General features: G+C 37.6%; 2 protein-coding genes and 1 long non-coding RNA gene across 3 annotated transcripts; 1 reads left to right on the top strand and 2 right to left on the bottom strand.

Moving 5' to 3' along the window:
* Positions 1-32156: 32156 nt before the first annotated feature.
* LOC6043231 (transmembrane protein 65) lies at positions 32157-64213 on the top strand. Its single transcript, XM_038256532.1, has 5 exons — positions 32157-32190; positions 32555-32596; positions 60109-60176; positions 62989-63192; positions 63260-64213. Exons 1-5 carry the CDS (start codon positions 32172-32174, stop codon positions 63428-63430), a joined length of 504 nt encoding a protein of 167 aa, XP_038112460.1. The 5' UTR covers positions 32157-32171; the 3' UTR covers positions 63431-64213.
* Positions 49005-49710, bottom strand: LOC119767604. The gene is made up of 2 exons (XR_005277611.1): positions 49284-49710; positions 49005-49229 (listed from the first exon to the last, which is right to left on the bottom strand). It is a non-coding gene; the product is annotated as an uncharacterized LOC119767604 (long non-coding RNA).
* Positions 64214-79235: 15022 nt separating the features above from the next.
* Positions 79236-85502, bottom strand: LOC6043228 (protein CNPPD1). Its single transcript, XM_001857684.2, has 4 exons — positions 85259-85502; positions 84781-85077; positions 80619-80741; positions 79236-80556 (listed from the first exon to the last, which is right to left on the bottom strand). The coding sequence occupies exons 1-4, from the start codon at positions 85301-85303 to the stop codon at positions 79687-79689; spliced, it is 1335 nt and encodes a 444-aa protein (XP_001857727.2). The 5' UTR covers positions 85304-85502; the 3' UTR covers positions 79236-79686.
* Between the last annotated feature and the right edge of the window lie 17371 nt (positions 85503-102873).

The raw sequence follows: 102873 nt of genomic DNA, 5'->3' as shown, positions 1-102873 counted from the left end.
AAAAAGTTGTACACCTTTTGAAAAATTAACACAAATAAAATTATTTATTGATCAAATCCCGTCAACGAACTCCGAATAGGCATCCTTGACTGATTAAAAAAATAATTTGGATTGAATATAAAGTTTACTAACTACTTAGTATAAAAGTTTATATAACTCTGGAAATTCTATATAAAACTAATCTAAACTTAATTTTGCAAACTTTTAATTTAACCATAGAATGGCCAAATATACATTTTGGAGTGGGTATAACACCGTTTCGGGGGGTCTTTGTATCGATAGAACAGATTTTTCCTTAAAACTTCGTACCAACCCGGAATTACGTCGTCGGAAAATCCGCCGGCATCCGAACCGGTTCATATTTCATAAGTCAACCTATGTGGCATCGAAAAGGGCATTACATTTCCGATCTTTTGATACCCATACATCTAGGCTTTCTATAAAACCCACGTTTTTAAATACGAGAAAGTTGTAGAGCACATTCCATAGCATCCTAATATGAGTTCGGTTTTGATATAGCGTAAATCGTGGATTTTTTAAATATCAAAATAAAAAAAAGATTTTTTCCATGCAAATGTATATGGAAAATAGAATCGCTTTGCGCAACGTGAGGGCTGAACCAATCGTTCTCAAACTATGGGGAGTTGTTTAGGACCCCAAAAGGAACTGAAAAATCGATTTTGTTATTACACCCTAATGGGACATTAATGCTAAGACAAGCAATGTATATTATATGAGCCATTTTAATTCATAAAATTTGACTAAAATATCTAAAAAAAAAGATTTGATTTACTGAAAGAAACTTGAAAATGTTAACCTTCCCTTGGTATTAACGTGAAAATTTCCATCATTTCATGATTTTTCGTTCAAAGATATAAATTTTGCGTCGCTTTCAATATTTTGAAAAAAAAATCCTTTAACAAGTTGTTTAGAATAGTGCCCTACACATGCTGATTCCTTTTGTAACGTTTATCCCATTCCTTATAAAGTTATGGAAATCGTCTTTAATCAATGATTGCCAACTAGGACGTCAATGATTGTATAACAAAATTTTATAAATTTTTAAACGCTTTTGATTTAGATCGTAAATTCTGTCAGTGGCTTCAAGAACTCAACACCCGGCACATGCTGATTCCTTTTGGTGTTGAAATTCGTTAAATTGAATTTAATACAGAATATTTTCACTATGATCAATTTTCTTCGAAAATGATCAACGGCTTCACCTTAAAGAAAAACTAACTTGAACCACTTTTTAGAAACAGTGGGTTACATGATGGGAAACACCAGTGTTGCGTTCCTCACGCGCTCACGCGCTTTGCTCATTCGTGAGGAGGAGCGCTGCGCGAGCTAGCTCACGTTTGCCCGCGCTCACGTTTGCTCCGATTTTTTCAGCTCGCGTTTGCTCCACGCTCGCGCTCGCGCTCATATTTCGCTCACGGAGCGCTCATTTTGGACGTGTCGCTAATCATTTAACGTTTTTGAGAAAGTTTTTTTTCAATTCTAGATGGATTTTTTTGCGTAAGGTGCAGTAGGGCTGTGGAAATATGACTTTGTGAACAAATTTTATGATATATGAATTGGAATAGCTTATTTTCATCAATCATGTTTTTAAATAAAAGGTTAGATTCGCAAGGGTCAAATAGTTTTTTAGACATACAGTCGAATGTAAAAATATTTTACAATTTAAAGGCCTTATTGTAGCAGAGAGGAGCGGAGGGGTATAGACGCCTAAATAAAAGGGCCTGTAAACCTTAGAGTAGGAGTAGGAATCTCATAATCGAGAACGCCAAGGCAATGCTGTAGAGCGAATAATTTGTTTTTTTTTGAAACCTTGATTCAAGAGAATTTATGATTTGGGAAGTTCGAATCAAGGTTAAATGCTTGGTTGATTAAAATATTACATTAAACTGTTTTTATGTACCTAATCAGTGTTTTGACTACATTTCCAGAGTGCGGGTCAGAATGAGCTACCATTAACAAAAAGTTATTCCGTTTATTAAATCTTTCAGTGATTCAGTGATTAGAAACGGCTAATCATTTCTATAAGGTTAGTCTTTATTTGGCAAACATTTTAGAAAAAAGGGTTACATTTTTGAAACAGTTCTATTTTTAAATATATGCCTCAAAATTCCTAAGGGTTGAAATAACCACGAAAAGGTTGGCTTTTCTTCCAACAAGTGGATTTTATTCAACAATTTCGCAATCGAACCTCTGAAAACATTCAATTACAAGTTATATATGATTTTTTGAACATGGATGATTGTAACTGCTTAAAAAATTATTTAAAAATAAATTAAATATACATAAATTGTAAATATTTTTGTACATAACAACAATGGTCCAATATGGATTTGATTTGTGAACAAACAGTCCATCTAATCACGTCAATGAATGTTTACATTATGAATTTAGTTTTTGTTCCTTGTTCGAAAAATATCTAGCTTTTAAATAGAACGTAAATTTCGGTTCGCTGATCAAATCCATTTCATTGCCTACTTTTGTTTGTTCGACCACTTTCTTGTTTGTTTTTGCTGCCTCTGCTGAGATAGTTCTAGAAACTTCGTTTCAAACAGGCAAATCCTTCAACAGGAAAAAACAACTACCTACTTTGGCTCACCAGCTCACGTGAGCGCAAAACGCTCCGGTGAGCGTGAGCGAGCACGAGCTACCTGATAAAAACTCACGCTCCAGCTGGAGCGAGCAAGCCTTCCGTGAGCGCTCGCTCATTCGCAACCCTGGGAAACACACATGTTTCATGAGGGATTGGACACAAGTTTTATCTATTTTTTGTAGATCCGGAATAAAAAAAAGTACACAAATATCACTAAACTGGTCATAACTCGAGAATGGGTTGCCAGTCCTTCAATGGAAAGGTATTTCGGTTACCTAACCAACGATGGGTTGGATGATAGATCCGGCCATAGTTTACATACATTTAAGTGAGGTCCGGCTTCAAAAATGTACATAAACATCACTTGAGTTTTGGACTCGTTGGAAAGGCCTTTTGATTACCTAACCATCGATGGGTCGGATGATAGAAGCGGACATAGTTTACATACCGTAAACCGGGGTGACTTTGGTAGGATTTCAATGTGTTTTTGGAATGTTTTCCAACAGGTAAGGTTTTTCTCAAGATTATTATTTTCAAATCATGTACTGGGGTAGGCCACACAAAGTCCATGTGCTATTTTGGAAAAAAAGTTTTTTCAATAGTGTTTAGAAAAATTGTTACGTTAAAAATTCTTAGTGTAAATTCCGGGGTGACTTTGATATTTCTAGTTTTTCTTGTTAAAATCATATTTAAGATGTTCAAATTTTATTTGTTTGTTAAATGTACCATCACTTAAGTAGCTGATATAGTTTTAAAGAAAAAAAAACAATGTTTGTATTTAGTTAACTAAGTTTATAAGCTTTTTAACAAAATACATATAAATTTTAAGTAAAATTATTAAAAAGTCGGAATTTTACCTGAAACTAGTTAAAACTAGTTTTGTTTTTAACATTATCGTTTTATATTCCATTTTATACTGAATTCGAGGCACGAATCACAAGTTTACACATTTACATGAACTTTGTTCAACTGAAATTGCCTATAAATTTGGAGATTTTTTTTTAAATTGTGTTTCAAAAACACATATTATTTATTATTTACAAAATTATTAGACCTTCTTCTAGTGGAAAATTGTCCAAAGAATCCGAAAATGCATTCCGTTTTGAAAATGCATCATGTTTATTGAGAAAATCATTACACTTTGAGAAGTTTAAATTAATGACTTCATCAACATTTTCTTAACTATAGTTAACTAACTTTTTGAAATTTTAAAAATATTATGAACCTCAACTTCAAAAACTTCTCTACCACGGCCAGTATGTTTCTACACCATTTCAAACGTATTTTAATTGTACTCTTCATTTTGCGGAAAAATCGCAAACCTATCAAAGTCGCCCCGTTTTACGGTACATTTAAGTTAGATCCGGATATTTGTGGAAACGCATTTTTATACATAACTACTTATAAAAACTTAAAAAAAACTTGATCTATGGGACTCTAAACCGAGTTGAATGTGAGTTTATTGGTCACATACATACATACACACACATACATACAGGCATTTGTTCAGTTTTCGATTCTGAGTCGACAGGTATACATGAATTTGGGTCTAAGACGTTTCTGAAATAAGTTCACTTTCACCTCAGGTGAGGAAGGCAAAAGGTTTTTTTCTTTGGTCAACCTTGACTGTGTCCAGACTCAGACTATGTCTCTACGGGGCCATCCACAAACCACGGTGACACTTTTTTGAAATCCCACCCCCTCCTCCCCTCGTGGACAATTTCCATAAAAAAAAACTTTTTTGTATGGAACGTGGACAATTTATGGATGGTCCCTATGCAACATTCTACAATATTAATGACAATAGTAGCAACAAATCGACGTCGTCGTGCTATCATGTCGTACGTTGCTTGTTAACGTTCCGAGAAAAACGCGTTTTAATGTTTGACCTTGAATAAACAAAAACGCAGTGTAAACAATAACAAACACGTTTTGTTTGGTTGACCATTCTGTGCATTGCCCCGAAGTTGCCGGAGTCCCGAGTTATAATTGAAAAAGTTTACGCTAATCGAGCTTGTATTTGTGTCAAACGCGTTCTGACCTGAAATCCCTTTGGCCAATTGTCGCACTTACATCAATTTTTCGGCTGTGTCAAGATAGCACGACAAGATTGGACAAAAATGCAATATCTCAGGATTGAAATCGAATTTTGAGGATCTGTGAAGGTATTGTGAGCTTCACAAAATGGCGTTCTTAACTCAATTTGGTCCAAAATACACGTACGACAAGTTATCACGACGGCGACGAAAAATGAAAAGCAACCAAAAAATTGAAAAAATACTGTAAAAACAAGTTAAAACTAGAAAGGCAAAAATAAAGATTGGAGGTGGCAGAATAATCCAAGTACTTTACAAGACACATGCAAAATGTTGCTTAGTTAGTAAGAAAACTTCTGCAAAGATGATACATAAATAAATAATAAAGTAGGCAAGATAAATGAAAAATAAAATACTTAAAAATGAAACATGAAAAACATACAACACGAGAAGTAAAATTTTCCGTAGATTAACAGTTACTCAAAAAGACCTCCTGAACGAGGGATTTTTTTTCCATCGATGCCTCTTTGCTCCCTTGTAATAAGCCTGCTGGGATTTCTATTTAGTCAGCATATGAGAGGCATCGATATATTTAGGGGATGTGCTACAAAAGATCGAAAGACGTTAGTTCGAATGGGCAAAAGTTCGAAAGGACAAAAGGTCGAATGAACAAAAGGTTGAATGGGAAATGGTTGAAAGAGGACATAAAATCATTATGAGCAATTCCAGCTCAAATCAGGAATTTTTCTGGTACTTTTGTACCCGACCCTCTCCGATTTCAATGAAAGTTTTTAGACATGTTATCCTAGGCCTATATAAGCCATTTTTGTGTATATGGAGCCAATAGTACTCGAAAATAACATTTGAGAAGGGCGTAAGGTATTTAAATATTTTTGTATTATGCAATTTAAAAATTACTGTGTCTCGAAGCCATTGCGTCGTATCAAAAAGTGGTCCAAGACAAACTTGTAGGAAATTGATGGGCTTTCTGAAAAAATACACTGAAACAAAATACACGCCACTTCTATGAGATTTTGATTTTAAGTCTAAAACTTAAATTTAAAGGTGTTGTCACGATTTTTTCGTTCAAAATTTTGAGGAAATAGCCTAAGATGTTACCAAAAGACTGACGAAAAATGCAGGATGGTATGTCTCTCCTAAAAAAATACAAAAATCATTTACTAAAACTGTTTTTTTGAAAAGTGGTCTAAACGTCAAAATTTAAAAAAAACCCATAGTGGGAATCGGTTCCCCAAACAATTTTACATAAAAGTCTCCATATTGACCATTGTCCTATGTCCAATCCTTGGGAAGATACAGCGGTTTTAAAAATAAAAATGATGAAAAAATGGGTTTTTGGTGGTTTTTGGCAATTTCTATAAGATAGACTTGGTTTTTCAGTCTCGTAAATATTTTTACCGGAAAGCTCGTCCAATTTCCCATAAGTTTGCCTTTGACAGCTTTTTGATTTGACTCGTTTTGATATTTACGTAAGCTAATTTATTATCCAGGTTTCTACCACACTGAAAAAAATATTCTCTTTTCAGTTATTAACAATGTAATTAAGCTTATAACGGTAAGCCCTTACATCCAATTGAAATGCTGTCAAATGCAAACTTATGGGAAATTGGACGAGCTTTCCGGTAAAAATATTTACGAGACTGAAAAACCAAGTCTGTCATATAGAAATTGCCAAAAACGACAAAAAAACCCATTTTTTCATCATTTTTATTTTTAAAACCGCTGTATCTTCCCAAGGATTGTACATAGGACAATGGTCAATATGGAGACTTTTATGTAAAATTGTTTGGGAAACCGATTCCCACTATGGGTTTTTTAAAATTTTGACGTTTAGACCACTTTTCAAAAAAACAGTTTTAGTAAATGATTTTTGTATTTTTTTAGGAGAGACATACCATCCTGCATTTTTCGTCAGTCTTTTGGTAACATCTTAGGCTATTTCCTCAAAAATTTTGAACGAAAAAAAATCGTGACAACACCTTTAAATTTAAGTTTTAGACTTAAAATCAAAAATCTCATAGAAGCGTGTATTTTGTTTCAGTGTATTTTTTTCAGAAAGCCCATCCAATTTCCTACAAGTTTGTCTTGGACCACTTTTTGATACGACGCAATGGATTCGAGACACAGTAATTTTTAAATTGCATAATACAAAAATACTTAAATACCTTACGCCCTTCTCAAATGTTATTTTCGAGTACTATTGGCTCCATATACACAAAAATGGCTTACATAGGCCTAGGATAACATGTCTAAAAACTTTCATTGAAATCGGAGAGGGTCGGGTACAAAAGTACCAGAAAAATTCCTGATTTGAGCTGGAATTGCTCTTATGTGAAATTATTTATTCTTTTAAACATCAATAATGTTGTAATATTTATGTATTATTTACCTCCTTTAACCCTTTCAGGCCTGGATTAAAAAAATGGTTTGTGATGGGAATATGATTTTGAATTCATACGAAAATTATAGACTACCTAACAGGCCTGAAAGAGTTAAAATAAGCTGTACTTTGGATAGATGTTAATGTGATATTGTCTGCCTTCAGTAATCATGTTTTGATTTTTTTTATATTAAAGTCTTTGAAACCAAATGAGCACTTATTGCCACACATTTAAGGAGAAATTCAAATTTCAAAACGGTGAAATCTGAGTTGATTTTTTTATTTCAAATATCCATGGATAATATTCAAAACGATACCAGTTCTAGATTTGATACGAATCCATTTTCAATTAGATCTTGTTACGAGAATAACTAAAATGAAGTTGATTTTAGTGGATAAAACAGCCCCAAAAGTTTTGTACGAATCGGACACCATGAGTTGTTATTTTTTATATTGTAAGATTCGAAAACTCTGTTTCTATTGGATAATCTAATCAAAAAAACCTCATCATTTCCGGGCTCTTGAACCGATTCCGATGAAAAGGTTCAACATTCAATTGAACGGTATAGTGATTGTCAGCTCAGAGAGAAAAAAGTAAAGATTCACCTTCCGGTGCTGTTGCTGCACAGTCATCGTGGAAGAGCTGAATCCTGTTACTATATATTTGCCAGGTGCTTTCGCTGCTTCTTTCAAGTAACGCATTGTTGTGTTATGTATTTCGAAATATCCTTGCTTCAGGGGTGCAGTGTGATCCGTGCCTTCAGAGTAAATAGTTTTAAAGCAGAAACTTTTTGAACTCACAACAAGCTTTTTTGCCTGCAACATGAAATCGCTTTTACCTATCGTGTTACGTACTTCTAGGAAGGCCCCTTATGTATGTTTCATCTTTCATTGTGCTGGAAAACCTTTAAACAAGGCAAAGACACGCCGGTTCCGAGAACTCGCCATCCTATGAGTATTTTTTCCCCCATTCATTTGTCATTTTCATGTCGAGTTGTGTTACCTCGCGGGTACCACCAGAAAAAAAGAAGGTGCGCAAATTCTCAAGACCCCCCCGAAAAAAAGTGTCCCTTCGCTGTTTTGCGCTTTCACGCGCGACTTGAATTAGCTTTTTTATTTGGCGTGATTTGTATTACCTCGGGAATTTCGTGGAGGAAAAAAAGCCGACAGGTCCTTTCAAGTTGCTACGGCGTAGCTTTTCAGAGGCTGCATGGTTGGTGTTGTTGAGCCATCTGTTTCCGAGGGACATGGCTGCCTGCCTTGTATGTTCGCCGGGGACGTGATTGATAAAACGTAATGAATATTTTATTACCTCCTGGGTCGTTTCCGGCTGATGCTGCTACCTTTTTTGTGGGATCCGCTTGTAAGTGGCACCTGTTCTGATTTTAGCATACCTTTTCGTACAACCGTACGCGCATAAAACAGTACATCATCTCAACGGACTGTTAACACAGTCGGGGAGGTATATCTTGTAGATAAAATTCATCTTCTAAAAATTTAAGCACATTTTGGGTCCGCAGAGGGAGTTCTAATTTCCCCCCTAATAGATTGCTCGTTCCGGTGCCAAAACACACCTCCATTCGCTGTTGACCTTCTAGTAACGGTATTTGACACGTGGCGTTGTGTGTCTGTTTTAATTTTCCGTTTTCCTCCTGCATAGCCGGAAGTCCTGTGAGGTGGTACAAAACAACCCACCTCCCACCCCTAAACAAAGACTGCAAATGGACCGATGAGGGAACAACATCTCAGCATGGAGCCAAGCGGAACGTTTTCACTGGAAGGTTCTGGTGTGGCATATATGGCTTTCATGGCTTTATCAAAGAAAGAGAATGTTGGGGTTCTATTGGGTGTCTTTAAAAACGAATGACTGCTCCAGAATGGTACCTAAGGTGAATTTATTTCAGTTTTACTCTAAAAAGTTTCAACAACTTTAAACCAAAACAAAAGTCTTTTCTAGTTGAAATTATTGGAATTTCAATCATGTTTTATCAAACTTCGCATTTCTTTCAAAAATATTGAAAAACTATTAGATCTTTGTTAAATTGTGTTTGTTATTAAGAAATTATTAGAAATTACGAGTTGTGGATCTTGTATTTACTCATAGTCACAACCCATGACGTTGCATTAAAATGTGAATATTCGGGGTTTATATGGAAGGTCTCAATTTTGCATCAATTGTCTCATAAATATACAGTAGCCTGTCCCATTTTGAGGTCATGTCGAGGAATTCCAGGTGCTCACTTCTTAAATGATAGATTATGATGTTAGGAACAATGTTTTCTTAGACAAGAAAAAAAAATAAAATACTTTCTCGCACCCCCTAGTCGATTTACTGAAAAAAGTCACCTTTTTGAACAAATTTTCTAAAATCGCTTGGAATCAATACAAAAACTGTTAAGATCAGGTGTGTATTATCTTCAAACGATAGGTTTTTGTCCATAGATTAAGATACACTATCAATATTGGACCAAAACTTAAGTTTTTGGATTCTTCCAGGCGAATTTATGTAAAAAAATCGCATTTTTTCGAAACTTTTTTCAGAAATGCTCATTTAATTTAGGATAGCCTATTTTTCCCAGTAAAACCAATACATGCAGCTTGTAGGAAATTTCATGGGGAACATTTTTCCATCTGAGAAAATGCAATTTCGACTCTCCAGAGCCGAGATATTTGAGTTTTAGTGAGAAAAAAAGTGCTAATTTTCAAAATTGCTCAGAATTCAGAAGCAATGCCTACTAATTACATGTGTCGCAAACAGCCCGGGAGCATGTTGACAGCTCCCATACAAACTGAGCGTACCCCGTTTTGTGGGCCCAGTGGGCCTAAGATGGCGGCCTTCGATATTAACTAGCCAAACATTTGAAAATGGTGAATAATTTAAATAAATATAGTTTTTGCCTTGTTTTGGTTTAAAACGACAAAATAAGCATTCTGGAATCATTTTCTTTAAAAACTTGTTTAGAGATACGCCACGTTCAAATATTAGTCTAGAACAGTTGAATAAGAGTGCCGCAAAAGCCGTCACGAAAAAAAGTTTTCTTTGCAAATTTTGAGTTTCGTATTTGATGGGTGGACTCCGACGAGGCCCACTTGCCATCTGTCGGTGAATACGCGCAACTCACGAAAACTGTCATCTTAGGGTCCGGTTGGTCGCAAGGTCAGTGTATGCTTTCTTATAGTAATTTTGGCCGCTGAATCCGAATCTGAAATCAAATTGCGTGTAAACAGTGATGTTTTGGAGCTACACCCTTTTGCAATGTTATTAGCGTGTTTAAATCGCTGCAATTTAAATAGCTTGCAAGTTCAGTCATACTTTTTCCTCGGTTTTCGTACCACTTTGATTGTTATTTTACTCACAGAAATCTTTATGTTTAATGTTTGTTTACGTTCTGATTATGTTTGAACAATGTGTTTAGCAATTCGGAAATCGCATTTTTTTATTTGGCGGGGCTTAAGTTAATATTGTTTTCTAAAAATAGAATATCAGAGAAAATTTTGGAAAAGTGGCTGCATTTGGATGAATTTGTTTGGAAAATTTGCATTAAAATAAGTTCTGGAAGACATTTCCGAACTTTTTTCATAAAAAATATGTGTTACATCCATCAAAAAATGCTTCAGAATTTTTAGTTTTCTCTATTCATTAATCAATCCTTAATTCTAGTAAGGGACCATTCATAAACCACGTGGACACTTTGGAAGGGGCGGGGGTTCAGCGATTGTCCACGCTCCATATCAATAAGATTTGTTTCGTATGGTAATTGGGGGAGGGTCTGAGATTTAAAAAATGTGTGCACGTGGTTTATGGATCCCTTAGCCCCCGCCAAATAACAATATGCGATTTTCGAATTGCTTAAGATAATCAAAACGTAAAAACATTAAAAAGCTCTGTGAGTAAAATAACAATCAAAGTGGCACGAAAACCGAGGAAAAAGTATGACTGAACTTGCAAGCTATTTAAATTGCAGCGATTTAAACACGCTAATAACATTGCAAAAGGGTGTAGCTCCAAAACACCACTGTTTACACGAAATTTGATTTCAGATTCGGATTCAGCGGCCAAAATTACTATAAGAAAGCATACCCTGACCTTTGCGACACATGCTTGCAACATCGTGTAATTAGTAGGCATTGCTTCTGAATTCTGAGCAATTTTGAAAATTAGCACTTTTTTTCTCACTAAAACTCAAATATCTCGGCTCTGGAGAGTCAAAATTGCATTTTCTCAGAGGGAAAAATGTTCGCCATGAAATTTCCTACAAGCTGCATGTATTGGTTTTACTGGGAAAAATAGGCTACCCTAAATTAAATGAGCATTTTTGAAAAAACTTTCGAAAAAATGCGATTTTTCCGACATAAATCCGCCTGGGAGAGTCCAAAAACTTAAGTTTTGGTCCAATATTGATAGTGTATCTTAATCTATGGACAAAAACCTATCGTTTGAAGATAATACACACCTGATCGAAACAGTTTTTGTATTGATTCCAAGTGATTTTAGAAAATTTGTTCAAAAAAGTGACTTTTTTCAGTAAATCGACTAGGGGGTGCGAGAAAGTATTTTATTATTTTTTCTTATCTAAGAAAACATTGTTCCTTACATCATAATCTATCATTTAAGAAGTGAGTACCTGGAATTCCTCGACATGACCTCAAAATGGGACAGGCTAATATACAGTAGTGTGTCTCAAAAAAGGCGATGTTGAGGAAACCTTCGGGCTCACCCGGATTGTTTTCATACAAAGAAAAATTCCAAAAAATCGTTTAGAAATCGATTTACTGAAAAAAATGTCCGTTTTCATGTGGGTAATTCTCCACCAACTCACACAGCAGTTGTCCCGACCCCTCTTAGATTTGCGTGAAACTGTGTTCTAAGGGGTAACTTTTGTCCCTGATCACGAATCCGATGTCCATTTTTTGATATCTCGTTACGGAGGGGTGGTACGACCCCTTTCATTTTTGAACATGCGAAAAAAGAGATGTTTTTCAATAACTTGCAGCCTGAAACGGTGATGAGATAGAAATTTGGTGTCAAAGAAACTTTTATGTAAAATTAGACGCCTGATTTGATAGCGTACTCCCAATTCCGAAAAAAACGTATTTTTCATCGAAAAAAAACACTAAAAAAGTTTTAAAAATTCTCCCATTTTCCGTTACCCGACTTTTAAAAAAATGTTACATGTCATTTTATGGGAAATTTAATGTACTTTTTAAATCTACATTGACTCATTTTTTCATTAGGAACAAAAATTTTCATTTTAAGAGTGTAACAATGTTCATATATAGATATATAGATATATATATATAAGATATATATATATATATAGATATAAGGGGTTTGCTTATAAACCAGTTATCGAGATTTTGCGAAAAAAAGTTTTGAAAAAGTTACTTTTTCGGTTTCTGTTTGTTTCGTCGTCCGTGTCTGTAGCGGGTGACAATGAACGGCCATGATCAACGACGACCAACATTTTCAAAACTTTTTTTCGAAAAATCGCAATTTGTAAATTTTTGTAATTGTTTGCTCTACAACTTTGTTGAACATTGTTACACTCTAAAAAATAACCCTGCAAAGTTAGAAAAAAAACGAAATTTGAAAATGACTTTTTTTGTTCTAAATGAAAAAATGACCCTTCTGGGTCAATGTAGATTCGAAAATTGCATTAAATTTCCCATAAAATGACATGTTCCAATTTTTTTACAGTCAAGTAACGGAAAATGGGAGAATTTTTAAAACTTTTTTAGTGTTTTTTCGATGAAAATTACGGTTTTTCGGATTTCTGAGTACGCCATGTCCCTTTGACACCAAATTTATATCTCATCAGGACAGCTTTTCCCGATTTCGTGTGAGTTGGTAGAGAATTACCCATATAAAATATCATATTTTGTTCTAAAACCATGAGAAATATGTTCAATTTACCCCGTATTTCACTTTAAATCATAGTTAGTAGTACTACCAATAATATTCTGTATTCATATTGACCCAGGAAATCGAAGTTTTTGTCACTTGAGTGCCAAGATATAGCCATTTTAGTAAAATATTTTTTTAATGTGCTTTAAATTGCTTTAATGTGCGTCCAAGGCAGCTCAAATCGGTTTAAATGGCGCTGAGTTATGATTTTTTTAAATATAGTTATTGCGAAAATCGACTAAAATTGCCATTTTTTTGGAACCTTCCATACCAGTGTTTGAACTGACGACCTTTGGAATGCGAGTCCAACGGCCGCCAGCGATTCCACCGGAGTAGGCTTGGTTTGGTGTGTTGTTTGTACTTATGGCATGGGGACGACTCCTACACCTGGAATGACTTAACGGCCTAACAACAACCAAGGCCGGGACCGACATTTTAATTCCTCATCCGATGGAAGGTTGGAGCAGATGGGAATCGAACCCAGAATCATCCGCTTACAAAGCGGAGAACGTAACCATTCGGCCACGCACTGCCACTTTGGCGATTATAGTTATCCCAAATAGCTAAAATAAATAAATAAAATAAATTATTCGCTCTACAGCATTGCCTCGGCGTTCTCGATCGCGAGATTCCTACTCGAAATTAAGTGTCCGAAGGCTTGATTGTTGAGACAATTGCAAACCGCTTTTTACACCTAAGCTTCCATCCACCCCGGGATTCGAACTGACGACCTTTGGATTGTGAGTCCAACTGCCTACCAGCGATTCCACCGAGGCAGGACCCAGGGAGACGACTCCTACATCTGGACCTAACCTTTTTAGGTTAGTCCGGGGCCAACATTTACTTCCCCATCCGACGGAAGGCGTGATCAGACAAATCTCGTCTCCAAATTAGCCACCGGAACCTTCTGGGATCGAACCCAGGCCGACTGGGTGAGAAGCAACCACGCTTACTCCTACACCACGGTTCCGGCTCCCAAATAGGGTGGTCCAAAAAAATGAGTTTTTCGTCATTTGGGTCCTAAAATGAAGCTTAGATTACTAATATTAATTTTTACAGCGATAAGCTTATTTTTCTGATTACATTGACCCTTTTTACGACTACAAAGAGTTTAAAATGGCTTTTTAAATCAATTTTGAAAAATTAACCTCGCGCTCCTTCTTGGCAGAAAAGTTCCTACTTGACAGCCCGTTCCAAGGGGACCATTGTTGATCCATCGAAAAAATGTTGTCTTGTCATTTTTTTTTGCATTAAAATAAAAAAAACTAACTTAATCCACCTATGTGGCTGTTGCCTTCCTCACTTTTTACCAACATTTGGTGATATGATGGGTTTGGACACAAATTCTTTCTATCTTCTATATATATATACAAAATTTCGACGGTTTTGTTCGAACACGAATCAATTCAACACGGAACGTCCGATCGAGGTGTTGCGTTGGATTCGTATGGTAAGTTCGTGAGTGCCAAAAAGTTACAACCGATTCCGGAAAATTTGCAGATTGTATGGGAAAGGTTAAAATTAAGTTTTGATCACAGGAGGCTGAATAAGCAAAAAAAAGTCAAAAACGTCAACAAACGAAAAAAGGCAGAACGAAATTTGTCAGGTAAGGCTTGTTTCTCAATAAAAAAATACACAAATGTCACTTAAGCGGTCATAACTTGAGACTGAGCGTTGTCAGATCTTCAATGTTTTGGACTCATTGGAAAGGTCTTTCAATTACCTATCCAACGATGGGCCGAATGATGGATCCGGACATAGTTTACATACATTTAAGTGAGATCCTGCTTCAAAAAAGTACATAAATATCACTTAAGTGGTAATAACTTTAGACCGGGTTGCCAAATCTTCAATGTTTTGGACTCATTGGAAAAGTCTTTCAATTACCTATTCAACGATGGGCCGAATGATGGATCAGGACATAGTTTACATACATTTAAGTGAGATCCTGCTTCAAAAAAGTACATAAATATCACTTAAGTGGTCATAACTTGAGACAGGGTTGCCAGATCTTCAATGTTTTGGACTCATTGGAAAGGTATTTTGATTACCTATCCAACGATGCGTTGGATGATGGATCCGGACATAGTTTACATGCATTTAAATGAGATCCGGCATCAAAAAAGTACATAAATATCACTAAAGTGGTAATAACTTGAGACAGGGTTGCCAAATCTTCAATGTTTTGGACTCATTGGAAAGGTCTTTCAATTATCTATCCAACGATGGGCCGAATGATGGATCCGGACATAGTTTACATACATTTAAGTGAGATCCGGCTTCAAAAAAGTACATAAATATCACTTAAGTGGTAATAACTTGAGACAGCGTTGCCAGATCTTCAATGTTTTGGACTCATTGGAAAGGTCTTTCAATTACCTATCCAACGATGGGCTGGATGATGGATCCGGACATAGTTTACATACATTTAAGTGAGATCCGGCATCAAAAAAGTACATAAATATCACTTAAGTGGTAATAACTTGAGACAGGGTTGCCAGATCTTCAATTTTTTGGACTCATTGGAAAGGTCTTTCGATTACCTATCCAACGGTGGGTTGGATAATGGATCCGGACATAGTTTACATGCATTTAAGTGAGATCCGGCATCAAAAAAGTACATAAATATCACTTAAGTGATCATAACTTGAGACAGGGTTGCCAGAACTTCAATGTTTTGGACTCGTTGAAAAGGTATTTTGATAACCTAACCAACGATGGGTCGAGTGAGGGGTCTGGATATAGTTTACATGCATTTATGTGAGATCCGATTCGCAACTCTGACACTTTTTTATACGTAACTTTTGAACTACTTATCGGATCTTCAAACAATTCAATAGTGCATTATGGGGCACCAAACCGGATCGAATGCAACTTATTTGACTCAAATCGGATCAGCCAGTGCCGAGAAAACTTGGCAAGAATTTTGAGCACCAAGGGGAATACGCACACACATACACACACACACACAGACATTTGTTCAATTTTCGATTCTGAGTCGATAGGTATACATGAATATAGGTCTACGAGCTGTTTTTCAAAAGTTCATTTTTCGAGCAGGATTATAGCCTTACCTCAGTGAGGAAGGCAAAAAGATCAGAAATGGTTTTTGATCGTGTTTTTTACCGTTGTACATAAAATTTGACATATGGCTTTAGTACCCAATTATCGCAAAATCCACATTTAAAAAAAAAATATCTCCGGAACGGCTGAACCAATTTTGGAGCGCCACATTTCAAAAGAAAGGTTATTAGTTGGGCTTTTGAGGAACAATATGTTAAGGTCCAAAAAAAACTAGCAGAATATTTGAAAAAGTCCTATGAAAATGTCATTTGCCGATATCAAGGTTTCGGGACCAACGTGCCCATAACAGAAAATATTTTTCCCTGGTTCCATGTGATATTTTACATATCATATCCAAAAATTGCGAATATCCATTAACACGTTTCGGAGATATGATTTTTTTAGCACAAACACTGGGTTTTTCGACGCGCCGCGCGCAGTAACGAGAAAATGACGAAAACGGGAATAAATCTTCTTTTTTCATACAAACTGCGATAAATTGAACTTTTTTTTCAATTTAATGAAAACTACCTCTTGATGTATTTTGATTTAATTTAGTTTTTCATATTTTGCATAAAAAAACTTCCTATCAACTATCTCAACCTACGACTGTCAATGTTACTCCGTTTCACGGTATTTACTGATTTCCTAAATAACTGTTTTTCTTTCTCATAAAAGGGTTAATTAACCTTATTTTAAATTAGGTTTTGCTTCTTTCAAACCATTCACCATAATCCCAATAAACAATTCATTTTTTTCAGATTGGAAAACTAAAAATTATGAGGGAACCTTATTGTTAAAGTTACATATAAACCTGACAGGGAGTGAAAATCATATAAATATTCAAGTTAATAAGTGTACGCCACGTCTTACGCAGTTCATGAATATCAATGAGCCCAAACGCAACAGGTGATACAAGTCCTCGTCCATAGAACACAAATGCTAGCCATAAATTATGCTGCTGCTAATCAATCACGCTGTTTGTGGCTAAATGTTCCGCTTGTTATGGAAGGCGAAGTTTTCCTTCTGTCTATAACAAACCAGCATCCCCTAAACCCATTCCATGGCACACCATGTCGTATTTTGAGAAGTTCTGAGCTTTCCCACTTCGACTCCCAGAAGCTCATCAACGCAGCAGCCCTGGTGTTACACACAATGAAAAGTTGAAAATAATTCATGCAAATTGAAAATATAATATGATTTGATTGAATTTGTTGCAATTTCATTAGATGAATTTACATGGAATATTTTGAAGCTTACAAAATTGCACTGATTTTTCTTCAGTGCCGTATAACCTAATGCCACCCTTCACTGACGAAGAATCTAAGCACGAGAGTGGGAAGGATATTAGCTGCTGCCTCCTACTCTCAAACCTCCGCATAAGCTTCTTCTTCTTCCTTTTGCCGTGGCATCGTAGCGGAAGTAACAAATCCTTGTGCGACTCCGGTTTGTACCCGTTGTACAACAAATACGTCCGGGCCTCGCCTGCAAATGATGACGGTGATGATGTTGATGTTGATGGCAGAGAGACCGTGTGTCCCAAGCGAGCTCTCTGGTTTCTGGTGTAAATATTGATTTTACAATCGGGAATTAGAAATTCCTGCCCGTTTTACCTGCTGCCCCCGTTTCGGAATGGGGACCCAAGCTCGGAGTTTGTGTTTGCCTCCGTTGATGGGTGCAATCGATTTTAAATTATCTGAAATGGGGAGCTGTTCAGGATTGGGGTTGAATTAAGTTGTTTGAAATTTTGATTGCTGTTGAGCGCCGTCCTCATTATCTTGAACTAATGATCATTTTATCGAAAATTAGTTATTCAGTCATTCATGAGTTAAAAACTTATTGCTAGAATAAGGGGTTTAAAAAATATATATATTTTTACGATGAGCTCCATTTTCTGGTTTAGGCAGTTTGCAAGCAAAATTTGCTGAACTTTCCGAAAAAAAAAGTTTTAAGAGCACGCCATTGATTTTAGGGCTTAAAAGTTCTAAAAACAGTGTTTCAATTGCGAAAGGTTGAAGAAATGCTCAATTATCACTCTTTGGTGCAAATCTCGATTATCTCAATTCATCTTCTATAACTGATTTTAACTTCAAAGATCAAGATGTGAATAAAAGATCTCACTATTTCGCCCCAAAAGAAACCGGAAACCACGTCAAAGATAAATTGCTCTCGCGCACAGCCCAAGCTTGACCCATTTTTCACACCCCGTTGACGAATTTGGCCTCGTTACTTATCCGCGGTAATCCTTGGGCCAAAGTTGCCATTATTACTACTGCTATTGCCGGGGAAGTTTGCTTAACTTTTGTGCCCTTCTCGGTGTGCAAACGATTTTTCATTTCCCTTCTGGGAGAATACCCGGGGGTAGCCGTTCATTTCCATCGAACGGTAGATAGATCGGAACGGGAGACTTTTGAAAGTACAAGGAAGGAGCGAAAAAAAATACAAAATGATGAACGTTGCATCGTTTCGGGGGGGGGGGGGGGGTCAACTTTCCTGTTGGCTTTTAATTAAACTTTTATCTGAAATTTATCGTTCCTTTTTTTCCCTTTAGGAATCGGCATGTGTCTCAACAAGTTGGTTGGGTTGAAAAAATGACCACAAAGGGTTTCCGAAATAAATATTTCTCCTTCTATGTTATTCTTAGGTGGATATTTTTTTCCTGCATTGAGCTGGAAATTCCTCACCAAAATTCCATGCGACTTTTTTTCTCGATTCTTTCTGTTTTTTTAACCATGGCATGTTAGGGTGTTCAGGGTGGTAAAACTTCTTATCTAGAGTACATCCTCAAAGCAATTTCTATAGCCATCCAGATACCCAATTTGTGCCAGGCTATTTCGATACCAGTCAGGTCCTCCCACCACTAACCGTAACTAACGTCTAATAAATGATGTAGATTGATATTTATCAACCGACTTTATGGGTCCCCGAGGTCAGGCACGATGATTTGGCAAACGATACGGCTCCCGCCTCTCCGGACTCGCAGGAATTCAATGAACAAGACCAGTCCCATGAATTTGTAAACCCGTTTCATCTACCAGCAGCGGCAGCGGACTAACGATCCGTACGTGCCAAGGTTGGTTTGTTTGAGGTCCGGGGGTATGAAATAAAAATGTGTACAAGGAATCCTTGCCCGAGGGTGGCCTAGTCCTGTCGTCACTTTTCAAGTTTCACTTTTCGTTCAACCAACGTTGAAAAAAAGGCGCTGGAGCGTTCTGAGTATGAAAGTTTGCTGTAAAAGTCCCCAGTTTTCGCCGAAGCGGGGAGATTTCGGATTTATTACTTCACTCAACGGTTTCATGGTTTATGAACATAAAAAATCACGTTTTCAGTTCTGGTGGTGGTTCAGTGCAAGCAAGGTTATAGTTAAGGTGACTGTAACAAGATTTTCCATTCAACGATGTTAGATTTGTTTCGGTAAGGCTTTTTAAATTAAACTTTTTTCTTGCACAAGTAGTGAATATTAGTACATATGATTGTGTAACGTTCCTCAAATAAATCATCTCTTAGAATGTACTGTTTCTGAGTTCCTGAGGCCGTTACAAATATTTTTCAAAGTTTATATCGCCTCGCCCCCCCCCCTCCTTCAGAATCGGTTCAAAAAAACAGGGAGCAAAAAAATATGTTTTCAAAAAACTTCAAATATTTAAAGGAAATAGAAGTCTAACCAACTGAAACCAATTAGAAATGCATTTTGCGGCTTGGCCTGACTTTATACATGGCATGGCTGTGTCCAGACTTCTATGATGGCCTATCAGGTCGGGAAAAGTCGAGAATTTGTCAAAATTCGTTAAAACGGGAGAAGTCGAGAATTTGTAATATTTTTTCAATGGTCGGGAAAACACGAGAATCCTAAGCATAACTGTCACAATTATTTTCAACCCTTTGAAAAATTTCGTTATAACTTGCTGATGCAATAAAATTTCAAACTTGGTTAGTCAGATCTTTTTTTAAAATTTCAGAATTTTAAAATTCATTTATTCATTCACTTAAATTATCTAAAACACTTTTCAGAAATTCATAATTCCCTTCACTATTTTTATCTATTTGATAATGTTAAGGCTTTTTTAATCCTAATCAGTTGACGCTCGGACACTGAAGCGACCGCAAGTGCTTTAGACTGTGCTCCGGCATCAGCGTTGCTTTGTCACACGTTTGTGACCTAACCTCTTTTTTCTAAACGGAATTTACTACGGAAACAAAAATGGACAAAACCAGGAAGAACACGTTGAAAATAGTTTTCGAGACCGCGGCCAAGATACCACAGCACATGGACGTATTGCGATTTGTTGGAGGAACGTTGAAGATATCAGCAGCCAGCGTACATTCGATCTACAAGGACGAAAACGAACAACAGTTTTACATCAAGTTCATTGATGACGTCGCGTTTAACCTGTTCACCGCCACCATCGAAGAGCAGTACACCTTTGAGTACATCGACCTCAGCACCTCCGTCGTTCGCCTGGATGTGGCCAGTAGCCTGTTCCGGTACGTACGAATCTTCAACCTGCCGCCCGAAATAGAGGATAAAGACATTGCCACGGTTTTGGGACAGTTCGGCGTGATCAGGCAACATGTTCGAGAGAAATACCCGGCGGCGTACGGATTCTCCGTGTACAGCGGCGTAAGAGGTGTGCATATGGAGATTTCCAAGGAAATACCAGCGAATCTGTTCATCGGCCACTACAAGGCGCGGCTCTATTATGAGGGCCTTAAAAATAAATGTTTTTACTGCAAAGGGGAAGGTCACCTGAAGGCCACCTGCCCCAAGCTAGCCAGTAACAAAGCGCAGCAAAATGGCGGACAGTACAGCCATGTGCTCGCTAATGCGATCATCGGGTCGGGAACAAAGCAGAACGTTCCATCGCTAAACATGACGTTACTGCCAGTGCCGCCGTACAGAGGTGCTGGATGCAAGGACGGTGGACCCGAGCGACCGCCGATTGAGGCCGATCAACAGACCGGCACGAGCGCAGCTGACACGAGCGCGGCTGGCACGAGCGCAGCCGATGCGTGCGTAGCTAACACGAGTTTCGCGGCTACAGGCGCTGCCGAGACGAACACGCTGCAGGATCGCAGCGTTTCCAACATTACGATCCTGAGCGACAACACGATGGATCAAGGGGATGGAGAGGAACGGAGTCGTATCCGGACATCTCGTCTGACGAAGCGAGCTCGCCCTTCACTTTGGTTGACCGATCGAAGCAGAAAAAAACGCAGCTTACCATCCCGAACGAAGACACGAGCAAGCTGGACAGCCCGATCGATGCGATCGGTGATCGGTCACGAGGATCGACCCGAACGCCTGATACGGAGAGAGGATCCAGATCTCGCAGCCAGCGAAGGCGGGGCCGGCCACGTAAGTAGACGACGATAACTCGGTACGATAATATCACTAAGACATTCAACGTCAGGGTGTGGAAGGGATGTTCAAAAAATGTTTCTATCCGTCGGTTTCGCGAAATTTTAACCATTCTTTTGCAATTTGTTCTAATTCATTCATATTTCTCTAATGGCTCTCACACGTAATATCGCTACAATCAATCTTAATGCTATTTGCTCTACGGTGAAAAAACTTTTATTGCGAGACTTTGTTTGGAACAACGATTTGGATATTATATTCATGCAAGAAGTTGCATTTGAAAATTTCGCATTTATCAATTCTCACAAAGCTCTGATCAACATAAGTCCTGATGGAAAAGGTACGGGAGTGCTTTTACGCAACAATATTGAATATTCTGATCTTATAATGAACACCAACGGAAGGATAACATCGCTATGTATCGACAATTTGAATTTTATCAACATTTATGCACATTCTGGGAGTAGTTTTAAGAAAGAGCGAGACCAATTATTTACAGTTGACACACTGATTCACTTCAAGGAAGGTAGAGAGAATGTTATGCTCGGCGATTTTAATTGTATTATTCACACAGAAGATTCAAACAGTGCTGTGAAAAATATATCTACGGGATTGAAAAACTTGATTTCATCAATGAATTTTATTGATGTTGAAAAGAAAATTAAGGGAAACGATACATTTTTCACCTTTTACCGTAACGGATCAAAGTCACGTTTGGATAGAATTTATGCTTCCAAATATTTTTGTGATTCTGTAACAAAAATTGAAACTAAACCAACAGCTTTCTCTGACCACCATTGTGTTTTTGCAAAATATAAAGTTTTAGATTTATTAAATGTTTCTTACTTGGGAAGGGGATACTGGAAATTAAATTCATCTCTGTTGAACGATGATGAAATAAACTCAAAATTTGGCAGTGTATATAGAGATTTGCAAAAGAAACTCTCATAGTGATATTAATTTTTGGTGGAATTCAGTATTTAAATCGAGTGTTAAGAAATTTTACAAAAATGAAAGTTATTTGTTCAATCAGCAGTTTAATAGAGAGAAGAATTTTTACTATGTTTGTTTAAATGAATTATTTGATTTACAGAAAACTGGTGCAGAAGTCACATCGGATCTGGAAATAGTCAAATCAAAATTGATGGAGATTGAGAATAGACGAATTAATTTATGCAATTACAAACTTAAAGCAAATTCACTGTTATCGGACGAAAAATTAGGCTTGTTCCAAATCTCTACGAAAATTACTCGTAGCATGACTTCTAACGTTATGAAATTAAGAATAAATGGGAAATTACATCCGACACAACGAAATTAAAAAAATATTATTTGATCACTATCAATGCAATTTTCAAAAGCAGCCAAATTCTGATATAGAGTACGAAAACGTGTTAAAATTCATTAAAACTAGTCTAGACAACAATGATCATCAAGCTCTTCTTAAACCTATTGAAGAGGAGAGTTACTATTGATTATAAAAACAGCATCAAAACGAACTAGCCCCGGACCCGATGGACTTTGTTATAATTTTTATCTAAACCACTTTGAACTTTTGAAAATTGACCTTTTAAATTTATTTAATTCGTATCTAATCCATGGTGCTTACCCACCGGCCAGTTTTTCTGCAGGTATTATTACACTCATCCCGAAGAAAGGAGATAATTATGATTTATCCAACAAACGACCAATTAGCATGTTAAATACAGATTGTAAATTATTTACAAAAATTTTATGGAATAGAATACAGCCACTGTTAGATAAACTTATCGGGCCTGGCCAAGCAGCTTGTGTCACCGATCGTTCGTGCGTTGACAATCTCCGCACATTTCGAAATATTCTCATTAAAGCAAACGCATCAAAAAAATTCAAAGGAATTCTCATGAGCCTAGATCTAGAAAAAGCTTTTGATCGGGTTGATCACGACTTTCTGTGGGCCGTCTTGGCGAAATTTAACTTCCCAGCTAGTTTTATAAATTGTTTAAAAAAGTTATATAAAAATGCAACTTCACAAATTTTGTTTAATGGGTTTCTCACTTCCGCAATTCGTATCTTAAGTTCAGTAAGGCAAGGATGTCCATTAAGCATGGCATTATTTGCCCTTTACATTGAACCACTCATCAGAATGTTATATGAAAATATTTTTGGTTGTCTCATTGCTAACAATTTTGTGAAGGTTGTTGCATATGCAGATGATCTGAATATTTTAGTAAGAAACAATCACGAGTTTGATACTGTCTTGCAGTTGGTGAGTTATTTTAGCATATACTCTAAAATAAAACTCAATTTTGCAAAATCTCAGTATCTTCGATTTAACGGTTGCTTATCTGGTCCACATCAAATTAAAGAAGTGGAGTCTTTAAATGTTTTAGGAGTTTTAATTTGCCAAAATTTCAATAAATTAGTTGAAATTAACTATGATAGCTATTTGAACAAATTAAAATACACATTAGGTTTACATCAGAAACGTATTTTAAATCTTTTCCAGAAAGCGTGGTTGTTGAACACTTACGTTCTGTCCAAAATTTGGTATATTTGTCAAATATTTCCTCCAAATAATAAACATTTAGCAGCGATAAAATCAATCTGCGGACAGTTTATTTGGCAAGGATTTATCTTCAAGGTTCCTAGAAATGAATTATATTTACCGGTTATTAAAGGTGGTCTCGCTCTGACAGATGTAGAATCAAAAGCAAAGTCTCTTTTTATTAAAAACATTCTTTATAGTAACGCTGATGGAAACGCACCTTTGGACAACTTCATGTTAGGACAAATCAATAATAGTACTTTAACTAGAAATATGAGCAATTCTCTACGAAATCGGTCTTTTTTCTTCAATTTTAATTTTTGTATTTTTTAATCCGACTGAAACTTTTTTGGTGGCTTCGGTATGCCCAAAGAAGCCATTTTGCATCATTAGTTTGTCCATATAATTTTCCATACAAATTTGGCTGTCCATACAAAATGATATGTGAAAATTAAAAATCTGTATCTTTTGAAGGAATTTTTGATCGATTTGGTGTCTTCGGCAAAGTTGTAGGTATGGATACGGACTACACTGGAAAAATGATACACGGTAAAAAAATTTGGTGATTTTATTTAACTTTATCACTAAAACTTGATTTGCAAAAAACACTATTTTAATTTTTTGATATGTTTTAGAGGACATAAAATGCCAACTTTTCAGAAATTTTCAGGTTGTGCAAAAATCTTTGAGCGAGTTATGATTTTTTTCAATACTGATTTTTCAAAAATCGAAATATTGGTCGCAAAATTTTTCAACTTCATTTTCGATGTAAAATCAAATTTGCAATCGAGTACTTTTAAAATTTTGATAAAGTGCACCGTTTTCAAGTTAAATCCATTTTTAGGTGACTTTTTGTGTCGCAGTTTTCATTTTTAAATTAGTGCAATGTTTGCAACTTTTGGAAAATATATTTTCGAAAAGATGGAAAATTCTACAAATGTTTCTTATTAACTTTGTTGATCGGACCATTAGTTGCTGAGATATCGACATTGAAAAATGGTGGGCTGTTTGGGTGAGACTTAAAAACATCAATTTTCCTGTTTTTAAACCTTGCATTGCAATATCTCAGCAACTAAAGATCGTATCAACAAAGTCCGAAGAAGAAAATATAGAGAATTTTCAGCTTTTCAAAAATATTTTTTCCAAAAGTGTGCAAACATGTGCACTAATTTAAAAATGAAAAACTGCGACTATTTTCAAAAAAGTCACCTAAATATGGATTTATCTTGAAAACGGTGCACTTTATCAAAATTTTACTAAAGTACTTTTCGATTGCAAATTTGATTTTTCATCGGAAAATGAAGTTGAAAATTTTTGCGACCAATTTTCGATTTTGAAAATCAGTATTGATTAAAAAATTCATAACTCGTTCAAAGATTTTGCACAACCTGAAAATTTCTGAAAAGTTGGCATTTTATGTCCTCTAAAACATCAAAAATAAAAAATTAAAAATAGTGTTTTTTTGCAAATCAAGTTTTAGTGATAAAAGTTAAATAAAAATCACCAAATTTTTTTTACCGTGTATCATTTTTTTCCAGTGTAGTCCATATCAATACCTACAACTTTGCCGAAGACACCAAATCGATCAAAAAAATCCTTCAAAAGATACAGATTTTTGAATTTTCACATATCATTTTTGTATGGACAGCTGCCAAATTTGTATGGAAAATTATATGGACAAACTAATGATGCAAAATGGCTTCTTTGGGCATACCGAAGCCACCAAAAAAGTTTCAGTCGGATTAAAAAATACAAAAAAAATCGAATGACCGAAATCCTAGAGAACTGCTCATATGCGAGAATGGATCGTAAAAGCTGATGAACTCAAACTTGAAAGCCATTTAAACAGCAGCAAAAAAATTTATGATTTCTTCATTCACAGTTTAAACATCAAATGTAAAACAATGGAGGACATGCCTAATTTAATGTGGTCAAATTTGTTAAACAATTTAGATTCAAATTTTTTAAATTCAAAGTGTAAAACCGTACTGTTTTGCATCTTTAAGGACATAGTTTTAAACAAAAAAGAAATTGCATTTATACGGAATAAGAGGGACGGACTCGGAGTTTTGTGAGAATTGCGGTTTAGTAGAATCAGTTAGTCACTTAATAAAATATTGTCAAACATCCGAAGAAATTTGGAGATGGTTAAAAAAATATTCTGAACAAAAGACTCAAAATTTTAGTAAAGGATCCTGATGAGCTTCTATCATTGAGTATCGGTGATAGGGACTTTAAATACAAAGCAGCACTTTGGCTGACTGTGCAAACGATAGTTTATAATTTAGAAAAACGAGGTTTTGGGGATTTGAATGAATTTAAACAAGGCATAAGAATCGTTCGTTTCAATAATAAAGCTATTTTTGAGCGCCATTTTAAGCATTTTTTGAACATCTTCTAGAAACATCCAAAGTTAAATTATCTCTACCGAGCTTATTTGTCGTCTTATTTGCAAGTGGTGAAATGTAAATTCAAGAAAAATGTTGTAAAATAAAGTGGAAAATATATATATATATATAAAAAAAAAAAAGTATGCTCCTGACATAACTTAAAGATATGGTAAAATATGAAAACTTTTGAAATGCAAAAAAAAATTTGCCAGAGAAATTACGAAAAAAAATCATGCTTGCAATTTGCACAAGTGTGTCTTTAAAAAAAAAAAAAAAAAAAAAAATACGTATTGAATGATTATAATGGCATGCATTTGACACAGATTTTCATGATTATTTGTGAATCAAATGTTTTTAAAAAAATATGTTTTACTAACGTTTAAGCTATTGCAATTTTTTTGACTGATTTTTTATTCCTGTAAACTTTTTTGTTTTTGTTTGTATGAAAATCAGGCTTGTTTTCATGTAGGTATTTAAAAATTTAAATATCAAACAAAATCCAAACTTTTGTCGTTCTTATTGGAACACATGTACAAACTGCTAAAGTTTTGAAAATATGAAAAAAAATGATTTACAAAAATGATAACATAAACTTGTTTAGGTTGTTAAGAAGAAGTTAACAGAATGTGTGTCTTCAAAAACAAGCATTGAGTCCAATCAAAATGGATATTTCATTAAAAAAAATACTGACAGCTCGATAAATCAACATTAAATATCAAAATTATGATGTTAGTTTTTTTGTAAGAATAATAACTGTAATCATGTTAAAATCATCGCTGATGAAAAAACACTTAATAATAACATTTAAAAGGTGAGCAATTCTCTACCAAAATCAAAAATAGATTTAATTTGTATATTTTTATTTGGCACAAACTTTGTGAGGGCCTTTCCTATGACCAAAGAAGCAATTTTGTGTCATTGGTTCACTTATACAAGTCTTCATACAATTTTGGCTGCTGTCCATACAAAAATCGTACGTACATATTCAAACAGCTGTAACTTTTGAGTGAATTTTCTGAGCAATTTGGTGTCTTCGGCAAAGTTGTTGGTACTGTTGAGGACTATTGAGAAAAAAACAGGTACACGGAAAAAAATTGCAGATTTTTTAATCAACTTTTTTTTCACAAAAATTCAATTTCCCAAAATACGTATTTTTGGATTTTCGTCATTTTTTGATATGTTTGAGGAGACAAAACCCGCAACTTTTGAGCCATAGAGAAACATAGTCAAAAAATTTGCCGCCGAGTTATAAATTTTTGAAAAAATAGTGATTTTTGGGAAAAAAAATCGAAATTTCAAGCAAAACAAATTTGCCGTAATTTTGAATGTAAAATTGAATTTCCAATCGAAAAGTACTTTACAGATTTTTTGATAAAGGGCTCTGTTTTTAAGATATTGCCACCGAAATTTTGATTTTAGCGAAATATTTGTAGTTTTCCGATTTTCATAAATAGTGATAAAAATATTTTGAAAGTGTGTAAAAATAAAGACTAGCATTTTAAATGGGTGTAATATGCAATGTTTGGCCCTTTTCAAATGTTAGTCTTGATAAAAATAATTTCAAAATATTTTTTTCGAAAAGATCGAAAAATTCCACGATTTTTTCATGTTTTAACATTGAATATCGGACCATTAGTTGCTGAGATATTGTTTTGGTAAGATTTAGAAAACTTCAATTTTCCTGTTTCTATTTCTTTAAGTCGCTGTATCTCAGGAACCAGAGGTCCAATCTTCAATGTCTCTTGGACAATTTTATAGCAAATTTTCTGAATTTATCAAAACAAATATTTTTAGAGAAACTGCAAATATTTCGCTAAAATTAAACTTTCGGTGGCTATATCTTGAAAACAGAGCCCTTTATCAAAAAACCTGAAAAGTACTTTTCGATTGGAAATTTAATTTTACATGAAAAAAATACGTCCAATTTGTTTTTGCATGAAATTTTGATTTTTTTTCCAAAAATCACTATATTTTTCAAAAAATTATAATTCGGCGGCAGATTTTTTGACCATGTTTCTCTATGGCTCAAAAGTTGCGGATCTTTGTCCTCTAAAATATATCAAATAATGTCGAAAATAAAAAAAAAACTTTTTTGGGAAATTGAGTTTTTGCGAAAAAAAAAGTTGATTAAAAAATATGCAAATTTTTGTTTCCGTGTACCAATTTTTTTTCTAAAATTCACTCAAAAGTTATAGCTGTTTGAATATGTACGTACCATTTTTGTATGGACAGCAGCCAAAATTGTATGGAGACTTGTATGGGTGAACCAATGACCCACATTAGCTTCTTTGGTGATATGGAAGGCCCCTACATAGTTTGAGCCAAATAAAAAAAAATAAAAATGGTTGAATCGGCCGATTTCGTAGAGAGTTGCTCAGGTAGTTACAGTATGTAAAAAAAGTATTTACACCCCTTGGGCACTATGCACATTTTGTGATGAAACATGTAAAGAAAATAAAGTTTGATAGGAACCTAGTACTACGTTTTGTTCAGAAACTCATGCCAAACATTTTGCTACAAAAAGCTCATGAAAAGATGATTTCTATAAAAAGTTATAAAACAAATACTATTACGAAAATAAAAAAAAGGTGCATAAAAAAGTTTGTACACCTTTCGAAAAATTAACATAAATAATGTTATTTGTTGACAAATCACCATAAATCCAGTCTCCCAACTCCAAATAGGCATCCTTGACTGATTAAAAAAATAATTTGGATTGAATATAAAGTTTACTAACTACTTAGTATAAAAGTTTATATAACTCTGGAAATTCTATATAAAACTTATCTAAACTTAATTTTGCAAACTTTTAATTCAAATAAATGTCAATATATTACCATATAATTGCTAAATAAACATTTTGGAGTGGTTATACGTCGTCGGAAAATCCGCCGGCATCTGAACCGGTCCACAATTCACAAGTCAACCTATGTGGCATCAAAAAAGGCATAAAATTTACGATCTTTTGATACCCATACATCCAGGTTTTCTATAAAACCCACGTTTTTAAATACCTAAGCAAAAACGTTGTTATGGTTTCGTTTGAGCAACCTGCCAAAAATGTATGGAATTTCGTAATTTTTGTTCTCGTGGATCAAACTTACTTTTTGCCCAGGTATTCAAAAACGTAGGTTTTAAAGAAAACCTAGATGTATGGGTATCAAAAGATCGGAAATTTTATGCCCTTTCCGATTCCACATAGGTTGACTTGTGAATCGTGGACCGGTTCGGATGCCGGCGGATTTTCCTACGACGTAATTCCGGGTTGGTACGAAATTCCAACGAAAAATCTATTCTATCGATACAAATACCCACAAAACGGTGTTATACCCACTCCAAAATGTTTATTTAGCAATTCTTTGGTAATATATTGACATTTATTTGAATTAAAAGTTTGCAAAATTAAGTTTAGATAAGTTTTATATAGAATTTCCAGAGTTATATAAACTTTTATACTAAGTAGTTAGTAAACTTTATATTAAATCCAAATTATTTTTTTAATCAGTCAAGGATTCCTATTTGGAGTTGGGAGACTGGATTTATGGTGATTTGTCAACAAATAACAATATTTATGTTAATTTTTCGAAAAGTGTACAAACTTTTTTTGCACCTTTTTTATTTTCGTAATAGTATTTGTTATATAAGTTTTTATAGGAATAATCTTTTCATGAGCTTTTTGTAGCAAAATGTTTGGCATGAGTTTCTGAACAAAACGTAGTACTAGGTTTCTGTCAACCTTTAAATTTTTGTACATGTTTCATCACAAAATGTGCATAGTGCCCAAGGGGTGTTAATACTTTTTTTACATACTGTATTTTTTCCATTTTCTTTTCATTTTGAGTTAAAACCGAGTATTTTATGTTTGTCAGTTTTTAAATCAATTTTGACATTGAAAATTTTAAGGTCTTTAAAGACTGATTGTTAATGTTTGTTTAAATCGAATGAGTGCTTTTAGTGTTTGTTTAAATGTATAGTTAAGTTTCTGTTTTTTTTTTACTAAAGTTGTCAATGGCTTGATATTTTTGAATTTGTTTCGAAATTTGCTAGATGATTGATATTTACTTCTTGATAAACAGTTTTGGACTTGACATATGTTTTTGGGTAAGAAATACCTAATATTTATGAAAGTGGAATTTGAGTGGCCAACCTGGAATCGGATCCATCAATTGCAAATATTTTCCAGAGCTTAGTTTTTTTACTTTCCAAAAAAAACTATGAAATACGTAAATCAAACAAATTTCAAATGTAATTAATTTCAATATTAGTAAGGAAAAAAAACTTCAAAATGTTCCGTCCAGATTGCTGAGCTTCGTTTTGTAAATTTGTGGAAAAGTGTGCAAACTGATTATTAAATTCTTGAATCCAGAATTTTGCTGGTCCCATTTTTCGGTGCCCTTGCGTGTTGATGATAAGGGTTTTTTTTTCAGAAAATTTCATTAGGACTCATGAATAAATTATTGGCCTCAAAGGCTAGCGACCTTAGCTTATGTGCCACGTGCCAACTCCAGACTTGCTAACTTGACTTTTACCTTGCCGATGTTATGTACGTCCGTTGTATAAGCACATATTTTTTAGCATAAATCACACCTCAACCCTTCCAAGCTTCAGAGCCATTTTCCGTTTTGCGTGTACGAAACGATGCTTTTCGACAAGTTCGCACCCCATCTCAACTCTTGCGTGCGCCCCTAGAAAGCTCCTGAGGTGAATACGTTTCAATTTATTCGCCAGGTGCGGGGGTTGAAAACCCTACAAAACATGGCCAATTTTCCGATTCTAGGGAAGAGACGAGTACGGCTTGGTTAGCACAAGGAATGAAAGCGAAAGTAATTTAAATCCTTATCGGAACACAGTCGTCGATGGCAACGAGCGGCTGAAATGAGCTGGAAACCATCGCTGTCGGCTTGGCATTAATCATTCCGGGAACTGACACCTATAATGGCGCTAGATCATGTTTATTAGGTGTGGCTGATGGTGGGTGTTTTGATGTAAGCCGTTGCGGAGCTGAAGGCAGGCTGATGACTTTGTGAATACATTTCGGCAGCAATTTGGGAGAGAATCGCGATAAGAGTCGACGCGACGTCAAAATGAGACTCTCATCTTCTTATCGCGATTGCACCGATTTTATGATTATTTTGCCTGTGGATTTTAAATTCTTTAGCACAGACAATTTTAAAAAAAGTTCTGTTCACAATATTAGAAAAATGTCTCCAAATAATTTTAAAGAGAATTGTTTTCTAATGCAAATGGTATCTTTGGACTTAAAGATCACTTGAAAGAGTCAGCAAAATAAAAATTACCTAAACTCCACGAAATACAGAACAAAAATATAAATTTACCATAACTGATGGAGGCGCATGGTTGATCAATTAACCCTTACTCAACAACCACCACATTCGCCGCGACCTATCAATCTTATCGGGCTAAGAATCAAACTCACTCGTAGGTTCAGTTAACATTGTTACACACCGTTCATAATAAGCCACAACACAATCTAGCGTAGCAGTGGGAAATGTGTCACCTCAACAAATTAAATTTGTCGCCAACTTTTCCTCAACCGCGTCGCACCATTCGGAAGTAAAAAGGATTATTTCCCACAACTTCCATTTCCAACATTGCCAGGAGAACAATTTCTCCCTCCTGCTGGGAATTGGGTTCTTTTGCTTATTTTGTTGGTTTTTCCAATTTCTGGTTGGCTTTCTCGCTCGGCGTGTTTTATTATAAATTAAATTTTCACTTTCTTTCCAATCTTCCGGCGGTTGTTCCCCACTCGACAAAGCTTCCCGGGGGAGCTTAACTGGGCTCAAAGGCGGGAGGAAAACAGTGACTGGAAATATCCTAATTAAACATGGCAAAACCGCAGCCGCAGCCAGTCAAGGGGAATGTTTGCCAAGTGTTTAGGTGCGGCTACAAATTAGTGGTTTGTTTAGGCCCCAACATGTTGAGCATGATGATATAAATGGCATCTGCTGCTGCCATCTGTGCACAATTTGCCACACACTAACCAACTCTATTCTTTCCACTTTTACACTTTTTCACAGAGACAGGTAATGGTTTGTTGCATGTTGCTTGCTTTCAACTGTAGAACTTCTGGTGTAGAATGAATGCCTTTTTTCCTGCAAACTTTGTGTATGTTTTTCTCTCAACTGACAAAACTAACGATATTATGTGGACAATTACGAGTGTTGAGCTGCCAGTAAAACTATACTAATTATGCTTAATATGTTTCTTTTTGTCTTTTTCCTTCACCCTCCTGATGCCGCAGCCGAAGCAGAACCTACACCGCCGACGGGGGACTTGATGAAATGTAAGTAGAATATTGGTTTAATTTTATATAAGGCATTTATGATAAACAATTATTTGCAAGCAATTTCCAATAAAACTTACATTTATTCTGAGTTTGTTTTATTATGATTTGGAAATTAAGTTGTTGATTACATTGCTAGATAATATCTTGTTATTTTATTGGAAATAAGGCAACAAAGTAATTATGTACAGTAGGGTGACAAGAAAAATTGAAAATTTTGGAATATCTCAAGAGATACCCCCTGGTTTGATTCTTTAGGCAATAATAAGTAACAGTGCTAATTTTGAGCCAAATCGGTTAAGGTTTAGGGGTCGCTTTTTATCGTTGAAGTTTATATGGGGAAACCGTTAAAATGTATGGGGAAAATCATCGCATCAGGATTTTGGCAGCAGGTGGCGTAGGTTTCGCACAAAATTGTCCAAGTGTGAGGTTCTTGTAGGAAATTAAATTTTCTAAAACATTGTCGATGGGTGCAAGAAGATCCGAGTTGACCCTGGTGAGTTATAAGCAATGCGATGAAAAGAAATCGGATTATATACTTGAAAGAATATCAGTGGTATATTGAAAGTATATAAGAAAAAACTTTTTACTATAAAAATAATAAAAAATCAGGATCAACTTGGATCGTTTTGCACCCTTCGACAAAGTTATATGAAATTAAATTTTCTTTAAGAATCTCACACTTGGACAATATTGGGCGAGAACCGCGCCACCTACTGCCAAAATCCTGAAGTGATATTTTTCCCCATACATGTTAACGGTTTCCCCATATAAACTTCAACGATAAAAAGCGACCCCTTAACCTAAACCGATTTGGCTCAAAATTTTCAAAGATACTTATTTTTCCTAAGAAATCGAATCAGAGGGTATTCCTGATGTCGATTTTTGCCTTCCTCACCTGACTGAGGCAAGGCTATAAAATCACTCGAAAAATGAACTTCTTAAATACACCTCCTAGGTATACCTTCACGTATACCGATCGACTCAGAATCAAATTCTGAACAAATGTCTGTGAGGATGTGTGTAGACATGATTTTTTCCACACTATTATCTCAGAACTGGCTGAACCGATTTTGGATCCGCCTTATTCTGTTCGTTTTGGGATCCCCTAAGACCCTATTAAATTTTATTCTGTTTAGTGAAGTACTTTTTTAAGTTATTCCATGAAAAAGTTTTCTTGTAGCTACTAAAAAGGGTGATTTTTGCTTAACCTCAAAGGCCGGGCTTTTTTGCTTACGCGCGAGAGTCGTGTAGCATGCATATCGCCCGCATATTACCATATTGTTTAAACAGTGTCTGCGTCTCTTTTGGAAAAAGTCTGTATTAATTATGTTGCTTAATACATCATTTTGTCTCGACAAAGATTTACACGAACTTTTTACTGAAATATACAACTCATAAGGCATTGTTTACTAAGACTAGGGGGACAGCATGCAATTCCATCGTGCACCTAATGTTGGCATATCAGCACTTTTAATTTCAATTACAGCCCCCCCTTTTCTCCTTCATTTTGGAGAGTTGGTAAAAAAGAATTGAAAATTGATGTTCCGGTAAAATCAATAATTATTAAAAAAAATAAAAAAAAATTAAAAAAAACTCTTAAATTAATTTGTAAATACAACCTAAAATCAAACTTTAATGTGAGGAAGGCATCAACCACCTTAAGGTGGATTAAGTCACGTTTTTTTACTTTTTTTTTCAAAAAATCATAACTTGGCGGTATAATTTGTCGTCATACTTTTCGATGGCTCAAAAGTTGCGGTTTTTTTGTCTTTTAAAAATCAAAACATAAGGATTTTGGGCAGAAGAATTTTTTTATCTATTTTTCTGAACAGTCCCCATCCATACCTACAACTTTGCCGAAGACACCAAATCGATCAGAAACTCTTTCAAAAGTTACCGATTTTCGAACACTTTTTTAATGACAGCTGCCAAAATTGAATGAAGTCTTGTATGGGGGAAACCAATAACACAAAATCTGGAGCAACACGAGAAAAGGGCGGATAAGCATTTTGACAATTTGAACTATTTTGCTGATTCTCAAGCTTAAGGTGGTAGATGGTATCCTTCACTTTCGGGGCGAAGACTGTCGGTTCTGAATTCAGTGACCAGAAATAGTAAATTGAAATGAAAAAATGATCACTATATGTTAAATGCTTCCACAAACAACACAAAGAAAACATTTTTTTGATTGAAACATTCTGAATCAAGATTTGAATGTTTTTCTAAAACAAACATGGCCGCCAAATGGCCGATCGGGAATTATGCCTTTTAGAGCCTTAAGGAAACTTTTTCACAAAAAAGCGAAGTTTAAAACAATATCTGGTCTTCCAAGCTACCTCTCAACACATCGGAGTTTGTTAAATAGTGACTTTTTATCTTGGAATCTTGGAAACAGCTGCAACTGTCAAAATTCTTATGCGCCCTTTTCAAATGTTGCTCCAGAAATGGCTTCATTGCACAGTGGTCCAGATCGCAAAATTAGGTGGAAAATGGATTTTCCGTAAAATGATGAAGTTTTGGAGCTTTGGTGTCTTCAGAAGAGTTGTTGTATATGGAAAGGGGCAACTTTTGGTTTGGTTGGAAATTAGGGTGGTTCACAATTAGGGTGATTTTGAAAATCTAACTTTTCAGGAATATTTTTGGGTTTTTTTTGTCTTCTAGAAAGTTGTTGGGCTTGCCAATCCAAGCATCTTTGTCCAGGACACCAAAATTTTATCTCGTAATCTACGCCTTCTACGACCAAATTTATAGAGCAAACCTTCAAAAATCAGTTTTTTGAAGGTGGCAATTCAGGGTTAAGTTTTAGAGAAAAGTGGTATTCGGGGCACTTTTAGAGCTCTAAAAAACAAACATTTTTATATCTTGACAAGTCAAGAAGTCAAAAACTTAAATATCTCCAAATTTTAAGCGCCAGGTTGCATTTGAAAGAGGAGATCCATCACTACAAACGCTGAAAAATCTCAGGGGTGTTTTCCTTTAAACTCGAGATATCGCCATTTGAAAAAGTCTAATTTTCTTGGGAAAACCTTTTGGGATCACCCTAACGAATTTCGAAAATTGTCCAATATATGTTTTTCCATGTAATTTTGACCCCTGAATCTGAATATGTCCTCAGAATTGATCCAAAGTGTCGAAAAATCGATTTTAGGTCATATTTTGGGTTTTTTTCATGTAAAAAAAAACCCAATTTTTCGACAATTTGGGTCAATTCTGAGGACAGATTCAGATTGTAATGTAAAAAAATAAAATAGCTTGTTTTCAATATTTCGATAATGTCTTTGAATCTATATATTTTTTGAGTAATCGAAACTTCAAATAGTCGAGATTTAGGATAATCGAACACGGACTATATTTTAAAACAAGTTTTGAGTTTTTCAAATTTTCAGCTCACTTTTTAAAATTTACGGGTTAGGGGTCTCGCAAAAGAATGACAACTTTTTTTTACCGCTTTCCTTACGAGATCCGTACTCAGCTTTATAGATAATATGCCTCTGGAAGCTGTACAAAACGACTCAATTTCATTCAAAAAGTGCATGTGACAGCACTGCATGATTAAGACGAATTGTTCACAATCAGTGATTGTCACTCGTTATATGGACTTCGACACCTTTTGTGAACCAAATTTGATGGGAGTTTGATGACATGCCAAAGGTTGAAAAAGGTAATGTCGAACAAACATCTCCTCGAAAAAAAACGGCTCCGTTACTCACATCCATCCTCAACATCCTTGAAGCTTTCCTCCTCCCATAAAGTACACGCGATAACCTCGCTTAAAGATGAATCTAAGAACGTAAAGGATATCCTATCCTACTCCCCCTCTTAACGCCAGTGCTGGTGATGATGGCGATGATGAAAAGGATGTTAGCTGCCACCACAGTGTGTTTGTGTTTGTGCAGGGTAGGTGGAGTATGTGTGTGCTCTCAGCAGCACATCACCCACTTGGCAAGTCTTTGAAAATGGAACAAGAAGTGTACCTACTCTCTTCGTCCAGGAGTAGAGGAGCAGAGTTGAAGTATTTGCTCTGCTGTGTTTTCAGTTGGTGGAGATTCTACGCAAAATTGGCCATGTGTATTCTAGTATTTATTTATGATGTTAGCTTTGGCTTTCCAGTGGAATGCTTGAACGAAATTTACTTGAGGACAACTATGTGAGAAACTACTAAGTTGTAACTATTTTGTAAACTATTTTAAAACCTGCTTCAACTGAAACCTTCAAGTCTACCATCATGGAAAACAATTGCAACAATTCTTGTGACAATGTTTGTCAAATTCCAGAACCCATCTCCCCGTCGGTCGGTCGCCCAGAAAACATCACCAAAAGCTATTACATCGCGCGGGTGCACAAGCGAAATGTCACAAACTGGTCCTCCGGAATAGTGTCCACGACCTGCATCCGTTTGAATATTTTTACCACCCACCGAAACAGAAAAGTGAACATCGTGCAACTTGGATGTTGACTGTAAATGGACGCTTTTCATGCAATTGGAAGCACGGAGGGAAATGTGGAAAAATACGACGAATGGAGCATTTTATATGCAGCATAAAAGCGGTCATCAGCTTGTTCAGATGGTTCTGGCAGGGCAGGAGAGCGGACAGGTAGCTCCGTCAAACTTACCGCCTGGACTCGGGATGGAAGTGATGTGGAAGTACATTTTTTTCATGTCATTTTGCTCTATGGAAAACTGCTCTTTTCATCGCGTACTCCTGGCTGCAAGTTCAGGTGATATGGTCCGGTGCTCATGGACGAGGGTGGCAATCAAATTTTATTTTATTGGATGAAATATTAATCTGGGAAATGTAAGTGAACTATTGATTGGATGGTCATGCGAGAGGGCCATCGAAATTAGTATTCCGAGGCGAAAACAGAGCGCTGAAAGGGTGATAGTTCTTAACTGAAATTTATGCACTACGTTTAATTCCGTATATCTCAGAGCAGAATTATTTGGTTTTTTTTTTGTTATTTTAAATTATTCAATGAACCAAAACAAATAAACTTTTGATGGCTAACAAATAACATTCTACTAAAGAAAGGTAGAAAGAAAAATAAAAATACTGACAATCTGTATAAACCAAAGGCAATAGAGGGCATAAACAATAAACATCTAATCAACCTTATCTTCCAAACATTTTTATTGGAAAGAACAGAACAAAATCACAAAAGTTTATTTTTTAACATTACAAGTCGTTGAGATAAATAACGTCAGTTTAAAAAAAACTAACCTAATCCACCTATGTGGCTGATGCCTTCCTCACTTTTTACCGAAAATGGGTAATATGAGTGGTTTGGTCACACATTTCAGCTTTTTTAGATCCAGGAAAAAAACACAGATATAACTTATGTGGTAATAACTCGAGACAGGGTTGCTAGATCTTCAATGTTTTGGACACTTTGGAAATGCCTTTCAATTGCCTAACCAACGATGGGTCGGATAATGGACCGGACATAGTTTACATACATTTAAGTGAGATCCGGCTTCAAAAAAGTACATAAATCTCACTTAAGTGGTCATAACTCGAGACAGGGTTGCCAGATCTTCAATGTTTTGGACTCATTGGAAAGACCTTTCAATTAACTAACCAACGATTGATCGGATGATGGATCCGGACATAGTTTACGTACATTTAAGTGAGATCCGGCTTCAAAATTGTACATAAATATCACTTAAGTAGTCATAACTCGAGACAGGGTTGCCAGATCCTCAATGTTTTGGGCACTTTGGAAATGCCTTTCAATTGCCTAACCAACGATGGGTCGGATAATGGATCCGGACATAGTTTACATACATTTAAGTGAGATCCGGCTTCAAAAAAGTACATAAATCTCACTTAAGTGGTCATAACTCGAGACAGGGTTGCCAGATCTTCAATGTTTTGGACTCATTGGAAAGACCTTTCAATTAACTAACCAACGATTGATCGGATGATAGATCCGGACATAGTTTACGTACATTTAAGTGAGATCCAGCTTCAAAAAAGTACATAAATATCACTTAAGTGGTCATAACTCGAGACAGGGTGGCCAGATCTTCAATGTTTTGGACTTTTTGGAAAGGATTTTTTTGGAAATTGTACATAAATATCACTTAAGTAGTCATAACTCGAGACAGGGTTGCCAGATCTTCAATGTTTTGGGCACTTTGGAAATGCTTTTCAATTGCCTAACCAACGATGGGTCGGATAATGGATCCGGACATAGTTTACGTACATTTAAGTGAGATCCAGCTTCAAAAAAGTACATAAATATCACTTAAGTGGTCATAACTCGAGACAGGGTGGCCAGATCTTCAATGTTTTGGACTTTTTGGAAAGGATTTTTTTGGAAATTGTACATAAATATCACTTAAGTAGTCATAACTCGAGACAGGGTTGCCAGATCTTCCATGTTTTGGGCACTTTGGAAATGCCTTTCAATTTCCTAACCAACGATGGGTCGGATAATGGATCCGGGCATAGTTTACATACATTTAAGTGAGATCCGGCTTCAAAAAAGTACATAAATCTCACTTAAGTGTTCATAACTCGAGACAGGGTTGCCAGATCTTCAATGTTTCGGACTCATTGGAAAGACCTTTCAATTAACTAACCAACGATTGATCGGATGATAGATCCGGACATAGTTTACGTACATTTAAGTGAGATCCAGCTTCAAAAAAGTACATAAATATCACTTAAGTGGTCATAACTCGAGACAGGGTGGCCAGATCTTCAATGTTTTGGACTTTTTGGAAAGGATTTTTTTGGAAATTGTACATAAATATCACTTAAGTAGTCATAACTCGAGACAGGGTTGCCAGATCTTCAATGTTTTGGGCACTTTGGAAATGCCTTTCAATTGCCTAACCAACGATGGGTCGGATAATGGATCCGGACATAGTTTACGTACATTTAAGTGAGATCCAGCTTCAAAAAAGTACATAAATATCACTTAAGTGGTCATAACTCGAGACAGGGTGGCCAGATCTTCAATGTTTTGGACTTTTTGGAAAGGATTTTTTTGGAAATTGTACATAAATATCACTTAAGTAGTCATAACTCGAGACAGGGTTGCCAGATCTTCAATGTTTTGGGCACTTTGGAAATGCCTTTCAATTTCCTAACCAACGATGGGTCGGATAATGGATCCGGGCATAGTTTACATACATTTAAGTGAGATCCAGCTTCAAAAAAGTACATAAATATCACTTAAGTGGTCATAACTCGAGACAGGGTGGCCAGATCTTCAATGTTTTGGACTTTTTGGAAAGGCCTTTCAATTGCCTAACCAACGATGGGTCTGATGATGAATCTGGACATAGTTTACGTACATTTAAGTGAGATCCGGCTTCAAAAAAGTACATAAATATCACTTAAGTGATCATAACTCGAGACAGGGTTGCCAGATCTTCAATGTTTTGGACCTTTTGGAAAGGCCTTTCAATTGCCTAACCAACGATGGGTCGGATGATGAATCTGGACATAGTTTACGTACATTTAAGTGAGATCCGGCTTCAAAAAAGTACATAAATCTCACTTAAGTGGTCATAACTCGAGACAGGGTTGCCAGATCTTCAATGTTTTGGACTCATTGGAAAGACCTTTCAATTAACTAACCAACGATTGATCGGATGATAGATCCGGACATAGTTTACGTACATTTAAGTGAGATCCAGCTTCAAAAAAGTACATAAATATCACTTAAGTGGTCATAACTCGAGACAGGGTGGCCAGATCTTCAATGTTTTGGACTCATTGGAAAGGCCTTTCAATTGCCTACCCAACGATTGGTCGGATGATGGATCCGGACATCGTTTACATGCTTTTATTTGAGATCCGGATATTTGTGAAAACACATTTTTATACATAACTTTTAACAATTCAATAGCGATGTATGGGACCTTAAACCAAGTCGAATGCAACTGGTTTGATCAAAATCGGTTCAGCCAGTTCTGAGAGAACTCAGTGAGAATTTTGGTCACATACATACATACACACACACATACACACACACAGACATTTATTCAGTTTTCGATTCTGAGTCGATAGTATTTTGTCCTTGTGAGTATTTGCTCCATGATCCATTATATTGCAGTAGTCCGTCCATATACATTTTCATAAAAAATGTTATGAAAATATATTTTGAAATCGATATGTTGAGAAAGAATTTGTCAAACGAGACAGAGAATGTTAACTTCGACAAAAAATTTGGCGTTAATGAGAAGAATACTGTAGACAAATTTAACTAAAAAATCGCATTGGGCGTAATATTGAATGTTTGGCCCGTTTAAAATGTTAGTCTTGATTTTAAATTTTTGAAAATATTTTTTTCGAAAAGATTGGAAAATTTCACGAATGTTTCAGGTTTTAACATTGTTAATCGGACCTATAGTTGCTGAGATATCGACATTAGAAAATGTTGGGTTGTTTGGGTGAGACTTAGAAAACATCAATTTTCCTGTTTTTTAGCCTTTGCATAGCAATATCTCAGCAACTGTGGGTCGCATCAACAAAGTTCAATAAAGCAAAATATAGAGAATTTTCTCAGCTTTTCAAAAATATTTTTTTCAATGGTGGGCAAACATGGGCATTAATTATAAAAAATGAAAAACTGCGACAATTTTTAAAAAAGTTACCTAAAAATGGCTATAACTTGAAAACGGTGCACTTTATCAAAAATTCACTAAAGTACTTTTTGATTGCAAATTCGATTTTACATCGAAAAATGAAGTTGAAAATTTTTTGCGACCGATATTTCGATTTTTTGAAAAAATCAGTATTGATTCAAAAAATCGTAACTCGGTCAAAGATTTTTTGCCCATTCTGGAAATTTCTGAAAAGTTGGCATTTTATGTCCTCTAAAACATATCAAAAAATAAAAAAAATTAAAAATAGTGTTTTTTTGCAAATCAAGTTTTAGTGACAAAAAGTTAAATAAAAAATCACCAAAATTTTTTTTACCGTGCAGCATTTTTTCAGTGTAGTCCATATCCATACCTACAACTTTGTCGAAGACACCAACTCGATCAAAAATTCCTTCAAAAGATACAGATTTTTGAATTTTCACATATCATTTTGTATGGACAGCTGCCAAATTTGTATGGAAAATTATATGGACAAACTAATGATGCAAATTGGCTTCTTTGGGCATACCGAAGGCACCAAAAAAGTTTCAGCTGGATTAAAAAATACAAAAAAAAAAATCGAATGACCGAAAACTCAGAGAATTGCTCATATGTGCCAATAATTTACTTCAAAAGTAAATGGGCATTATCGAGTAGATGCCCAGCTGTCGATAAGCATTTTTTCTCTTCGATTTTTTGTTGCCAAAAACTTCACCGTTTTGATAATGCTTCCCATAAATTCACGTGCTAAACTTCTTGCTCCAGTTACACGTGTAACTTTTTTTGCGTTAAAGCAAGCTGAATACCTACGCGCTCAAATCTGCATAACTTTTTGTAACTAAATTTCCTCCCCAAGCCGGTTGAAGGAACCCGTATCTACTATCTACTCAATTATGTGTTCGTGAATTGGACGCGTAATGAAGTTGAGAGTGGATTGCTTATTGGAAATATATGGAAAAGCTGGGCAATGTTTCCAAAGGTGATTGGAGCAATTTTCACTTGATACATGGTTGACTTTGGTATAGTAAATGTGCATCTATTAAACATGTAAAATAACGATTTGCATAAGCAGCATAAAAGTGTTTCAATTTGCACCCAGTGAGGAAAGCAAATTGCTCTTTCAGCAGTGCTGGTGAATCGTTTTTTTCAGTTCATACCTTCGCCGTTAGAGGCGCACTGCCATAATAGCATTGGAAAACAATAATTTGCAACGCCAACGGTGGAGAATGTTCATCCTGTGAAAAACCCCCGGAAAAGTGCAGAAACAGAAGAGGAAATGAAGGGAAAATCGTACAAATCCATCCCTTTTACGGGTGCCACCGTTCACCTTGTGTGAATGTGTGCGTGGATGTGCTCATGTAGCTGTGGCTGAGTATACGAATTAGCAACCCAGATGCACCAGACAGGTCCTTCACGGGTCCTGGCTCCAGCCAGCAGTTGTTAGTCTCGGTCGTCCGCTGTTATGACTTCTCAGCATGCATGCCTTGTGAAATGAGGGGAAGTTGAGGCAAAATCGGGGTTAAATAAATCGATGAACATTTAAAACTTATTTGCAAACGGAAACACTAGCTGATTTACTTTATTTTTTACTGTCATGTTTATTAAAAATCCAAGTTCTAAAGATGTGGACAAAAGAAAAAGTTCAATCATGTTTTTGATATTGATATTATCCAACCACCATAATGAACCTGATAATTTCTTCCCAAAAATCATTTTTAAATAATTTATCATAAGTCAACATCACAACAATGAGATGCTTTGATTTCTCTGCGTTGAACTACTCAAAATCTCTTAATTTTATTTTTTACACATTTCGTCACCGTCGTGCTAACTTATCGTACGTGCATTTTGGGCAAAATTGAGTTAAGAACGCTATTTTGTGCAGCTCACAATGCCTCACCGTTTGACCATCATAGATCCCCAAAATTCGAATTCAATCCTGAGATATTCAACGAAATCCGAAAAAACTCCGTGCATTTTTGTCACTTTACATATGAAAGTAGCTTCAATCTTGTCGTGCTATCTTGTCACTCTAGAATTGAAGGTTCATGTTGAAAAAATAGCTTTTAAGTGACCATAGAAAGTCGCATGCATTGCAACGATACAAAAACATGACATTTTGCTAGATAAGTATTGATTTTCGTTGTGTGTCTCATTGTTTATCATCTGTCTCAATGTTCCTGCCTGTCTCAATGTAACATAATCAGATAGTTGACTAACTCTGGCTGTAGAGGTCAGATCGATATCAATATTAGAGCACAAAAATCATTAAAAGTTAAAAACCAAAAGTGTCTCATTGATTACTACTCTTCCCTGAAAGTGATATTTAATTATATGTGACAAAATTGACCGTTACTCGAACTCTTAATCCAAATCTCATTAGTTCAACGCCATAGTTTGAAAGGGTTCATAATGTTTATTCCAGAGTATAAAATAAACAAGCTTTATAATAAATTCAAGACTAAAGTAACTAAAAAAAACTGTTTAAAAAAGATTTTCGGTTTCATCACATTTGGTTTATTTTGGAAGCCGTTCATTATCAGTACATTATTTGAGAAACTAAGTTTAATTGTAGTAGATGTTTATAAGAGGAATGATATGATGTTGATATTTTGTAATTTGGCAAAAAAATCCCACTAAAATTGACAAAACTTTTCTGAAAATGGATAAAAATTATACATCCGTCGGAATAATTGAATTTTATTTTGTTTTTTTTTTTTTTTTTTTTCAACAATGCAGCGTCGTTAGTTTTTGCATTCAGTCATGACAGTTTTTTTTTCTAAAAATAATTTAAATAAATAACACTATTTTACACTTCCCAATGACTCTGTGGCTCTAATTATGCATCGATTAATTGTGTGCGATGTCGAAGAAATGTGTGCTTTGTCAAAAATATGTTTTGAGAGTTTAAAAATTTGTAATCGTGATGAAAATTAACATCGCTGTCCAGAGTTGAATTGATATTCTGCATGTTTTTTTATGGTTTATGGGATTAAAATGGGTTTTTAACTTCAGGTCGAGATTAAATCAGTTTTCACAGATAAAATATTTCGGGAACCTCAAGATGGAATTTCCGAGGTGCATGCAAGTTTCATAATAATGCCCTTCTTACCCATCGTGATAATTATTTTTCAAGATACAAAATTTAATACGCTTTAAGTTAGTTTAAAAAAATGACTCTGACACTAACTCCGGCTTTGCATGATTTACCAACTTCAACTTCAGTGAAAACGTTTTTGTACGGAAATAACTATCTTCGTAACTTCCAAACTTTTACTAATTTTGCTCATAAATGGCCATACTATTTTGGGACTTGTATTGAAAGCTAGTGATACAAAAGATCTTCATTGAACAAAAAATACCATAGGGTAGAGTAGTCATCGATGAGACACGGGGAACAATGATAAAATGGCTCTTACAAGTCATAGTTTTAACCAATCAGGCTCATATTTGGGGGAAAGGTGTATCTACTGGATACACGTCTGCCATAATAGTGGCTTTGCTTATGGACGCTCCCTTGAAAAGTTAGTCATAAATGTTTGATTCTGGTGTGTAAAAGTAAATTATGGACAAAAATTACTTTTTCGCTCGTAGGCTTCCATTAACACCAAAACTAATATTTCTTCAAATTTCTTTCAACGTTCCATAGGGATTGAGTTGGACTACAATGTCTTTTCATTAGGTTTGGCCAAAATTTAGAATATACCCAGAATCCAGGACTGTCTCATTGTTCCCCACTCATTTCAGCTCATTGGTAACAATGAGACACTTTGATTTTTCTTCATTAAACTTTTCAAAATCTATGGAAATCTTTCAAAACATGAATTAAAAGTGATTTTTGGCATATTTATAGAGTTTTAACTTCATTTAACCAAAAATACAAAGTTTTCCGGGACCGTGGTGTAGGGGTAAGCGTGATTGCCTCTCACCCAGTCGGCTTGGGTTCGATCCCAGACGGTCCCGGTGGCATTTTACGAGACGAGATTTGTCTGATCACGCCTTCCGTCGGAAGGGAAGTAAATGTTGGTCCCGGACTAACCTACAAAGGTTAGGTCGTTAGCTCAGTCCAGGTGTAGGTGTCGTCTCCCTGGGTCCTGTCTCGGTGGAGTCGCTGGTAGGCAGTTGGACTAACAATCCAAAGGTCGTCAGTTGGAATCCCGGGGTAGATGGAAGCTAAGGTGTAAAAAGAGGTTTGCAATTGCCTCAACAATCATGCCTTCGGACACCTAGTTTCGAGTAGGAATCTCGCAATCGAGAACGCCAAGGCAATGCTGTAGAGCGAATAAATTGATTGATTGACAAAGTTATTTGGTATAAATATACGGATTTTACAAAATTTAAATACTTTTTAGTATAACTTTTGTTAATTAAAGTTTCATGTTGGCAAAATTGCTCTAAAATGTTCAAGGCAAGTCACCTGTAATGGAACAATACAAAAACATAATGTTTTACTAGAAAAGTATTGATTTTCGTAGAGTGTCTCATTGTTCCCCAGCTGTCTCATTGTTCCTGCCAAGTGCGTCTACAATGAGACAGTTGAATAACTCTGGCTTTAGATGTCAGATTGATCTCATATTTTGGTCAATGTAAGAACACATTAAAAGAAAGAAAATGCAACAAAAAGCTCATTAAAACATGCAGATGAAAAAATGAGAAAAATCTTTGAAAGTTGAAAACCAAAAGTGTCTCATTGATGACTACCCTACCCTATGATAAGTTAAAACACACCGCAAAAAATGTATATGTAAAACCGCATGCAAAAGCATGCACATCACCTTTGTGAGCAAAAGCATGTAATATTGTATAGAGAAACGTGTACACAAAAAGCATGCCCGGATGAAAAAAAAAGATTATGCACACCCCCAAAAATTACATCAATCCGGTGAGAGTCATATCCAGATTACTAAGTCCGCGCCCCAACCATCCCGGCTATCTTGCCGCTGTGAAGTTGTCTGGATCAACACCGATGTAGCTGCAAGTTCCCCATACATCGTATACAATTAATACAGCATACGATAATATTTTAATACGACGTACGGGAAACCTACTGGTACATCGGCGTTGAACATAATAATTACAAAACGGTGGGATAGCCGAGATGGTTGGGGCGCGGATTTGGTAATCTGAGAATGAATTTCACTAGATTGATGTTATTTTTGAGGGTGTGAATAATCTTTTTTTTTCATCCGTACATGCTTTTTGTGTACACGATTTACAATATTACATACCTTTGCTCACAAAGGTGATGTGCATGATTTTGCATGCGATTATAACATCGCATCGCTGTGCAAATAATAGTCGATTTTTGAATTATTCAACAATATGAAACAATATTTAACAAAAAAAAACTTGTCTTTTCTTTGTGCTGTTTTTCATTCATCTTCTTGTATCTTGTTTAACGTGAAGACTTCCATCATTGTCATGATTTTTCGTTCAAAGATATACATTTTGCGTCGCTTTCAATATTTTGACTTAATTCCTTCAACAAGTTGTTTAGAATAGTGCCTTACAAATGCTGATTCCTTTTGGTAACGATTATCCCATTCCTTGTAAAGTTAATCAATGATTGCCAACTAGGACGTCAATGACTGTACCACAAAATTATATAAATTTTGAAGCACATTTGATTTAGATCAAAAATTCATTCAGTGGCTTCATGAAGGCAACAACCGGCACATGCTGATTCCTTTTGGTGCTGAAATTCGTTAAATTGAATTTAATACAGAATATTTTATAGTGATGATCAAGTTTCTTCGAAAATGATCAACGGCTTCACCTTAAATGATTTGTAAGGCCTAATTTATATCCATCAACTTTGGTTTTTGCTTAATTTGTGTATTTAATATTTCTCCCAGGCTTTTCGGAATATTTTCTTATTTTCATTTTTTTTTCAGAATATTGCGTAAAATCAAATTATTTTGAGAATAAGTTGCTTTTCACCTTCATTTTCTAGTACCAATGAATGTAAAGGGAATCATATTAGAGCCAAATGTTGAAAATACCTCAGAAAACTATATTCGGATTATTGTATCGACATTTTGAAACATCTTCCCATCCATAAGCCCAGTGCTGTTCTGTAGCATCAAACACAAATATTTCAAAAAAGAAGCAAACTCAACTTTAAATCGAAGAATGTTGTAAAGATGAACTCTATTATAAAAATATTGTAGCATTTAAAAATTTGTATTGGTACAAAGCAGTACTTAGGCTTTACAAAAAAAATGATTGTTTGTTTGCAAACTCATTCAAAATATTTTGGACGTTCAGAGGCCTCTTCATAATCCTATATAAAACAATCATGAACAAAGCTCATTTCACCACAAACTGCCCCACCACACAGGAGAGCACAGCAACGTCTGAAACAGAAAGAATATGGTAAATATGCACTCGGTGCTCCTCTTGTGTCCCCCGCAGGGAGTCATACGCTTTGGCTACTTCCTCACAAAACCGAGACAGGGTTGAAGCCCTCTGCCCTCGTACAGCAATATCCCTGAAAAAGCCAAAAACAAATCTACTTTGAGGTTCAATGTAAACCACTGCTCTCATAACCAACCGCAATTAGTGTTGCCAGAGGAATTTCCATGTTTGAATATTTTAGCACAATTTTGTTGCTAAAGTGGCCTCAGTTGCTGCTGCTGCCCGTCAGTAGAGGGTCATCACCGAAGGGTACTCCTCTCGAGAGTGTTAGTGGTTCGGGGGGGTCCTTCGCAAGGTGGTTTCATTTTACCTTCCCTTTCGGCAGGGCACTGATAAACTGCCAAAGTGGGGAAAGTGTTTATGCAAGCTTAGAGCTCAATCGCATTATATTCACATAATGGTACCGGTTGGAGCTTCCGTCATCATCGTCATTCCGAAGCTGATCAACACAGAAGCAACTAAAAGCTTAAAGCTTTGGAAGAATATTTTCGCTTTTTGTGCACATTGAATAAACACCTGACGTTTGATAGTTCAACTGTGTCAAAAAACAATAAATCCTCAAAATAAAAGCACCAGAGAGGAAAAATGACACCGGCAAGCTTCATCAAAGCGAAAACCCTGGCATTGATGCGGATAACGGGTGAAGTGCTCTCGACGTCCGAATTGTTCCGGATGCCGGACCTGCCCCGGTGAGAGCGTATCTGAGGATATTAATTGCGACAGAGTACTCGTGTGGCTTTGTCCGATGTGCAGCACGGGTGCTAGAGGTGACGTTTTCATTTTCATCGAGCTTTTTATTTTCCGGACGTGTTTGGCAGATGGGAATTTGCTTTCCCGCCTCCCCAAATGGGCTGGTTTATCAATTTGTTTTTACTGCAAAGTGGCTGTCAGTGGATTGCTGTTAAAAAGGATGGCTTGTATAACTTGAACAAAAGGCATGGCAAACACTTTTATTGAAAAATCATGAATTTCCAAAAAGTTTCGAAGCGGTTTATGAATTATGTTATACACGCAAAATTCAGATAACACAGATCTGTGTAAAATTTGACACAGAATGCCCAAAACCTGGAATACACAGAATCTGTGTAAAAGCCTTGTACACAGATCTGTGTTCAGCCGTTGTCTGTCAAATCTGTGTAATTTTATAAAAGCAATCTGTGTAAAATTTTACACAGATCTGAGTAAAATTTTTCACAGATCTGGGTAAAATATAACACAGAAATGGTTAAAAATATATATTTTAAGCCAGCGATCTGTGTAAAATTTTACACAGATCTGTGTAAAATTTTACACAGATCTGTGTAAAATTTTACACAGATCTGGGTAAAATTCCACCCCGATTTTTCCCCTGCAAACCTGTTTTCTTTCATAAAACGGATGGAAAAACGGAAATAAACAAAAACAATGAACCTTTTTTATTCAATCTTGAGGCAGCAAATCCTTCCTTGGCCGCGGGAACCGGAGCAGCGAATCCTTTCTTGGTCGCGGAAACCGGGGCAGCGAATCACCGGAAGATCCCGAATCAGGTTGTTGTTTCGGCTGGCGCTTCATTGTCGGAGGACTTTTTGTCCGAATCTGGCCGAGACGTTCGAAGAAGTTGGGTAGTGCACGAGCGATCTAAAAAAACAAGAATTAGATTTAATCTAACAAAGTTTATCAAAAGAAACCTACCGCAAACGCTGGCCTTCCTTGGTCGCGGGAACCGAGGCAGCGAATCCTTCCTTGGCCGCGGGAACCGGAGCAGCGAATCCTTTCTTGGTCGCGGGGACCGGGGCAGCGAATCGGCGGAAGATCACGAATCAGGTTACTGTTTCTGCTGGCGCTTCCTTGCTGGAGGGCTTTCTGGTCCGAACCTGTAGCGACGATGGCTAGGAAATCTCAAAATCTCAAAGCTTGGTGTTCTTGCCGGAGGAGTTGGAAGTTTGGTTCACTCTTTTACTGTACTCGCGAAGATATGCTAAACGAACAAAGAAAGTTAGGTTATGGAATTAGTTTATACTTAATCTGGTGAAATTTGTTGTAAAACTAAATTTTCTACTAAGAAATCTACAGTCATGATAAAACCATGTTTGAAATTAAGATTTATAGAAAAACTCAGTTAAAAATCGCAAAAATCTATGAAAAGACGACCGAAAATTTTTCAACCTTCTCAGCTCAGCAGAAGTGCGGGAAATGAACGACAGTGACGCCAACTCTATTTTACACAGATTTAGAAGAGACGCTGTTCAAAAATCTGTGTAATATTTTACACAGAACTGTGTCAGGAAACTACACAGATTTTGAAAGCTAGAACTGATCGTCAAGCTGTGTAATTTTTTTACACAGATCTGTGTTATCCAGATTTTGCGTGTATTTGAAAAAGGATTTTCGAAAGGTTCAGAAAATTTCCTATAATGTCGATAATACAACTCTACATTTTTGAAGTTGATGTCAGTAAACGCTTCATTTTCATCAAGGTGTGATATATTTGGGTTCCCTGAACACGATCCAATCAATAAAATTCAAATTTAGTGAACTTTTTGCCAATAAATAAAATTGTACATTTTCTATATAAATTAGTTTACTGACATAAACTTCAATAATGTCGAGATGTGCAAAAAAGTTGGAAAATTTGATTTTTCAAATTTCAAATGGCATAGTTTAAAATTTGGGCAATTCTCTACAAAACCGGCCGACTTAGACCATTTGTGTGTGTGTGTGTTTTTTTTTTTGTTTTTTTTTTATTTGATGATGATCTCTTCACGCTTCCTGAGTTTATCACACTAGCTGGAGAGATGATCACGCGCTTTCGTGCCTGCCGAAACAAGGCAGAACAATTCCAAGCTCTCAGTGAGCTGATGATGAAGTACATCTACAACGGATAAGCTGCCTTGTGCAGCGAAGTTTTTCATACATACTGTGATTTAGTTTAAAGCTTTTCTATTTTTATCTTTTTCCTTAGCAAATCTAGAAGTTTTTTTTTTATATTTCCTTCTCTTGCTAAATCCATTGTAAGAATATCGAATTACATCAAAATGAATTATAGTTCAATTCATAGTTGAAAGGAACTCCAAAACTCTATTAGGTTATAAGAAATACGGAATTGTAAGTTGATTATTTACTTATAAAATAAATTGAATTGAATTGATTTTTTTGATTTGGCTCTAACTTAAAGATCAAACAAAAGAAGCCATTTTGTGTCATTGGTTCACTCATACAGTTCTCCATACAATTTTGGCAGCTGTCCATACAAAAACGGTCCGTAATAAAAAAAATTCGATTTTTAAATATTTTTTTGGCGAGAACTGAATTTCCAAAATTGGTATTTTTTTTATTTTCGAGATTTTTAATATGTTTTGCAGGACACAAACTTGCAACTTTTGTGCCATAGATAAGTATGTTCGAAAATTTAGCCACCAAGTAATGAATTTTTTAATAAAATGTGATTTTTAGAAATTAAAGACATTTTTCACATACAATTTTTTGACCTGATTTTTAATGTAAAATTGAATTTGCGAAAAGTTTTTTGAAGATTTGTTGATAGAGTGCCCCGTTTTAGAGCTTTAGCCACCGAAAGTTTGATTTCAGCAAAATATTTGCAGTTTTTCAATTTTCAAAAATAGTGACCATCAGTGACAACTTCTGATAATAATAATAATATTGAATGTTTAGCCCTTTTGAAATGTTTGTCTTGATTCAAATATTTTCAATATATTTTTTTCAAAGAGATCGGGAAATTTACGATGTTTAATTTTTTAACTTTCAGAAATGGTCACTCATGATATTTTGCTGAAATCAATCTTGAAAGCTAGGCTCTTTATCAAGAAATCTGCAAAGTACTTTTCGATTGCAAATTCAATTTCACATAACAAAATGAGTTCAAATAGTGGTATTTGTACAATTGCAATTTTTATAAAAAATACGTTTTTTAAATATCATTACACGGTGGCAAAATTCTTGGCCATACCTACTTCTCAATGCATCAAAAGTTGCGGGGTCTTGTCACCTAAAATATACCAAAAATCTCGAAAATAAAAATTACCGATCTTGGGAAATTGAGTTTTTGTGAAAAAAAGTTAATTAAAAAAATCCGTGTACCTTTTTTATCAGAATAGTCTTTATTAGTTCCTATGACTTTGCCGAAGACACCAAATTGATCAAAAAAATCCTTCAAAAGTAACAGACCTTCGAATATTTACGTACCATTTTTGTATGGACAGCTGCCAGAATTGTATGAAGACTTGTATGGGTGAACCAATGACACAAAATGGCTTCTTTGGTCATAGGGAAGGTCCCCACAAAGTTTGAGCAAATTAAAAAAAAAATCATTTCAGGTTTTGGTAGAGAATTGCTCATTTAAAACTGGACTTTGAAATTAATGTTACTCTATTAAACTTTTCATGTTGAACAGTAAAAGTTTCATTTAGAATTTGAAACAAAGTTTTGGATGAGTAATCTAATTTGTTATTTTAATGTAACATGATTGTTGATGATTTTTTTTATAGATCTTGCTTCCCCTAGATTGGTGAAAAATGTAACATCCATGTTTTACCAGATACATTCACTCAAACAAAAATAATTCTTCAATATAAATCGGCATAGAAAAAAAAACTCAATTGGTGCTTTACTGTGCCAACCAATTAGCTCACTTATTAAAAACTTCTTCCAAACTTTCCCTCAAGAAAAATAATCAAACTCCCAAATCCACTAAAAGAACCCTTTCTCATTAAAAAACAACTTTACTCCGGAACACGAAAGTTAACGATCCGCAGTCAACTCCAAAATGTTGGTCCGCGCGGCGCGGTGGCTATACGAAAATCACTCGAAGGCATTTTCCGTGCGCCTTTTTCTGCTCGGAAAAACTCAATCCTCGTGTACAGAGGCGGGCACGTGCAATCCACCTTTCCTCTCGATGTTCACATTTACCGGCGAAAAAAACCTTGTTACTCAAAAGTTAATCCAAGTGCTTGCCTTCATCGCAATTGAGAGCGCAGTCTGCCTGATGAAACCAGATTAAATTATCCGGTGGACCGTTTACTTCAGCGTTGAACATAATGGAACATTTCAGCGGGTTCTACCCATGTTCGGACACCTGTCCGCCAATGGAAGGTTCTCCCTTTAAAAACGGTTGAGTTTCCGCTGAATGCCCCAAATGGCATCCCCATGTGTGGGTGGGGTGGTGGCACTGTAACAAATGTTTCAATTTCAGATCTGTTTCAGAGCAAAAACATGAAATTTAAAAGTGCTGCCCTTTTTAAATGTGTCAAATTTTCAGTTTGTACACGTGAAAACTGTGTAAAAGTTTGCAACGTTTTATGCCTTCCGAATTAGTCGCATCAATGATTTATTGCTACTTCACACGCACACACACAGCATCCCTGTAACCATGAGCATCATTCTACCAACCCCCGGGATATAAGTGGGATACAGCGGTGGGTCTTTGATGAAAGGTCACTCACTTTTTTTATTACTGCCATCTATAGGAAAGTTATTCCACGCAGATTCGCAGGAATGTGGGAGCTGTGCGTGGCCGAATGGTTACGCTGTCCGCTTTGTAAGCAGATGATTCTGGGTTCGATTCCCATCTGCTGCAACCTTCCATCGGATGAGGAAGTAAAATGTCGGTCCCGGCCTTGGTTGTTAGGCCGTTAAGTCATTCCAGGTGTAGAAGTCGTCTCCATGCCATAAGTACAAACAACACACCAAACCAAGCCTACTCCGGTGGAATCGCTGGCGGCGGTTGGACTCGCAATCCGAAGGTCGTCAGTTCAAACACTGGGGTGGAAGGTTCCTTGGAGTAGAAAGAGGTTTGGGTGCTCTCCCTATTCAAGCCTTCGGACTCCTTGGTTCGAGCAGACACTTGCAATAGAGACCACAAAAGACCCGGGGGTCGTTAATGTCGTTTTTTTGATTTTTTTTTTGATTTTATTTTTTTCAAATTAACTTAAATTTTTTGATCTTTTTTTTTCTTAATAGGGGAAATATACCCTTTCCAATCAAACACCTATCTCCGTCATATGGAGAGTTTGATGCTCGCTTAAAGCTCCACAAATACTATTTATCTATAAACTTACCAGCAACAGCATCGCCTCGAGTAAGCACGCAAATGTATGCCACTTACTGGCCGAAAAGATCAAATTTAATACACTTTTGATCATAATTTCTATTTTGCAAAACCATTTCTCATCATTTTGTTGGCACACACATCCACACTAGGCCGTCCCAAAAAAAAATGAAAAGTTGTCAAATCTTCGGTGCTCACCCCTAGAATGATAGATTAGGATGTCAGGAACAATGTTTTCATACAACAACAAAATCCCAAAAATGGTTTACAACTCGCGCGCGGAGCTTGAATGAAAAAAGTGCATTTTTCGAGTATTTTTCAGAAATGCGAGTAACAATCATACTAAAGTCATTCAAATTTGGTCGCCTTGGGCTTCAAGTTATAGTTTAATGTCCCCTGAACAAATTCCTGTACAGACATAGTCCATAAAAGCTTGTGTTTGGGCACGGCAGGGCGTTTTAGGGAGAAAAAATTGTATTTTTTAGCCAAAAAATGTCAAAAATCACTCCCCAAAACGAGCCAAAAAATTTTGCAGCCAAAACTAATGCATTCTAATGCTAATGCTTATAGGAAATTTTACGGAGATCATTTTGCTTTTTTTAACATTCAATTTATGTCCACACAAAGCCAAGATATTTGCATTTTAGTGAACAAAAAGTGACGAATTTTCAAAATTCTTGGTATATAAGCGTTTTTAGCATAAAACATTGGCTACTTTGATTACAAACGGGAAGGCATATATTTTAGAAATTTTTTTTTTGCTCGCTCAAAAACGATATTTGTTAATAATATTTCATGAAAACATGAGATTTTTTCACAATGTGACGTAAACGACATATTTATAGGTACAGCTCTGTGCTCTTCTCAATATGAACAAATAAAGCTCTAATGGGTAACTTTTTTTTGAAAAAAAAAAAATAGTTTTTTATAAATGAATTTGTTTCATTCAAATGTACATACATAAAAAAATCACGTTCACAGCTTGGAGATATGAATTTTAATAAAATTAATTTTGATTTATGATTATTTGTCGACCATTGTGAGAAAATCTCATGTTTTTTCATATTGTTTCCAAAATATATGCCTTCCCGTTTGTAATCAAAGTAGCCAATGTTTTATGCTAAAAACGCTTATATACCAAGAATTTTGAAAATTCGTCACTTTTTGTTCACTAAAATGCAAATATCTCGGCTTTGCGTGGACATGAATTGAATGTTAAAAAAAGCAAAATGATCTCCGTAAAATTTCCTATAAGCATTAGCATTATAATGCATTAGTTTTGGCTGCAAAATTTTTTGGCTCGTTTTGGGGAGTGATTTTTGAAATTTTTCGGCTAAAAATACAATTTTTCTCCCTAAAACGCCCTGCCGTGCCCAAACACAAGCTTTTATGGACTATGTCTGTACAGGAATTTGTTCAGGGGACATTAAACTATAACTTGAAGCTCAAGGCGACCAAATTTGAATGACTTTAGTATGATTGTTACTCGCATTTCTGAAAAATACTCGAAAAATGCACTTTTTTCATTCAAGCTCCGCGCGCGAGTTGTAAACCATTTTTGGGAATTTTTTGTTGTATGAAAACATTGTTCCTGACATCCTAATCTATCATTCTAGGGGTGAGCACCGAAGATTTGACAACTTTTCATTTTTTGGGAAGGCCTAATCCACACGCAAGATAAAAGCTTAACTGCTTAACGAAAGTCGCCATCAATATCTTTTCACTTGCGCTAACGATTTCAAAGCGCTTAAGATATAAAATTGCTTCCAACTACCGGCAACATGTTCCTTGAACATTAGTTAGTCACTCACTTGAAAAATAATCCCGAAACGTGTAAATAATTAGCAAGCGCCATCAAAAAAACAAACACGTCAGGTCTTTTGACGTTTGAGCATTGACGACCCATTCCAATCGAAGGCTGAAAAAAACCGAGCGAGAAGCGAAGGCAAATAAAGAACAAAGGGTGGCCACCAACACCACCAGCAGCACCTGTTGGCGTGAGCCAGTGATGCCAGCAAACTTTCTCTATAAATGTTTCTTTTCGTGAGTGTTCGCGGGATTTTATATATTTTAAATGAATTTGTTCTGGCTTAACATGCATTTAAGTACTTTTGTTCACCCAACTGGCAGTCGCATGATTGTGATGCATGGCGGCATGAAAGTATATCAGAATCTGCATGAAATCTGTCCTCATGCATTTTTTGCGATATAGGGGTATGACATTTTTGCCCGTTACCGACAATTATCGACATTACCGACGGCTGATTGATTGTATTGGAGAAAAAAAATCTAAACAGAACGAGGATTGAACCATCAACTTCTTGGTTATTAGTCCGACACGCTACCACCGCGCCATGGACGCTTAATGAATTGTGAGGGACAGAGTACCAACATAATCTTCTCTCTGGAGTGTTGCTCGGGGACGCTCCAGCATTATATGTGTTGGTGAGAACTACAGATCGCTGACATGTTTACACGCGGGCAAAAATGAGCTATGAGCTTGCTGCAAAAACTGTTAGAAAATGTAACATTTTCTGCAGCAAATCCACTGTTGCAGATTTTGATATATATTTTTTCTTTGGGTGTTCTATTGAGTTAAACAACCATTTTTAAACGCTGAAAATCGATAATATTATTTACAATTTCGTTTTGAAAATACTTACTTTTCCTGTCACTTAAAATAACAGGGCTGAAAAGTTCATTATAGCACTCATTTGAAGTCTTAAAATATCAACTTTTCAGCACTTGTGTCGTCGGGTAAACTACAATTATTTGTTGACGCAATTACACCGACAACAAAATTTATGCGTAGGGGCAGGGTTCCCAAAAACACGTACACTTTGAATTTTTCAAAAAGATTTAGACAGGGTTGAATGGTTTTTCTCTAAAGTTTGTATGGAGAATTAGTGCTGTTCGCTACTCCCACATATTGCATGCAATTTTTAATTCAAGCAACAGCGACTAACCGCCCTAATTCTCCATACAAACTTTGAAAAAAAAAAAAACCATTCGGCTCAGACTAAATTATTTTGAAAAATTCAAAGTGCACGTGATTTTGGGGACCCCAAACTTTATGCTTCCACTCGAGTTAAGCCTGCGCAGTCATTGTTGTCAATTTTTGTAGGTCACTGTTGTTTATAATATTTTTTTACAAACATTGTTTGACTGACGATCAGCAAAGGATGAAAATAAATCAATTAACTCTCCTTTTCAATCAACAGTTTATTGAAATCTGTATGATTTTCAATTTCAAAAAATTGTCGCTATCGCTATTTTAATTTACTTTTTTGAACTTTGTCTAACATTTGAATATGGTCAAATTCGTATACTTTCTGCATTACTATTATTATTTTTTATCTGGAATGAAATAAGGATGAGAAATTTCAACTCTTATTTGCTCACTTTATTTCAACGGTTTTTTTTTATTAAAAAATCGTTGACAGAAAAGAAGAGCTAAATAAGTGACACTTAAACTACCCATGTTTGCATAAATGACCCATATGTTTAAACAAGAAACTGAAAAAACGCAAGAATTGTTTTTCCTACACCCAAAACTGGCAGCGCTAGTCCGAGAGAATGATGGTCTCGAGTCGAGAGAATAGTGGTACCATTCACGGACGCAGAGAACACAGCTCGAGATGGGCGATAGAACTATTCTCTCGAGGTTCATTTGGAAAAAAAGTTCATCCGTCAAACAAAAAACCAAAAGTGTCGACAACGGGAATCGAACCAGAAACCTTTGACAAATCAATCCAATGACTTAGCTGCCTCGGCCACCACAGCTTGGTGACCAAGGAGAAGTCAGAAGTCGATGTATGACACTTGTTGGAGATTTATTGATTCAACTAACGAATGAACTCATTTGTTATGATGGTGTGAGTTGGTACCATTATTCTATCGATTTTTGCACTGAGCCCTCAATAAATTTTGAGAGAACGATTATCTCGACTCTGAATTTTGGGTGTACACATAAGGCCTACACATTTCCTCCGGGTTTCTAGAACAAAGTACTGGATATTTTAGGTTTTTTCTGAAAAAGCACACAATGTTAAACAAAACTACATTATCAACTCAAAAGTGATAATAAAATGAGACATTTATGCGAACAAAGGCAGAATGATTTATCAACAGAGTAGTTCTCTAGATTTTTGCAAATTGAGCCGCGATTTTTTTTTATTTGGTTGAAACTTTGTCCATTTTTCATACAAACCAAATTGAGACCCATACAACATACAGTTTTGGTGGCTGGTTATACAAAATGGGTACGTAAATGTATTAAATTCTGCATCTTGAAAATTATGATCGATTCGGTGTCTTCGGCAAAGTTGTCGGTTATTACTAGCCCTTTTTGGGGGGAAAATGGGTACACGAAAAAAAATATGCTCGTTCTTTTGTATATGTTTTAGGGGACTAAAAAATAAATCTTTTGCGTTATGGCGCAAAATCTGACTCCAGAGTAAGAATTTTTTAACAAAATAGTTTTCTTAAAGTAATGAAAAAGATGTGAAAAATATTCTAAAATATTGTTTAAAGGCTAAACTAAATTTGCAATCGAAAAGTATTTTACCATTTTTTTTATAAACTTCACCGTATTGGAGTTATAGTAACTTTCAGGTAATAGTTTTCGAAAATTTTAACATTTTCCGTTTTTTTTCCTAAATACTTTCTGAAACAAAGCCACTCCTGAAAAAAAAAACATATTTTTAACTGAGAAAATTTCTTAAAAAATGTCTTTTTAGAACTTTGAAAATTGAAATTGAATCCTGTAATTTTTAACTGATGATGTCTCGAAAACTTCGATTTCCAATGTTACAAAACAATGCTATGGTTACAAAACAATGCAAAACAATTAATGGAGAAAATATATTATTTACTATCTATTGATAGACCTTTTCTAATGATATGCTTGATTTTTACAACTTTGTCAAAGACAACAAATCGATCAGAGAATTGCCAGCCCGCAAAATTGTATGGAGAATTGTATGGAAAAACGAATTATGCTGAATGATGCAATATCGCTTTTTTGACATAGGGAATTTAGGTCAAAGTTCATCCAAATGAAAAAAAAAACAAAAGTCGATTTAAGGAATAATTTAAAAATCAGCAATAAAAGTTTGGATCAACAAAGCTACACAAATAACAAGCACCTACTATTACATTAAAAATCACATACCTGAAAAAACTTCTGATAACTTGGGAACCATTTGACCGTCCTGGAGTCATTTGGATGACACACAGGGATGATTTGTCTGTGTACACTTACTGAGGTTGCGACTCAGTACTTGTACCCAGCCAAATTAGAAGGGTTAAAAGACTTGATCACACACGTACGCTTTCTCATATGGCCCTTTCGCTGACTTAGTTTCCGTCCTTTTCCATCTTCTTCTAAGACACTAGTCATCTATCCACCTATCAGTTTCATTACTTTCTTCTAATTTGTGAGTTTAATTTCACCGAAAACTACCAATAAAAGCCCGTAATATCAAAATTTAAAAGACCTTCAATGTTGATGAACTCCGAGTCCTAAAAGTGTACTCAGTTGCCGTGGAATCACCCATATATGTATCAACGCATCCACCAGAATATATCCCAGGATCTGAGCTCTTTTTTTCACCACCCGGACGTCCATCAAGCTAACTTTATTAGACAACATCGGCCGGTCCCGGCAATGCCTCAGTCGGGGTATTATTTACGAAAAAAAGGGTAAGGTCTATTATACGGCTTGTTGAGAGTTGAACCGTTAACTTTCGGCCGTTTACCAATTTGTTTCCTCGACTATCTAAAGATGATTTATCTTGTTTTATTGAGTTGAACTTTTTCATTTGAAGAGTTTTTTTTTGTATGAGCAATCTTTTGCTGAATGATATCAGAAAGAGCGTTTCTGTATAATTAAGGATTTCTAGATGAAATATTTGCACAGCGCGCTGTAGCGTTTCATTTTACAGACGAAATTAAATTTGGCTTCTCGCAGCGAAAGAGGTTTAATGTGTGATTTGATTATTTTTCCCATGTTGAGTCTTTCGTACGGATTTCCTAGTGGTCAATTAAATTGCATTTCTAGAGTGTCTCATAATTCATAAGTTATAAGCAAAGTAAATCGTTCACGAAAAAAGGTTCACTTACAGGCGGTCCACGCTAAACTAGCTTAACTGAATAAAAAATTATCCTTTTTTGTAACGCATCATCACCGCCGCCACAACTTTGATAATTAAATGCCAGATTCAATTTCCATTTTTAATTGAAGCCGAGAAGAGCCGCACCACGGAGGGTCCTTCCGTGTGCTGTTGAGTTATGATTTATTTTATTTAAAAACCTGCCGAGACTGCTGCATGAAACAAGGCTCTCCACCCCCCTGGGGAAACGTACACAACACGTAGATAAATTATATTTACCGCACATTTTCCACCCCTTTCTCATTTACTATTTGCCTTTCTTTTCTTTTTTTCTTCACAGTGGGACTCGTAAATGCACTTCCATTCATCGGATTCGGCTTCCTGGATAACTTCACCATGATTATTGCGGTAAGTGGGGAAGGATTAGAGGCGGGAATATCCTCAAACTATGAAATCGTATTTAATGGGATTCACACACAAAGCGAACAATAATTAAATTATCAAGAGAATTGCAACTGATTGGGATACACGCATTTCGGAGCTGTATAAATTTGGGATTTTTATTAAGGGACCATCCATAAACCACGTGGACGTGGGTGGTTTATGGATGGTCCCTAAGGTGTCGATTGGTTAGACAATTTTTAAAGTTACGAAGGCTGGCGGTAAATTGTTTGATTTTTTTAATTGACTTTATAAGATTTATAATACTTTCCACGGGGTCTTTTTTTTAGGGGGGTAGTATTTTTTTAAGAAATATAGCAAGAAAACTGTCATATACATATAAAAGTGTGGAACATCCCCGTTCATTTGCGGGGCGAACGAAAATCTTTGCTCGGAAAAAAATTTAAGTTATCCTCATTTGAAATTTTTGAACTTTTTTCCTATGGGGCGAAATTTTGTCTATTTCAATTTCGTATTGTTATAAGTCTAGATGGACATGATTTATGGTTTAGATCATATCATTTCTTATGGGAAATGATGCAAGGAACATTTTTCCTGAACCACGCAAAATGATTGAAAACAGGGAAAAAAAGTTATAAAGGTTTTATTGGAAATTTGGGAGATTTTCTGATAAAATTGCACATCCTTTTCCCAAAAACCGCAATGTTTTTAATATTCAGATCATTATTTTGATGAATTCTTTTTTGAGAAATGTTTCAACCCGATTTTCAACACCATGACAGCCCTCTATAGCCGGCCGCTTCAATCTCAACTAGAGACAAATAAGGGTAATTTGGTAGACGGGAATTGTCGATGCACAACTTTTTTGAGAAGATAAGAGAAAATCTCCACTAGGTTGGACCAAATCCGGGCTTCCTAAAGATTATATAAGCAAAATGTAATGAAAGGAGGTGGTACAATAGGCCAAATACTACCAAAAAAAATCTCATGAACACGGAAAAAAATACAAGTTTTCGAAAAAAAATTGGGGAGTACAGGGTTAACAGGATTCTGTATAAATTCTGTGTATAAATTAATGCAAGTAGCATGACGAGCGCGTTTATTTACACAGTTAAAAAATGTGTAAATTCGTAAGCTATAATTTTGGATGATTGAATATTACCTCTTTTATGATGTAATTTTACCTCAAAAAGTGACATTACACCAGAAAAGTGGTAAAATTACACCTTTTTTTCTGACATAAAAGATGTACCCCTTCCCAGATGTAATATTACCAAATCGTCAGCTGTGTGCTATCTTGTGACATAGACCATTTTGGTCGAAAATGAGTTAATGATGATGTTTTGCTATACTGAACAAACACTACATGATGCTTTAACCCGATTTTGGAAACTCGCTTCCGTTTCCCGGATATCGCAATACACACTTGTGACATAGGCCAATTTATCATCAAAATGATTGTGCAAACTTGTGACACGTCATACATGTTGTTGGAAAATGTGGATTTTTTTCTTGTTTTTCACAAATTTACACACATTTTTTCTAAAGGCAATGCAACCTTTTGTTTATAAAAATATACTGATTAAGTCGATTAAACCATTGATTTGAGCTTATTTTAATTTGTATGGGAATTCTGTGCACACTTGTGACACGTAGTACAATTTTACTTTCGAAACACACTTGTGACACGTGCTTTTCAGATTTTTGTTTACATTATTAACTGTATCTTTTAACTGGTGCAACCAAATTAGTTGAAACTTGGAGCGTTTGTTAAACGATAGTATACGAACCGATTTCTTCAAAAAGTTTGGTTCTATCATTCATAGTTTTGAAATTATTTACCAACAAACTTCAAAAATCGATTTTCTCGAAAAGTACTAAATGACACAAGATAGCACACAACTGACGAAATTAAAAAGTTATAGTATAATATAGTAATTTTCAAGGAGTTTCGAAACAGTAGTTTATGCAATAAGATGCAAAAAGGAGATTTTTCATATTTTGAAATGTTTGTCGTCATTTTTAAACTCTATTTTTTCAGAAAAATGAGAAAATTTACAAGATTTTTTTTTATTTCCGAGACATTGTCGATAAAACAATTAGGACTAATTAGACAGAACTTAGCAATATGCTTGGCAAAATCTTAGTTGGCTTTTTTTAAAAAAAAAACTCTATTTCAGCGATCAAAGCTAGAATCAACAACGTAACCGTAATCTGGGGCGAATTGGGACAGCTGTTTTAGCCTTGGTACCTCTTAATTGTTGGATGTTTTTGATTGTTTTCGGATAGAACAGGCACATATCAACAAAAATAGTGCTTCGATTTCTAAATTTGATGTTTTTAATTGCTCTAAAACGTGCTATACATATTCAGACTGTAGTCCCGTTTCGCCCCAGATGACGGTAAATAATAATTTGGAGTATTTTCTCAATTATTTGAATGTATTGTTTTCAGAGATGGATGAGGATAATAACTGTTTTTTAGAATTTGTGAAATGCCATTTTTTTTGTTGAAAAAATAACCTGGACCATTTTTGGTACGATCTACCATCACAAATTTCCAAACTGGTAGAGTGTTGAAAATGCAAACCTCTTGATACTGTTTAAAACAAACTTTAACTTCTAGCACAAATACTTTAGGATCTACAGCAATCTCTAAACCTTCACCGATTTGGTGTGAGAAATTAACTTTGAAATGTAATAAGGGAGTTCAAATTCCAAATCAAAACTAATGCGTTTACTCGGCTTCTCATCGACAAAAGCATACCGAAAAGCACCCCAAACCTCTAATCGGAACCCACTGCTCTGCGTTTCCACAGGGCGACTACATCGAGCACACGCTCGGCCTGTTTATGTGCATCTCGACGATGGCGGCGGCCGCCCTGGGCAACACTATCAGCGACGTCATCGGCATCGGGTCCGCCTTCTACGTGGAGAAGCTGGCCGAGATGAGCGGCGTACGGCCCCCGAAGCTGACCCCGATCCAGCTCGAGATGAAGGCGAGCCGACGAGCGGCCAACCTGGTGAGTTTCAAGAGGACTGTGACCGTGTTGATTGTGCCCCTCCTAATTACGTGTCTTCTGTCGACAGGGTCGCGTGTGGGGCATCACAATCGGATGCCTGCTGGGGATGTGCCCGTTGCTGTTCATGAAGGACGAGGACAAGGGGGACAAGAAGAAGGGCGATAAAAAGGACAATGGCGAGGATGCCAACAGCCAGACCACGCCAGAGCTGGTGGTCCTGGAAGGCAGCAGCAAGTAAAGACGATGATACCTTCGCCACGGGTTCAGTCAGTTATAAGATATTGTTCGCGCGTACTTTATACGGCTCAGGCGGCTCGAAGTGCCGCGCACTCTGTTTGTGTTATTCAACGATTACTTTATACAAAGCTGTTATGACTTTCTATTTATTCTGTACAGTAATCGAAACTGTGTAAATAATACGTTTGTGGTCTCACCGCGCTCAACATTATAACAGAACCTAACTCACATTTTCACCCCTTAACCAACTCTAGAGAATAACTTTGTTAAACGATGCGTTTCTTGTTAATATAGACTTTTTCAACACACACACACACTAGTCTTTCAAAAAGTTAGGAGAATGAACGCTAACTTAACTTTTAAGGTACCTAACTCTCGTCGCCCAGAAGCAAACTTTGGTGCAGAACAACCGTGCGTCTCCACACCTCCAATTACAGACAGACAAATTTGGCTAGAGCCAAACAGTTTGTGCCGCCTCAAGTATAGAGCTAAACTTATGTTGCATTTAGCACAGCAATCGTGGCTCATTTTGCTTCATTATGTGTAGACACTAGGAACAGGAACAAAATTGTACTTATTATATTCTCATTCTGGAGTAATTACTTATTAGAACACAATTGGGTCCACTAGAATTGGCAAACGGTAAACACTACTAATATATAAAAACGAATTAGAGTTAGAGGTACAAAGAGCAAGAATTGAGTGATTTTAGGTCAAATAAATCTTTCAAAACGAAATACGATCCCGGATATGTAAGTGCTGAAATAAAACGAAAATTTTAAATTTCATCCTCATCTTGACGATTTGGGAAAAAAGTAGAAAATTGCTCACATAGAATTAGATATTTTTCTTAATTTAAATTTTTGAGAAGACCATAAAATCGAAAAACGATGTTTTTAGTGTATTCTTCATTTTTTTTGTTTTGTTCAAAGCACTTCTTTTTTTTGCAAAACAAAAACTTGTGAAGGTTGTAAAATCTCTCCATTTGAAAAATATCTCCAAATATTTGTAATTATTTGACTTTTTGATAAATTGGTGCCATTTTGGAGCCGCAAATTATCAAAAAAAAAACATTGTTTGTACCTATATCAAATTTGTCGGTAATAATTATAAAATAAATTAAAACTACTCACGTGGAGTTTTAAAATCTGCATTTTTTCAAAACTTTCTGAAAATATTCTGTCCCAAAGAAATGCAGCAAAGATCTGTTTATGGTGGAAAATAACCCAGGGTGGCCACCAGATTTCGATTTTCAATTTCCCGGGTTTCTCTCGAGACCAGAAGGAATTTTCCAGAATGTTTTTAAATCAAATTACAATGTTTTTTAGGCTAACGTTAGTATCAACAAACTTTTTGAACGCATACATTTGGTTCAAGGTTTGAATTCCTTTCAAACATCTTGAGTACAAAGTAAGTAAGTTGTAAACGAAGCCGTTTTAATCTATTTCCAATTCAAACCTCGAATTTCCCTAATGTTAGGGATTTTTATCATCAAACAAGTGCTGAAAATTTAAACTTTTCAGCACTCATTTGAGTGCTGAAAAGTAGAACTTTTCAGCATTTATTTTGAAAAGTGTTGCTATTCGATTCTTTTATTTTTGGTACAGAAAAGTAGGCTATTTCGTCGTTCAAGAATGACAGAAAAAGTAAGTAGTTTCACGACGGAATTGCAAAATTTTTTTTTTAAATTTTTTTTTTTAAACAAAATTAAACTCGCTGAAATCAGGATTTGAACCACTGTGATAAAATAAAACTTCTAATTGATAGCACTGCGCCTCTACCATCAGGACTACTTTTTCGCTATTGAGTGAGCAAGAATATTACCGATGTAGAGTTTGACATCTCGGAATTTGTTTTCTAAAATAGCCCTCATGAGCGCTCAAAGCCCTCTTTGTGAGTAAATGAGGAAGGCCCTCACACTCACCGAGAGTGATGAGTAATTTACTCGCAGGTAACTTAGTTTTTCCTCATGGTTGAGTAATCCGTGAGTGAGTTTCCGAACTCTGCTGAAAAGTTCTACTTTTCAGCACTCAAATGGGTGCTGAAAAGTTTAAATTTTCAGCACTTGTTTCGAAAAGTAACACTTTTCAACATTTTTTTGATTCAAACGATTTATTGACAAAATACATGAAAATTTGACATAAAATTTCACTCAGTGTGTGTTTTTTTGGAATTTGTTGTATGGAACTCGTTGCAAAACTTGATTTTTTCAGCACTCTTCGTATTTATCCAACTCGGTGAACCTCGTTGGATAAATGTACGACTCGTGCTGAAAAAATCCTCTTTTTGCAACTTGTTGCATAAACTACTATTTAGAAAGCAAGAAATGTCATTTACAATTTATTGATTTTGTAGAAAAGATTTGCAAAAATACATTGTTATCAACATTTATGTAAATGCTCGTAAATTTTCTTTGAAAAAAGGTTTTGTAAATTCAAGAAGAACGATTCTTTCAAGAATTACCAATTTATGTGAATTTTTTTTTGCTTAGGCTTAGGCTTTTGTCTAATTTTAACTAAACTTAAAATACCTTCCCGGTTTGTCAGTCAAATTGCTGAGTTTTTTCCGGTGGATAAAAATCTCGGGTTTTCCGGTTTTCCCGGTTTTAGCTCGCCTCGTTTCAAAAGAAAGATGTTTAGTCGGGCCTCAAATAAAAATACTAGGACTTTGTTTGTTAAAGGTGACAGCACACTCCAATCGTCTTCACCACGACAACCTGACTTTGACATTCTGCTTTCGTTCGTTTCACACACTAACGACTGAGTGCTACTCAAAGACAGTCATTGACCTCCCCCTAGAAATACATTCGCTTAAAGGACGGTCGTTTGACATTCCACCGAGATTCCTATCATCTCTCCCATGATCGCATTCAAATGATTTCTGTCACCACACAGCAAACACAAGGAAGAGAGAGACGAGAAACGAGAGAGTGGTGCTCATTTTTCGTTCGTTTCGTCTTTGTTTACCTTTCACCGACCGTCTCCAAGCAATGACGATCGTGGCGCTGTGTGTCAGCGGTCAAATTTCGTTTTTGGAAATGATCGCTGACAGACAGTTCTTTCGAGTATCGAGCAGTCCCATTCAGTGACAGATCCCTTTTCAATCATTGGTCTCGGGCGTCTCGGGACCAAAGAGCTTGCTCAAAATATGTTTCTATGATTTTACAGAATGTTATACAAATAATACCATAAAAATTGTCAACATTCGTTAACAGGAATGTGATACATGATTTTTTGGAAAAAAACGAATTTCGGTCTATTCATCGAACTTAAAGTACCATGCTTCTCCATTGAAATCAGTTTTCATTACATTTTGCTGGAGACGCTTAGTGCCTTAATAAATGTATCGAATCCGTTAGGCTTCATCCATAAAGTACGTCACGCTAAAATCGGCCAAAATCTGCATTGACCCAGAATGGTCATTTTTTTTTATTTAGAACAAAATTATTCATTTTAAAATTTCGTGTTTTTTTTCTAACTTTTCAAGGTATTTTTTAGAGTGTAACAATGTTCTACAAAGTTGTTGATCAGACAATTTTTGAGATTTCGAGTATCTATTTGACAAGAAATCACTCAGTTGTTAATTAAACCAGCATTCGATAGACATAAAACGAATTTCAAGTCTCGTCCATAACACCGTAGATAAAACACTATTTAGTAGATGTAAGCGCTCGCAAATCGACCCCAAATTCCAGCACAAATGCGAACAACAAAAAAGACACAAAAAATCATAAACCCACGACTGTGAATACGCAGAAAAAAATACAACGGTTATGAACAACAATTTGCAACAGGTCCGATAAGCTACTTTTAGCGAATCTGCAAATGCTTCCCCGCACCCCCAAACTCTTCCAGTGCCTCTCACACTTCCTTATTTCGGCATGCTCGAATAAACTTTAATAAAAACTAACGATCCTCGTGGATTCCAGAGCTCGAACGAAACAAAACAAAAAAGACACGAAACGAAGCGTTTCCGAACCACGAAGCTAAAACCCACCACCCAACAACACACGAAACCTTGCACAATAAATTCTAAAAAAAAATAATGGAAAACCTATCTCTCGCATCCCGTTCTTATAATGCCCTGCCTTAACAAGTTTAAACGAAACAACACTGAAATGCTTTCCACCTGTTTGAGCAAGGAGAGGAAGAGATAACGAAATACGAATGAGTTGGAAAACCAGCAAAAGTAAAACAATTAGTAAAACGCTCCTTCCAAGAGAAAATAGAACCCTTTTCAAGCACTATCTAGCATGAATCGTCTCTGAATGTGTTTTCTTACCACACTTCTGTGCGTGAAACGAATGTCGAAGAAAACAAATCGGTCGCTTTTAGTCAGCACCAGAGATATTCCTAGCAGCAATTGATATTGATTCTATAAAGTAGCAAATTAAATAGTAGTAAATACTCCCTCGACAACATCAAATTTTGAGAGATAAAAAAAGTTTAAAGTTAGTGAGGCTCTTCCATGACGAAAACTACAAACATACAAAAATAGCAGCAATAGGAAACAACATTTAAAAGCAAGCATCAATTTTCATCTAAACAAAAATGAATGTTACCAAATCAAAAGAAAAACAGCAAATATGCAATGTATCGTGTGTTCATTTTAAAAAGATGCAGCAGCAACAACAAAGATACACATCAGTTACAACTAGAGATATTCAAACGTATTAACACTACTAATAGGCGGCAGGAAGTATCGAAAATGTCGATGAATGAAACGCAACTGTAAGATGAAATTATTTGTAAACCAGAGGAAATAAAACAATGCAATAGAGAGGCGTCGTAATCTAAAAACAAATGTGTGTGTTTTCTTTTATCTTTTTCTGAATTCCAGAAATCCTTGAATCCTGCAAACAATTTAATTTATGGTTATTCCTTAATATTAAATACAAGGCTGCATTGTCATTCGAACCTACTATTTTTGGGACTTGCAGGGTTGTCACGGACGGCGAGGATCGCGCGGATGGCGCGTATGGCGCGGATCTGGCGCGGATTTTCTGGCTAATTTTGCTCAGGCGCGGATTTCGCGCGGATAGCAATTTTGATAAACAATATAATTGAGTACGATAGAATTTCTTTCAAATTACAAAGGAAAATATTATTAGGAATTAAATAAATTCAATCTTTTTCGTTGAGTGCGAAAACATCAATTTCTAAGAAGTTGTTTGTTAATGAAGAAAATTTTCTTCTAAAAATTATTGATTGTTTTTTTTTTTCTTAATGCGAAACTTTGAAATAATCTTCAAGGAGCGTTTTTTTAATGTATTGAGATTTGTTATATAGGGGAAAGTGGGGCAAGGGTAACAAGCTAAGGAAATGCTCGTTATAACCCATTAAAAACGTGAAAAATTTGTCGGATTTTTTTATAATCATCTTATTCACTTGGCAACTATCTCTTGTGTGCTCTAGACGTGTTTTTCTGCTGTGCTTTTCTTCGCTAAACAATTCGCGTGTTGTGGCAGACTCTGCAAAATGAGTGCTGCCCGCAAAAACACTCTTGTCGTCGACTTCAGCGTCCTCCCGGAACGCCCCAAACTGGACGTCGTGCAGCGGTTTGTCGAGAAAGGTCTAGGAATTGCTGCCTCGGACCTGAAAAGCATCCAGCTGCACAACATCCGCCATTGCGTGCTCATCGAGATGGCGGACCCAGCCGCCGCCACCAAGATAGCAGCAGACAACCACTGCAAGTACGCCTTCAAAGCAAACCCGACCATCAAAATTCCGGTCTACGTCGATGACAACACCATCGACGTTCGGATCCACGATCTGCCGCTAGACTTACCAAACGCCCAAATAGCTGAAGCCATGCGTGAGTACGGTGAAGTACTCACAATCAGGGACGAGGTTTGGCGGAACTTTTTCGCCGGCGTGCCGAATGGTGTGCGTGTGCTGAAGATGAAGCTGTCCAAGCCCGTGCCTTCCTATATAAACGTGTGCGAACTCAGCACATTAGCTACGCACACACATCAAGTTGTCACGTGTCGCCGCTGTGGCGAAAAACGCCACGTGTCGAAGAGCTGCTCAGCAGCAGCGAAGCAACAACAAAAACCAAAAATCCAGTCCTCCTGCGTCGATTGTTTTGCCTCCAGCACAACCAACGGTAGTTGAATCCCAAGTCGTTGCTCTCACTGAGAACAATGGCAATGACGGATTTACTACTGTTGGGAAGAAAGGCAAAGCTAAAAGGCAATTATCGGGAGAAGAAGTCAATCAATCAGCGGAAAAAAGAAGCTGCGTGGATGACGACGCTATTGTCGCTCTGGCACTAAATCGAACTGAGCGATTTCCACTCTCACCGCGCTTTTTCTCTCCGCCTTTTTCTGTCTAGCCTAAATCGGTATTACTCGATCAGTGTGTAGGCCAAGTTTGTTGTGATTCCTCCATCTTGTTTTGATTGGCGAAAACTTATGTCGATGGATTTTAGCTGATTTAATTAAAAACGAAAGGAAATATGTACTTTTTTTTACTTGCATAAATGGCCAACATCATCATCCAAAACCTACGACAACAACACGCAAGCACTGATACTATTTAGTTAGACAAAAAAATGCGGAGAGAAAAAGTGCGGCGAGAGTGGAAATCGCTCGTTTCGGTTTGGTGCCAGAGCGACAAAATGTTTTTCAGTGACGTTTAACCTCGCGTTCAACACAACATCTCGTTGCACTCAAAATTAGAGTTGATCAGTTTGCGGAGCGTAGTGTCAGATAAGTCGCCGCGAAAATTCGATTTATTTCCGAAACCACAATATGATTTAACTTTTGGTTATTTTTGTTGAGAGCTTTAAAAAAATCTTGTTCAGGGGGGGCAAGTGTACCATATAGATTTTTAGTATGGAAAAAATACGAATTGCTGCAACAACATATTTTATTGGGAAAGAAATACTTAAAAGTACTTAAAAACTGATAAATAATTGTTAACAAAAAATTTCCAAACAAAATATAGTGATATCATGAAAATTTACTATTTATCATATCAGTAATAATTTTTTTTTGTAAAAACGATAAATTTTTTAGTAAAATATTATTTTTTAATCTAATGAAAGAAACGTTTCAAATACATTGAAATCTGATGTATCTAAGTGATAACTGTTCAATTGTTAGCAAATTAGCATGTTGTTTCATTTCAAACTGATTTTAAAATTTTTGATTTTCCGTGCGTTCTACTCAACTAGTGGGCAAGACGAACAACCCGTTGGGGCAAGAGGAACAACCTCTTGCCCCAACGGGTTGTTCGTCTTGCCCCACTAGTTGAGTAGAACGCACGGAAAATCAAAAATTTTAAAATCAGTTTTTTTACAGTCAAAAATTGAATTTTTTAAAAACCTGTTCTATCAAAGACTTAGTCAAGACCTGGAATAAGATGATTATTTTTTTGTGTTTATTTTACTGGCCTCTGTAAACATAGTTTGGCCAAGCGTTACTTATATCAAAAAAAAAACAATAAGAAAAAAAAACATTTCAATTATTCGACTGGCGTAGTCCTCCGTCAAACGGCTGGCTTACCCAGTCTTCTTTTCGGCGTTGTTTGTGGTAGAATTTGTTGATCTCGTTGTCCATGGTCATTGCTTTGTCCTTTTTCTAAATTCGGTGTCGGTGCGGTATTATTGTGGTTTCGGAAATAAATCGAATTTTCGCGGCGACTTATCTGACACTACGCTCCGCAAACTGATCAACTCTAATTTTGAGTGCAACGAGATGTTGTGTTGAACGCGAGGTTAAACGTCACTGAAAAACATTTTGTCGCTCTGGCACCAAACCGAAACGAGCGATTTCCACTCTCGCCGCACTTTTTCTCTCCGCATTTTTTTGTCTAACTAAATAGTATCAGTGCTTGCGTGTTGTTGTCGTAGGTTTTGGATGATGATGTTGGCCATTTATGCAAGTAAAAAAAGTACATATTTCCTTTCGTTTTTAATTAAATCAGCTAAAATCCATCGACATAAGTTTTCGCCAATCAAAACAAGATGGAGGAATCACAACAAACTTGGCCTACACACTGATCGAGTAATACCGATTTAGGCTAGACAGAAAAAGGCGGAGAGAAAAAGCGCGGTGAGAGTGGAAATCGCTCAGTTCGATTTAGTGCCAGAGCGACAATACTTTATAATAGGTGCAAGTCATTGGTAGGGACTAGAGGTGGGCAAAAAAAGAGCGAGCCGCTCAAAGAGCCGGTTCACTGAAAAGAGCAAACGAACCGTGGCTCACAAAAAAAGAACCACGGTTCTTTTTTTATCTATGGTCTTTTGAAAGAACCGTTTCAAGATGGCATGATTTTTGATATAAATATAATTTATTGAATTTTCAAAAAAAAATAGTATTAAATTTGTTTTTGAGAATTGAAAATGCAATTTCAAAAATGTCAATGCTTATAAAAATTAATCCCAAAAGTAAATGATTTGATCAGTTCTCTAGGATTTCGGTCATTCGTTTTTTTTTTGTATTTTTTAATCCGAGTGAAACTTTTTTGGTGCCTTCGGTATGCCCAAAGAAGCCATTTTGCATCATTAGTTTGTCCATATAATTTTCCATACAAATTTGGCAGCTGTCCATACAAAAATGATGTATGAAAATTCAAAAATCTGTATCTTTTGAAGGATTTTTTTGATCGATTTGGTATCTTGGGCAAAGTTGTAGGCATGGATACGGACTACACTGGAAAAAAATGATACACGCTAAAAAAAATTGGTGATTTTTTTATTTAACTTTTTATCACTAAAACTTGATTTGCAAACAAACACTATTTTTAATTTTTTTTTATTTTTTGATATGTTTCAGAGGACATAAAATGCCATCTTTTCAGTAATTTCCAGGTTGTGCAAAAAATTATTGACCGAGTTATGAATTTTTTAATCAATACTGATTTTTTTTAAAAATCGAAATTTTGGTCGCAAAAATTTTTCAACTTTATTTTTCGATGTAAAATTGAATTTGCAATCAAAAAGTACTTTAGTGAAATTTTGATAAAGTGCACCGTTTTCAAGTAAAAGCCATTTTTATGTAACTTTTTTCAAAATAGTCGCAGTTTTTCATTTTTTTTAAATTTAGTGCACATGTTTGCCCACTTTTGAAAAAAATATTTTTGAAAAGCTGTGAAAATTCTCTATGCCAAAATCCCATGCACTTGAAAAGGAAGAAGAACTCTGTAGAGTCGTGCCCTTTGTAAACACCCCTACACATACCATCTTAGTGCCAAACTCTACATCGAGTACTTTGGCAGGGAGGGAGTGTGAAGGTGACGGGGAGAGAGTCGGTGGAAGGCATTGGGAGCAGCAGAGGACGAGGAATCTACGACGAGTCCGAACGATTACGGGCCGGAAGTGCAGGACACGGATCGTCGGTAAGCGGGTGGTTGGGAGGATTTACCGGCGACTTAGATGCAGCGCTTGAGAGCGGCCACGACGCTACATCTGGCGACGAGGATGAACGGTAAGAAGTTATCAGTTCGAGGTTGGAGGAAGTTTTCAGTGCGGGGCGTAACGCTAGTGTTGTGTTTTTTATGCTTCCTTGTAGTAGTGTTATGTTGAAAGGTGGTTTTGCTTTTCATGTTTGTTTATTTTTTCTGTCCTACTGCAGTACTAGATTGAAGGAAACATTGTTGCTAGTTTTTGATTTGACGTAGAATTACGTTTAATTTATTTAAGATGTTTCACATTAGTAGTCAGTTTTGGTTCAATTTGGAATTCAAAGCAGTTTAATGGTGTTAAACAATTCTATTTTATGGCAAATTTTTGGTTATTGCGTATTTACCGGGAGTTGATTGTATATACAAAATACATTTTAAATAGCAGTTGCTGTTGATAAAAAAAAAAACTCTGAGGAGTTAAAAGTTTTTTTTTTGTAAAAGTTGAGTTCAGACAAAAAAAAAATCTCTGAGTTTTTTTTTTGCGTTTTGTTCGGATTTAAGTTACAATGAAACATTGACTTTTGGTATTGATACATTTATTTGAAAATTATCGATTTTTAAGTTTCGTTTCAGTTTTTCTTTCATCGACTGCAAGATTTCAACTTTATGGGGCACCAGTTTTAACAAATGTTTTATACACCCGGAAGAGTCTACTTAAATTCTTGACGAAACTTGATAGTTCAAGATCTGAGAAGTAACCTGAAACATACTCTGAGGAGTTAACAATGTAAAAATTCTGAGAAGTGAGCTCTGAGGAGTAAGCTTAGTTCAAACTCTGAGGAGCGAACAAATAATCAACTCTGAGGAGTTTACCGAGTACAATTTCAAGCTCTGAGGAGTGAGCTAACTGTGAGGACAGCTAAGTTCAAACTCTGAGGAGTGAGTAAAGACGCAACTCTGAGGAGTTTGCCGAGAACAATTTCAAGCTCTCTGAGGGGTTATCTGAGTTCAAACTCTGAGGAGTGGATTGAGATTCAACTCTGAGGAGTTTACCAAGTACAAGACTCTGAGGAGTTGATAAATTTTCTAAGTAATTTTCCAAGTTCAAGGCTCTGAGGAGTAGATGCCTTTTCTGAGGAATTTGGCAAGTACAAGACTCTGAGGATTGATGAATGTGCTAAGTAATTTTCCAATCCAAGACTCTGAGGAGTTTATGTTCAAGACTCTGAGGAGTAATGCATTTTCTGACTAATTTTTCAAACTCAAGACTCTGAGGAGTTATTGCATCTTCTGAATAGTTGAACTGATGAACTCTGAGGAGTTGTTCTGAGAAACCCTGAGGAGTTTTGCTGAAGAAATCTGAGGAGTTGTATTGGAGATTCGTGAAGTTGTATGGAGAAAATATTGTTGTTTTGAGAAAATCTGACGAGTTTTGCAGAAGAATCTTGTTAAAAAAAAATCATTTTGATTATATTATAGAATAACATTGCTGTCTAAATTAGAACGGATGTTAGAATTTACAGTTCTAAAGAGTTTACTAAGCATTGACTTTACAGCTTTTACTCTGAGGAGTATATGTTGATGCAGTCGATTTAAGGAATTATTTGAAAAGGGTAAAGCCCTTGAATTCGAAAATTCAAAAGTTCCGATACGTTGGATTAGTTCAAAGATTTCAGGAATTGAAAAAATGTTCTAATTGATTGAATAATTATTAATAGTAAATGAGTAAAATTCAAACTAACCTTAAGGATTTTTTTTTCCTGCTTTTATACATTTTTTTTATGCGTTTAAAAAACCCTGCTTGAAAACAGGTCTAATGCAACTGCAAGAAATTTAAAAAAAATCGAGATAAATTGTAACTTGACTCGGAGGAGTTTGTAAACCTATGAATGGAAGTTGGTTTAAAGGAATCGAGTTTTGTTGGTTTGCTGGTTAAGCAATTTTGAAATCAAGAAAATTTGTTACTGCTTTGGAAAATTCGAAAAAAAAGAAATAAAAAATCCTGAAAAGTGCTGCTTTCTAAGTTTTAAAATTACTTACATTTGCTACATTTCTGGGAGTTTAGGAGATTTCAATCCCGTGGATAAACATGTTGAAGCTTGGAGGAGTTAATTTAGATTTGACTCAGAGGAGTCGGTAAATAAAGCTCTGAGGAAAGAATGAAAGCCAACTCTGAGGAGTTAATTGATTCAATTTTCTGAGAAATGGACTTTGATGCTACAGTGCAAGCTCTGAGAAGTGAATCATGAGTAGACATATGGAGCTGATTTTACTTTCATAGTACTATTTTTCAATAAGGATATCCTGAGAAGTTCCAGAGGATGAGTTACTGTAATGATTTTTGAACGAGTAAGCAAGAAGTTTTTAGAGTTTATAGTTAAAATGAGTGGATTCGAGAAACAATTAAGGTATATCCTGATGAGTTTGATTCATTAAAAAAAAAAATCTAATTCAATTAAGCATTTCAAATGTATTCTGATTCCGACTATTTTTTTCCTAATATGGTTTTCCATGGAGTGTGTGTCCTTCCATTAAAAAAAAAATAATATCCTATAATGACAAACAGTACATATTGAATGAAGGAGAACAAAAAAAAAACAAATTAAAGTGGCAGGGAAGGAGTACATACAAAGATTCATAAGTCTGAGGAAAAAAAGTCTGATTACGTGATACGTCAAAAGAGATTGTGATGTAAATTCATATGTATCATCAATTTACAAATAAAACTAAATATATGGGTTTTCAAAATAATGGAATTAAATGATTGTAGGGGAAATATACCCATTTTAATCACACTAAGCCGTTCGACCAATTCTCATCACTTTTGCCGTTTTCTGCTATTAAATCATCATTTTCAGATGTATCAACAATGAAGAGTTGCTTGCTCACTTTTATTTGAGCTATTTATTACTTAGGAACAGTCAAAAACACTTTATTTAAGCTGTAATTCATGATCGAAGTGCTGATAGGCCGATAATAGAAATAGGCTGAGAAAGGGTATAGTTCCCCTACTTAAACTTTGAGGTTTCTGATCACGTTTAAGGTCTAATAAAGTAAGGGGGGGATGTAGAGTCGTGCCCTTTGTAAACACCCCTACACATACCATCTTAGTGCCAAATGTTGGATACCTCTACATCGAGTACTTTGGCAGGGAGGGAGTGTGAAGGTGACGGGGAGAGAGTCGGTGGAAGGCATTGGGAGCAGCAGAGGACGAGGAATCTACGACGAGTCCGAACGATTACGGGCCGGAAGTGCAGGACACGGATCGTCGGTAAGCGGGTGGTTGGGAGGATTTACCGGCGGCTTAGATGCAGCGCTTGAGAGCGGCCACGACGCTACAAACTCCAAATTTGCCGTTTAACAGAGCAAAGTTAATGGCGAAACATGAATTGGGTCAGGATTGAGAAATAGTCACGCGTTGCAACGTCACGCTACATATCCCCCTCTCAAAAATAGAATATTCGCTTAAAATAATGTTTCAACATTGTTTCTTATAGGAAATTTAATGTACTTTCCGAATCTGTTATAACATATGTACCTTTTCAATGTATTTTTTGAGTTACAGTCGAAATACTGAAAAAAGAAAAGTCAAAGCGTTGCAACGTCACGGCGGAATGTGTCTAATATTGTTTCAGGAATGGCAAAAAAGGTTTCATTTGGTACACTGCCGCTCTAATCGTGTCCGTCCCATATGCAAAAATAGCAAGCCGAGAAAAACGCGTGTCAAAGTTGTCCCGCCCATAAGGCTACGTGTTAGAATTTCATGAAAAAGTGGATTTTCTCCGGATTTCTAGAACAAAGTACTACATTTTATTGGTTTTTCTGATAGTTTACATGATTTTGAACCAAACTGCATTATTACCTCAAAATTGACGAAATTACAAATGGGACGGAGTAGCTTCGAGCGGCAGTACAGGTGGGATATGAATCCACAACTGATCAACGGTACTGATCCAAATGCCTTCTGTATTATTCTTTTTTCGTTTAAAAATTCATTCATAATGTTACTCTCTTCTATGTTTGTCGCGGTTTTTTTTTATATGGCGCGGACTTCGCGCGGATTGGGTTTTGGGGTCGGCGCGGATCTGGCACGGATTTTTTCTCGACTTTTCCGTAACAACCCTGGACTTGTTTTGGTCATCATCTTTAGCTATTTCACTAGTAAAAGGTTATACAATTCAACAAAATGTTGCAATTCAAGGTTACATTACCAAGTGAAGCAAAACACTGTATGAAATTGCCTGTTCCATAATAGTGGGATGTTACTTTACTTTTCACAATTTTTCAATTTCAATTAGCTACCAAACAATTCATGAAATCAAAATTTAGCTTGAGTTCTTTTGGGTTTATCACGTATTAAGCCATAATTTTGTTGAAAATATGCAACAGTGGAGTAGAAAACCCAACTTTGATTAAATTTTTTAAGAAAAAAAGCGTAGAGAAACGTAATCGCCAACAATAATAAAATTAATTTTTTGTACTTTTTGAATTTTATTTCATGTAAAATTATTATTTAAACCCAAAATATGACCAAAAACCAATTTTTCGACAATTTGGGTCAATTTTGAGGACAGATTCAGATTCAGCGGCCAAAATTACATGGAAAAACATATATTTGGACAATTTTTGAAATTCGTTAGGGTGATCCCATAAGGTTTTCCCTTGAAAATAAGACTTTTTCAAATGGCGATATCTCGAGTTTAAAGAAAAATACCCCTGAGATTTTTTCAGCGTTTGTAGTGCTGGATCTCCTCTTTCAATGCAACCTAACGATTAAAATTTGGCTTGCGCCTTTTCGAGATATTTAAGTTTTAAATTTGCATCTCTTTTACCTTAAAATCGCAGTAATTTTGATCCTTAAGTCCAAATCTCGGGTGAGTTTTCAAAAAGCCGTAAGAGCCACCGTGACCTCTGACGCTAGTTTTCGTTTTTCTCCAAAATGAAACAAAATTTCATGTACGCGTGAAAAAACTCTCAGCATTATAGCCCAGAGAGCACGATAACGAGTATTTCTCCTACGCGATTGCCAAGCCCTTCTTGTAGCTTCGTAACTCATCAGTAATCGGTCGTTATTCTTATAACTATTAAAAACTTGAAATCGTCTATGATCCACTCGAACTAAACACTGTACGAGGAGTTTAATATCTTACATGTTAAATACATTCTTTGTGGTTTTATCTTTCCACAGCCGGCTGTCTAAGATAATCCATCTAATCGTAAACAAATCACAAATAAACGGGAATAGTCTCAACAGCAACATCCGATTGCTTGCCTTGGGAATAATACATCACCCCATTAAACAAAACTTATCGATTATTTGGGTCACATCATCATCTTCTATGATGAATCCTGACCATTACCCTTCCCTACTAACAAAATCCCAAGTAGAAGTAGTTTTCCGGCACACGCGGGGGTGTGGATATCGTATAGAACCCACCCTTGGTAGCAGCCTGTGCTAACTAACATTCCCGTCCCATTCCCTCGAGATCTACAAACTGACATGGCGGGCGCCGTTGGTGGCCAACGACTGTGACCTATATGCAACAGTTCTAGTTTTGATGATCTTGATGTTTTATCTTTTCATCGAATTCATGCATGCTGTTGATAAGAGAAACATCACCAGATCGTTGGGGCGTATGATCGGTTGTGCTGATAGGCTATTACGGTCCTGTTCAGCAACGGAGAAGGACAACCATGGGTGGTCTCTCATGCTCATGCTCATGCTCAAAATGAAACAAAATTTCATGTATCTTTAGTTTGGGGCACTTGAAGGACGTTGAGATGAACAATCTCAAGCATTTTTGATATTGGTTTTTCGTAAGTAGGTCGAATACCGATGCAAAAAGGACTCTGTTTACCAATGGCTCTTACGGCTTTTTGAAAACTAATCCGAGAAATTGACTTGTCAAGAAATAAAAATGTTTGTTTTTTAGAGCTCTAAAAGTGCCCGGAATACCACTTTTCTCTAAAACTTAACCTTGAATTGCCACGTTCAAAAAACTGATTTTTGAAGGATTGCTCGGATGCTTTCTATAAATTTGGTCGTAGAAGGCGTAGATTACGAAATCAAATTTTGGTGTCTTCGACAAAGTTGCTTGGATTGGCAAGCCCAACAACTTTCTAGAAGACAAAAAAAATCTCAAAAATATTCCTGAAAAGTTAGATTTTCAAAATCACCCTAATAGTGAACCACCCTGATTTCCAACCAAACCAAAAGTTGCCCCTTTCCATATGCAACATCTCTTTTGAAGACACCAAAGCTCCAAAACTTCATCATTTTACGGAAAATCCATTTTCCAACTAATTTTGCGATCTGGACCACTGTGCAATGGTGCTCTTGTGCACCATTTTGATAAAGCCGTAAAAAATATCAAACAAGTTAAAATTTCAAATTAAATTTGCAACTCTTTCGGGATGTTTTATATACAAAAAATGCAATGTTTTGATGCCAGAAATATAAATATTTTATTGATTTGATTCTAAAAATTAACAATAATTTATTGGTTACAAATATTGCAAAAAACAAAAATCGAAACTGAATTAAATGGAATTAGTGTTTGAATAATAAAATGTATTCAACGCAAGCATGTGTGTACTTTAGTTCAATTGGAATTATTGCTTCAAAAGGTACATTTTGTTATGTTTTCGTCTGATATTTTTCAGTAAAACTGCAATTTCGTTTCGAAATAAATCACCATCCCACTACGGTTGGTGTCGTTTTCTGTGTTTTTTTTAATTAGTGGTTATTTTTATGTGATTTTTTATTTTATTTATTTTTATTGTGTTAGTATCAGGATTCTTATCGGAAATGTTAATAAAAACATATCGTAAAAAGGGGTTAGTTACAAAAAAAAAATCAAATGAAATTTAGTTTCTTCTTCAATTGGGAGAGAAAAAAAGTTTTCGCTGCTCACAAAAACTTTAGAAAAGAACTAAACATTTCGAAGGTTCGCTTGTAGCTCTCGTAAATGGGCCCGGAAGAGGTCGTCGTCGTCGTCGTCGTCGTTGCCGGGTCGCCGTTGGCCGCTCGTTCGCATTGCAGTCGTGTGCCGTGTGATGTCAGCAGTGGAATGAATTCATCGTAAGTGCAGTTTCGGTTCGCAGCGGTCTCATTGCCATCGCCATCGCCGTCGTCTTCGCCGTTTCCGGCGGACAGCGTTGCCGGGTAAAGCAGACGGAAATGCTTCCAGCTGGAGGCGACGTTGGCCACACCCGGGTTCACGATGACCGGTCCAAAGTGTATTGAGTTGGGGAATTGTCTAAAATCAGCCTTGTAGTGATGTTGTTCGAATTTTGAATTTTCATTAAAGTAAGCACGATTGAGCAGTTGGACGCTCTCGATAGCCTTCTGCAACGAGCATTCGCAGTCTTCTAAAGTAAGAGATTGTTGTTGATCCGACGAAATTGGCTGGTGGTGCTGCTGCTGCCCAATGTCACCGGTGCAGTTTTGCTGCTGGCCCAGTTCGCTAATTCCGGCTGTCGTCGGCGACGGTTGAGCTGTTGAGGTCGCGGCACCGCGGAATAACACATTTCCAGGTACGTTGATGTTACTAGCTAAGAAAAAGGCCCCGGCAATGGTCATCACGCTAGCGGTGTAGCTCAGCGCAAGCACCGTGCTGTAGTTGAGAATCTGCTTGGCCAGGGCCAGCGTCGGGATGAAGTTGATCAGCTCGGTGTAGGTGAGCCACCCGCGGGCCAGACCTTGCCGCTTGGCGAGCACGCGCTCGACGGATTTGAGCTTCTCGAAAAACTCCTGATTCGACACGTACACCTTCCAGCCCTGAAAAGCAAGTGCGTTTTATGTTAGAGAGCAAAACAATTTAATTTCACACTCAGACATACTATAGCGTCAAGGAATTCCAGTTCCAGTTGCTTCATGTGATCCACCGACATGCTTCCGGAATCGGCCCAGGCACTTAAGTAGATGTCTTCGTCGTAGCCACAGTAGAACTTGGTTGAGACCATCTGGAAGATAGTGGATACGTGAATTGATTTAAAAATCTGACTAGTCCAGGGTGGCCACCTCGGGAAAAAACCGGGAAAACCGGGAAAAAACCGGGATTTTTATCCACCGGGAGAAAACCGGGAAAAACTCGGGAATTCGACCGACAAACCGGGAAAATATTTTAAGTTTCGTTAAAATTTGACAAAAGACTCTTTAATGTATTCAATATGTTCTTTTCTCAATAAGAATATTATTCCTGTTATTCTAAATGAAGAATTCGCGAAATCTATGTTTGAATTTATGTGATAGACTCATGCTTCTTGGCTATGGATTTTTTTCTGTTGTATCCTATGATAATTTTACCAGACGAATTTGTTTTTTTCTACCAGCGGTTCTCAACCTGGGGTACATGTACCCCTGGGGTACCACGAGCGGTCTCAGGGGGTCCGGAAGACAAACCCCGTAATGGCGATATTTACCCCATCTTTGCTAAAAAATTAGTTTTGCATAAAATTAAAATTAGGATTTTTGGAAAATATGGATATCATGGTACGAAAACAACATTACAGTAAATATCTCTCTAAATTTAAAGATCAAGACTTTTCCTTCAAATTGTCACACAAAATACACTCTTATAAAATATTTTTCTTGGCCTGTATCTCAGCAACAAAAGAATGGATCAAAAATGTTCAAAAAAGAATGCTGTAAAGAATTTTCTCAACCATTTGATTTTTTAGAGATAAAATAGAATTATTTTTTAATTGAAAATAGCTACAACTTCAAAAAAGTATGTGTAGTTTGTTTAAATCTGAAAAAAAATATAAAAATTCAAAAAACAAGCCATAGTCACAACATTTGAATGCAAAAAGTGTTAAAAATGCATTTTACGCTAGTTCAGTTGTTTTGCAATCATAAGTCTTCAAAAAATGCAAGATTTGACGAAACCAAAAAAGAACGAATAAAAATAAAGATCGAAAATTTTCAATAATTCAAAAGATTATTAAATCAACCCAAACATGCTTAAAAATTATTCTAGACGCAAGGGAATGCATTTTAAATTGATTTCAGCTGATTGCACTTAAATTTCCATTAAAATTTTGATGCTTTATTAAAAAAATATAATTTTTTGTCCCCTGATTTTTCGGGGCAACAAAAACTTTAAATAAAATGTGTACCCGCCTTATGTGTTTTTGAAAAACTCACAGCACGATAATTTTTTAATTGTTTTTACCATTATGTGTTTTGGGTTTTTTAGAAAGTATTTTTTATTAAAATTATTCTAAAAAGAAAGTTTCAAGGTATCGATTTTTTTACATTTGTATGGCACTTTTCCTGCGCTGCTGCCAAAGTGTATACATTTTTGTTTAGACTAATGATGCAAAAAGACTTTTTTGGTTAAAAAAAAGTACTCACATAATTTTAGCAAAAAAAAATTCACAGAAATTGATAGTTCTTGGAAGAATTGTTCTTTTTGAATTCACAAAACCTTTTTTCAAAGAAAATTAACGAGCATTTACATCAATGTTGATAGCAACGTATTTTTGTAAATCTATTTTACAAAATTCATAAATTCTTTTATAATTTATCTTATTTAAAAAATAAAAACGACTTTTGATGAAAAAACCCAATAATTTGAAAATTAGAGGTTTGATTGATAACAGATAAAAACGGCTTCGTTTACAACTTACTTACTTTTTACTCAAGATTTGAAAGCTTTCTTGAGGAATTCAAACTTTGAACCAAATGTATGCGTTCAAAAAGTATGATGATATTAACGTTAGCCTAAAAAACATTGTAATTTGGTTTAAAAACATTCCGGAAAATTCCTTCTGGTCCCGGGAGAAAACCGGGAAAAAACCGGGAAATTGAAAATCGAAATCTGGTGGCCACCCTGGACTAGTCAAAATGGTCCAACAACAACAAAAAGGCTCCGAAAAGACGACTGTGCAAACCAGCTTTTTGACGTGGGACTACGAATTTTGAATTGTAGTCAGACTGGTGGCAAGCTTGTCAAAAAGTGAACCTCGCTTTTGACAGTCCATATAGGGTGAACGCTCCATAAACTGGTTGCACAAAATAGGGTATACAGGCCATTTATGAGTAAATTCGAAAATAAGTTTATTTCAAGGTTGTGTGTGTGTGTGTGTGTGCAACCAACCAAACGGGACCACGCGGTCGCTTCTTACAAATTGAGTTGTTTCCATGTATTTTTAGCTCACATTCTATACATGCAAATAACTCGCATAGGCATTTGGAAGGTGTTAGCTCTGCCGAGCTTCGGTGACCCATTTCTACGCTGGCTAGCCGAGCGCGAGGTACTTCAGCTTTGTCGACAAGCCCCGCCCTGAAGAACGTTTGGACCAATCGGATTCAAACGTTATTTAGAACTTCCGAACCCTTGTCAAATGAACAAGGACCCAGCGCGTATATAGTTGATGGTGGTAACAGTATTCCTAATTCCAGTCATAGCTCACCAAGTCGCGATGGCCTAGTGGTTAGTATTTTTGCTTACCAATCCAAAGGACGGGGGATCGAACCCCGACTCGAGCGACTTTGATTTTTCGTTCATGTTCAGAGTTTCAAGATTTATATTTCCTATACTTTCTCGTTGGGAGCAGATGGGAATCGAACCCAGGACCATTCGCTTACAAAGCGAACACCGTGACCAGTCAGCCACGGCCGCTCCCTTGAAAATAAGTTTATTTCAAGGTTTATTTAATATTTAGATTTGTAATTTGAAATTGTTATTTATTGTCTAGTTATTTTTTTTTGTTAAGACCGAGCCATGCGGCAACGCTTCCGACTCGTAAATGGGAGTTCAGAACCCGGTGCGGACCAACATAGCAGGTTATCGTTTCCCTTCTGGATTCGATTTCTAAGTAAAGGAAAAGTAGTTTATCGTCACAAGCTGGACATTATCTTCTTGGAATATTGACATTTAACACTAAAATATGTGTATAAGCTAACATTAAAAAATGTGAACGATTGACTTCGTCCTCAAAAGGCTGGATAATATTTTATTTTTTCTAGTTATTTATTTTTTGACAAAAAATATTCAAAACTATTCATGAAAAACAAAATTTAAAATAATTTTTCACAAAAAAAAACTTTTTTTCAATTGCACATTTGCTGGCTTTTTCACCCTATATTTAGCGTCAGAGGGGTAAAGCGACCAAATAGCGGGGTCCACGGTCCAACAAATGTGAGTATCGCGGCCCATACATACAATTTGACAATCTTGCCATCAGGCTGATTGTAGTTAAAAATCATCTGATTACCTTGTTGCAAAAAGTGCTATGCAAAATTTGTTTTTTTCTTACTTACACATACATTTTTTTTTAACAATTTCGAACATTAACGATAATAAGTAAAGATATTGTCGATTGCAAGTTTAATTTTGCCTTTAAAAGTTATGTTTAGGAGTTCTTTTGAACATAATCTTAGATATTTTCCAAAAAAATCATTGCTGCAGAATTGGATCAATTTGGAATAAGAAGACAGCAACTTCCTTGGTTGCTGTGTACCCTTTAAGTGCTCTAAACCCTGCTGTACTCCCGATTCGCAGAGGTTGATTTTCCCGGTAAGTTTATTTTTCAAGTTATTTCTGCTTTGACCATCGACTGCCGCAGCTTACACCACACCCAGAGAGAAAGTACGATCGCGCATCGCTGATTGTAGCGCATTAGCGAGATAAGCCGTTCAACGTACACTTTTCACAGCAGCGTGTCCATTCGCTTGGCACACACACACACAATCACCCCCTTGGACGGTCTACGACAATAAACTCTCTATTTTTCCGCTCACCAGCACCACTGATGCGTGAACTATTGTGGCGGCGATAATTAGTGTTCCGTCCAAATTTATTTGGAGTTTGGAAGCAAGTTGCAGCTTCCGATGCAGACGCGTTCAAAGTTCAACGCATTTTAATGATTTAACAAGTACGAAAGATAGTTGCGCATCGTTTCAAATTGTTTACAATAGTAAACAGATAGTTCGACGTCACGCGTAGAGCAAACAAAGAAAAAGGAACAAAAAAGACAATCACGCCAGTCCGCTTACCATTGATACTATAAAAAGTTCGGACGGCGTAATTCTGCGGGCGTACGCCGGATCAATAACGTTCAGCCGGTCCAGGTAGATCATGGCCAGAATCAGAGAGCAGGGCGTGACGGTCAGGTTGCCGACGGTGACAAAGTTGAGCCGACTGAGCGAGTGTCCCCGATGTGACTCGGAAAAAATCTCCGCCGCATAGTCGGCCAACGGGCGGCTGATCATGGTGCACTTGACCGTCGAAGTCGACGACCCATAGTACAGGGTCTTCTTGATCCGGTTGAGGAACTCCTCATGCTCGATCACCTGCGGAAATAAACAAACAGCTGTTAGCAATATTCTGGGACAACTCCCAGCCCCGGATCACGTTCCCAACCCAACCTCCTCGGATGACAAATTCGAACGCTTCTTAGGAAGGGCAGCGAAGCAAAAACCTTCTTCCACTTCCGTAAAAGGGAACCAAATTGCGACGAGATCCGCTACTGACCTTATTATCGGTGATATTTATAGCGGGCTGCTCGTGTTCGATCATTTTTCGACAGTGTTTTCCACTAGCACATTACGGAGCGCACGATTTGCACGAAATTTCACGGGAAAACGGTTAGATTCGGGCCGGAAAAAGAGAAATTTTACGTTTCGCGAAAGAAAATTGCTTGACCAAAACACGCCACTCCAGCAAACCAGCAGCAGCAGGTCGTGTTTTTGCGACTGAAATGCGACCACCACCCGAGCTGTCACAGCCGCGGCTCTGGAAGTGATTAAAAGTGGTGAATAACTGTTTCGCGTGGTGAGTGTGGTGCAGGGGTGGGGTGGTACACGTTTAAACAGACGGCGAATCATATATACCAGGATGAAAAGAAAAAAAAAATTTTTTTGGACGATCTCAAGACTCGTCTCAAGACATATCCCTTGGCTCGATCACTTAGGCAAAAATTAATAACAGTGCCAATTGTGAGCCACATCGGTGATGGTTCAGGGGTCACCAGGGCCGTACTGTGAGTCTACTGGGCCATAGACAAATCCAGCGAAAGCTCAACGCTGCTTTTTGATGGTGAGAGATTTGACAGCTCCCATACTAAATGTTTCGATTTTCATACTTTTTGTTAATTATCTTTTAAAATAAAATACTTAACATATGAAAACTATATATTTTTGGTGCCCAAAATACCTGCTGAATCGAATGGTGTACTTATCTCGATTGCAAATTTTTTGAGCAGTTTTCATTTTAATAATATTCTAGACACATTTTGTGCACCTAATCAATCATAAATTTATCATAAATAATCATTTTATTGCTTAAAATTGAGTTTTCCTGAGCTCCCATATTCAAATACATGGAAGCTGTCATTTCTAACATCATGTGCCACCTAGCGGCCATTTCAAACTGGATTCATCTATTGTTGAAGCATCTATTTGGCGCCCTTCTCAAATGTAACAGCATTTTGATAAACTAGTAATAGTAATCAGCTGATTTTAATTTTCAATTGTTGCTCAAATAAGTTTTAATCGAGGTTTTGATTTCATTATTGCAAAAGGATTTTTTTAGATAAATGCCCAGAATCCTAGACAGAATCGAATACTCAATCATGATAAATTTTGTTCAAACTTTTGGCAAATTTGATATTTTCGAAAACTCCAGAATTTGAGCTGATCTACACTGAAATAAATATCATGATGTATGCTATTAGTTTCGCATATAGATTTTTGCAGAATGCCTTTACATTTGACCAGTATATGCGCTGCACATGAACTGTGTAAGCACTGCATATAAATGGATAAGGAACAGAAATATGCCTACGCACATAAAAAATATGTTCACGGCATATGAATGTTATATGCAATGCTCACAGATTGAATTATGCGGCTATTTGCACCCACATATAACATGTAAGTGCAGCACCCACAATTTATAATGAATTTTCAATTGATTTTTGATAGTCATGCATTTTATCATTATGTATTACTTCTAATATTTATATTTTCTTTCTTAATCATAAAAAAAGTTTTTGGTTCATTTTTTAACTTTTATTAAGCTACGATTGCGGACTTGGAGCACTTGCGGTGGTACCTGAAACGGGAGCGGCTCCGTCCGTTTCTTGGAGGAGATCGCTTTGAGAGGGACCGTTTCCGGGAGGAGAGACTTCTTGAGCGGCTGCTTCGTTGCTCTTTGTTTCACCGAACGTCCTTGACCTTACCGGCTGCTTGATGTGATCCATCAAATTCTCGAAGCACATGTCCGACTTGACGTCCAGCTCGATGTTTTTTGTTTTCGATCGATGGTTCTCACGATCTGCGAAATGAAAAAAATAAACGTTTAGCATCTCCTCACCACACTACACATATCTCCTCTACAAACCTGGTTGGGAACCAATCCGATGCGGTTCACCATCCCAGAAGCAATCTGCACGGCCCGTCGCTGTTCTGCAGTCCCGAAACCAGCGTCCCATTGGCGGCCATCTCCATCTGCTGCTTTCAAATTAATTGACGTGGAAAACCCGGGACACCACCGAACAGGACACGCTCTAGATCGTCAGATACAGCCAGATCTCGTGAATCTTACCGATGTGGCCAAACAGGCTTTGAATCTGGTCTGAACTTGGGTCTGGACCACCTTCGAGCAGGAATCGCCTGCAATCTCGGTGCGCGGAATCGGCCTCAACACCGTTTGAGCGCAGTTTCACAATAGACAAATTCTGGGACAAAATGAACTTCGAGGCTGTTGCTACTGGCTCAACTTCCGGACCCACCAAGCCGACGCTCTCCTCTTCGACGGCGGAGGACTCCGGTGCCTACTGTGGGTTTTTCCAGTTCCCAGAGTTCGCGGGACCGCGAGCGAGGTTCCCGGACGCCGGACATTATCGTCGAAGCTGGAAGAAAAGTAAAATGTGAAATCTTGCCGAAACAAGGATATAACCCGAGATTAACGTTTGCTTACCTTTGCTAGAAGATTTAATTAATCAGACCAACCGATTATGCACAAAAAAACTTTTCAAAAGAAAACCCGAGACCGAACTCGTTTTATTCCACCGTGGCCATCTTGTTCAATTATGCACGTTTATGCACATCGCATACACTCGCATACGCGCACATCGAGCAAGCACTCATAAATGTTGTGAGCATTGCATATAATTTTTATGAGTAAAAGCATACTGCAAAAATCTATAGTATTGCGCATATAAAACTTATATGCGATGCTCACAAGGGTTATTTGCGTGAACAATATTTTTATCTAATAGTATGCAAGCTCGGTTATGTGCAGTACACATATAAAATCTATGAAGATGTTTATTCAAATTTATATGTGGAGCATATGAGGTTCAATATGAAAGATCATAGTTATTATTACGCTGATTTGAGATACAGTTATGTGCAGTTGACATTTAGAATCAATCATGATTTTAGTTTCAGTGTAGCATTAATTTGATTGTATTAGCTAAGAAGTTCTTAGTTAGAACTTTTTTGAATTCATAAAATATTTAGCGAATTTGGCAAAGATTTTCAAATAAAACCTCGGATGAATCTTATTTTGATGATAATAAACAGATCTTGTATTAAAATCATTGTTTAACTGGTATTGGTTTTGTTTTATTAATTTATTTTTATTTTGTACATAGTTAAGCTAACAAGTTATCGTACCCAATAAAACAACAAAATTACAAAATTTGTTAAATTCAATGGAGCATTTCCATTCGAGCAGTTTCTGATATTTTCTACAATGTATTCCTTACACGCAGAAAAATAAGGCATATTTGAATCAACAAAACGTTTTGTTGATTTGAAAATCATATTTTTTGTTGAATCAACGCTAAACGTCAAAGCAGCTTTTTCAAAACAACAAAAGACTTTTGTGGAATCGAAACTCGATTAAAAAAAACAATGAACGTTAGAGACGTTTTAAAATTTAAAAATGTGAAAATATTGGGACAATACACATGAATAGTCTGCAACATTAAATTCATACCTAGATTCATACAAATGATTAATGTAAAAAGACGGTGGAACTAAAACTACACGAATATTGCTGAGAGCAGCTTATGTACGATAAAAAACATAAATAAATGAAAATTTTGCGGTATTCGCACTTGGCGAGGAACCGGTTAAGGAAAATTTTAAATAAGGCTTTCTAGTCAGAAATTTACCAATACATTCAAAGTATGTTTACATTACAGCTGGACGATTGTTTGCATCAGGTTTCCTATCTCTTTCTAGCAAAAGTTTTTTGTCAGGCGACTTCTAGCTGGTTTTTTTGACTGACCGCCCGATATGTCAGCCAACATACTTCGCAGGGCTGTGACAGCTCGAGCTCGATCATTGTTTGCATCAGGACACTGTGACGAGAAGTTCGTCATTTTTGGGTTAAATTATATTTTTTTCACTGGGCCTAGAAAGCCTTATGGGCAGCAGTGAGAGTGAAAGCAAGCCAGAGAGGGTGCAGAAAAACCCCGAAAAATTGCTCCCTCTCCTTTGTTCTGCTGTTCGTAATGCTGTTTTTTGACCCCTTCCGATCTGCGTGATAGCACTAGAATGGCAAAATATTAAAACAACAATGTTTGCCAATTTGACCGTTTTACCCCCAAATCCCCTTGTAGAACAAAAGAAAAGTTCTTCCGCGGTCTGTCAGCAGCGCGCTGTTTTGTTTGCTAGATCAACATTTGGAAATGTCGAACGTTGAAGGAAATCGCTCAAAAAATGGAAATTAACCGATTTCAAATGTTTTGACTGCAAATGAAAGGTATAAGCGTGGCTAATTTCTGGAGCAACATTTGAAAGGGGCGGTACGACATTGCTCTTACGGCCTTTCAATACACGCGTTTAAATGGGACGAAAGGCCGTAAGAGCAATGTCGTACCGCCCCTTTCAAATGTTGCTCCAGATTTTTGATTCCGATCTGTAAAACTAGTTCTGGCGAGGGTTCTGGGCATTGCGGCAATCGATTTTACCGGCGGGTTGCTTCCAGTTGCATTTGGTTTGAGGAGAAGGTTTTTCTATCCACCAGGGGCTTTTGCTGGGGCAACAGGTTCGGTAATCCGGAACTTCCGGTAAATTTAATATTTGCAGGGTTGAGCATAAAAAAACAAACTTTCAACCAATCTTTCAAAACCGTTTTTTTAAATGTAACTGCGGGGTTTTAGCGGGTGGGACGGGATTTTCTTTTTTAATGTACTTTAAACGAAACATTTATATAAGGGGTCATCCACAAAACACTGATAAGGGGCCATCCTCAAATCTGGGTATCCAATCCCAATGACATTTTGTACGACCAAGAAGGATTTAAAATCGATTTTTAAATCAATTTGAAAAAATAACATCGCAACCCTTCTTGACAAAAAGGTCCTACTTGACAGCTTGTTCTAAGTGCACCGTAGTTTATCCATCAAAAAAATGTTGCCCTGTTCTATTTTTTGCATTTTAATGAAAGAAGTGATCATGAATGAGTTTTAATCTGTTTTTTACCGTTGCTCATAACAATTGAAATAGGTCTTTAGGACCCTATTGTCCTCCATTACGGGGTTTATTTTCCGGTACCGTCTGAGATCATGATCAACGGAGGTCTATATGGGTGAATTAACCATCGGTGTAGCTTCAGGTAGCTTAAGTTAACCACGATGGATACTCTGAGGTACGTTAGATTGTTATCGATCATCCAAGAATTCCCGGAAGTGATGACCTGATGATCTACCTGATCAACGGGGGTCTATATGGGTATATCAACCATCGGTATCGTTTCAAGAAGCTTTAGTGGACCATGATGAACACTTTGCACCATGTTGGATTGTTATGGGTTTCCCAGGAACTCTCGGAAGTCATGGCCTGGATATCTACCTGCGCAACGGTTGTCTATATGGGTGAATTAACCATCGGTGTAGCTTCAGGTAGCTTCACTGAATCACGATGGATACTCTGGGGTACGTTGGATTGTTATACATCTTCTAAGAAATCCTTGAAATCATGACCTGGATATCTACCAGATCAACGACGGTTTATATAGATGAATTAACCATCGATATAGCTTCAGGTAGCTTAAGTGAGCCGCGATGGATATTCTTCGCCATGTTGGATTGTTATGGGTCCTCCAGGAACTCCCGGGAGTTATGACCTGATGATCTCCCTGATCAACGGGGGTTATATGGGTATATTAATCATCGGTATAGCTTCAAGTAGCTTAAGTTAACCACGATGGATACTCCAGGGTATATTGGATTGTTAAGGGTCACCCAGGAACTCCCGGAAGTAATTGGGTACTAAAGCCCTATGCCAATTTTTATGTACAACGGTAAAAAACACGATCAAAAACCATTTCTGATCACTTTTTTTCATTTAAATGCATAAAAAAATTATGACGAGACAACATTTTTTCGAAGGATCAACTATGGTTCCCTTGGAACGAGCTGTCAAGTAGGAGCTTTTCTGTCAAGAAGGACCGCGAGGTTAATTTTTTAAAATTGATTTAAAAATCCATTTTAAACTCATTGTGGTCGTACAAAGGGTCATTGTACTCAGAAAAATAAGCTTTATAGCTGTAAACAATAATATCAGCAATCCAAGCTTCATTTTAGGACCCAATTGCCTGGATATCTACATAATCAACGGTGGTTTCAGATAACTTTAATGAATCACGATTCAATGAACACTCTTAAGTAATGGCCTGGTTTAAGCAGACACCCATGCCATGACTTCCTGAATTTCTGGATAACTCAAAACATTCCAACAAGCTGCAGAGTAAATATCGTTGTCTACTAAAGTTACCTTAAGTTATATCGATTGTAATACACCCATGTAAACTCCCGTTGATCAGGTAGATCATCAGGTCATAACTCTCGGGAGTTCCTGGAGAACCCATAACAATTCAACATGGCGAAGAGTATCCACTGTGGCTCACTGAAGCTATACCGATGGTTTATTCACCCCCGTTAGATCAAGGCCATGACTTCCGGGAGTTCTTGGATACCCAGATTTGAGGATGGCCCCTTATCAGTGTTTTGTGGATGAACCCTTATATAAATGTTTCGTTTAAAGTACATTAAAAAAGAAAATCCCGTCCCACCCGTCAAAACCCCGCAATAGCGCTCCCCCGATTTGCGCTCAAACCCCGAAATAACGCTCCCCAGAATTGCGCTCTTTCTCGGTTTGCGCCCTCCAAAAAGAGCGCACTTTGAGGATTTATTGTTCTCAGTTACATTTAAAAAACGGGTTTGAAAGATTGGTCTAAGTTTGTTTTTTATGCTTAACACTGCAAATATGAAATTTACCGGAAGTTCCGGATTACCGAACCTGTTGCCCCCGAAATAGACCCTGGTGGATTGAAAAACCTTCTCCTCAAATCAAATGCAACTGGAAGCAACCCGCCGGTAAAATCGATTGCCGCAATGCCCAAAACCCTCGCCAGAACTAGTTTTACAGATCGGAATCAAAAATTAGCCACGCTTACCTTTCATTCGCGACCACAACATTTGAAATCGGTTAATTTCCATTTTTTGAGCGATTTCCTTCAACGTTCGACATTTCCAAATGTTGATCTAGCAAACAAAACAGCGCGCTGCTGACAGACCGCTGATGAACTTTTCTTTTGTTCTAGAAGGGGATTTGGGGGTAAAACGGTCAAATTGGCAAACATTGTTGTAATAAAATTTTGCCATTCTGGTGCGTTTAAATGGTCAAATTTGTTGTAACAATGCCTAATTTACTGTAAAAATGAATTACATCGCTTCAAAGAAGCGATATTTACGAAAAAGGTGCAGGTGGTTATGTTCTACATGACCAATATGACAAAGAACTTTGTACAAAACTCTTAAAAAATATTCTATTTTATTTTATATTTTTAAAACATTGCCTATGTATTTAATCCTAAATAATTTATTCCTATGAAATGTTTTCAATCTTTGGCACCTCTGTGGAAATAAATTGCCAAAACAAGTATGGTTCGGAAAATGTCCAATCAAAATGGTAATTTTCATGTCCAGTATCAAAAACCATGAATTTTGGTACCCATATTGCCCCAAGTCGTATGGTACGAATTATGCCCCCCGGTAGAACCTTCCCGAGGGCACTGGCCACTCCGGGTGTGGCCAATCCAGTCAAAATGGCCATTTTCATTTCCAGTTTAAAAAACCATGAATTTTGATACACATATTGCCCCAAGTCGTATGGTTCGATTAATGTCCCCCAGTAGAACCTTCCCGAGGGCACTGGCCACTCCGGGTGTGACCAATCCGGTCAAAATGGCCATTTTCATTACCAGTTTCAAAAATCATGAATTTTGATACCCATATTGCCCCAAGTCGTATGGTACGATTAATGTCCCCCCGGTAGAACCTTCCCGAGGGCACTGGCCACTCCGGGTGTGGCCAATCCAGTCAAAATGGCCATTTTCATTACCAGTTTAAAAAACCATGAATTTTGATACACATATTGCCCCAAGTCGTATGGTACGATTAATGTCCCCCCGGTAGAACCTTCCCGAGGGCACTGGCCACTCCGGGTGTGGCCAATCCAGTCAAAATGGCCATTTTCATTTCCAGTTTAAAAAACCATGAATTTTGATACACATATTGCCCCAAGTCGTATGGTTCGATTAATGTCCCCCAGTAGAACCTTCCCGAGGCACTGGCCACTCCGGTGTGACCAATCCGGTCAAAATGGCCATTTCATTACCAGTTTCAAAATCATGAATTTTGATACCATATTGCCCCAAGTCGTATGGTTCGATTAATGTCCCCGGTAGAACCTTCCCCAGGGAACTGGCCACTCCGGGTGTGGCCAATATCCTATAAATGTGGTCCCAAGCCCATTGCCCCAAATCATTCTGGTCCGGTGACCGTCCTTACAATCTTCATAAGAACAGAATTCCTCCCAATTTAGTGCACAAACTGTGTCTTTCAATGTGTGCGTGTGTGTGTGTGTGTGTGTGTGAGCAATAAAATTACCACCGTGGATCCGCTTTTGTCGAAACCTCGTAAGGCACTGAATTTTTCTGAGGCTATCTGTTAGCTTAAATAGTTCGCATGAAATGTGGCAACAGTGGTGCAACATTCTCGCGTGACAGTACCACGAAAATAGGAGAGGATGCAAAATTTGCAACATGTTGCCACATTTCATGCGAACTATTTAAGCTAACAGATAGCCTCAGAAAAATTCAGTGCCTTACGAGGTTTCGACAAAAGCGGATCCACGGTGGTAATTTTATTGCTCAAACACACACACGCACACATTGAAAGACACAGTTTGTGCACTAAATTGGAAGGAATTCTGTTCTTATGAAGATTGTAAGGACGTTCACCGGACCAGAATGATTTGGGGCAATGTGCTTGGGACCACATTTATAGGATATTGGCCACACCCGGAGTGGCCAGTGCCCTCGGGAAGGTTCTACCGGGGGGACATTAATCGAACCATACGACTTGGGGCAATATGGGTATCAAAATTCATGGTTAATGAAACTGGTAATGAAAATTGGCATTTTGACAGGATTGGCCACACCCGGAGTGGCCAGTGCCCTCGGGAAGGTTCTACCGGGGGGACATTATTCGAACCATACGACTTGGGGCAATATAGGTATCAAAATTCATGGTTTTTGAAACTGATAATGAAAATGGCCATTTTGACTGGATTGGCCACACCCGGAGTGGCCAGTGCCCTCGGGAAGGTTCTACCAGGGGGACATTAATCGAACCATACGACTTGGGGCAATATGGGTATCAAAATTCATGGTTATTGAAACTGGTAATGAAAATGGGCATTTTGACAGGATTGGCCACACCCGGAGTGGCCAGTGCCCTCGGGAAGGTTCTACCGGGGGGACATTAATCGAACCATACGACTTGGGGCAATATGGGTATCAAAATTCATGGTTAATGAAACTGGTAATGAAAATGGGCATTTTGACAGGATTGGCCACACCCGGAGTGGCCAGTGCCCTCAAGAAGGTTCTACCGGGGGGACATTAATCGAACCATACGACTTGGGGCAATATAGGTGTGTGGCGTGATACACCCTGTTGCGGTGAATGCGAACGCACTCCATTGGATGTAGTCGAATAAGCCCCTCGTACGCTGGGCTCGACACAGCCAAGCGCTGACAGCGCATGGACGCAGCCACGCGAACGGTTCGGTGACAGCTGGCAAAGCAGGTCCAGCTCTCGTCCTCTTTCCTCGAGCGACGCTCGGCCAGATCGGATGTCAGTCCGCACTGGTCATCCTCGGCAGACGATTTCCCGGGCGGAATGTGGTCTCACACATTGGCGACCGTGACGGAGTTGCATTTTTATTTGCAATTTAAAAGAATCTGCGGGAAATCGTCTGCCAAGGAAAGTGGAAAAGTAGGGAAGTGTGTGAGGAAAGTTGTCGGAAGAAGGTTTTGGCAATTTTGTTTTCATCGTAAGTAGAGTGTGGCAAGTGGACAAGAATCGGTGAAATAAAGATTTGTGGTTGTGTGCGGAAGTTTGCTCAATGGTTAGAGCAAGTTTTTGGTGGAATTGAATTTGACAGAAAGTCAAATCATTTTCGAAAATCGCGTTGGGCACGGTGGGCCGATGGGCCTGCCGTGGTAAATAGCCTGGAAGGCCGCGATTGGAGGAACATCTTGTCGCGTTGGGCACGGTGGGTCAGATTGACCCGCCGTGGTAAATAGCCTGGAAGGCCGCGATTGTTCCAAGAAAAAAAGAATCGCGTTGGGCACGGAGGTCAGATGGGCCTGCCGTGGTAAATAGCCTGGAAGGCCGCGATTGGAGGAACACGTTTTCGCGTTGGGCACGGTGGGTCTGATTGACCCGCCGTGGTAAATAGCCTGGAAGGCCGCGATTGTTCCAAGAAAAAAGAATCGCGTTGGGCACGGAGGTCAGATGGGCCTGCCGTGGTAAATAGCCTGGAAGGCCGCGATTGGAGGAACACGTTTTCGCGTTGGGCACGGTGGGTCTGATTGACCCGCCGTGGTAAATAGCCTGGAAGGCCGCGATTGTTCAAGAAAAAAGAATCGCGTTGGGCACGGAGGTCAGATGGGCCTGCCGTGGTAAGTAGCCTGGAAGGCCGCGATTGGTGGAACACGTTATCGCGTTGGGCACGGTGGGTCTGATTGACCCGCCGTAGTAAATAGCCTGGAAGGCCGCGATTGTTCCAAGAAAGAAGAATCGCGTTGGACACGGAGGTCAGATGGGCCTGCCGTGGTAAGTAGCCTGGAAGGCCGCGATGGGTGGAACACGTTATCGCGTTGGGCACGGTGGGTCTGATTGACCCGCCGTAGTAAATAGCCTGGAAGGCCGCGATTGTTCCAAGAAAGAAGAATCGCGTTGGACACGGAGGTCAGATGGGCCTGCCGTGGTAAGTAGCCTGGAAGGCCGCGATCAGTGGAACAGGTTATCGCGTTGGGCACGGTAGGTCTGATTGACCCGCCGTGGTAAATAGCCTGGAAGGCCGCGATTGTTCCAAGAAAAAAAGAATCGCGTTGGGCACGGAGGTCAGATGGGCCTGCCGTGGTAAGTAGCCTGGAAGGCCGCGATCAGTGGAACAGGTTATCGCGTTGGGCACGGTAGGTCTGATTGACCCGCCGTGGTAAATAGCCTGGAAGGCCGCGATTGTTCCAAGAAAAAAAGAATCGCGTTGGGCACGGAGGTCAGATGGGCCTGCCGTGGTAAGTAGCCTGGAAGGCCGCGATTGGTGGAACACGTTATCGCGTTGGGCACGGTGGGTCTGATTGACCCGCCGTGGTAAATAGCCTAAAAGGCCGCGATTGTTCCAAGAAAAAAAGAATCGTGTTGGGCACGGAGGTCAGATGGGCCTGCCGTGGTAAGTAGCCTGGAAGGCCGCGATTGGTGGAACACGTTATCGCGTTGGGCACGGTGGGTCTGATTGACCCGCCGTGGTAAATAGCCTGGAAGGCCGCGATTGTTCCAAGAAAAAAAGAATCGCGTTGGGCACGGAGGTCAGATGGGCCTGCCGTGGTAAGTAGCCTGGAAGGCCGCGATTGGTGGAACACGTTATCGCGTTGGGCACGGTGGGTCTGATTGACCCGCCGTGGTAAATAGCCTGAAAGGCCGCGATGGGTGGAACACGTTATCGCGTTGGGCACGGTGGGTCTGATTGACCCGCCGTGGTAAGTAGCCTGGAAGGCCGCGATTGTTCCAAGAAAAAAAGAATCGCGTTGGGCACGGAGGTCTGATTGACCTGCCGTGGTAAATAGCCTGGAAGGCCGCGATTGTTCCAAGAAAAGAATCGCGTTGGGTACGGAGGTCAGATGGGCCTGCCGTGGTAAGTAGCCTGGAAGGCCGCGATTAGTGGAATATTTTATCGCGTTGGGCACGGTGGGTCAGATGAGCCCACCGTGGTAAATAGCCTGAAAGGCCGCGATTGTTATAAGATAAGATTGAGTTGCGTTGGCACGGTAGGCCGGTTTGACGTGGTAATCTGAAATGCCGCTATTGTTGTTACTATTTTAGCTATAAACTATAAAGCTGTGATAGGATGTTATTGATACGCTTAGCAGTGAACTTTTAAGCGTAAACTTGGGCTAGAAGGTAGCGAAGAATTGCGTTTCGAGGAAATGTGTTAGAATTATGAGAACAAGCATAGCATATAAAGAAGGAACCAAAAACAGTGAGAGGGAAATAGAGAGGAAGATAGAGAGAAATGTAGGGAGAGTGAAATGTAGAAATAGCGATAGACAAAGGTAGAGAGATAGACAAAGGTAGAGAGAGAGAGATAGACAAAGGTAGAGAGAGAATGGAAGATAGAGAGAGAGATAGAGAAAGGTAGAGAGAGAGAAAGGAAGAGAGAGAGGTAGATAGAGAGAGAGAAAGGTAGAAAGAGAGAGAGAAAAGCTAGATAGAGAAATGTAGATAGAGAGAGAACGAGAGAGAGAGAGAGAGAGAGAGAGAGAGAATGTAGATAGAGAGAGAACGAGAGAGAGAGAGAAATGTAGATTGGCAGCAATATTTGGGTGTCCGATTATGTATGTTTACATTCCCGCAGTAGTAATTTTTTTTTTTTTTGATCTTTTAAGAGATTGATGATGTTTATCTGATGCTTATTATTTAATCTTGTATAACTGAGAGTTTGAGAGAAATATTGGATAGGTTTGAATATCGCGGCATATTTCATGAACTACCACTACATTATTGGGCTTGCTCTAAAATTGCCCGAAAGCTTTAATGCCGAGATGGGAAAACAGTTGACCGAGTCATGGACTAGCAGCTAAAGAGCGAGCCGATTGTGGACCAAAAGTAGTATGTGGCTCATGTAAGATTTTGTTTTTTTATGGAGAAGAGGAGAGATGTGTGGCGTGATACACCCTGTTGCGGTGAATGCGAACGCACTCCATTGGATGTAGTCGAATAAGCCCCTCGTACGCTGGGCTCGACACAGCCAAGCGCTGACAGCGCATGGACGCAGCCACGCGAACGGTTCGGTGACAGCTGGCAAAGCAGGTCCAGCTCTCGTCCTCTTTCCTCGAGCGACGCTCGGCCAGATCGGATGTCAGTCCGCACTGGTCATCCTCGGCAGACGATTTCCCGGGCGGAATGTGGTCTCACACAATAGGTATCAAAATTCATGGTTTTTGAAAGTTCCGTAAATGTCCTCCCGGTAGAACCTTCCCTCAGGGCAATGGCCACTCCGGGTGTGGCCAATCCTGCCAAAATGGTCATTTTCATTACCAGTATCAAAAACCATGAATTTTGATACCCATATTGCCCAAATTTGTATGGTTCCGTAAATGTCCTCCCGGTAGAACCTTCCCTCAGGGCAATGGCCACTCCGGGTGTGGCCAATCCTGCCAAAATGGTCATTTTCATTACCAGTATCAAAAACCATGAATTTTGATACCCATATTGCCCAAATTTGTATGGTTCCGTAAATGTCCTCCCGGTAGAATCTTCCCTCAGGGCAATGGCCACTCCGGGTGTGGCCAATCCTGTCAAAATGGCCATTTTCATCACCAGTATCAAAAACCATGAATTTTGATACGCATATTGCCCCAAGTCGTATGGTTCCGTAAATGTCCTCCCGGTAGAACCTTCCCTCAGGACACTTGCCACTCCGGGTGTGGCCAATTCTGCCAAAATGGCCATTTTCATCACCAGTATCAAAAACCATGAATTTTGATACCCATATTGCCCAAATTGGTATGGTTCCGTAAATGTCCTCCCGGTAGAACCTTCCCTCAGGGCAATGGCCACTCCGGGTGTGGCCAATCCTGCCAAAATGGTCATTTTCATTACCAGTATCAAAAACCATGAATTTTGATACCCATATTGCCCAAATTTGTATGGTTCCGTAAATGTCCTCCCGGTAGAACCTTCCCTCAGGGCAATAGCCACTCCGGGTGTGGCCAATCCTGCCAAAATGGCCATTTTCATCACCAGTATCAAAAACCATGAATTTTGATACGCATATTGCCCCAAGTCGTATGGTTCCGTAAATGTCCTCCTGGTAGAACCTTCCTTCAGGGCAATGGCCACTCCGGATGTGGCCAATTCTGCCAAAATGGCCATTTTTATCACCAGTATCAAAAACCATGAATTTTGATACCCATATTGCCCAAATTTGTATGGTTCCGTAAATGTCCTCCCGGTAGAACCTTCCCTCAGGGCAATGGCCACTCCGGGTGTGGCCAATCCTGCCAAAATGGCCATTTTCATCACCAGTATCAAAAACCATGAATTTTGATACGCATATTGCCCCAAGTCGTATGATTCCGTAAATGTCCTCCTGGTAGAACCTTCCCTCAGGGCAATGGCCACTCCGGGTGTGGCCAATTCTGCCAAAATGGCCATTTTCATCACCAGTATCAAAAACCATGAATTTTGATACCCATATTGCCCAAATTTGTATGGTTCCGTAAATGTCCTCCTGGTAGAACCTTCCCTCAGGGTAATGGCCACTCCGGGTGTGGCCAATCCTGCCAAAATGGTCATTTTCATTACCAGTATCAAAAACCATGAATTTTGATACCCATATTGCCCAAATTTGTATTGTTCCGTAAATGTCCTCCCGGTAGAACCTTCCCTCAGGGCAATGGCCACTCCGGGTGTGGCCAATCCTGCCAAAATGGCCATTTTCATTACCAGTATCAAAAACCATGAATTTTGATACCCATATTGCCCAAATTTGTATGGTTCCGTAAATGTCCTCCCGGTAGAACCTTCCCTCAGGGCAATGGCCACTCCGGGTGTGGCCAATCCTGCCAAAATGGTCATTTTCATTACCAGTATCAAAAACCATGAATTTTGATACCCATATTGCCCAAATTTGTATGGTTCCTTAAATGTCCTCCCGGTAGAACCTTCCCTCAGGGCAATGGCCACTCCGGGTGTGGCCAATCCTGCCAAAATGGTCATTTTCATTACCAGTATCAAAAACCATGAATTTTGATACCCATATTGCCCAAATTTGTATGGTTCCGTAAATGTCCTCCCGGTAGAACCTTCCCACAGGGCACTGGCCACTCCGGGTGTGACCGATATCCTACCAAATTGTTCCCAATAATTTCGGTATTCCGGTGACCGTTCTGGCTACCGTCAATAACTTCTTGGACCTCCTCTCAAGTTCGTGCACCACCTGCGTGTGTGTGTGTGTGAGAGCAATAAAATTCCTAACGTAAGGTCCGTCTTTGATGAAAGTCTGATGGACACTAAATCCTCCAGAGGCTAACATTTAGCTTAAATAGTTTTCACGGCATCTACGCAACAGAAACAGAATGTCACGCCGAGGGCTTGCGACGGTAACGCTACATTTTCGAAAAATTTTGCATTGACACCGCAGATAGAGCTTTAAGACAAAGTCCTTTGTCAAAAACAATTATTTTCTAATTAAACCGAATGACGAAATAATCATTTAACCCCAATGCACCCCTGAATCTTTTTTCGCGGTGTTCATTCGCTCGCGCCAACTCGCGATCTCCGGGCGGTGAACTTTTCGCCCAATTTTGTCGCCGGAACTTTTCAATGAGAAGATTAAGATTGATTTTTTTTTATTGTTACACTTAGATTTTTCTATACACTCAAACCCCGATGGTTTGACATCAACTGTTGTCAAACGAACGAGGCCACTTTTTAGTTTGACACCCTTTTTACACGGAGTTCACACACACTACCAAACGTTTGTTTTGATAATGTGCGTAAGCGCAGTGTAAAAAGTGACATTTCGTCACCTTTTAGTTTGACATTGACCAACCAACGGGGTACAAACTAAAAAAGTGTCAAACGAAAAAGTGTGGAAAAAGTGCGAGTTGAGTGTATCAACAAATATTGTGGATTTAGCTCGTAGCTGGATTTTCTGGCATCTTCTCACGGTCATTGGAAACGGTCGTGGATTTTTTTTTTTTTTTTTTTTTTTTTGTAGAGCCTTATGACCACTGCGACCAATTATAGGAATATTGTGGTATGACTCATTTTTATGGCAAAATCAGGTTGACCCAGCACCATGGAACGGTGATAGGCGGCTCCTGTTTACTGCGTTTTGTCCCAGTTAGGGTCGACTTTTGATGAAGTCTAGGACCCTGCCGAGACGGAACCTAATTATATCGGAGGGCTGTAAGACCCCTTTCCCAAAAATTGAAATTCTACTTTGAATCAAGGCACCGCAATTGCATAGCAAGTGCTCTGATGTTTCAGTTTCCATTTGACAAAATCGACATATTGAATCGATTTTGTCAAATGGAAACTGAAACATCAGAGCACTGGTGTTCGTTGGATCGATCGGAGAGTGAATCGACGCGCGCGAGCCCGCGGGAAAGTGGTAGAAAGTTCTCGAAATCATTGAAAAGGGGGTCGCAGTGTGCCTAGAGAAGTTGGGCCATCAGTCGTGTGGTGTTCGTTGGATCGATCGGAGAGTGAATCGACGCGCGCGAGCCCGCGGGAAAGTGGTAGAAAGTTCTCGAAATCATTGAAAAGGGGGTCGCAGTGTGCCTAGAGAAGTTGGGCCATCAGTCGTGTGGTGTTCGTTGGATCGATCGGAGAGTGAATCGACGCGCGCGAGCCCGCGGGAAAGTGGTAGAATGTTCTCGAAATCATTGAAAGGGGTCGCAGTGTGCCTAGAGAAGTTGGGCCATCAGTCGTGTGGTGTTCGTTGGATCGATCGGAGAGTGAATCGACGCGCGCGAGCCCGCGGGAAAGTGGTAGAAAGTTCTCGAAATCATTGAAAAGGGGGTCGCAGTGTGCCTAGAGAAGTTGGGCCATCAGTCGTGTGGTGTTCGTTGGATCGATCGGAGAGTGAATCGACGCGCGCGAGCCCGCGGGAAAGTGGTAGAATGTTCTCGAAATCATTGAAAAGGGGGTCGCAGTGTGCCTAGAGAAGTTGGGCCATCAGTCGTGTGGTGTTCGTTGGATCGATCGGAGAGTGAATCGACGCGCGCGAGCCCGCGGGAAAGTGGTAGAAAGTTCTCGAAATCATTGAAAAGGGGTCGCAGTGTGCCTAGAGAAGTTGGGCCATCAGTCGTGTGGTGTTCGTTGGATCGATCGGAGAGTGAATCGACGCGCGCGAGCCCGCGGGAAAGTGGTAGAAAGTTCTCGAAATCATTGAAAAGGGGGTCGCAGTGTGCCTAGAGAAGTTGGGCCATCAGTCGTGTGGTGTTCGTTGGATCGATCGGAGAGTGAATCGACGCGCGCGAGCCCGCGGGAAAGTGGTAGAATGTTCTCGAAATCATTGAAAAGGGGGTCGCAGTTTGCCTAGAGAAGTTGGGCCATCAGTCGTGTGGTGTTCGTTGGATCGATCGGAGAGTGAATCGACGCGCGCGAGCCCGCGGGAAAGTGGTAGAATGTTCTCGAAATCATTGAAAAGGGGGTCGCAGTGTGCCCGGAGAAGTTGGGCCATCAGTCGTGTGGTGTTCGTTGGATCGATCGGAGAGTGAATCGACGCGCGCGAGCCCGCGGGAAAGTGGTAGAAAGTTCTCGAAATCATTGAAAAGGGGGTCGCAGTGTGCCTAGAGAAGTTGGGCCATCAGTCGTGTGGTGTTCGTTGGATCGATCGGAGAGTGAATCGACGCGCGCGAGCCCGCGGGAAAGTGGTAGAAAGTTCTCGAAATCATTGAAAAGGGGGTCGCAGTGTGCCTAGAGAAGTTGGGCCATCAGTCGTGTGGTGTTCGTTGGATCGAACGAAGTGTGAATAGGCGCGCGCG

The sequence above is a fragment of the Culex quinquefasciatus genome, chromosome 2 (genome assembly GCF_015732765.1).
Source record: "Culex quinquefasciatus strain JHB chromosome 2, VPISU_Cqui_1.0_pri_paternal, whole genome shotgun sequence".
Lineage (NCBI taxonomy): Eukaryota > Metazoa > Arthropoda > Insecta > Diptera > Culicidae > Culex > Culex quinquefasciatus.
The sequence above is the reverse complement of the archived record's forward strand: the minus strand, read 5'-3'. Positions and strand labels throughout refer to the sequence as shown.

Excerpts from the sequence above, each read along its gene's own strand:
- LOC6043228 (XM_001857684.2), bottom strand. The coding sequence starts at position 85,303 with ATGATCGAACACGAGCAGCCCGCTATAAATATCACCGATAATAAG. Across the intron at positions 85,078-85,258 it reads TAAATATCACCGATAATAAG|GTGATCGAGCATGAGGAGTT; the intron begins GTCAGTAGCGGA and ends TTATTTCCGCAG. Across the intron at positions 80,557-80,618 it reads TGGAATTCCTTGACGCTATA|GGCTGGAAGGTGTACGTGTC; the intron begins GTATGTCTGAGT and ends CTTGCTTTTCAG.
- LOC6043231 (XM_038256532.1), top strand. Across the intron at positions 60,177-62,988 it reads ACTTCACCATGATTATTGCG|GGCGACTACATCGAGCACAC; the intron begins GTAAGTGGGGAA and ends GCGTTTCCACAG. Across the intron at positions 63,193-63,259 it reads GCCGACGAGCGGCCAACCTG|GGTCGCGTGTGGGGCATCAC; the intron begins GTGAGTTTCAAG and ends TTCTGTCGACAG.